We start from the raw sequence: 116,258 nt of genomic DNA on the forward strand, positions 1-116,258 counted from the left end.
AAATGTATCTATCATCTATTTACTTATAAATTGACATTTTACATGTTATAACGGTCGTTTTCAATAGGGCTAAAAGATTAGCTATAATTTTAATAGCGCCTGTACTTATTTCACCGCAATTATATAAATATGTATCTTGGTTAAAAAGTAATGAGGTGCGGATGAAATTTCAAAATAGCTGTGTTGTGAATTAAAACCACTAATTTGATTCTAATGGATTTGATTTACTTTACTGCTACTATTTAATTGCGGTAATATTTTAAGAACAATAATCGGAGTTGTGAGATGAGATAAAATTGAGATGAGAAAACATACCAAAAGAGTTGGTATGAAATGAATGGAAATTAAATTGTGTTTGGTATATCTATATTTATGTAAGCATACAACACAAGTCACACAAATGTATTATACTTTGTACATTTTGACATTTTTACAAGCTTTTATTTAACTTTGACGCAACCCCATCGAGCTTGGGTTGGTTTGATTTGTTTTGACAAGGACTCTGGTTCTAGATGATATCCAGAGTCTAATGCGGGTGTTGGTGACCGAACATAAGTAAAATATTTCTTATAACAAACTTCACATATAGATTACACTTTACGAGTGCGTTAGTAGATTCTAGGTATACTAAAATAATTATATTCTATCACATACAGCATCAGCAACCAATTTCAACGACAGAAATTTCCACCCAGAACTGTATATCTACCTACTATAAGTTTGAATAAGAATTATAAGAAATATTGAGCAGCGAAAGTGTAGGAGCAAGCCACGACACGCGATCAAAGAAAGCAAGCTCAAATCTCCGTTTAATTGGTTTAATCCATGCCGTTTGAGTCGACGGTTATTATGTCAAGACGTTGCAATACTCGTGATTATCTATCTACGTTTCTTTAAGATCAACTTTTATATGAATTATGTAAATATTATGTTTTTAAAGGCAGCGAAAAATTTACTGAGTAATTACGATTAAGCATTCCACTAGAGGACTATGGCGGTTCTTAGGTTCCTTACTGTAATGTTTATGAAAATTAAGGGTAAGATAGACGTTGCTTGTTATAATCCAGTGGAATGTTGTACGCACTTTGTAGTATTGTAAGTAGTTTAAAGCTATATTCTATGGAACCCTTCTTTGTTCGAGTACATAGGCATTATTCACACACCTGTGTTTTGGAATACCTAAGTGCAGTATCGAATACTATGTTCTTTGTGTTTTGGTTTAAAAAGGATGGTAAGAGATATTTGCGATGTATTTTAAGGGTAGAGTTTTGGCACGGAGCGAAAGTTTGGGAGACTAGAGGTAGTCTAGCTTTTGTAGGCTTTAGGATAGGTCAATCAGTAATTTAGGGTAGCAACGCATCTGTAACAAACCACAAAAATAACATTTAAAATCTATTCGGGTTGTTATAGATGACTATAATTGCTAAATACCTACAAAGTTTTTTGTGAATACTACATTTGTACTTTCTTATGTTCACTTTGTACGATTTTAATTACATTATCAAGATGTATCTTAAACATTAATTGAACACGAGCCACGAATCAATTATACAAATTGTCATTTCAAACAAACGTTTTTGATATGGTCTCGTACAATTTCCATTAAAATTTGTGCATATCTTTTGATTTTAGGTTTTTTGCAAAAATACCAGTCGCTTATTTCCTCTCTTATATTCATATTAGGTTTCCCTATGGTTGAAATGGACACATGAACACCTAGAACAGATATCTAAAAATATTGTTTCATGTCTGTACTTTCTCAAGATCAAAAATAAGCATAAGAAAGCTATGGAGGGGCATAAAAGGAAACATGTGATGAATTTCTAGTTATTTCATCTTTCAGCGAATGTTCTCTACAAATCGGCTAAGTCGTTTATAAGATTAGTGTAACATCTCCAAACGGACCGTTATCAATAAATTGAAATACTTTTCTTATTAGATACAAAATCGTTATATCAAAACCATTACAGACAGACACTCAATTTCTTTAGATAGATATCGTATCGATCTGCGTCGTCCTTCAAAATATCTGTCGCTACAAACATGTGTCAATAGATACCGACAATCGATGGGCCGGAAGAGATGGCTGGATGGACCCCAATCACCTGTCAAAGTCGCAAGTCTTGTAATCGCAGCATCTGCAGACTGTCTTCGGTGTTCGCCGTGACCGCTATCGGACGATTTCGACCGTTTCGGCACTGCGAGTTTTGGCACGGAGCGAAAGTTTGGGAGACGAGAGGTAGTCTAGCTTTTGTAGGCTTTAGGTCAATTAGTAATTAACGATGCTGTTTACCCGTCTGCCAGCGAAGGGTTATTACAGAAGTTGAGTAATAATGTACATGTTGTCAAATAAGGTGATTTTTTTACTTATTTTTGGAAAATTGTACTAAGCATAAATAAGTAAGGAAAACGTTGTAAAAGGTCACCTTAAGCCGATTTTCAGACGAACTCTAGTACACTGAGTGATCTATAATAGTTTGTTCATTGATTTTGAGCAATTTATTTTTTCATGTTGCAAAATTTCTTTCATTTTAAAGTGAAAGTTGGCAATGTAGACCATTGGCTATGTATAAATGAATAAGAAAGTTTTTTAAAATAGTCTTTAATATTTTCATCAAAACAAAATTAAATTCAAATGTCAATTAAAACTTCCTGTTAAAGGATCTTCATTGGGATGTAAATGGTTATTTATTAGTTATTTATTAAAATAATTTGGAGTGTTATAGAAATGTATATCCGGTGGTTCTGTGTTGTGAGTAGAAACGAATAAAATTAACTATTACTTATCAAGGTTCAATATTTATCTTATATATAAAATTCTCGTGTCACAATGTTAGTTACCGTACTCCTCCGAAACGGCTTTACCGATTTTCACCAAACTTTATATGCATATTCAGTAGGTCTGAGAATCGGCTACTATCTATTTTTCATACCCCTAAGTGGTAAAGGTTGTTCACCCTTAACATTTTTTTATTTATATGGCAACAACGTTTGCCGGGTCAGCTAGTAGGGTTATAAATGAAAGATCGGCGTTATATCGTAGATATTATATTCATTTAATTTTCGTTTATATAATTGAATGGAATAAACATTTAGCCAATAATGTTCATTACCTAAGCAGTAAATGCTTAATTGTTCATGTGAGCCTAGTGACGTAGATTGGAATAAAAACCTTAGTTAACATTAATAAAATATTTACATTATTTGGATTTTTCATCACAGCTTCACAAAACAAGCATAACATTTCTAAATCAAAGGTATTATATATGTCTAGATATATCGAAAAAGCGTCAAAATTTTATAAGTTTTTCCATTTTTTATAGAATTAAGATAGTAAACGAACATGTAGTTAACAATGTTAACTGATGGTAAGTGGTCAACTCAGATGACTTTTTATTCTTGAAGACAAATGTAGTACTCTCCTATGTAAGCCATCCGAGAACCACACTTCCACCGGAAACACAAAACGCCAGTTTCATGTTAGAGATAGACGTAACGGTAGTACCTCCGTAGTAAGCCGTTTGATGTATAGTCCGCGCGAAACAGCTGGTCCGCTCTCAAGTTGTTGCGAACAGGTGTAGTCAATTAGTCATACAATTTGCTATGACAATTCGTTTCTATATTCAGAGCGGACTAGCAGTTTTACGCGGACTGTACCTTTCAAAACAGTACGTAAACACATTCTGTTATGTCGTGTGTGCGACAGATTTTTATGGAATATAGGAAAAATGTCGACTAGTTTTAGTCCGATTTTTTCATTTTTTCCGGATCTTTTATCTAGACATAAACAATATCTTTGTCATTAACAAAACAATTTGTTTGGATTACCGCTAAGTATTGTTTCTAAAACTATAAAACAATAGACGAGAAATATTGTGATAACAGCCTCAATGGAATAAATGCGTAAATACTGTAACTGCGTACCTACATATGTACATTATAATGTATAGATAATTCATTAAACGATACTAACCATTTTATTCAAAAAACATCTTATTTACAAACCTGTGGCCATATTGATTTGCTTTAAGTGTTTAAATAGTAATAATATTTTAACAAAAAATAATAAAATACAAAAAAACGTCGTGAACCAAGTTTCATTTTAACTTTTAGTTATTATAGGTACAGATTAAAATAAAAATTTATTTTTTCCGCGATATAAATATTATGAATGGCTAGAAGTCAACATAAGTAATATTACCAACCACATTTTATTTTTGGTTTTTATTTATCTTGTTTGATTGTCACGGTAGTCCTAATTACTTACATCAAACCTATTTCTGTATGCATATCATATAAGAAAAACAAACATTTATATATTTGCTTAGTACCGTTCAACGAATATCTAATCAACAATCTGAGCACTTGAGTTGCTTATTATTCTATAACACTAACCAATCTTTGGATTGATGAAGTATTATCAACTATAACAAAAGTGTGAGGAGGAATGTGCGTCATCTAATCAGCCTCGCTTATTACGAGGATTACTAAAATTCCATGAAATCTATACATACATATAGTCATACTTTATGTTCTACGTATGTGCATATAACTTCCAATCTATGCCTAAATGACTTCATTAATTACTTTAATTTACATATTACCATTAGATTAACATTGATATCGACCTAAACTTGATCTTATCTTAATAAGATCTTTATTATAATTTATATGGACCTCATTCATGAGACATCCATTTATTGCGAGTGCTAAATTTTAATATAAATTTTATTAACTATCGTATTATTTAATAAATAAAACTTACGTTTAAGCCATTTATATACAAAAACAGAGTACTACACAGTACAAGAGATTCATACAAATGTATTGTGACACGCCTATTCAATGATTAGATATGTATTTTAAACAATACGACAAAATCTGATTCATATAAGGTATATTAATATGCAGTATGCTTATGAAATAGTCTTACAGTATGCTGCTTGAAAATAATATCTATCGAAGCAAACTATTTCTATTGACTACTCGGGTATAATTAATGCTGTAGACCTCTCAATAATACGAATTGTTGCAAATGGAACTGACGCCGTTTATCTATTACCGTCATTGTAATACTAACATGGCACTGTACACCATTAATGATTCTTTTTCAGTCTTTCATAATAACATTGTCGACTACACGGGAAGTCTAACTGTAGATCACTCTAACCTCGAACCTGTTAGGTCTTTTCGTCTTCGTATCGCTCACACCATTTTCCTTTCCGATATGGCATGCGGATGTCCAGGGTGGGAGTAGTGTCCTGGTGACGTCGGCTCGTACAGAGACATCTTCAGTCTCTTGCACTTCGCTCGCCGGTTCTTGAACCAAAATTGCACGTTCTTCGACTCGAGCCGGGGAAACTTCTGTCTGTATGGCATCCTATTCAACTCCTCCGTGTACTTTAGGATAAGATTGTGGGAAGGGTGGGTGTTCATAGAAAACCATTGCTCCAACACCGGGACCTCGGAAACGGGATCGATGAATGTGCGGTTGCGTTTGCGGCGCTCATCCGATGCTCCAGCAAGAGCAAGATTCAAGCCACTCGCTCCTTCACCCGGCACTGCTCCGACGCCTGGAAATCCAGTCATGTACTGGCTCATATACATAATCCCGTGGCCAAACATAGGATGGTTAGGCACCATGGGGAATGGTAAACGGTCAAGGTGGGGAGAAGATGGCCGGTAGTGTCGTTCTTGAACAACCTCATCATCTGAAGCGATATCTTGCTCGTCGGCTACGCCGTTTTCTTCCTCAGTGTTGTTATTATTGTTGTTATGGGAACTGTCGCTGTTCTTGGCTGGAGACCGCTGTGGTGAATGTCCTTGGTCAGATTTGCTCAGATCCCTTGGCTCTTGCTTGATATCATGTACCTGTGACAAATGAAAAATGTTGGTATTAAGTTTTTTGTAGCAAATAAGAATAATTAAAACAACTTAATGTTAACCTTTCGTTTGTCAATAAGTAGGTAATGAATGTAATCAAAAATCAATTCTATTGATAAATCTTTTTCTAAAATGTATTACCTTTATTATATCGGGTGGTTTTGGTGATTCTTTGGGTCGTTCTTCTCTATCATCGTTATGATTCTTCTTGGTTGTAATTAGGGATAGGGGTGCGTCTGGGCTCTCAGGCCTATCATCTGGATTTATATCAACACCATCATCATCCAAGTCTGAGCCAGCATTTGATAGATTGTCCTCGGACATCACAGACATAGGATATCTGCCCGGGCTTCCTGACAGTTGCATAGGACTTTTTAAGGAATTATGATCTTGAGAAGCATAACTGTCGTTCCCAGCCATTAACGATCCGTTAGTTGGGCTATGACTTCTACTGTTAAAGCCATTAACTCCAAGATGACAGCTTAATCCTCCTATGTTACGTAGTTCAGCACGCTTCTGCGCTGCTCTTGCATTTTTAAACCAATAAACAACGTTATTAACATCAAGGGGCTTTCGGCCGCGCCGAGATTCTAGATTGTTCAGCTCTCTCACATATTGTTGTATTTGTTGCCTGCTTGGATGTTGATTCTCAGAAAACCAGCGCTGCAGTTTTGGTAACTCAAGTTCTGGATCAAAGCTGGTTCGCATTCGGGTTTTCTGTGTCGGATATTGACTTTGAACGGTTTGAAGTGCGGGATGCAGGTGATCAGGAATGGTATTTAATGTGGGAGAATTTTTGGGGCCAGGCGATGGGTAGCGTCGAGGACTGAATGGTGGTGGCCGGGGCGAAACTTGTGCACTCCACCAAGATTCAAACTTCCTTCGCATTTCTTCTGTTGGTTCGTGGAAATTCGGAGGACCCGGTGTTCTATCCTGTCCGCGACATATTTGGGCGAGTGTCACCTGCAATAGAAAAAAAACATTCAAAACTCAAGTTAAGTACTCTCAAACCGAATAGTCAATATAAAAACCCGGTATCGCAAACAATTTTAGAAGGTTTTAAAGAGGTCAGTCTAACCAGCAACAGATACAGAGATAACTGTTTGAGTAAACACGGAGCATTGTTTCACAGAACATCGCCATTAGATTATGAAAATATTAGGCCGGCCGTTAATGTATGTGTCATGCCCGGGCCGAAGGTTCTGACGCGAGGAGGTGTTTATTCGGTGGTTAGTGCGCATCACTCCTTCGCCGCCGCCGAAACTTCAATCATGGGTTGCTCTAAAACAATGAGCGGGAAGGGCGTCTTTGCAATTAGCATCTACCCACTACGCCTTTGCCAAAGTACCGGCGTGCTCTACGAGCTAAGTGGTTGTTCTAAAAAGTAACTGCGGTAACTCGATCAGAAAACATTCCAACTTGTTACCGCACCGTAAGGCAAATAGTGTTTTGAACGGAGTTCTGTTTCAATGCGGTGTTTGAGTTTCACAACTATTTATTCAGAACGATATCATAATGTGCATATTTGGAGTGGTATTAATCGCGCAGCAAGTAGTCAATCATAAAATCACCTGTCAGATTATACCTGCGTCGCTCCGTTTGCTTAGCCTCACAGTTATGCAAGTGAGATCTGCTCGTATCACTAGATTACATACTACAATGCCAGTGATTACGTCGTCAAGCGAGCTGTCAGCCCGCGCGTTTGCTTTGCATGTTGCCAAATCAAATGCAAGTAAAACTAAGGTGTTACACGACCAGATTGTGCCTAAAATCATGTCACCTCCGAGGCATTAGCGCCTGGCTCGAGTGATACGTTAATCCGGTTCTTTGTTTTGTGTTTTTAAATAGTGCGGTCATATTTGCTTTCAGATATTGTCAGATACATGGAAGATTTACAAGAGCTGGCGCCTACGTGCGATAACTCTGTCACGTGTAATCTGCCTCTACGTAATTCGGTATACGATTGTAACGTTTCTAGATATAAGTACGTGTTGTTGAAAAGGACAACTTACGATACAATAGGCTTAGTGTTATCTTGCATTAATTTAATTAGTACCCGCTAGTACAGTTTTATTCACCTAATTCTCCAACGGTTATTATGTAGGTTGTTTCATGTTCTACTTGTATTGCGGCTGTTATTCGCATTGTGTAAAATAAATTTATTGCATCACATTGATCCCCACTTGCCCTAGCTCTTTAAACCCTCTCTAAAGTGAGTATTCCCGGCTCTATAAAAGTTTGTTCCAAGTTGAAATCGAAGTGGCACAAATTGGCGTGCGATAAATTACCATAATATCGTAGCACCGTTCATCTGGCGTTTAAGCTAACTTTGGCATTCGAAAGTGTTTGATTATCTTGCCCGGTGGAGTTCTTTGGCTCATTTGTTCAACTCCGCGAAAGTTTTAACACAATTTGTACGATTCAAACTTCATCTTCATTCGTTAAACGTCAGATAGTTGGTTTCTTAAGCGGAAAGCGTCAAATATTAACAGTTGGACCACTTGACTGACGATGAGAGCTAAATTGAAATCACGAAAATCCTTAGCCGAGAAGGGTGCGCAATTGCGCATGGAGCGCTAACCTCGCGTTTAATAAGATTATAAAGCATTATTTTATGGTATTAATAAGATCAAAAGCGTTCGTACATCTAAAACTCCTTTTAACCCTCTTTCGCTTGCTCAAGTTAGTAAGACGAGGGCAACCCCCCGCAAGAAACCCCCTCTAACCCGTTCGCAACAAGGATATTCGGAAAATATAATAAGGCTCGTAGGCGCGGATGAGTCTGAGATTCAATTAAATTTATTATGTATGGAGATCCTGTGTATGAGGCAGGTGTGTTTCGCGTCGACAAATTGCTGTATCTATCGCATGAGGTCTACACTCAATCTTATTTATACGCATAAGCCTACGTTTAAGAAAATTATCGTTATTTATTGCTGAATGCGAAATTACGTTCATTTATCGAATTATAGAACGAATGTATAATGAACATGTAACAAGTATGAACAAGTATGTACTTAGTTTTGGTAATTAAATATAAGCTTATACATATGTTTTATAAAAGTTTTATTAAAGTCATGTTTGTAAAAAATAATTATTGAAATCGGTCCACTAACGGCGGAGTAATTGATAACCACCTCCTTTTTGAAGTCGGTTAAAAAGGTTTATTTCAGAGGGAAAATAAAACCCTAAATATTTTGGAAATCTACTTCTGAGGACTTCTACTTCTGAGGACTAAGTTAGCAATTGACATCTAACGTACTTGAGGTATGGTCTATCATCATGCTATTTGTGGTACAAACACAAAAAAAGACAAAAAGGATTGTTCCAACAATAAATATTTTAACCTGATTCTAATTAATAACATGTAACTTTCTACACTTAGTTAACTCTACAAATCTCGAATCTTAATCTCGGCTTGTTTACGAAGAAAACCCTCATTAAAATCCGTTACAACTGAATTGTTGTTACAACGTCTCAAGTCATTCAGATTACGCTTGTGTTGATATGAAAATTGCGTATAAACCTCTCTTTGTAGAGCCCGTGAACATCAAAACAAATGCTATAATTCTTCCCGAGTGATGATCCTTATTAGCAGGGACTTAGACGTAACCTCGCAAATTATAACGACCTCCGAAATTGTGCCGCCAAAATGAGGCTTTGATAATCTGTCTCCGTCGCCTTCTTTAAAACCGACTTGTGAAATTCGTCTCGTTAATATGACATCGGTGGTAAGCCGGTTGAACGTGAAACTCAACTTTGTATTAGTAGTGTTAAGAAGTTCTATAAGACTTGTAGATACTAGACTTTATTACAACAGATACGTCCTACGGTTAATTTTCGCTTTATAAATGTTACTGTACCAATTAATAAATACATATACTTTATTTTTTTCTGCGAGAACTTCGATATGTTTAAAAAAGTGTTTTATTTTGTTTATACGTCATTTTACTATTGCTATTCTAAGATCACCGTTCCTAGTCCAACTCTGAGAGCAATTCTTACATTTTTATTAATGGCAGAGTCAAGCACTACTTCTTTGCGATTAAACGGACAGAGGCAATAAAAGAAAGACATTTACTGGGACCCTGAAACTTATTTTTCACTGTAACAGCCGTATGCTGACCTAAAGCATGCCTTCAGTCCTACTTAAGGTCATACATAAGTGCATATGCCATTACTACTTCCATTTAATAAAAAAACACAAACTCTAACAACCAAAAAAAAAGAATTTCGCAAAACCACACTTTAAATTCATATTCGATTTCCAACATTGGTAACTATTAAAACAAAATATTTTCAATTGGTAGCATGCGGGAACAGCGCTCGAATATGAAACAATGGCTCTAAAATAAGGGGGTGAAGGTTTAGTGCAGGGGTGGCATTGTACCGCGGTCCGGGGTTCAACAATCAGGTATTAAAGAACGTTGTGTTATTGTAGCCAGCGTAGCGGACTCCCTTTGTCACTCAGATGAATCTGGATGATTTTAATACCATAATTTGATGTAATACGCTCTGACAGGTGTTTGGGTGTACTGTCGGGAGCATACAATGGGATTCTATTTGAATAGTACAACTCTACTGAATACGTTTGATATTTAGGCATTAATATGATATGATACACGAATGTTAGATTAAATGCTTTAATTAGTAGAATATAAATTCATATTTTGGGTTAGTACTAATTAAGAGTATATTATTATTTCCTGTAGGTATATCATTTCTTTTGAATGTAGTTGTCAACCTAAATAGATATTATTAGGATGGAAAATTAAAAACAATCATGAATCAAGAAATTCGGAAAAGATCAAGAAAATTTTTACATCATTAAGCATCTTAAGGCAAATATAAGACGGCACTAAGAGACATATTTTTATTTTTAAATTTTAAAGTTAGGTAAAATGAAAAGGAAAAGTCACTTACTTCATCCAAAGGGCATCCAGTAGACATCAGCAAGGGCCGACTTTGCACGAGCAGCAACCTGAGCAGCTTGTCCTTGATATCCTGGAGCGGGGTGAGCCTGGGTCGGAGCAGCTGGATCCTGAGGGTAGCCACCGTAGTCAGCTCACCCAGCACCTCACCAACCGTGGCCAGTGGACCGTCGGAGATACGCTCGAAAGGCAGCGGCTTCCAGTTGTTGATTACCACCGAGCCTGGTGACAATATCAAAATTGAAAATGAAAATAGAAATTGAAAATTATTTAAAGATTTTCCACTTTGTTTTTTTTTTTACAATATCAAGACTATAGAAAATCGTGTGAATATTTCGTCGTCAGCTAAAGGACTACAAAGTACGTTTGGTGTTAAATTTAATATTTATTGGAACTTTGGAGACTCCGATGGAAAGTAATTAAACTTAATCAAACATTCACTACAAATATAAACGTTGGAGTACATAAACAACTCACACAAAAGCGACACGATATGACAGAAGACATTCTGGTTTTATGGGGATGGTAAAGCATATAAATGTAAACGTCTTTACAATTACGTGGCCTTTCTAACTAAGCCCTCATAACCTCACATTAACTTTTTTTATAATAGCAGACGAGCAACCCCCCTCATGGTAAGTGGCTACTGCCGCCCGTGGACATCTATAATCAACCCCATATAGGAGGTCGGCCAAAGATGCGCCGCTACGTCTGAGGACTAAGCTGGAACGCCCCGGAAAAATTATGTCTCGCTTACCACGTCATTCAAACCAGAACACTGCGGCGCTTAACACTGTTGTTGTAAGGCAGAAAGAGGTGTGGCGGTGGTGCCGCCAGAGTCGAACCAAAAAGGGTTCTATCACTGAGGCTGACCTCCTATATTATTTCCAGTTTACAGGTGTTCAAATGCAGCAATGACCGTAAACCATTAGGCGGACATACTCGACAGCTACATCAAATCCATTCATACCTTTAGCGGATGCAGCCAATTCATGCGGATACCCCAACCTCATCATTGCTGCGGGAACGAGTTCGTGGAAGGCGGTCGCGGCGGGGATGATGACGTAGCTATCCGTCTCCACGATGGCCCGCCGTCTCCATGCGCCTTCTTCCAGCGACGACACAGCTTCCACCACGCAATGGACTGGCAGGGTCTTACCTGTAACAATGGATAAAAATATCTTCATATTTTTGTCATATTTATATGACATAAAAATATTAATTTAAAATAATTATGATTTTAGATAGCCTAGTGGTTAAGAAACTCGGCCTCTCGATCGAGGGGTCCGAGGTTCAAAATCTCAGGTATGCAACTCTGATTTTTCAAAGTTATATGCGTATTAGAATTTAACTAATTATCATTTGCTTAAAACGGTAAAGGAAAGCATCGTGAGGAAACCTGCATACCTCAGAGATTTAAAAATCTGAAAGGTAAATGAAGTATACCATTACGAACTTGGCCAGCGCGGTGGACTATGCCTTATCCTTCTCATTCTGAGAGGAGACGCGTGCCCGGCAGTGGTAAAATAATGGATTGTTGATGATGATGATGATGATGATTATTTTTAGATATTTTGTATCAGTTCTCAGAGGTCTCGTCAACAATCCTGGCAATTATTATTACATAGTTATACATCATCCTCAAAAGAGATAAACATATAGGTACATTACAACAGAATCTACTAATGTACTTAGTAATATCGCGTGACGACACGGTTTTAATCGTACAAATCCGTACATGTTGTACGGTTAGCAAAATACTTGAACATACTTTATATATTATGTACAGTAATTATAATGTTCGGCTTTATTTACTTATACAAATAACCAACAACAATAAAAATAGTATCGTATTTTTTTTTAAACTATGAGCTTTCAGTTCACCTGATGGTCAGTGGTTATTGCCGCCTATGGACATCTTTGACTAATTGCACATAAAATGAAAAAAGGTTTTCCGTTTTCGTAGTAAAAATTATCTACCCCATATGAAGCGGAAGAAAGTTTTTCGTTTAATATGGAGTTGGTAAATTTTCCCAGAAGCTGATCGTAGATGTGGTGACAATCATTAAGACTGAAGTTTTCTATGTAAGTCAGCCAGCTTGTATTAGCAGCAGCAGAATGTAATTAAACATTCAAGATGCCCCGTGATAAAACTACGAGATGACAAAAACAGTACTTGCATCATTTTTAGATTTTAACCAGTAGAACAGTAGATGGCGCTACAAAGTACCCACAATGGCGCCTGTTCGGTTCACACGGTATTCCGGGTACTCCTGACTGGAATAACTCGATAGATTAGTTATGCGTGCGCGTACGCTACGCAGGCCAGTGTGTCGCACCGGCCAACTGTAACTTTGCATACGTTAGCCATGCAGGCATTGGCCATGCATGCTATGTCGTCATTGACGTCGGGACTAGAGATGAGCCTTGATTTGTGACGAAATTAAAACAAGCACGGAGTTCTGACAACTGTTTGTTTAGTGTAGTAGTTAAACATGAATACATTGTTGCTATTCCATTGTGGGACACGGGCCTCTTAGAGTGAGGTGGATTTAGACCATACCCCGCCACGTGGTACCATTGGTAGCCTTCAGACATCTTTATGAAGAACTCTCAGATTCGTTGGTTTCATAATAATAATTTATTTTACCGATACAATAAGTAATAATTAATTTTTCATACATATATATTATTGAAAAAACAGAGGTGCCTGGGACTCAAAATCCAGACCACTGATTGAAAGGCCAAGCTTTTACCACTAAGCTATCACTGCATTATAATAAATTTTACCATCACCATTTCAAAAAACAGTTGAACATATTTTTCCGAAAATATTTATATTCCCATACGAATTAAGGATTAACGTAATCCTAAGCCAGAGGAAGAAAAAGAGCAGTTTCTTTCCTCAGTACACTAAAAAATCGGCAGATTCAAATATGGCCGTTAAAACGCTGTCGTTAAAAACGCCTTAATTATTTAGCAACTTTTCAAGCGAAAGCTATGCTTTTGACTTGTTCGCGAGCGCAAAAAACCGAGTGAAATGTTAAAATAATAATTAATCCTTGTTTCCGTGGTGTTCCCAATTCCTGGGTAGAAAATTTCAGGATCTTGTGTTAAATACAGGATAAAATAGTGTCATTTCATGAACGTTTTAGTGTTAAACTATAATTTGATGTATTATAAATTATATACCCGGTCAGGCAGATATTGTGCATATTTGAGTGTGTGTCCATAACTATTTAGGAAATGTTAGTGGGGAAATGTTCAAATATAGAAAGTTATTCTGAGTAAATAAAACTAACGTAAACTCAGTCAAACGTAAAGTAAACGGAGGCATAAGCATACACGCTAACCCTTTAGGCGTAGCAACGCATAGGACAAACTTCGGGCAGGATACCGGTCTATAAGAATTGTGGCAGTCATCTTCAGATATCGTATGAACAATCAAGTTCGTTTTCTGCTTCGTATACGTAAAAGTCGTATCTAATCTGAATGTCAGCACGTCCGACACAATTTCATGAAACAAAGCAACGAACATGAGACTCTTTTGGCAGGAGTTCTGTTCTTCAGAAATATAGCAGTGACCATCAAACATCACATAGCCAGGAAGTCTATTCACTACTTCGTCTACATAAAACTGGTATCTAATCTAAGTCGGGACGTCCGACGGGAAAATAAAGAATCATGTATCTCGTAGCACTGCGTAGCGCTTCTTTGTAACGACCACGCTTTTACCGTCCGTCTTTGAAGCCTTTAGCGCGATATTAAATAGTTTTTGCATCGTTGCACTTTTTTGCTTAACGTCAAAGTGCTTCTGATACTCCAATAATGTTAAAAGTTGCTTTATATTTTCATTAACTTCTTTGTGCATAAGGAAGATTTTAAGAGTATCGTAGCAAGAAGTGATAGACACTGAAATATAAACCTATTGTTGAAAATTATGTGATAGAACTTTTTAATAATTACTTCAAAGTACCTTTTATTTACGAGTATATCTTATGTACGATGTTGTAATGTATACTTACCTTACAGTATTCGTAAACGACACAATTTATAGCGGTATAGAATTTACATAATACAATCCAGAAACCGGGTTCAGCAAAATACATTAAGATAGAGAAACATTATGAATACACAATCTCTATAATACCGTAGGGCGAAGTTGGCTAACCTTTAAAATAGCTAAAATTTCACGCTCTCATAATCTCGTAAGTAACTTTCAATAGTTTTCGTTGGGAAGTTGTTCGGGGGATTTGGGGGTAGTTTCAGGTTAGCACCTATGCGCCAATACGGCTTGGATTAAGGGTTTAGTGGACCGACCTGGACCGACCGTCCTCCCAATTAAATCCTACGGCTCTGTACCAACTTTATTAATTTTAGATTTTCGGTGATAAATAATGTTGGACAATGGAAGCGTAGGAGAATTTTGCTGTACCTAAATTGGTTTATTGAATACAATAACGTTTGGTTCGTATGTTTGAATCATATTAAGTTTATTTTTGTAACTAAGTTTATATGTATTGCTACATTGATTCAAGAAATCCATTTTCATGTAAAAAAGAAAACATAACAATAATAAAATATCATATTAAATAAATACTTCAATAAGGAATATCAATGTATACTAAGAATTTTTGTTGTTTTGACATATGATATACTTTATCTAATGATATAAAAGTTAGCTTACGAATTAACCTACTTACTCTCTTTTTATGAAATTTGCTGGAATATCAAAATATTTATTTCCACTTAACTATGGATATCTGTTAGTTCTACTATAACTTGCTCACATATTCCAGCCAAACTCTACAACAAAGCAACTAACACTTACTCTAGCAAACATCTCAATTGTTACCACCAGAATACGATCGCTAATCTTCGAACAGCGAGCGAGCTCTGTAAATTGCAACTAAGCTCTACATTGTTCATTAGCGCATAACATAAAATAGCAATTAGGTAGAGACGCATGGTAGAGACGCAAGGGAGGCTTAGCCGATCTAAGCGCTCTCGAAAAGATTTCAGTCTTTAACAAAGGGTGCTCGATGTCAAGGAGCTCTACGTATAAGTAGTAAGAATTAAAACTTTAGACTAACAGGACTAACTCCAAACTCTACCGTTCGGAGTAGAGTTTGTGTTGTTTTAACAAAATCGAAGTGACTAGGACAAGGTAACGTACCTACATATTCGCTCTTATTGTAATTCTTCGTATTGTGTTTTCGATCTCTACATAACATAGGAGTTCATTATATCTGCCTCCTCGAGAAAGAAACAGGGGTTTTTAATGACTTCTTGATCATAAGGTTTACATCTAGTAAGTATGAGTAATCATAGTAGAATAAATTCGCAGAAAAACACTGCTGCCCTTTTATAGGGATTATTTCCTTAGTCGCCTACGATATACCGGAAAAAAGGAATGGTGCTGTTCGAGATTATTGATATTCACTCAAAGGCCTACACCAAAAGCAATCTTAGTGTAGGTGCGTTACAATAAAAGTAGTTAATACAAAATAACAACTATTCTCGGTATTTTTAAATGTATGGTACCTGTACTCTTACCATGAGTTTTTACGTTTTGACAAATATGTTTGTCATATTTGTCAAAACGTAAAAACTCCTGGTAAGGGTACTGTACAGCATAAATCAATCAATGCAATAATGTATCAAATGATATAGATTAAAGACATAAGTTATCCAATATTATGTTATTGACTGCGTTATACATGAAAATGAGAATATGCCCATTGAATTAACGAAAGCTTTTTTGTGTGAAAAATATTATAAACAATCCCACAAATAAACAAAACCCACAATTACTCGCAAACAAAGGTAAATAATACAATTAATTTAACTAAGTCTGCACTAAAAACGTCGTGTGCCTTTTAAAGCTAAATATGAAGACTAAAGTCCACTCAGGCGGTATTACTTGGCCGAACTTAATGTCTCGTGTCGGTCTGGATGTCCCGGGGACGGATGTGACGTACTCGATGCTTAGTCTGCTTTAAGCATGTCATAAATAGTGGAGACTATGGAAGATGTTCGGTTTTAGGGATTGTGTAATAGAAACTTTATTGAGTTTACGGCATGTATCAGTTCGGTTTTTCTACGTTTAAAAGATTGTGATCGTGTAACAGGAACTTTAATATTGGGCTTATGGCACGGATCAGTTCGGTTTTTCTACCCTTAAAATATTGTGCCTTTAAATCGTGATGGGTTGCCATTTTAAAATAACATGTCTTGTTATAGCAAATATTGAATGCAGAAAAAAAACAAAGACAAAAGAAATACATACTACCTATATAGATATATTTGGGAATATTTATAAGAAATTTATGATTTTAGTATTATATTAATACTATTTTTAGTTACTATTGGGTATCCTAACTGGTTTTGGTATAACATGTATCTACACTTAAACTTTCAGTGTACCTACTGACTAGTTATAATTACCCTAGTCGGTCATAATAACTTGTGCGTTATTTATATTACCTACATATTTCATGTAACACAGATTATAAAATGAAAATAAATTGATAATCATAAAATCTCTGAACATTTCCTTCTAAAACAATAAATGTAGAGAGACGCGTACTTAAGTCGGAGTTAGCACGTAATTCGCTAAGTCTCATCCGGACTTATTCAAAATACTCCTTACTTAATTGGCTTGTTATTAAGCTAAGCCTACGAAAGATGTGTAGAATGTAGCAAATACATTATTTTCATAGATAATAATAATCTAATATTTTATAAACTTTATTTTCGGTGAAAATGCACCATATGTATTAGCATTGATTATATTATTTATCTTAATTTCAATATTATTACACTTTTTTGTATCTAGACCGGAAATATATGACGAAGATATACCTAATATCGAGCGTGTGAAAACATTGATCTACTGACACAAATGATTAAAAAGAAATTCTTAATTAATGAACTAAAAAGAGAAATATAATGAAATTAAATCAATTAAAACACATAATATTAAATATCATAAAGTACATAATGCACGCGGTAACAAACGTGTTTTTCGACATCGTTTATTTACTATTATTATTGTGTAAATATATAGTCCGCGCCAAACTGCTAGTCCGCTCTGAAGTTGTTGCGAGCAGGTGTAGCCATACAATTTACTACGGCGGCGCGATTCATTTCTATATTCGGAGCGGACTAGCAGTTTTCCGCAGACTATACTTGCGTACATTCATTTTAGAAATCACATATTCACAATATTTGCAGCCAACGCTCGTTTAAATTATCTAATTAAATTACTAATCGCACCGATAGATGCCAGTCCATTACAGGAATAGGATTTGCGTGTAGAGGGACATTCGTGAGCGATGATCTACTTAGATCCATGCCGTGACGGATGCTGAAACCTCGCAAATACTGTGTCATGCCGCTAATCGTTACAATCCTGTATTGTAACTACATATTGGAACCACGCGATATGTGTACACTGTTGTACTTATTGTAATGCTCATTATTATTGACGGCGCATTAAGTATGTTATAACGTTTTTATAACGAAAAAAAGATGTATAAAAATCATAAATATAACGTTGACTAATATATTAATCATTGTTATATGTGTGTAGCTAATTGGTTGATCGTTAAGTAATTTTAATTCCATAATCATAAATATAATTATCATTTGAAAGAGCTTTTATTGTTTTAAATGATAAATTAATAAATAAATAAACATAGAACATTTTAAAAAATTAAGGTCAATTATTTTTTTATATACGCTATTCTATATTTAAAATAAAATAATAATTATAACGAGAAAAAGATATTTATATGATTAACTAGTGGTGCCCGCGGCTTCGCCCGCATTTTAAAGATATAATATAACATACATAAAACAGAAAATTCGTACTTTCATTGGAATGACGGTGCCATCTGTCGAAAATTGGTCTTACCAACTCCCAAACTTCGTGGGCTCTTGGACAACAACTTTGCAAAAGATCATCACTTGATCAAATGCATAGTTTCCGATTCTTTAAAATGTATATAGACAATATACATTTTATAGAATCATATAAATAGATAGATGATCGATTAACATGGATAAGTAAAGTAACTGTAGGTAAATTATAAAATCGAATTTCGATCTTCTGGGTTGAAAGATCGATTCACTTAATCGATCCGTTACTGGAGATCGATTAAAATAATCGACTTTTTGGTCCAAAAGATCGATTCTCCGATTAATCGATCTTAGATCGCCATCCCTAGTTCCCATGGGATTTCCGGGATAAAAACTATCCTATGTCCGTTCTCGGGTCTCAGGCTATCTTTGTTCAAAATTTCATTAAAATCGGTTCAGTGGTTTAGGCGTGAAGAAAAGACAACCAGACAGACTGACAGACAGAGAGACAGAGTTACTTTCGGATTTATAATATTAGTAAGGTTATAGAACTCAACAAAACGTGGGTACATTATGTTTTTGCATTCTATATTAGAAGACTAGCAACAAAATATAAGTTTATAATAATTATATATCAATGTAACTTGAACGACACATGCTTTACAAGTTATTTATATTACGAAACCTCAAATAATACATCCATTATGTTTTGGATAATAATAGTATAGGCTTTAACCCGTATATTTTCGTGTAATACAAAACCTTTCTAGCAATCGAGCATTACCTTTCGGGATTTCAAGGTATACACAAGGAAAGTATATAAGTCTGATTTATCACAGATAACAGGCTCTTAAGGCATAATAACCGAATAATGAATGATAAGTAGCTTCATTAATGCCATATTAAGGTGTGCTCATGAATACTTTGAGAGTGGATTTAAGATCAAAACGAAGTATTACCAAACGGAGGGAACGCTTTAAATCTTAGAAAATGAATGCAAATATTTCCGTGTAGCGTACACGGCATCATAATCCCTCGGGTACGATATAGAAATATAATCAATAAAACGAAACAAACGTTACGTTATTTTCGATAAGCTTCGTTTATTGTTATATAATAAATACCATTTTTTATAAAATCGCTTTGTGTGTTTTTGTGTACTCATACCATTGTTTAATTTATATTTTTTTACACTTAGTGTTGTGATTAATTTCGCGAAGTAAATGATCTGAGTATCTATCTATCATTTATCTATTTTATAGCAAAGTTTTCTTTCTATACAACGCCATGTCCGTGTTCCGTGTCAGGTTCCATGTCGTGGATATCTTGGACTTACATAATAACGAACATACACCCAGCACCCAGAGCCAGATACCCTAAATGAAACGTTTAGATATCTGTCTGACCTGGGATCGAACACTGAACTCATTGCGTAACTAACCCACTAGTTAGCACTTCGCCATGTGGATCAAAGGAATAGAATCCTTAACTTCTGCTCATAGTATACATAGGAATTGGACATTCAGTACCTTAAACATTTGCATTGTTTAGAAGCATTAGTGCTAGCGAGGTGAAAGTTTGAGGTCCGGTAAAGGGGATTACCGGACAGGCTTAGCGTTAGCCGTATGGACCCTAACTTACCTAACTTGATTTAATTCCGGAATTAGAACTTACCGTGAAAACGAGTTGGGTACACTGTAAGTAACAAGTAATATGTTTTATTGTATGCTTGGTTATATAAGAAAGGTTTATGTTGATAATAATATAATAATCAACATTATATGGTTCGATTTGTTCCATACAAATTAAAAATATAAACCGATATAGAAACGTTGTTCATGCCTATAATTGGCACTCATACGAGTCTTATTATTATTAATACTTCTAAGTACTATATACTGTATTGTGTGTGTTGCTGTTGGCATGTAAATAAATAAATAAATAAATACTAGTTTTAATGGAAAACAATTAGAGATAATATGCCTACAAGTTTGAGTTTTCCTTATAACATAATAATCAAAAATGTAAATAAAATACCAGGGGTATAAAGCATATTAGTCGAGATTAGTCATTAGTCACTTCAAATTAGTCGTGATATATCAGAAATTCTTCTGTGATTGACTTCAGGTCAATTTACTCTCCTATTTTATTATGGTTCTTCTTTTATCTATGGTATAATATTAATAACTCATTTGCGACGGTGACCGTTTAACATTAGGCAAACTGCAAAGTCTCTAGTTATTTCTACATAAAAAGTATAAGGCAATCTGTCATACAGGTTATCCTAGTAAGGACTCTATACTCTTACAAAACATTACTCAAACTTATCCTGTCGTAAGACTGCTTTGGGATTAGGAAAATAAAAAAAATAAACAAAAAAACATTATTCAACTGACAACCAAGATTGTGTTTATTTCGATGGTACACAGTACACTACTGTTAAACCACTGAACCGCAATGTTTCTATCCCAAGCTAAGAATCAATAAACTTTAAATCAAATTAAGTTGGGTGTGTGGGGTCCTGCGAAGGGCTAGCACTAAGCGCATCCAGTAATCTCCTACATCGAACCCTAAACTCTCACCTCTCAGACGAACTAATGCATATAAATAATGCAAATGTATGAATGGAGTAGATGAACTCTATGTAGTCGTCTAAAAGTTTTGTCTTCAACGGTTCTGTTGCTTAGTAGCCTTACATAAAATGACTAATAATGAGGATAGGTCATAGACTTAAAATATTTTTTCGCTAATAGTGGAGTTTATATATTGTTGATCAATAATTAATTAATTGGAAGTTTGTTATAGACTCAGTTTTGTGAAGGTTGGTCAGGGGAGGTACCACGGCCACACCTATTTGTGTTGTGAAGCAGTTTTTTCGTTACAAGAAGGGTACAAATACCAGGTGACCTATATATGAGGCGTCCTACTTAGACCTCAGGAGTGGCACTGAACCCCTGAAGGGCTTTAGATAAAACTATTTCATGGGTGGCAATCACCACTTACCATTAAGTAGACAGCATGCTCGTTTGCAACTTCAATTTTATTAAAGAAGACAACCTTTTTTATAGCCCACAGCTGGGCACGTGTCACCCAGTAATCGATGGCACGGAACTAACACCACCACGTTGTTCAATCACCGATTAGTAATAGTTCTGAATTTTATAAATTATTTAATTTATATCACGTTTTCCTTTCCAAATATATCACTGCTAAAAATATAAAACCCGATTTAAGTAGATTTGCTCGGTCCAAAACAAGATAATTAATTGGATCAATCATTCAAAATTTATGCAAAAACTTCGGATGGCATTTGATTATTTCGAAATTAGCACGCTCTAAACCTGCCCATACGATTCATTAGTATTCATCCTAATTTTATAACGCGTGTATGCGAGAATTTTATAAAACACCAATTTATAGGCGACAAAGTTTTCTCTGCGTGTAGCAGGGGCGCCACTGGCCATCATAATGTTGCTAGGTTGTCGAATTTACCTAAGAAGTGGAAAAATTTAAAGAATGTTTTCATTAATTTTAATATATTATTGCGAATCTCTGATAGTTATGTACATTATTGGTCAAGTGCAAGTCGAACTCGCAAATGGACGGTTCCGTATCATCAACATTTTAATTTAATTTTTGTAGTATTTGTTATTATAGGAGTCATTCAAGTACATGCATTGTGAAAATTTGATCTAGCTATTAGCTTCAGGACATAACGCCCTGCGAGAGACGGACAGACAGCGGAGGCTTAGTAATAGGGTTGCGTTTTTAACCTTTTGGTACGGAACCGTATAAATCATTCATATTATTGATAAACGACATAGTTAAGTTATCAAGATCGTAATTTTATTCAATTAACTTAAAACTGAAAAACTTTTTTTGAGAAATTTGAAAAATATCTCACGAAGTTGACAAGTGACTGTTTCTGAAAACCTCCACACACACACACAAGTTTGTCGGACTATAACGTGACTGATACGTTATCGTTTTAATTATAACAAAAAAAAACTTATTTACGATATCGTTATCCATAAGCCGTAAAATTAACTGGTGATTAACAGACGAATCTCGTCTCCGTGACCTTTGCCATTGAGCATGATGTAGGAAAACATAATATATACATATATTCTTAAAATAGTATCTATACATTGTTATTTCTTCCTTAATATTCCTTGATTAGATTTAGTAAAATATCTGCATAAATAATCATTCGAATTTAATATTAAGTCAAAGATAAGTATAGATATCTCACCGCATTGTAATTGAAGGAAACCATTAAATGGCTTACACGGCTGACAGTTCTGTCAGCCGTTTAATGGCTGACATGGTGTTATTTATGCGGAACAATGCCGACATGAGCAATTAAAACACGAAATCGAAGAAAAAGTGCGGAGAAATATCGTTTCATTCGTAAATGATCTAAAAACTACATTTTTTTAATATTTTTTAAACACGAAAATAGATCACAGTGACAATTTCGCCACGCTGGCCAAATACATATTGGAAGAAGTCTAATTTTTTAATTTTTAGGCGCGTACGTTTTCTTGCGATGTGTATCACTGTGAAAGCAAGTGACTATAAATTTTTAATAGATACAGAACTTTTAATAATCATAGGTGTCTGGGATTTGAACTTTGAACCGCCCAAATTAAGAGACTGATTCTAACACTAGGCACTTACACATAAATATTATTACATATAAATTTAAGTAACACGTAAAATAAATATTAAATACATATTAAAACATAATACACGTTAAATACATATTAAACACGTATTACATATAAATTTAAGTAATTTAAGTGTTACTTAAATTATATGTATTTTTATTATTTTAAGAATAATATTTTAATATTTTATTAGTTTAGGGTATTTTTAACTAAAACCTGGGATCTAAATTATCAGAAACATGACTCAGGTGATACAGAAAACATGAAAATAAAAAAATAATTAGTAAATAAAATAATATATATTAAATTAAACTTTAACACTTATACGAATATTCAGTCACGTAATATATTGTCTTTTGTAACGTAGAGAAGCGTAAAAGTAAAGCTGTAATTAGCACTAAGTTTCAATAATAACGAATTTTAATTATTATTAATTAATTATAATAGAAAACAGAGACAAGAAGTTTTACACAAAAGTCTAGATACGAGTTCACGTCTCATTCTTATTGAAAGTTTAAACTAGGACATACCTTTAGTAATTCGTTATTAGAACTTGTATTTCTGACAGAATTTAACAACACATGTATGTAGGTATACATTTTAACTGTAATGTATAATAGGATACAAATTTTATGGTAAAGTTTCTACTTATTCAAGTAATTTTCATCATATATAAGTTATATCAATATACACGTTTTTTTGTTAAATTACTTTGACCCCTTTGTGCTACGACACTGGAGGCACCACCTTCACACTTATCAGCAACCCATTACTGTTCCACTGCTGGGCACGGGTCTCCTCTCAGAATGAGAAGGATTAGGCCATAGTCCACCGCGCTGGCCAAGTGCGTATTGGTAGACTTCACATACTTTTTGAGATTTTTTTTTATAAATCTCTCAGGTATGCAGGTTTCCTCACGATGTTTTCCTTCACCGTTTAGCAAGTGATAATTAATTTCTAACACGCACATAACTTTGAAAATTTAGAGGTGCGTGTCTGGGATTTGAACCTCGGACCCCTTGATCGAGAGGCCGAGTTTCTTAACCACTAGGCTATCACTGCTATTACTGACTAATAATAGCAGTGTGTAATGCTGCTGTGTTCCGCTTTGAAGGTTGTGGTAAGTGGAAACATACTTATCCGCTTTTTTATCAAGACTAGGAACAAATCTTTGACCGACCTCGGGTAGGAGTCTAATCTTATCTCGGGTTAATTACAGGCCTCTTACCATCAGGTGGACTGCATAATTGCGACTTCTATCATACTAATAAACTCCAGTTCTCTACCAGCCGTGTAACACATCCCATCATGTGAGTTATAATCATAGAAGAGAACAGCAAGGTATAATAAGGATTACAACAGGCATCTACCATTCTAATAGATGAAAACCCATCAAGATAACCGTAACAATAATTGTGAAGGCGTTACAGTTGTCAAAGGGCGTGTTGGAGGTTTTAATTAACAGTTCATCCCCTCACTGACCCAGTTGTTCCGACATTATCTCGTCACGTCACCCTCGTTAACATGATATTCTTAAGTGTAACATATTGTTTACAGAAGTTACAAGTGTACAAGTGTTGAGATAAATACATTGAAATATGAAATGAAATTAATGAATTATTGAATATGATTTATTATTGATTTATATAATTAATGAATTGAGATATATACGAGTACATGGAATAGATAGAAGGTGGTAGAACACTTTGTTATTCGACTCCGGCGGCACCATCGCCACACCTATTTCTGCCTCATAACAGCAGTGTTAAACGCTACTGTTTTATGGCTTGAAGGATGTGGCATAGCAAAGCTTAATAGATTTTTTAATGACATGAATTCAAATAACTGCAAAATTTTATAAGTCTACCTTTTTTTAGATTGTGACAAATTTAGACAATATTCGCAAAAAAATATAAGCTATCAAAAAACTAGATTTAGCAAATATCAATAGCGGGAAGTAATATATTATGGCATGTTATCTTAGACATTTCCGTCAAATAACCATATAATTAATATATATTATACGTATAGCTATTGCCTACACAGAACATTATACTGTTATATAAAAATACAAAGTATATTATAAAGTTATAATTATCGATATAACCGTAATAACGCTGGCAAACTGGATATTATTGGTACATCGATATCCTAGGCCTTCGATATATGCATAGATAGGTATCTTATATCGATAATTTCACCAACACGCACCCTTAATCTGAACGATGTGAACGATACAAAATTAATACACTCAACAGAAATATAGTGCTCATTTCGAAAAGGCCATACCATTTAATACGACGGCCTCGCGTTTCGTAGGCAATTAATTCGCCCGCCGTACCAATGCAGGGGGATGTTTAAAGGAAATGTCATAATTATCTTAGCTACTGTTGCGGTAACTTGAATACGCTTCGCTCACGGCTTTGTCCCGTCCCTGTATCGACAACACATTTACCCACTTACGACTCGGCGAAAACTCGCAAAACGAACCATTGTCACATCCGCGAACAACAATACCACCGTCGTACGCTTATCAAGACGCGTCAAAGAAGTTCAAAAGCTCGGTTTAGACGTTCGCTATCTTGCGTCGTTTGTCAGTTTGCGCCCCCGGCGATGATTGTCTCCGCTATTACAAATGGCCTTTTTGAAGATACCCCGTTTGTCTCTATTTTAATTGACGAAAGTAAACCGTACGTCGAAAACGGCGCCACAACGGGAGACGTTCGCAACAAATACATTCGACTTTGATTCGTCCTTATTTATACAAGCGATACATATATTTATAGGCTCGCTCACGTAACGGAGTTTGTGTGTTCGAGTATTAATCTCATTTGTGTAATAAAATCTGCGCCTTAGCCGCGATGGCAAGGAGTGATCCGGCCCTGAAATGCTTGCCTCCGCACGATAATCCTGTTAGGTTAAGAAGGTTTCTACATATTACGTGCTTTGCTACGCCTTAAGGATTAAAACGACACGTATGTATAACACGATACGTAGCGAAGGGCTGCGTGCCTGCTGATTATAAATATTGATTTTCTAAAGTTCACATCCGTGTAAAAGTGCGTTGACATTATATCTCTTGGGCAGGGATATATAGTTCATTATTCGGCGGGTAGAAGCCGGTCTTAAGCGATTACGTACGCAAAGATGCAACGGAGGTTTAGAAGCTTGGCATGACAAGGTGGTCATCGCAATCCTGAGATTTGCGGACAACGAAGACAAAGGACGCTTAAATTATTCAGTCAAAGGAAAGCCGACTTTAATATGTTTCACGGAGACTCTATTTGTAAATATTTTAGCGTGGCCGCCAATTTTGCGTTAAGACGAGTAGTTTGCATGAGAGAGGAATCGGAGAACGTCTGGGAGCTAAATCTACCCTGTGGGCAGTGGGGGCCGTCCATAAATAATTAATCTGCAGCGCCGGGCGGTTAAGTAAATCCTGTGGTGGCTAGGGATACCTTAAGGACGGGCACCATTGTTTTGGGAACGTCTATCATATTTCGATCAATAGATGGGAAAAGATAGGCTATGTTACGGTTTAGATAATATCTACTTTAAAAGTAGTATACCTTTCAAGATTCAGTTGTTGCATTTTTATTATAGAAGCAGAAGAGCTGTACGTTATTACTGTTATGTTCTGATTTGATATGATATGAGTAAGATACTTTTAGGTGAAGCATCCTAACTTAATAGCAACGGTGAAAATGTACCCGAAATTTGGGTAGATTTCCTTTTTGATATAATATTCGTAAGGCATGTAATAATGTTTATTGACTACAGACTATTTATTTCACATCAGATAAACTGTATACATTTCTGTTGTTTTACCACATATGAAACATATAATGATTATTACAACACATTATTTCACAAGCTTTTTTATAGATTTACTTTTTATCACCTAAATTTAATGATGCTTTGGTTAATAGGTAGATCCTTATAAATTATGTATGACTTAATTGTGAAGACGTGAATACTTTTCATATTTTCTTAACACTTTTCTATACAATCGATAAGTCAAAGTGGTATTTTCTCTTTGACTAGCCACATTTGTGGCATTACCACCCACGCTGAAACCTAACATCACAAATCTGTTTCAATTATATCTTTTAGCGAAGTTTTATTTCTAGTTGAGAAAGTAAAAATCTACCTACATCATAATCCATTGTTAATAAGACTACTAACTAAATAAAACTGTAATAGCACCTGTACCTTTTCAAAGTAACTGTAATTTTCTAAGCATATCCACTTTACGCACAACATTGAATTAAACATTATTTTTTCAAAATCCTCTGTTGCAAGATCATCTATAACCGCAAAATCATTAAGTGACAATTAATGCTGAAAACTGTTGGACCGATAATGATGATATTTTTGCGGAAAAATTAGTAAATGAACGGTAGTACTTCCGATGTAATTATAGTGATACTAGCTGACCCGGCAAACGCTGTGTTGCCATATAAATAAAAAAATGTTAAGGGTGAACAACCCTTACCACTTAGGGGAATGAAAAATAGATAGCAGCCGATTCTCAAAATGAATATAAAATTTGGTGAAAATCGGTAAAGCCGTTTCGGAGGAGTACGGTAACTAACATTGTGACACGAGAATTTTATATATAAGATTTAGATTTACCGATATTTCGCTTATGTACAATATTTTCAAACGGGATGAGAGTCCTCTCTAAGGATACGTTATTACTCTTGAGAAAGCTGTTGAAAGATATTCACTATTCAGTCAAAGTATTACTAATATTATAATCTGTAGATGACCCTAACTTTCAAAACCATCAAAAGGTAATTATATTATAATAAAATCGTGATTTATTGTATGTATAAGTGAGAATGCATAGTTTGGAGCGCGAAGCCCCACAGTGAGCAACAAGCGACGTCTTGCGGCTCTGCGGCCCGGGGCGAGGATTAGGCCGGCTTTACCCGCAAGACACCAGATAATATAGCTAGCAACTGTATACACCTACGAGGTAAACTGAATTACTGCTAGTTAGAAAATCTTTTAACAAAACCGGTATTTATTAAGATTTTCTAAGTAACACCGTTTAATTCGAACAGCTTTAGAATTAAATGGTGAGTACTCTAATGTGTATAGCGCTATCTATTACCACATAAGAGCATTTAAAGTAGGTTCAAAATAAATTCGTTTTTCTATAACAAATAAATTTGTCTAGTACAAATTTGTTGTTATAGAACACACACACAAAAAACAAAAACGAAAGATTTCTCGAATGGAAACCGAGCTTACAATAAGGCCAAAGTCCATATCACTGTGCTATCACATTTGTGTGTGTACAATGGTATAAAAGGTTTAGGTGTAGCTACGGACTAAACTTAGATTAAAAAATCGGAAGTTAAAACATTGATGTGTCAAATTACTGATTTGCCACTAACGAATTACTAGCAAACAAATAATTTTAAATAAATCAGCGGCATAACGCACACAAACGCACGCTAATTAGGATTAGCGTTATTACTCCTAACATAAAATAATTAAGCGGATAAAACTATACGCATTAACACATCGGAGCGCTAATGCCGTACAATTCTCAATCAGCGGCGGAAATTCGACCAAATAATCGGTATGCACTTAATGAACGCATTTGAAAAGTTAAAAGCCCGTTCAGGCCGCGCGCACGCCGCCGACTAATTACCATCGGAATAATGCCCGTGTGTGTGCGGACTTAGCGGCATTATCGCCGAAATGTCCTAATGTTTAGTTGTGGGTGTAGGCGGTCATTAGTGATTTAGAACACAAATTTGAATGTTGCCCCTGATCACCGATAAGTACCTGGACAACGATAGCAGTTTTATGCGAATTTGCCAATTAGTGTGCGCTTGAATGGAATTTCACAAAGCAGGATCCTAGTATATTAACTATTTCGGATAAGTTACTTCAGTTCTTTCATTTTATTGGTTATCTGTGAAAGAAATTATCTAAGACAGTCTACTATACTATACTATAAACTTCTTGGTTCTGAAGTTGCCTTTGCAAAAATATTCAGTTTAATAATAATATACAAATAATACTTGACAATTAAACTACTTCATCTATTTGCACGCATTATTTCGTAAAAAACATTTATTGCTGTTAATGTTTGAACATTATTGTTAATAAGGTAAGTAAAGACATAATATAAGCTGTCAAAACAATATTGGCTCTCACCACAATATGGTTTTATGAACTTAATATTTTCAAATATTTTCATTTTCATTTTTCATTTTCATTTACTATTCCAATCAAACAAAGAATAACTACTTATTACAAAAATGATTATGCTTCTAATTATAACTTGTTAAACATAAATAAAACAGTTAAAACACAGGGGATTACCGAAAATCTAAATTGTGTGCAAATGTGAATAGGCTTTGAAACGCATCGTTCAGACGCAGAGAGCCCGATTTGGTAATTAATTTTACCGCGCGAAGTGCTCTAAATGCACTAGAAACCTATATAATCCTCATTAAAATGGGAATAGGCGACTATTCACTTTGCCATCAAATATAATTTTGGCTTCTAAACGCGGAATATTATTACGTATTTCGCCGGATCTGATGCGCGGGGCCCTGTAAACATATTATGAATGTACGTTCCTATTCATACGTACCACAACCACCACGTAGTCCGCTACTGCTAATTCGCTCTGAATATGGAAATGAATCGCGTCGCCATAGCAAATTGTATGAACTGCTTGCAACAACTTCAGAGCGGACTAGCAGTTTGGTGCGGACTATACCACGCTACACACTACGGTAGCGACAAAATGTCGGCAAGAAGTTTAACGCGTAAGTAGTACAACGAAAATGAAGTATGATAGAGGGAAAATCCGCTGAATCGTTTTGTGTAGGACCTATACACATTCCGAACATCCTTGGAATTGTGTGCATTCCTGGAATTTGGTGGACGCACACCCGTACGTCTAGATCGCTGCAGCTTCAATTTACTTTTTTATATATATATAAATTATTATTTAAGTAGAATAATATAAGTAGAATAATATAAGCGTGCAGCCCACCTGATGATGAGTGGTTACTGGCACCCATGGACATCTGACATCAAGTCCAAATAAGTTCTACCTGAGGTTGGAAAACCTGGAATTAGTACGCCTAGGGAGGCAAGGGTAAAAGGGTATTCAAACCTTTCAAAACAGAACAACAGCGCTAAAAACTACTGTTATCATTAAGAAAAAGGTGTAGCGATGTTGCCACTGGACTCGAACTATAAATGATTCTACCACCTTCAAAACGATTAAGTGGTCAGCCTCACGTGCGCAATGTCGCTTACTTGTGTTTGCGATGTGGTCAATATCGTCTATGCTATTGATTTCGACTTCTAAATGATGACTGTGTGAACAAAACTGAACAATTTCATACAAATTCGCATCCACCCAACCAGTTGTCGCTGTAGTACGTACGTGTGAATAGACACTTGTGTCTTTCAAAGGGTTCCATCATATTGCTTTATACAAAACCTGTGTAGCAGTCTAATTTGTTTTACCGCGAACATTATTAATCTCTTCATTAACATTCCGTTTTGTGCATTCATTTCAATAACCGAATATGTTTTGGAATCTAATAGCGTCTCATAAAGCGGACATTATACATTTCGTCACCAAAATTCGTTTTTGTCCATTTTAATTAACTTCACTTTTCGCATTAAGTACACAACGAAAAGCTACGTAAAAGACATTTCATCAAAATAAAATAATACGATGCTATCATTTTCATTTGTTCCCGGCCGCCCAATTTTTCGCATAACGCACCACCCAATGAAAACACAAATTAATCTGCTCATTTTTTGCATACAATTTCATATCATTGGGCTCAAATATCCGAAAGCGATGCATTTCGCGACGAGTAATCCTGTGTCACAATGATTACGGATTACGTTTGTCGAGATTGAATTAATTCATCATAAAAATGTATTATTTTATGACGGTATGAATGAGAATCCATGAAAAGATCCGTCGCTTTGTTTGCATGCAGAGTTGAATGAAGATGGGGTAGAAAATCTGGAATCAATATAGACACGTAGTGTGGAGAGCGCCTGTGTCGACGCGATATCCGACACGGGTTCGGATTAAGTGACGTCAAATCCGGGATTAAGAGGGCTGGGATAAAGCGGCCGGGATCGGGTGGAGTCCGGGTCAGCGGGATTTTGCCGGGGCAATAAAAGTGTCTGCAGCCGATTTAGGCTGAGCCCGCCGGCAATTCGGCTCGGATACCAATTGCTAGGTAATTTCGACGTGCGAGCGCGATCTGTCCGCACAAAGCCGTTCTAATGCCTGCCAATGGGATTAGCCTAGTGTCGTCCGGCCCTCACAATTTATTGGACGGAATCAAATGTCCGAATTAAGATTAAACGAACTGATTGTTGCTTACCTGCAACGGTGGAATTGGATTTTGAAATGGAAGGAAATCTGTGTTAAGGTTTTGCTATAGCTTTAACAATTATTTTCAACTTTTTATTCGTTATTACTATTTTGATTGTTATTAATATAGGTAAGTAATTACTAAATAACTTTTGTTCATGAACATTGGTGACAACAAATTAATTAAACCGAAACTTATCATAAAGGATTTCATTAAACATATTAAAAAGCTGATCAAAAGCTAATCAATACATCTTTTATAAAGACCCTGTCACAAAAACGTTATTGACATCGATATCCTTCAAACGGTCAAAGCGACGTTTCGTCCCCAACACAACGCAGCTGAATTAAAACATTCGACGTGCGTTGGAATAATTGAAGTTTTCCTAAACTAGACCCCCGCTACGGAACCCTACGTAATCCGGATTGGAGATTCATTAGGGCGAGATTATACGCTATTGAAATCTGGCTTAGCGGCCGGGATTGATCGGAGTGGAGCACACCACTATCAATGTGTAGTGCGTTTTGTGCAATTTCAAGTACGCTTATTTGTACCTTGCATATTGTAAGTACTCGTAATTACTTCACATTTGAATATAACATTGATTAGGGGTAGGTACTCCACTTTCGAAATTCTCTTCATCTGTACGTATTTTACTGTCAAGTAGTAGTCAATGTAATGTACCCATCGATATTTGTTATATTGGGAATTCGAATTAGAAAAACTATATTGTCCAGCTTGTATGATAGTCACCTTCGGTGTTAGAAAAAATAGTTAATAACATTTGTTTATTTAGTCACAACGATTCAATTGGAGTAAAAGCTTTGCACGAAGCACGAAATGCTTTTCATTCGAAGCTTTTGGTATTTTGCTCTGCATTCTCAGATGTTGTTTAGGTTAGGAAGACAAAGGAAGACTGATTTGGTACATTTCAGATGTATTTAAGTCCGTAAAATTGAAGTCGACACTTTCGTCGAATGTTACGTTTTGATGTTACGTCATGACGAAATAGCAGAGAACTGTCGGGCTCATCCGAAACTTGATAACTCACGCAAAGAGTGTACCTTTAGAACATAGTACCAATTACGATAAGAAGTCATCAATTTAACAGTTCAGTTACAAAACCATTGCTCGTTCGTCATTACCACTAAATATAACCCTCATAACACACGAGCAATGGTTCAAAAAAATAAAATCAATATGATAACCAGACAAATATTTATTTATTTTGCACGGCGACCCCTACGTCCATATTCGCATAAGTACGTAATCAATGGGCGCATTAACCTTATTGGATAAATCAAGTGGGGTACATCAAACGATGGTGTGTAAACAAAAGCGGATGGATGAAAAGGTTCACGTAATTACTGTAATGCACTGTCGTTTATAAGCTCTGGAACAAACAAAATATTAAGTTATGAATACCTATATTATGTTACCTACACACAGAGTTAAGAAATAAGTAGACTCCTGTAGAAATTAATTACATTTATCACCGCCGAGGACTGGGGTTCCTATCGCCGTGAATTCGATAAGGCAGATTTTATTTGTAATTGTGTTAATTTAAAATCAAATATAATATGTTTTGGTAAAGGAAAATATTACAAGTTAAGTTACTTGAAAGTTTTACAAATTATCTAAGAGGTTTGAGACCTCTACACCTACAGTCTCAGATAAGACAAATCAATGCTAATTTAGTTATAACAGTAACTAATTTGAAACCAAACATGTTTGCATTTTCTATTTAGGGTATCTTCTTTTTCACAACCCCTTAGTTAACCCTTATATATATACGTGTTGTATAAAGAACTCTTGCGCAATTTTTTTCTAGATTCACTAATTTAAACAATATATTCTCACATAGTGCCTGACATTTATTAAGTTTATATGGCTCCAAATATAAATTGACATGATTATTCAAAACACACTATAATAATCATTTCATTTTAAATACTAGCACGAGTTCAGACCGCTTCAAATTATAATTTTAAAGCAAACTAGAAGACCGGGGAACCTGAATTTTGTATAATTGCTAAAAATTAATCCCCACTTTTTAAAATAAACGTGATTCGTGACGTCAATAGATATTAGACATCTGTCGAATGAGGACGACTTTTTTATCTACTTTTTGATGTTTACGTTAATTGGACACTTTTTATGTTATAAAATTATTAATGTATACCTTGCAATTTAAATAGATGGAAATGTTCAACGAAATTTTCTAGTCCAATAGGTATTGTTAAAACTATTAATATGTTATTTTTTAACTGTAACAGAAAGACCAATAAAATAATCAATTTATACCAGGTAATCTATTTTTATGGTCCTAATTTATGTCTTTATAAATAAAGGCTAAAGATAGAAAATGTACCTAAAATATATAGAAAAGGTGAGCTGAACAAAGTGAACTGGAAGTTAATTAACTTTAAACAATTGATACAATTAAAGTACTTTATATTATTTCGAAACACATTTGTTACATTTTATTACCTTTCAAAATCACATTCACTTATCGCTCACCAATCGCCTAATTTAAACTTGTAATTAATAATCCACGTATGGAATTAAGCGCAATAGAAACAATTCCAAAGTCATTTATAGGTAGGTACCAAAATTCATTAATTAATGTTTTATTCAGAAAGTATTTTCCTTTCAGTGATAATTATTCTATAACACGCACATAACTTTGAAAAATCAGAGGTGCAAGCCGGGAATTCAAATCTCTGACTCGATTGAGAGGCTGAGCTCAATCACTAGGCACTGCTATACAACATATATAGCACAACACAACATATAGCAGATACCTATTATTTGTATTCCGCTACCCGTGTGTGACACGAACGTCTGTAAATATAAATGCACCCATACATAGATATATCATTTTTAATTTGTTCAGAATCCGCTTTTTAATACAAATTGTACAGCTTACCGGATTGGGAGATTAGTATAATCGTTGCGGTGTGCCGTGCGCCGGCACACCCACATTCATGCTAATTGAGATAATCCTATCGAGTTTTTGGAGATACGTTCGGAAATGCTTTGTGTGGTCGAAACTACATAAAGCCCGCGACTCCACTTGTGATATTTTGAGAATAAAGAAAAACAAGAATTGAAAAATGTAGAGTGAGCTTATAGACTGAGCTTTTTATTGACCATATAATACCTATTTTTTATGATTAAGGGATATTAAAATGGATAAGTTAGTTTACTTAAGGGAGAAACAATATTAATCTACTGCGTGTACGTACAATTCAAACATAATTAATATTTTGATATATATTATCGAAAACTATAATAATGTTATGAGCTATTTACGTTATCCAATTAGTATTAATTTGCTATATCTACTAGATAGATTTGATTTATAACTAACATTTAAAAAAATACTTAACAGTTACACTACTTAGTCCGAATAAACTAGGTCTGTACACACACCGAAAATGTGGACAGAATCCGCATTTCAATATAGAGAATATCGAATTACGTAAAAGATTAGTGTGAGTAGCGTGCGTGAGTTCATTCGGGACGCACACATGCATGCTAATTGCGATAATCCGATTGAGTTTTTTGGCAATCCATTTTATCATCGCATAGATTTTAATATTTAACGTATACTAATGAAAGGTATAAATTATCTAAGATTAATCGAGCGTCAGTTGTGAGACTAATATAGTAGGTATGTGACCACCTTTGACTCGATGACATATTTTTAATCGTAACTACGAGTTTGAGATAACTGTTAATTTTTTGTAGTTGAACGAGTGTTTTCTAAGCAAATTTGCGTAAAATTAACTAATCTTCAATTATTCAAGAATGGTGGATTACACCATAAACTTTTAAACATCTTAGGAGAAGACACGTGCCTAGTAATGGATTAGGGTCAAGTTCTTTCTTTATAGTCCTATACTATTTTTACTACACACAAAAATGTGTACATCCAGATACAGAATAATACAAAAAAGCGTAAAATACTACAATCAAGTATATCCAAATTCAACATTTAAATCTACTTGACCAGGAATAGAACCCGGTACTCTTTTCGTATCATTTACATGAATAATGATAATATTCTACAATCAAGAATAACTTAATCCAACATATTTACGAAACTGCTTGATCGGTGATCGAACCTGGACTCGCGTATCATCAACATTTAAAATACTCCACCACGCCAAAAACAACCACAAAATGAATCGTTTTTCTAACGCAACGCTCGGAACCCTACCGTAGGTCGCGGTTCCCTTTCGTTCATTGACTGTCACGTAACCCTTAGGGTAAAAGGAAATAGAACTTATCCTGCAGCCCTAACACACCTTTTGCAACGCCAAGTCACTTTCTACTGCGAAGTAGAGATAAGCTAGTGGATTAGTTCGACGGTACGGAAAAGGATAAAGAATAAACTTAGCCCTGATTGAGCTTCATACGTAGGGTACGGTAACCCTACTTAATGTTTATTATTCTTATTTTTTGGATTAGTTGTAGTTGCGAACAAAGAAATGAACACGTGTGGAATGAAAACCTCTGTGACCTTAGTTCAATTAAATAGAAGATTCGATTGAAATATAATCAAATATTTCTATCGAAATCTACTACGAGTAATAAATGATACGTTTAATTTTAATTATGATACATTATGATTTATTATGTATGTATTTTATAAATATATTCTTTAATGGTTTTTAAAATATTGCATAAATAATAAAATTACGAGGGCTGTATACATGTATCGGGCTTTTATAGACAAAAAATGTAAATAGCTTATAAGGTATGTCTAAAAATTTATGATATATTAACATAATTATGAACCAATTTACCAAACTAAGAAATTTGAAATCATTACCGCAAAAATCACGTGGTACCGTGGTACCGATACTATAATTACCAATATCAAAAACATATTATATATTTATGTTTTATATACTTATATCATTGCAGTTCATGATCGATATATATTTTTTTTTATTTTTTTAATGATTTTTAATGATATGATTAAATCAAGGCACGATTTCGTCACAAAAACGATTAAAATATTATTTACCTAAAATATAACATATGAAGCCACGGTACAAAGGTAAAGAGATACTTTGTTTATAAATACCCTACAAATACGTTGTATGCGGCCACTTGGCGTCCGTGTGCAGATAATCCCGTATGCTATCCCGCTCGCACTCACGGCGGCTGTACGCAAATCCTCGTGCCGTCTCTCTCTAATCCCTTATTTGAATCTTATCAGATCTCAGGAGATACGCCGGTAGCCGGTCCGATGTGTGCATGTTAGCTGCGGGTTTAGGCGGTAGGGTTGGCGGCCAATTTAAATTCAATATTTTAAATATTTTTTTCTTAAACTATAATTCTTAATAAGTAAATGATTAATTTGTCCATAAGTTAAATTAATACCTACTATGGTTCCGACATATCAAAAATGTATATTGCCGGTTTAATAATAACGAAAAGGAACAGAATACAAAACTCACAACATCAAGAAAACAAGACACAAAAACGTAATTGCTACTAATCAATTATATGAGCAAATCAATGATGGTTCCTGATTACTTCTTTTTTTAATTAACCTAACGACTAGGCAAACGGGCTACCTGGTGGAAAGTAGTCACCGTCGCCTATGGACTTTTGCAACACCAGAGGAGTCGCCAATGCATCGCCGGCTGTGAACAAGACCTCTTTTTACACCCCTCTTAAAGAGTTCCATGTCGTAGTCCTGAGGGAATACCTAAGGAGGAAGTTCTTTCCAAATTTTGCACGTGCTTGTTTGTATTTTAAACATCTATCGACTAGATCACTAATTGTAAATCATTTTGAATACTTAAATAACATTTCTAGTTACATAAAATCACTTAGAACAAAATACATTTTCAAATCAATAACATAAAAAGGCAACACCACATCCCTACAGGCGACTCGTACATTAAAGGTGCGTCCACACTGATCCGCGATTAATGGGCTTTGAGCGATTGGAGCTAAATTTATGTTTCTGCACGCCACAGATTATAGTGACGGAGGACAGCAGCTGCTCTGATCTCGGCGATCAGTCGCTACTCAAGTCCAAATACCCTTCGTAAATGTCTTCAAAGGATATTGGTCTTCTCTGTACGTTTGAATGTGTCAAAGATTTGAGATTTGTTAAGTAATTAGTAAGGTTTGCTTTCCTTAGTGTGTGGTTGGTTAGTGTTTGTGTCGCCTTTGTGTGTTCGTGACACGATTTTGGGAATCCTTAAGTGGGTCTATGTGTATATATAGGTAGCACAATACAAATCTTATCATTTGCATTACTGTAGTTGTCACCCAGGCTTTTTTAACACTCTACATTTGAAGGCGTGGAGGACAAAGTGACGAAATTATTGAATAAAAATATTCGAAGGAAAGACGTATAGGGAAACTTTAGCACCATTAATCCTTTACTGGCCTCCGATCTTTTCGCAGAATAAATTTATAGTAATAGTAGCCGGTTAAGTAGAAACGGATAGACTTAATGCAGCATTGTGAAGTCTATAGGGAAATCTTAAGGGCATACAGAGTTACCTACGATTACTAATTCGAACTTTAGACCTCTTTATAAAACGCCAAAATTCATACCTAGCTACCGCTGTTTATACCGGAATTTAGTAATAACGAACTTTTGCCCGCGGCTTCGCTCGCGTTACAAAGTAATATTATTAACTAAGAAAATTTATACAAACTTTCATCCCCTATTTTATCCCCTTGGGGGTACAATCGATCAAGATCCTTTCTTAGCGGATGCCTACGTCATAACATCTACCTGCCCTACCAGCCCGATCCGTCCAGTGGTTTGGGCTGTGCGTTGATAGATCACTATGTCAGTCAGTCACCTTTGAGTTATATATTAATATATATATATTTAGATAAAGTTGCAAAGAGCATTCGATCATGCCCTACCATTAATCAGATATTGCTTAGGGTTCCGTGTTGCGGATTAGCCTCAATCTGACAGCAATATTTTATGAAGGAGACAGTGCGAATTAAAGGTTTATTTCTTGCGAGTATAATAAGATAATATTCGTAACCCTTTGTGGGGATTAAGATTTTGTTAAGGGCGCGGACCCCAGCCAGACGGGTCGCCCCAAGGGTAGCTCGGGCGCTCACTTCTATGGTTTTTACGATGGTAAAACAATTAATCGTTTCCCGTTTTATCTGTATAGTAACAATAATACAATTTAAATGATTTACTGTCATTAATATAATTGTAGTTTTTTTTGAATGGTTTTACAATCCATAATAAGCCTTAGGATTAAAGTCTTATCGAAGGTTAGCCATGCTTTTATATACAACGCCTTATAAACTAAAATTTAAAGTAATACTGTGTCTGTACATATTTTTTCGGCGTACCGAGCGTTTATTCACGGATCCAATTCATACGCACGTATCCTAGCAAGGTACTTTAATAGTGATGAGCGAACAATCTGAAAACTCCGTATGTTTATCTGGGGGCAAGGTAGCGCCCCCGCAAGTCTAGCCTTTTTTCTATTACTGACCCATTGCTGAACACGGATCTACCAGAGTGAGAGGGGTGAAAATCGTAGTCCAACATGTTGGCTAAGTGCGAAGAGGTTGACCACAACTTTAAGAACTTTTTAAAGGTGAATAAATATCCTCTTGATGATTTCCGTCAATTATCAGTCACTAAAGAAAGTCATAACTAAGTTTTAATAGGTAAGTACCATTTATTAACGAACCTGATTTAAGTACCTAATCACTATCCTACCCATACTAACATCGACAAGCGAACACAAACTGAATCCGTATCTCCATCTAGCCGCACGAGCCGCCACTCACTCGCACACATTGTACGTAAATGTTTAGACAAGTGCCTCCAATCGTTACGATTGATCAAACCAACTTTCCACTTGACCGATTCCCTGGAGCACCAACGATCTGCGCTCTCGTAAGCATGATCTTGACAAATGGTCGGGATCATCCGTCGAGTACCGGTCACGGTTATTTGTCCATATGACTCGCCCGCCTCGATTTTTTATCGATTGATCAGCGGCTCAGCTGATTGCCTCTCTGTTGTTGCCGACGGATTACTCGCGCACCGCTACGGATGTAAGACTGTATGTACGAGTACATGGTAGTGATACATGCTAGTGTTTAGTTACGAGCGAAAAGCGCTAGCGAGTTTGAATTTATTGCACCAGTAATTCGCCCAAAAATGAGTCGAATTCGCATATGGAGGGTTCTCTCTCTACATTGAGCTATAAATGAGTATGCATTACAATAGACAAACCAAATAACGTCGAAAAATACTGGTATCGTGTATAGGGCTCTTCATTATTTTTTTTTATCTTAGTATTAGATTTTATATAAAAAAGTGACAGACGGGGGCTTAGTAATACGGTCCCGTTTACAACACTAGATTTCATCGCTACCCCTAAGACTAACTTTAATCATCTTTGCAAAATTAGTATTTTTAGACTCCATGTTTTAACACTTTAGATATGAACTTATGAGATGTCGCTGTATTCGTTTAAATTGTGGGGATGGCATGTGCTATGTTTGCATCAACTAGGTCTTTTATAGCCATTACTAGTTGTATTTATTTTCGCGATAATACTCGTAACAGTTCGCACGTAAGCAGTGAGACATACAAATAACACGCACAAATACCTGACTGTAGTACGGCGAAATTAAAGTGAGTCACAAAAGAATAATCTTCAGGATTTGCATTATGATCGCACACAATCGTAATGCGATGCGTGTGTGACGTAATCGAGAGTTGTATTGTTCGGTCAAGTCAGACAACTTGTGACTTTACGAGCGGTGTTATGTTGGCTTCCCACGGTCCGTGGTTTTGCTGACAGGTACGGACGGACGCTCAAATCAACGCTCCGTGGAAAGAGTAACGAGAGGATGAGTCCGTGCGACGTGTCAGAATTCTTTGACTTCGCATTTTGGTAAGTCAAGTAAAAGTAAGTTGAGTAAGTTTCGACTATCAAGATCGATAGAGTGACGTGGACTATTAAATGACATTTGATTCAGTCCGTGGCTTTCCGTGGTGGTCCGTCGTCCGCGTATCCGCAGAATCACGGATCGTGGGAAGCCACTATACAGTGTCAGTGTGTGCGTTAAGCCGAATGCACGCCACAAATTGGGCTGAAGTGCAGGAGATAATCTCTCAATGATTGATGAAGGAGCCACCCTCCGCCGTAGCTATGTTTTGTCTTTATTTTACAAGATTTATAAGGACATACTATTTGATATTTTGATCATGTTTCTTTTGTTCTAGTATTGCCAATTAATTTCATATTCTGTTACCCGAAGAAAAAGTTGTGAAAACGTTTTCAATGTTAGATTAAATATAGAGTTACACGCAATTGGCCATTTGTATATATTTTTAACAACCCAATAGGAATGAATCCCATTCGTTCCTATTGGGCCAGTTTTTGAGTAATTTTTATACCTCGTAAATTTTATGTACTTAAAATGCGTATTAATTTTAAAGAATTTAGATACAGATATTAGGTCATACAATATAGTTCTTGTATGCATCAGTGATTGACTTGAAATAAAATTTCCGTGTTGACCAAACACCAACAGAGCTGCAAGCGTGTAGTTACAAAACAACAATACAAAGGATATTCTAAGATATATATAGATATTTCCACACCCATTTCTACCTAATAACAGCAGTGTTAGATGCTGCTGTGTTCCGGTTTGAAGGGTGTGGGTAAGGGAAACAGACTTTTCCAAGGCGTTCCAGCTTAGTCCTCAGGGGTAGCGGCGCATCTGTGGCCGACCTCAGGTAGGAATATCTAATCCTATCTGGGGTTGATTACAGATGTCCATGAGCGGCAGCAGCCACTTACCATCAGGTGGACTGTATGCTCGTCTGCTACTCCTATATTATAAAAAAGGTATATTTTGATAGTGGATGTGGTTTTATCTAGTCATACACATTCAATACGTTTTGGGAATTTCGGACGGTAAGCCTACTTATTCCGCAGGCATTACCGGCGGGTTGAACCTCACGGATTATCCTATGGATTTCGATTACGCATGTATATTGGGTACATCCTACGGATTTTTATCTTTTCATTCTAAACTAGAGATTTTGTATAAAAACAAAACTAAAACAATCGCTTAAAATTGTAGCGTATGTCACTACTACAATTATATCCAAGGACACCTCATATGTTAAAATCTGTCAAGCCATTTTGGCTTTAAGGTATGCTAAATAAGATATACATAGATACACACATACATAGACATACACACATATAAACATACGCTCGGAAAACATTATTGCTTAAAGGTTAACCTTTAAAGTCGACTGTGACACCACCTTACACCTATTTTTATCTCATAACAGTAATAATCTACAAATGATAGGATATAGTTTTTTTTTTTACTTTTGAGACGATCATAAAATTAATTTCGTGGTATATCAAAAGTGTCGAACCCTAGACTCTGCACATTACATGGTTTATAACAGTATTTTCCCACATCGGACAATGACATCTATCCTCATAGCGTCACACTAAATAGAACTTGTGAATGATCTAATACATGCCTTATTAGGAAATTCAATTATCGCTTAATGTGGACAATCTCAGTCAAAGAGAGGACAGTTAACTAGTAAATTAAATATTTTTTTTGTTTTCAGAAAAAAATAGAAGATCGTGATGGTGACCCGTGAGGAAAGAAGTTATGTGAAGGAAATTACCAGCAGTTACACAATTTAATACTAGTATCAAAATTTGTAGACATTTAAAGAATTTTATGTAGAATTTTCAGTTATGTAGGTTTCTTACACAGACCTATATCTTAATAGATCCCGCATGTGTACGTATTAGCGTGGCCAAAACTCGAGTTAAAGGAAGTGGATTCAGCTCCCTTCGATGAAATGTCATTTAGTCCGAAAGTAACATTTGTTGTCATCGGATGTCAATTGACAGCAATAAACATGCCGAATTGCGCTATAATAAATTGTGTAAATTCTACAAGTAAAAGTAGCCGCGATAAAGAAAATATTTCCTTTCATACGTAAGTACCGTTTTTCTTAAAATATGTATTATTTATTTTATAATTAATTATTTAAAATTTGTTGTGGTTTCACAATGACAATTAGTTACTGAGTGTGTTTTATCAAATTTTTAATCCATTGCAAATTTTTGGTTACAAAGTTGTAAAGCTTCTGTATTAAAACACGCAATGAAAAGTAAAACGATCGATATTTCATCTTGTTGCTTAAAGATGATTGTCATTGGTTATTTCAAAATGAGTACCTGGGGTTGTACATGCCAGTTTCTTGCTCTCGATTATTTAATCGATTTTCGAAATGGATGAATAATAATGTTGTCTTAATAAATATTTTGTAACATGTTAATGTTTTTTGTTCTTTTTTTAATATTTACCATTCAATTTACAGGTTTCCATTGCGATTGCGAGTGCGCCTACGCACCATCGCCATAATCAAATAACGATATGTTTACAACTTTCTATGAGAACTATGTATATAAAACAGTGTAAGCTACCTTAATGTAGCAAGTGTTTTTATTTATCATTTTATGTATTTGTTCTTATGTTAAAAAATTAAGCAATATAAGTTTTTCTAGGTCTATTATCCATTTATAATACGGCATATACATGGGGTCTACTGAAGTCGAAGGACTTCAGTTGGTCCCATGCTGAGACTATTTTAACACCAGAATTTAATAAATGTTTAAGCAATATTTATTTTGTATTAAATCTTTTTTCCGTAGACATCTTGTTTTATTTTGTTGACTAAATTTATGGAGACACGGTAGATTTTGATAATGATGATTCGGCGACTTTTTTACCAAAACATTCGCAGAGCACTAGTAAAATAAATCTTGACGATCGATTTCTCGAAAATCTATCTTCGATTTTTCGATTTCAAAATCGATTTTTATAGCAAAACCGAATCGACTTTTGAAACGATTTTCTCTCTGACGGAGAATTAACGATGCACATCTCTAAATCTTTCTTGACAAGTGTCAGTCGATCGGATAAAAGTGGCACGCTTGGTTTTCATACAAATGAAGGTACATGTGTCATCTATTTAGATATAGGTCTGTGGTTTCTTATGAATGTTTTCCTTCTCTGTTTAAATTTGTTTGAATTAAATATACCTTAAAATTAGACTGGAATACCAGGTCCTTAATGAGAAAAGTCGAAATTCTTTAGCTATAAAAAATATTATTTTAATAACAATTCAAATAAAATTATTCTAATTAGAGTCCTCAAACATCTATTACAATATTCTTTTCCAATTAGATTTTATAAGAAAATATTCTTACATTACTTCCTCTAGTCTTAAAATAGCACAATTTAGTTAGAAGTACTCCATGAATTCCGTATAACAAGGAACGGAGCTCACACGTAGCGCTGAGTATAGAGCATACAGCTCAGCTCAGATTAGGCGGCTGCCCACCGGCCGCATCTCCCGAGGGATTACGGGAATCCGGATTTAGCTCAGCTCGCTACGAATTTGTATTCTGGATATAGGATTCCCAGCATATAAGATGTGTAAGGTATAATGTATAAATGTACTACAATAGGAAAGTTCATATGTTTTACTGATACTTTGAAATTAAATAATTGATACTACTGATACTTTTAAATTTAACTATAGAATCCAAGTTATAATAAGAGTTCATAAGTAGCGTAAAATCAAAATTTGACTATTTCTAGTAGGCACAAATTGGTTGATCTTTGGTAAGAAAATCATTGATTTGATTTGAAAAAAAAAAGTTTTGAAACATGCAGCAACTTAGACTCTGTGAACACAGAGACACCTTATTTTTGTATATATATACTTAAGGCCCTTTCATAAAACAAAGGAATATGTTGTGAAAGCACATACGGCTCCGACGAGATTAGGCTGCCCACCGACCGCAGCTAGGGATTACGGAAATCCGGATTTAGATATAATACTCCTACGAATGTATAACTTATACTTTCCTAAAATTATTTTTTATACACTTATACATTTAAGTACTATGTATAATGTTCTTTTTTTGCATATAAATTATCGTTTTATATATTTTAGTTATATGCATTATCACAAATATCGGTTAAATATTTGTGACAATTAAATATACAAACAATGTAACGTGAAATACATAAAATATATTTATAAAAGTAAGCTTTAAGTCTCTTATATAATAGGTACTTAAGTAACTTTTAACTTAACAGATAAATTATTTCATATGTGCTAAGCACAAATCATAGGCAGCTCAGCACTCGACCGGGGCGGCCCGGATAAGCAAAGTTTAGGCGGAGACCGATGCCCTGTATTTTCTTCCAATGGATTACTGCAAGCCGGATTTGCTTCACGTATAACAAAGACCGGAGTATTTGACATGTACTTTGAGTACATATACTTTCTACTGTCCCTGTATCTAACATTTATAGCTCGACTTCAATTTAGCGGAAAATAGGCGACAACTTACGCGTTATTTTTAAATGCTGATCGTAGTAATAATATTTTCTGGCACTACATCAAAATATACATTCGTATTTAACCGTAAAAATATGAGAATACACACGAATTCATTTATACTCGTAGATGTAGTGCTGAGAACAAATCACGGAGCTCAGCGCTCTCGGCCCGGATAAGCGAAGTTTAGGAGACCGCTGCCCGGTATTTTCTTCCAAAGGATTACTGCGAGCCGGATTTACTTCAACTCTAACAAAGACCGGAACATCTCACATGTACATAGCTTAGTTCTCAGACCGGATAACCGGGTACGAACCGACAAACGTGGCGCTGTGCTGACGATTGTGTAATATGACGAATTAATTCAATTGAATGTACTACATACAAATTGTTGTTATAGTTCCATAAACTTAATAAATATCAATTTAAAATTCAAGTGAGATAGATTATATTATATTTTATAATATCTAACTTACACACAGTTTAGTTTCCACACCGGATAATTGGATAGTATAAGGTTATCCGGTTGCTCCTGACGATTGAGTAATATCACGAATTAATTAAATTGTCGTAATCGCTTCATACTTTTAATATCCAAATTTGAATTCCAAATTGATGTAATTTGGAATTCGATTTATAATATAGATTATATTATAATATGCTCATCTCAAAAATACAAAGTTAAGTTCTCGGAATGAATAGTATCCGGTTATCCGGTTGTCCTTGACGATTACGAGTTAATTGAATTCACTCCAAATTGTCGTTATTACTTCATACGTTTAATAAATATCAAAATGAATTTCGAATCAGATAGATTATAATATATGCTCGTAGAAACTCATATGTAGCGCTGAGCTTTTTGGTTCAAGAGCTTTGAGCGATGTAGGCTTATCCGGATAAGCAAAGATTAGGCGGCCGCTGCCCACGGCCCGGGATAACTGGGATCCGGGATCTGGATTTAGTTACGTTACGGATTAATATGGTAATATGATAATATTTTTTTATGTTTGATAACTTGATAGATCTTTAATATTGATATAAAAGAGCGGCTTACTAGTACAATTTGAAAGCTTCTATAGAGGAGATGAGACGTATCCTCATCATAATTGATTGAGGTCTCATTGAGGTACTTTTTCAAATCTCAACGTATGATTTTTAACTACTTTATTACTAAGTTATTTGTCTATCCGGTGATTTTCTATCAATATCGAAATCGAAATTTAACAATTTCTGCCTGCTACAAACGTATGGAGTACCATTTTATTTTTGTCATAGTATCATACTAGTAAGTTTGATGGGGAAGTTGCAATCAGAATGGGTAAATTTTCAGAAATTTCACTACAGAACCAAAAATTTTAAAGTCATAAAAGAGATACACAAAAAATGTTATAACACACATTAATATATGAAAACAGTACCTAGAATACCATCACCAAGTAGAACAGTAATTTCGTTGTCAACGCCGGCAGGTCACAAAGATTCGTACACACACACACTGTATACGGATCAGTCCTAAGCCAGATTACGCGACCGACGGATGTAGATTGTATCCGAACACGAGAGCACTGTGGATTTTCGCTGGAAAATCCTTAAGATTGAATTACTAAATATTTTACTACTATGTAACTACGCCATTACATATTTAAAGGTAGAATCTTTTATGGTGCCACCACCGCCGTATAGATCAATGCCTCATAAGCAGTGGTAAGCGCTGCTGTTTTATTTTGAAAGGTGTGCCATGGGAGACGTTTTTACTGGTGGCGTTCCAACTTAGTACTCCTCCTTGTGCCAATCGATGTGTAAGGTACATCAGAAGATCACCAGCTGAACGGCCCTTGCGAAAACCATATTGGTGGTCGCTGATCAGCCGGTGGTCTTCGGGGTACATAAGGAGCTAATTCACCGGTATAATTAGCCGGGTCACTGCGGTCACCCTTTTTGGGAATCGGGTGAACAAGGGCTACCTTCCACGAAGACGGTACTTGTCCGATGGCGTACAAAAGCAAGAATAGGCGCGTTAAGATGGGAGTCAACTGGGGAGCACACGTCCTCAACACCACCACGGGGATTTCCTCTGGCCCACTCGACTCCTTTACATCAAGGGATAATAGAGCTCGCCTGACAGCTTTCTGCGTAAAGCGTATATTAGACATAGAGCTCTCACAAAGCAGGATCGTAGGCGGTGTGGCCCCTCTGTCGTCAAGAGTCGAGTTTGAGGCAAAGAGGGTACCCAGAAGATCTACTTTACCCTTTGCCGTGCAGGCCAGAAAATTGTCTGGTTTTCGCAGGGGTGGTAATGAGAAACGACAGAAGTTCCCTTCGACAGCTTTGGCTTGCGACCAGAAAGCTCGACTCCCGGAGGGGTAACCACGATGTCGTTCGCAAATTCTGACGATGTACCTAGACATCGCCTACTTCAATGTTATTAAAAAAATATAATACACTAGCTGACCCGGCAGACGTTGTGTTGCCATATAAATAAAACAATGTTAAGGGTGAACAACCCTTATCACTTAGGCGTATGAAAAATAGATAGTAGCCGATTCTCATACCTACAGAATATGCATATAAAATTTGGTGAAAATCGGTAAAGCCGTTTCGGAGGAGTACGGTAACTAACATTGTGACACGAGAATTGTATATATAATATTTAACGACCTGAGTGGCGGAGTGGTCGCGACAAGAGTCTGTCGCCGGCTAGACAGATCTAAATTATAAAACTAGATCTCCGTTCTGGGTCTCGGTCTGGGTCTTTGTGTATGTCTATGGCGCCAACGATCCAAGAAACATCATTGATGTTATTGTTAAACAAGATATTCAAAATTAAAAAGATACACTCTAAACACAAAATGTATTCTTAAGTGGGAGCAAAAAATGAATTGATATGAACGTATACCGTACTATATAAAATATACCCTCACGTACACTTAGCTCGAATCTCCCTAAGCCGGATTACGCGACCGGCGGATCTAGATTATATCCGAGCAAAGGAATATTATGGATTTTCGACGATATATCGGATTATTTAATTAATGTATGAAATTCGAGCGATATCTTTTATACTGTAATATCTATTTGAAAATGTGGAAATGCTTGATGATTTTAATGACAGCTTCCTTGTACGTTTTTACGCGGGATTTCCAAAATATTTGTAGACTAAAACGTCCTTAAAACGTAAGGGTCAAATCTTTACGTCAAAGTGTCGTCTAAAGACGCTTATATAAAGACACATATATTGAGATATGAAACTAGCACTTATTTGACGCTTACAAATTATTCAGATCTAAAAGCATGAAGTATACTTTCCCTTGACTTTTTTTTTATTTTTTTATTTTATTCAGGTTTATCTACAGTTGTACATTAATAACATCTTCCTTACAAACTATACATCTAAAGTTATAAAGTCTAAAATGTACAGCTACTTACAGATAAACTCATCATGCAGAAACGGAAAGACGTACCAATTTAATCGTACACTGCAACTCTAAACAATTTGACAACGTAATAATAACGATTTTGATTACTTTAATTCTACTTAATTACGAAACTTTGTCAATGAATCTTGATTAATATCTAATTCGCTAAGGCTGTTAAGTAGTTTAAACATTTTAACGAATGGAGAGTTAGTACCTAATTTAGTTCTTCTGATTGGTATTACGAGAGGGTCTATTTGCTTACGAGGGTATCGAATCGGAACTCTAAAAGTAAACTCTGACAATAATTAATTTAAACATATTAACCAATGAAATACTGTAAGCTTTAAGGCAATACTAAATTACTCCAGAATATTATAGCTAACAAACGCCCGGCAGTTCTCAAACACATACATCTTACCTTCTACATTCTACCTACGGATCAAGACTAAGCCGGATTACTCGACCGCCGGATCTAGAATATACATATCTCCACGTGTACCTGCATATACCGGATTTAGAACGAAATGTTTTAAGACTGTTCCTAAAATAAATTTGGTCTATATTACTACAAATATAGTGAGCTAAAGTTACGGAATTTGTCAAAAATAAACTGATGGATGAACAAATGTTTTCGTGATTAAGATATGGGCATCACCTTCACTGCAATTTGTCGCATATGCTACATATCCATCTATATCTTAAAGGTTTGAGAATACATACTTTAATGAAGCTTTTCTATGTAGTTTATAAGACATTGTTTAAAACTTTATACACACAAATATCTATATATAATATAACGACCGGTGCCTCACGTTTTCAACCCGTTTAAAGGTGTAAATTCTGGAGAGATTTCCTGAGTTTTTTTTGCGCAGAACCCTAATTATTTTTCTACAATAGAAGAACTAAATTACTTTTTATAACATCAGTTGAATGCCAGAAAATCCCGTCAAAATCTTGCCGTTTCAGAAATTACCAGACAGACAGTCAGACAGACAACCAAAAAATATATATTTCACTATAAGTATAAAAAACTGTTATTTTGACATATACAAACAGACATTTCAATTGTATTTAGTTACTAGCTGACCCGGCAAACGTTGTGCTGCCATATAATTAAAAAAATGTTACGGGTGAACAACCCTTATCATTTGGGGTATGAAAAATAGCTAGTAGCCGATTCTCAGACCTACTGATAATGCATATAAAATCTGGTGAAAATCGGTAAAGCCGTTTCAGAGGAGTACGGTAACTAACATTGTGACACGAGAATTATATATATAGGAATTCTATTTAAATTTTCTCGGATCCACGTGCTGTAGCGGCATCTTAACACAAAACAAATCGGACGCTAAGTTCAACGGGATTAGAGTAGTCGACCTTGTCGAATATCACTGAGCCGTAATCTGATGAATAACGTGAATCCGTTTTGGATTAACCCGCCGATAAATTTTAAACTGTTACGTGTATAGCTACTTTTTGTATAATAAATCTCAGCTTAGCGAAATATAAGATTATTATTGGTTGACGGATTAATATTCTTATTATAAAAAGTTTGGCTCTCTAAAATTTAATGCTTAATTGCATTTTAGTGTAAGCAAATTTTTTATATAACTATGTATATATTATTAACTATGTTTATATTAATGTATATATATTTACATAACTATGTAAAGATTTTTATATTTATGACCTTTCCATTTGCATGTTGTTTAATACCAACCAAAACCAAACTTTATAGAGTTTTTAATTAACGCGATTCCCAAACTTTTTCAAAGTCGTTAATAAAAATTATAGGTAGCAGACGAATCCAAAATGTAACGAATTCAATTAACAGTAAACAGAGTGTTTTGAGTTTTAATTTAATGCCTACCGTGAAAATAAGCATAAGCTATTAGCTAGAAAATTTTAGAAACAGACACATTTAATTTCTTTTTTATTTAATTTTTTACTTATTAACATCTATGAATATAAATACGCCGAAATAATTTTAATGAATTTCATCAGAACTGATAATTTTGATCTCGTATCTTTAAACTGGTTTTATAACATACATTGATAATACAGCACGTGCGGTATAAAAAATGGCGAATTTTAAATGTTTGTCGTGTTCGCCGCTGAATATTTATTACAAGCTTCTCGACCACTGTATGTGTATCAACTTTTATGTTAAACTGATAATATTTATGAAGCAAAAAGTAGTTCTTACTACTATGGTTCTCAATCGCGAGAAAGTTCTTTCAAAATCGTTTAGTTGTTTTTGATAAGTTCGTTTTGAAAATTGATTAGATTTTTTTTAACCTTTTTGGGGCGTTGAGAACAATGGGAATATTTAAAAAAACAACACCATATGTGTAGTTGGCTAGTAGATATTGCAAGTTTTGAAACAAAAATCTTTTTAAGATGTACTGATAGGCATATGTTGAAATTACATATCGCTTCAATTTTATATATTTGTATAGAGGGAGATCAAATGTCCAATGAATATGCCATCTACTCAGTATTAAGTGGACTCTGACGTCCATAGCTAATAATAGAGTATATAAAATTTCTTCCCAAGGTCTGGCATTGATTACTTAATACACTTAATGGACACATGTTTTTTATTTCTCTTATATTATCACTAGGTGCATATACTATAGAAAGTCAACGAGCATACAGCCCAACTGATGGTTAGGCCATTTCCGCCCATGTACATATGTAAACAACCCCAGAAGGTGGTAGAACGCTTTGTGGTTCGACTCCGGCGGCACCACCACCACACCTATTTCTACCTAATAACAGCAGTGTTAGGCGCTGCTGTGTTCCGGTTTGAAAGGTGTGGTAAGGGAGAGAGACTTTTCCGAGGCGTTCTAGCTTAGTCTTCAGGGGTAGCGGCGCATCTGTGGCCGACCTCAGGTAGGAATATCTAATCCTATCTGGGGTTGATTAAAGATGTCCATGGGTGGCAGTAGCCAGTTACCATCAGGTGGACTGCATGCTCCCATATTATAATAAAAGATAAGATAAGAGTTCTATCTGAAGTCGATCACAGGTGCTACCTCTGAAAACTAACTTCAAACGCCTGGGATTAGTATCTCAAATCAAAAAACAGCAGTACTAAACTGCTCTTATATACAGAAATAAAAACTTACTATTCCGTTTATTTTTTTTACACTTAACCATTACCACGTGGCTCATTGCACGTTTTTCTATAAGTAGGTATTACAAGTAACTTAGAAAAAAATCACAATAGTGCGTTTGCAATCATAACTTCGCACGCGCGAAAGTTGAGCAACAATCGCGAAACGTGATCCCAGCTCTATTTGATCTAGGTTCAGGTATTTGCGGAGCTATTGTACGACTGGGTCTAGGCAAAAACCGTCGAAACGTCTTCGGTTGTAAGTGCCAAATAAAATTGTTTTGAAGTGACCGTTAACTTAGTCCAGAGGGCCTACCACCATCTTTTAAAAATTATCATAGTTCAGAAAAGTTTTATTTCAATATTGCATCAACATCATTTTGTTTCATATGTTAGTTTTGTTTTATTCCTGCGGAGTGATCTAAAAAATGAGTAATTTGTCTATTCCTTATCCAAGAGGAAACGAGACATCGAATCTTCTTACGGTTTTTATTGTGTTCTGTCATACGTAGGTGAACAAAACTTAAACCCTTTTTCATTTTTTGCTTATCCATTGTAAAAAACCAACCGTAGTTGCCATATTTTGCTTAAAAAGTTAAAAATTTCCTGGAAAAAAGAATGAATAATTTCGACCGACATAATACAAGACTGCTTATTGTAATATTATAAAAACAAACTTAATTTAACGTGTACCGTGGCCGTAGTACGAAATTTCAATGTATGATTAAAATAATATTGTTTTAAAATATGGTAGTAACCCCCCAAGTGCGGTTGAATAAACGCCGATGTTAACCAATTTATCATTAGCAGAATAATAAATTAATGTGCTTCTGGTTTACTTTTTAAAAAGCATTTTTGAATCTGTTTTTCGAATTCGCAAAACTCAACATACATTATGTATAAAAATTGATTTATACATAATGTATCTATATTGATATATAGCTACCAACTTAATAGCTATTTAAAAAGCATTTGCAATGTGCTCCTATTGGAAAATTTTAATATTCATACATACCCATTAACATCTACTACCTATAATATGTCGGAAAAAACATAATAATTAACGGTCTTATTCATAAAAAGTTATAGCACACTTATAACGTTGCTATAGTACGATTGTCAAAAAGTGTTATTCATAAACGCATTTTAGGCACTAAACCGTTCTATAAACCTTCTATAACTTATAGAGGCCAGAACCCTACTATAACAGTGCTATAAGGCAAAGATGGCCAACTCTCAACAGCTGATTCGTGATTACTAACCTAATTTGACAATACGTTTTTAATAAATTATGTCAATGTCCATTTTGTATACAAACTTGAAATAATTTATTTTAATATCCGATAAATAACATTATTATATCACTATTTTAAATTACAATGCAAATTTTACAAAGCTTACATTATTAAAAATCTAGAAAACCGTCCACTTCGAAGAACATTGCACCAAAGGGTGATCTGTTTTCATTAGACAACAGAGGAACAGAGGAAGCGTTATCGCTTTAATAAATCGACAGTAAATTTTATAATTGATCTCGTACGTAATGATCGTAAATTAGATTGCAGAGGTCCTGGTACACCTTCTGAAATACAGGGTTTACTGCCATAAGATATTGCGAATGTTTACAAAACGAAAATTAATTGAATTTAACTTTATATAATTATATCAATATTACATAAAACATTAATATCCAACCAATTTTCACTCCTTTATCTTTTAACAACTTTTGCTTCACATCCCATTTTAACAAATAAAATATTTTTAAATTCGCGGTATTTACAAATACAATGACACTGACATGTGATTTGGTTTTATCGACAACCCATTGACAAGAATGTCAAAACAGAATATTTTTTAGTACGAAATAATGTCATTTAATGATGTTTATCTATGGATATTCGTCAATTTGTTCGCCGAACTTCACTATGATGGCAACATTTTCATTTATAGTTGACTTTAGCGACACATTAGTTATAGAAGGTTTATGGAACGTTTATGAATAAGCAATTTTATAGAACGTTTTATAAGCTTATTGAACACTTTAACTAATGAGTGCTTAAAACCTTCTATAAGCATTTTTTATGAATAAGACCGTAAGTATTTAAACATTCTGTCACTTACCTATATTTTAGTGTTTGTGCTTTGCTTAAATTATAACCACTTAATTATACAACTAACGCCTGTAATAAAAAAATCAATGAACCAAATATTTTGTCTACTAAAGATACCAATATTTAAGAAACATTTCATGCGTTACTAATTAAATAAATTTATTAAATGCTTTTTTAATCAAAAACGACTTTAGAGATTTTTTTAAATACTACAAATTGTAAAATTTCAATATTTGGTAGACAAATATTGAATAAACTGAATATTAATAACGGACATGGTCAAATTTAAATTTTGGTTGGTAGAAATTGGAGTGATTTAATTATAACACTAAATTATACAAGTAAGACTATATATTAATTATAAACCGTATACGTGTGTGGACGGGCTCGCGCTTATCCGGATCATCTGACGGATCAGCCCCCTGTAGCGCTCAGATAAAGCGAACTATACTTGAGTGTGACACCCCTGTTCACGTATATTTGTACAGTACTGTGCTGTGGTGTATAAAATATTAACACGTTTGTATATAACTAAGTTATAAGAGTATATCCCGCATTACCCACATCAGTGTAATGATCAGTCCCCTGTATCACCAAGAGTCAAAATCATAGACGTAGTGATTTTTCTTAACCTACTGTAAAACCTTGCTTGTGCTTTATTCGAATTAACTATATTACATTATAAAATTTTGTTAAGTATATGACAATTAAATAGGCATACGAATCGACATATGTCCTATATAGATATACCTATCTGTTACATACTCGTCCTTACTACACCAGTATACACCAGTTGTAGTGTTTAAGTAGTAGAGAATAAAAGCAGTAATATCTGATGTAACCTTAGAAAAATATTAAATAAATGAGTTGCTTGCGTATTACCAAAGTCGGACTTTATCATATGAATATAGATAAAAAAGGGAGGCCACCCTCTCAACTTATAGACGGCAACATAAACACACTCCTGCGATATAACAGAAGTAGTAGGTGAAAGTGCTATTTCCATAATGTATATTCTCATAGGTATATAGAGTGTACACTGTACATGTATGACAGAGGTCTACGTGTATCCGGATCGCGTTATCCGGATTATCCAGCGGATCAGGCCCCTGCAGTACCGAGATAAAACGAATTACCTTTCAGTGTAACACCCTGTTCCCTACATATCCTTTTAAAATACTACTTTAAAACAGAAATAATAGGTGAAAGTACTATTTCCATAATGTGTAAATTCATACATATATGACAGAGGTCTACGTGTACGGGCGGGTCGCGTTATCCGGATTATCCAGCGGATCAGGCCCCTGCAGTACCGAGATAAAGCGAATTACCTTTTCGTGTAACACTTCTGTTCAGTACATAATATATTTTAACACATTTTTAAGTATACATCTATAAGATTTATACGCAAATAATGTATAAAGATTCGCCCGCCCACGCGTCTATTGTTATTGAAATAAGTTATAAATATGAATAACGAACATGTAGCCTATCTGATGTCAGTAATTACTCTTATGTAAATCTGTAACCAAACGCATCTATGACATGAGTCTATATATAGTAAAACACATAAGTAGAATATCTAAAGGACTTCGGAACGTTTTATTGTGGTATCTCCACATTTACACCCTCTTGACCTGAACACTTAACATTAACACTGTTAGAAGGTAGAAACTGATGGAGGGGTGGTGTACCATAGCAAAATCACGAAGTAATTGACCAGATATAAACATATTAGGTACATGTGAAATGACTATTTCAGTAGATTAAGACCTTCTATTGCTAAAATAAGCTTCGAAAACACATACAAACGCACTTAATATATGATAATGACCTTAAAATATCACAGACGAAGTCCAAAACTCAAATCAATACACACACACATACACCGTACCCACACACGGACGGGACGCGCGATTATCCGGATGATCCGGCGATCACCCCCGTGTCGCGAGCAGATAAAACCCGCTACCCTCGATCCCGACACCCCTATACATACAAGAATAGCTACATTCCAAATGTCTGCTTAAAAGCTCTTTATGAAAACAGTACTAAATAATAATTGACCAAGTACGAGTCGAACAAAGTACATAAATGGTTCTATGCAAGCATTTTTTAGCATTTTTTTTATAATATAGGAGTAGCAGACGAGCATGCAGTCCACCTGATGGCAAGTGGCTACTGCCGCCATGGACATCTGTAATTAACCCCACATAGGATTAGATATTCCTACCTGAAGTCGGCCACAGATACGCCGCTACCCCTGAGGACTAAGCTAGAACGCCTCGGAAAAGTATGTCTCCCTTACCACACCCTTCAAAACGGAACACAGCAGCGCCTAACACTGCTGTTATAAGGGAGAAATAGGTGTGGCAGTGGAGCCGCCGGAGTCGAACCACAAAGGGTTCTACCACCTTCAAAATCATTCGTTTGTTATCATAGCAGCCATATAAATAAATGTATTGTGAAAATTTAAACTATCTATTAGGGTTCAAGTGATAAGCCCGCTCCTCATTCTCGCGAGATTCTCGCTATAGAGCCCTGTGACAGACAGACAGCGAAAGCTAATTATTACGGTTCCGTTTTTTAAAGATAAATGAAAACCATTGCGCACAATCCCACAGAGACACATGCACACACCTTGCGTAAACGACATGGTCATGTTATGTACTAATTGTACTTCCTAAAATTGCCGTGTATAGTTTATTACAATGATTAAGCCCTAGTCATGAGCGGGGCACGAAGTTACCCCGTATTACTTATCAACGCAATAAAAGTCTGCCCACGAGGCGCCAATATATTTTTTAAACTATCATCAATATCCTCGACATCAATAACACTCAAATTTTAAATGTTAATAGATATTTTATCCGCGCCAAACATTTACCTACAAAAATTTAAATTAAGATTTGGAAATATTCAATACGTTTAAAACATACGGTTTGGCAATAAAAACGTGTATGTATGATTTAAAAAAAATAAAATAAAGCCGTACTATAAAATGTATAAATCGGCTTATCTATATAAAACCGGCTTAATCATACGGCGGGTAGCGTCAACATATGCAATACATATAAATTTAAAGAATATTAATTTGAAAATTTTGTAAAAGCAATTAATTATTTAAATTTACGAATATAATTATGATAAAGATGTCGATTAGAAAATAACAAATAGATAAGTAAGAATATATAAAGTAAGAATATTTTCATCTGAATGCGTTATATTTTATTGCTTAAATTTTATAAAAAAATGGCATTGATAAAGGTTAAATAATTCGTTATTATTCGTTCAAATTTTATGTAAATCGTAGATGTAAAGTGCTCTACTTTTCAACACCTGCTTGCTATATTTTATAGAAAAAAATACCACACACATTTTGTTTAAGAACCATGCATAATGATCTGACGACTAACCCCACGAAAATATAATTTAAGAAAGACGTAGACTTTACTTAGTGTGACCCACTTAAAACGCAAGCGAAGCCGAGGGTGACAAAGTAGTACGATATAAATCTTGTTTCTAAACGTAGAAATCTAATCTTTGGTTTGCACCATAGCGATAATAATTCATATGGCTTAGACGCCTTCTGAATAAAATTAATATTAACAACTGATACTGACTTATCCGTGGTTGCGTTCTCAATATAATATTAGGTATAACTATAGTTTGGAAAAATAATAATTAATGTGGTGTTGCACTATTAAACCATAATTCATTAAAATAAAATAAAAATTGACAGTTAACATTGACATTTAAACATTTTTTTTTTCACGTTTATTTCTTTTTTCGGCCAAGGCCCGTAAAACGCTGTAAATAATTATTTATTTTTAAAATTACTTCAATATTCTCAATAGACATTAAAAAGTTTTTTCTGCTACTAAAATTGATGTTGTAAACATTCTGACGCTACCCAGGTACGAACTGACAAAAAGACCGGGCATTGTGCAATCGCTAATCGCGGATCGACGTTCGCTCCGTAATAATGATTTATAACGCGCGATTAGACGCGTTAAGAATTAACCGGCTACTAAGTCTTTGGCGGCTCACATAACATCCTATGAGATTTATAAGAAAGTACTCGTAAATATGTATTAGAAAGATTAAGATTTTGTTTGCGCATAATGCGTTTGCTGTTTGAAGAATGTTCCTGACAGCTGCGCGAAAGAATAGATTATGTCTTTTAGACCCATCAGTCAATTTATATCCTTGAATCTCCATCGATACATTATACATATTTTCTATATAATATTTGTTTTTGGAACCGAATTTTAACTAAGTTCTTTAACATTCATTTATTGACAGTTTTGTAACATTTATTAATTGACGTACTTACGTTAAGTCAGTCGAAATAAGTTTTACCGACAACCAAAATTATTTAAAGTTAAATTACCTTGAAATTAACATAATTTCTACCGTTTTAAGTCCATGAAAGGAGATGTTTCATTTTCGGCCATCTCATGTACACTATATCTAAAAACACGAATAATTTGTATAATTGAAGAAAAATACACATATATTTTGATAACCTAAAGTATTCCTGTTTAAAAATATTTAAAATAAGCATTCCTCATTGAAATATTAAATATGGCGGAATACTGTCAATGTCAAGTTTTCAAAACTGTCGATGTCGGTCAGGGAACCTATGTGTACCCCACACATAGGTTACTATACTCTTTGGATGTCGGTAATTCTGTATTTCGTTGTTTTTGTCGTAAAGTTATTGTTACCTTAGTACTTTACAACCTGGCTTTTGTTTTGGGTATCCCGTCATTATTTCTGAATTTAATTAATTATTTATAATAATTATAACAAAACCTCCTTTTAAATAGTATCTGGTTTTATAGATGTAAGTGACATGTCAAATTAAAAAAGAAGAAGTTGTCAATTTGATATGTGTAAAAGTGGATATATATGTACATATTATAACCAATCCAGAAGTGGAATCCAATGTAAACGTTGAATAAATATGTACTGATGAGAAGATTCCATTTCAATCCTGAATATGTTTCTGCTCTGTGCTGCTTACGATTTTGGACTGATTCTACCTTACTTGTTTACCCAGCTTATTTTTTATGGACTCTTGTGATTTTCGTGCGATCGCTGTGAATTGTGTTGACAAGGATTCAATATCATCAGGTAAAATATACATCAGTTAGTTGTATTAATCGTGAAATAATCGTTAATTATTTTAAACTAGAGAAGCTAATCTTTTTACATTTCTCTTTTTTTAGATAATTACAATAGCAAAACAAGGACATTCTTGGGATGACAAATAATCAGTTATTATTGCAACTGCATCGCTGGGCAACGAACCGTACTCGTAGGTAGCTGCGCTCACATTATGACCATTGTTTGATGTTTGGGCTGAGCTCGTCACAGGATATTACAGAACCTGCTACATGATTGGATGAAAATATTGATAAGATATTGAAAACGAATAAATAACGTAACAAAGTGAAGAATAAATGAAATATTATCTAGATGTGTACATACTGAAAGTTGTTTTATTTACACACTTAAATGTTTTAACTAAAATAAATTGTTATTGAAGTACATATTTTGGTATGTTTGTTTTAAGTAATGTTTATCAAATATAGGTATTGTTTCTCAATACATACAATACAATATTTATAGATCTACGCCCATTCGCGTAAAAATATATTAAAAAGTATATAATGTATATAGGAAGTTAAAATAGAATGACAGATGACATTATTACGGTAATCACTACCGCCATGATGTTTTTCCACTGTTGTGTTGCAAGGTTAAGTGTAAATTATTGTTTTTAAACAATAAAACGAACATGATTTAAAGAAAATGAACGCCTACGAATTGTTCTTTGCATGTGTTCTTAGTTTTTAGTATAGTGTACAAAAGGTGGCCGGGAGCCCATACATTTTGAAACATCTCCTTTAAGTAGATTTAATACATATGATATGAAGTAAATCTTTACTATTGTACAATCTCATAAGTATATTGTTGTAAGAACCCTAACCCTAGGTAATATTATAACCTTGTATGAGTGTGTGCGTAGCGTGTGTACGCCGGCTTATGCTTTGAGCGCGACTTATGGGCAGACGACGGGATGTCCCGGATTAGATTTAAGGGGTAAAAGAACTAGACAAGGACGGATATAAAAATTTGCACCGCGTCAAACAAGGACACGAAACGTACAGAGATTTAGAGATTATGATTCATAAGAGAGGAGAATGAATGGAAAATTATTACGCAGGGAATAAACGGTAGGGAATTAGAGGCCTGCGCTATGGGAGCTGATAGATTCATGTCGTTTTGGATTTCACGGGCAATGCGACGCAAACTGATCGTGAAATTAGGTGCTCGGATTATAGGTAGCCCCTACTCGGTCGTTCATTAGACTCGTAAAGCTACGGGGATGTTATTTGTTCTTCCTGTGTTTACTATGTTTGTGTTATTATCCTCGTGTTATAAGCAATTATCTACATTACCATTCCTGAGCTCAATGTTCGCTTTTTAATCAAATATACAACGTATCTGAAAACAATATCAATTTGCAATCATACTACGTATTTGCAAGGTAACTGTCCTTAACAAAATTGAACTGTGTTTATAGACATATTCAAAATAAATTTGTGGATAAACTCCACATGACACACATGGCAATAATTACTTGAAAGTAATCCATAAGTTTTGATAAGATATGTACGGATATTTATATGTAAAAAAAATAAAAATAAGTGAGACACTTAACCATTAAAAATAACGAGATAATTACAAATCTTTCAAAGTCAAACCTCAAAACAACAATAACTTACGCATATTTTTCACTTGACGCACATAACCCAAATAACTATAGTTATTTCAAATATAACTATAGTTATTTCGAATATAACTAAAACAAAATCGGTCTCAAATGAAATTGAAGTCCGAGGAGCGTTTATCAATCGCAGAACGGCTGACAGTGTGAAAGATATCTGTGAATCAATTACGGCGTCAGATTAACGGGGAGATGAGCTCGGACGCTCGGATGCTGCGGCACGCGTGACTGCGAATAATGCGAATACTATTCAATTGATAAGCTTTGAAGCTTTTATTCGAGTGTTGATGTTGCTTTTTTATTTATTTAATTTATGTATTTGTTACATTAATTAGGAAGGTTCTATTCGGTTCTACAAACTAATGTGTGTTTGAATTTATTCAGAAAATAACAGTAGTGTTTTGTAGTACAAATGTATTATAGGTGAGAGCCTAAAATTTATGCTCCAGACACCGCAGTCGAGAGCCAAAATTCAAAACCACTTGGTTTAAACAGCATGGATAAAATGAAGATGCAGTTCTCACACGTACCTACTCATCATATTCAATGTGATAATTCCAGGGGCTACAATTTTTTATTCAGAGCGAAAGATACCTATATATTTTTTATACTGCAATCAAAATTGCACCGAATCGCAGGATTCTCAAGGATGGATTCTCAAACTATAAAGACATTGTTGGTTACATTTACCTGAAAATCTTAAAGTTCTTCACACAACCACGTGACATCAACAAATTGTTATAGTACCTACGTAATGTATTAGTAGCTATGACTTACCAGAAATCCCCTTATTCAATAGATTGTTGAAGGCCTCCTTCTTGGGCGAGAGGTGTGGCGTGTGTGGCGTATGGGGGGTGTGGGGTGCGCGGTCGTGGTGTACCGGGGCGGATGGTGGTCGCGGCACCGCACGCTCTTCTGGTGAGCGCCGCGGCGGCGTCTTGCTACGACGGTGTTCCGATGACAGGTTCTGTGGCCAAAAACAAAAGGTATAAGTACATAATATATAGAAAATCACATATGTAGGTAACTAATTGTATTCTTTAATTTTGTATATCATCATATTCCAAATTTTATATATCATTTAAAAAATACGGCCGTTTGTAAATTGAAAACATATATTGCAAATTACGTGTTTAAAACACACCGAGACACATTTCAAACTGAATTAGAATTTTTTGTTTTTGTTTGTAAGAATTTTTGTTTAACGATGTCAGATGAATTGTATCTGTCAGTTAGCATAAGGTTATAAAATATTAACGATATCAATATATTAACGATAAAACGGCAACCATAAAGAGTACAGAGTTTGAGGATAGGAGGTAACAGCTAGAGAGAGGACACAAAACCGATATAACTAGAGATGGCAGCTAAAGAAGACCAAATAAGCAAAGCTTTTAAAAGCCGACAGAAGGAATAACAAAAAAGCAAATAAAAACATAATGTTAAAAATCTATTCCGAGTAATAGCATCGAAGACAAGATGCTTATTAATTCTAATCTAAGAAAAGTCGAACCACTTAAGGCGATCGCGTTTCAAATTGGACACTTGTTGGTTGCGTCAGTCGCACTGAACGATCACGACCGCACTGATTATGTTTATTGGATGTGGTGAGGCTAGTGACCACTTGACCACCGTGGCGAATTTCTGATTGAAACGCAATATATATTTTTCTATAATATAATAGTGGCAGACGATCATGCAAACCATCTGAGGGCAGGCTACTGCCGCCTATGAACATCTGAAATCATCCTAGATAGGATTAGATTCCTACCTGAGGTTGTCCATGAATGCGCCGCTACGCCTGAGGACTAAGCTGTAATGCCTGGGATAAGTATGTCTCCTTTCTATCAAATCTATTGTGCAGTTATAATCATAGAAAGCATTGATGGTAGTGGCATTAAATTAAGTTTTAAAAGTTCAGTAACACTCGCTTTACGACATGACTCTATGAAAATGTTTGTCCTTACAGATGTTGGATCTTAACAATATGTTTCAGGAACAGACCCTTGCAATATTGCTATTAATGAGAACCTTCGGTTTGTAGAGACTACTTAAGATAAATATTCAAATATTTGGCAAAACGATGCTTCTAAGCTGATGCTTCGAACTATTTGAAATTTAAAGTCAATATCCAATAATAAATAAAAATGACTAGACAAGGATTATCTCCATGCCCGATTGACTAATGTGGCGAGAAACGGAGAAGTGTTAGCAAAGTTTAGAGAAAACAAGTTTATATAATTTAAAAAAACCGATGCAGATTTAACGCTAAACCAAGTGTTTTCTTATTATTTATCTTGGCTTTAAAACGGGTTAAAAGCTTGTCAATTTATGCACCGTATTAGGAATCCCACTGCGCATAAATCGATTTCATCATAATTCATAATAGATAATATGGATACATTGTGCCGGATTTCTATCATAACTAATATTTTATATTATATCAAATAATAATTTGGCAGATGCCAAACTTGCTCCAAGTGTGGAATCCGTGATCAGCGCTGACGTATGACAGTGATGGCAGTTAGCTAGGCGATAGGCGAATAAAAGTAAGCTTAAATACGAGCGACAGTTTATTTGGTTGACTGCTGCCATTTGTTGTTGATCATCGCCGCCTTTCATCAGCGGACAAACGGAATATCGTGAAGAAACCTGCACACCTTAGAGTTTAAGGGTGTGTGAAGTCTACCAATCCGCACTTGACCAGCGCGGTAGACTTCGACCTAAACCTCTTTCATTCTGAGACCTATTCAGTAGTGGGACAGACATGTGTTGATGACATCATGAAGCTTAATGTTACCCAAAACCTATGACATCACGACGAACACACCCCCAACAAATTGTGTCAACAAGGAAGCTCAACTGCGCATAGACCGTTGATTCGCGCCACAGATACGTCTAATATCGTATTGGAATTTGTGATGTCGTTTGACCCCTGTTAACCCAGATTACGCTTCTCGGCGCCTGATTCGTCCTCGCCGAGCCTGATTGTGTTGTGACACAAACTGTAATGTATTATGTGTTAACTCTTGCTGCAATCACGGCTAGTACCACAATTACAATGGATATGTTCGCCGAACTTACAATTTATTCGTAACGATTTGTGCCCCGTTCGTTAGTTCGCACGACGTGCTTTATTGGTGCCGTTTTGGGTGTTAACACGTGTTTCAATTGTTTTATGGCGTTTTGTCATGTTCGCCTGTAAAGCATTATTTCAAAGAAGCATACACACCGCATAACGATATCAACCCCAGATAAGATTGAACACAATTAGATCAAGAACATAGAAGCGCTTAACTCTTTTGCTAGAAGAAATACATAGAGCAGAATACACCGAAGACGAACCAAGAAGGATTCTAATATCTTTACAATATTGAAATGCGTTCATTCAATTTATTTGCCTACGGATATGTTGTAAACGAAGAGAAGTTACAGATAGCTCTCAAAATATGCAAGCTAAACTGACGCAATCTGGACTGGGTAAAACGACAGCCCATAGGTACTCCACCTATGGGCTGTCGTTTCCATCAGATTAAGTTGCGACCTGAGGAAGACAGCTACTGCAATCTTCCACGGGCTGATGGATTATTGTACTTATCCGTATACGGATTAAAAGCACACTGGTGACTCTCTTTCACAGATTTTTATTTTAAATAGATCCATATCCGTAATTCCGCTTAAAGATAGTAGTTTCCGTGGTACGCCCTCTCACTTTTTATCATGTTGTATGACGCACTAATATCAGTCCTGCATCATTTTGGTTAAACTCCCAACGGAACCACTGTTGACCATATCCGGTCACCTAAATTCGAGCGTATGTTTTTTGGAAGAACCGTTTAACGTTATTTGTAATATTGTTTGCTTGATAAAAAGCTATAGAGCTTAGTGGCTATAAAATTAGGCTCTTAATTGGATGTCCGAGGTTCGGATCAAGGTACGCACCATGGATTTTTCAAAATTATGTACATATTAGAAAATAATTAACACTTGCTTAAACGGAGAAAGAAAACGGCACGAGGCGAAGAGTACGTCACGTCACGAGCTGCACGACTAAGTGTTCCAAGAAAAAAATTAAAAGTGTGTGAAGTCTACCAATCTGCATTTTGCCAGCGTGGTAGGCTATGGTCGGGTTGACAACAACTGCTTGCGTCACAGTACTATGTGCTATCTATACCACCTACACCTAGTAGGCATAGACTAGGTTCCTTAAACGACCTTTACGAATCAAGGAAATCAACGCGGCACGTGTTGACAATTGATACTGTGCACATAAACTGAGATTGACAGATTAATGAGAGCTCCCGGGATTCAATACTTCATAGAAACAGTGATGAAGACGTGCGTATGAATTTAAATTTTAAAAATAAAAAGCTTTTCAAAAATTATAGCCCTCGTTATCATTTAAGCTCGGCCTCTCGATCGAATGTTCCGATCTTCGAATCCCAGGTACTCACCACTTATTTTTCCAAGCTATGTACATATTATAACAATTAAATTATAATTATTAACATAACAAATTATTAAATTTAAATTTTTAACATAATAATTATTTACATAAAAAAAATTAACATAACAAATTAATTATCACCTAATTTAATGAAGGAAAACATCGTGAGGAAGCCTGCTTATCGGAGAGATCTTAAAAAAAGTTTTCAAAAGTATGTGAAGTCTACGCACTTGGCTAGCGCACTAGACAATGGGCTAATCATTTTCATCGTGATAAGATCATGTGCCCTACAATGGGACAGTAATATGCTTAAGACATCACAACGTACGAATTTAATATACAATTTTATATACATAACTGTTAAAAATACAACGATTATTAATTAATTTGTGCTGCTTCCGAATAGTCTTGCTTAATAATTATATGCTTTGATTTTAAATTTATATTTTTAAGTATCGATTCTGAATTTGCATAGCAGTTAAAACAATTTAATAGATAAAGGAAACGATCATTTAATGAACTTAGTCCAACTTTTTTGAGAAAAGAAAGTATTAAATTTATTGTCGTCCAACAATTAATTGATGAGCGTGTGACAATAATTTAGGTGTTTAAAACAAACAACCTATTTCCGATATTAGAGAAATTAGAATCAGTTGACTGGAAATTAATAATCGACCACTGATTGCCATAGAAAGTTCCAAAAGAGGTTTCTTTTAACGGGGGACTTTTCTATTTTTGCAAGTTTCACTTTTTGCAACTGTGCAAATAATTTCGTTGATTATTTATGATTAGAATTTATGATATCTTCTGTTTTCGCCAAGAAACAAAATTTTGATTACTTTTCGATTCTCCTAATATATGTCAACGACTTATCAGTAACTTCGTTTTACCAAACAGCGGCTACCTTATCACTAAATTAGTTATATAAAAAAGATAACTAGGTACAAACTAAATTTTGTATTTATGAATACTTAAATCTGAAATCGTATTTTTTCATACAAATATTTTACACTATTATTTTCGATAACATTGTCGTAATCAAAATCAGGGCCAATTCATTAAACGCACCAATTAACTATAACCCTTACTATCACACCTACATAATTGTTTGTTGATAGATAATATTACCGGAAGCAAATAATCAATATGAAATATGTAACGTGGGAGTATTTATTCCGTACCTAGGAAATATAATTTAACTTCGAGATAAGATAGAACTACTTGAAAGATATTTCCATACTTTGCAATAAATTTCCTATCAAATCTATAATAATACAAAGTTGTAACTCTGTTTAATAGGCATATTAGCTCAGGAATAACAAACGATAAATAAATTTCAGATGTTTCTAAATATAAGATTTGTGGAAAATTATACTTTTGGAAACTACGTAGATATTAAGATATATTTTATTATGTAACGGGTACTTACGATATGCGATTTTTATCGCCGATATTTCGATCCGTTACATAATAAAATGTCTCAATTCCGCGATAATTTTAGTCTAAAATCATATATGTAGATATAGTAGTATATCTACTATACATTTTGAAAACTTTTCCAAAAGATATTAAATGTGTCGTCATCGTCCTCGTTAAATTTGAAACTTGATCCAAATGTATTAAATTTGACATCAACCCACTGTCTCACTGCTGGGCACAGGCTTCTTCTAATAGTGGAAGGGGTATTATATAGGGGTCGTGAGTTTCGACCAGTAGACTATCTCTGCTTGAAACCACATCATGACGTCATGTCATGATGACTAATATCCCACAGTTGGACAGAGTAATCTCTAAATTAGACCTTAGTCCACCACCTCTCACAATGTGCTAGTAAAGGTATATAAGGGACACTGGAAGTTCATGTATTAAAATTGTCTTGCCACGTCAGGCAGATTTAATTTAAATTAGAATTAAAACTACTTCGCAACAACCCAACCAATAAAAAGATAATTAAATTAATAGACCTATAAATTAATTAGAATATATTAATTGAATTGAATAAATCTACTATAAAAACATGTTAACATTACCATTTCTCTTGTAACATAATGTAATTCTTTGTTATGAAAACTCGTAGCACTAGTAACACAGTGTTCCACGAGATGGCGTTAGTTAAGTTAGAAATAAGTTTATATTTAACTATCTGTATGAAAAATATTCAAGAAAGCAATGTGTGCCCTGGGATTCGAACCCTGAACCCTCCGATTAAGAGACCAAGTTTCAAGCACAGCCTTGCTGACGAAATGTACCTAATCGAAATCATTATTAGAGTGGTTTTAGAAAAAAATCAATTACATAATTTGTCTATGCATCTTATGTGTTAACTACCTATTCTATTAAGTACATATAAGATGATGTTTTAGAAAACAATAATATGCGCACTATTACATAACGACTTGAAAGGTTTATAAAATTAGATATAAGCATGATATAGGAGTACAAATAGAGCTTAGTCCTGTCAGTCAGTTACGCGGATGTTACGCAGATCGGAATAATACGTATTTACATATCTTGATACGAATTTATTTAGACACAAATATTGTAACTATCTGGTCTTGTCAGAAGCATTAACTAGATAATAATATTATATCGGGGTAAATAAATCTTAGTGATATAGGCAAAATGTCGCCCCACTTTGTGTTTTTACAATTATGTATGAAGAACCTATTAAGCCTGTAGAATTTTATTAATTCAATTAATTTAATTATTTTGGTTTGCTCGGTTAACAGTCACTATATTAGTTTGCAGACGATTCCGGGTTCATTTAGGCAAAACAAAGTTTGACCACTTTTTTTGCAATATAGAAGTGGTAAGGGAAAATGCAGGCCACTTGACCTGACCACCGAGTAGGTTAGTGGCTACTGCCTCCCATAGACATCTATAATCAACCCTAGATAAGTTTAAAACCCTGGTACTAACGGGTTCGAACATTTCGCAAGATTTCCTTTCTTGCGACTTACACGGATATACCCATAGACTTTGAACGACACCTAAATTTGATTTGCACTTAGCCAGAAATCGAACTGAAGTCCCAACTACCAGTGTTACCCTGACACCAACCAAATTTAATAACGATTAAAACAAAAATCATTTAACGTGCCTTATCTGATGAAGATGGATACATCTTAACTGTGACAAACAAACAAAACCAAAACTACGATAGTAACATTTACTATGGCATTACGTATTTTGTCTATCGCAGTAAGTCCCGATTAATTTATGCTCTTATTTGTACGAGATAGCGTTTAGGTACATCTTGTACTATTTGTATATCACGGAGGCTTATCTTTTAATTCTCGAGCTGTCAACGCGTTTGATACCTACAACACAGTTTTTCCACGGATTGTGAAGATATTTTTGAGGTTTCTGAAATCTATGGTGGTTATATTGTGCTACATTATTTGTAGCGGTTAGTGGTCTGTTCTGTTCTGCTGTCGTTTTGTATGTTGAGCTGCTTGGGGCATTCTAAGTTAGTTTTTAACAAACAAATCTGTGACCACCATAAAATAGAAGTCCTATTTCATTTGGCCTTGATAGGTATCAAGGCCAAATGTAAATATATGTATAAATTGTAGGTACAATTTATACATATATCTGTAAAATGAGCCACACGATATTAAGTGACAAGCTTAATATCGTGTGGCTCATTTTCTGTTTCAAATGCATTAAAATATACACATCTATAGCTGACTTCAGGTAAGACTCATATCACATCTGTGGTTCATATATCCGTATTATCCGTGGGTGATAGTAGATACCAGTATGTGAAGTTTATGCCCGTTTCGTACTTTTATTATAAAAAATATATATTAGCTGTGTTAGGTAATTTAAAAGTATACCCACTAAATATCGAATAACATTCAGTACCAACAAATCCAAAATTGATCGTAAAAACTTAATCCAACTAGTAAGCGGTAAATCTTCTTAAAACGATATGTTATCTTAGATGGAAGATATACGATATAAGTATGTTAATGTATTTTCTAACTCGGTTTCATATTACATATTTGCATAAGCCGCCTTTTAAGTATTATTTTAGTAATTTATTTATTTTCCTGCCACTAAAATACTTACCATATTGCTAATGTGTTTTAGTGCAAGAAGTTTACTTTTATGTAATCAAAGTGCACAGAATGATTATATAAAAAGGCTAAGACAAAAGAATTTGCAACATTTCCTCTTTATTTATTTATTTAATTTTCTTGTAACACCTTAAAGTAGTGTAACAAGGGGTAAACTTAATGCCTAATGACATTCTCTGCCAGTCAACCCTGAGCGATGGCGATAACATGTGGTAGGATTCTGAACCAAAACAATAAACTGCTTACAATAAAAATGACATAATATACTAAATACAAAAAATAAATGTATATATATATATATATATATATATATATGTATATATATAATACAACTATGTATATATATATATATGTATATATACACAAATATATATATATAAATAATGTGGACTATGAAAAATTTATAGACTCATCTGTCAAATGACTGTCGTAAATAATGCTCCCGTATCAGTCTCTTAAAGGTGGTTTTAGAAGATGATTTCCTGATGTTTTCGGGCAGGGCGTTCCAGAGTAGAATTGCCTGTACTGTGAAGGAATACTGGAAAAATCCACTTTTATGTGGTAGAATATTGACTTTTAAAATTCTTGAAGAGCGTAGCCCACTGGCGCGATCCGTACAGTGGAACTGAAATTTTTCCTTTAGATACGGAGGAGAAGTTGGATCATGTAAAATGGAATACAGAACCAAGAGAATCCTAGAGTTACGCCTTTGACGAATAGTTAGCCATTTAAGCTGACGTCTATAATTGGAGATATGGTCATATTTGTGTAAGTTGAAAATAAATCTGATACAATTATTAAGAAGGCGCTCTAGCTTATCAAGAAGTTCCTCCTTTCCTTTTAAACAGAGAGAGAATTCCTCTTTCGTTTTAAAGAGAGTTTCTTTTTCTGTTTAGCTATAGCTATTGCGAAATTTATATTATACTAGCTGGCCCGGCGAACGTTGTGTTACCATATAAATAAAAAAATGATAAGGGTGAACAACCCTTATCACTGAGGGGTATGAAAAATAGATAGTAGCCGATTCTCAGACCTACTGAATATGCGTATAAAATTTGGTGAAAATCGGTAAAACCGTTTCGGAGGAGTACGGTAACTAAAATTGTGACAGGAGATTTTTATATGTAAGATAATTTTAGTTGCACATTATTGGGTTATGACAGATTAATGTTATTTACGGCTTTCTGCTTCTTTATCGGTGATCCTAGTTGGCATGCCTGACACACATCAATTTAATTATTATTTGCTTTAACGGCAACGAAAAACCTGTGTGAAAAACATATAATTTTCTAAATGTATACCTAATTTACTCACTAATGCTTGCTAACTATGGACTTAAAATACCTATTTTTATGAGATTGGAGTAAACGAATTGTCAGTCCACCTGATGGTAAGTGGTCACTACCGTCAAGGTCATAACTAACTATATATAGAGCAGGTTCTACATAAATCACAAAGGTTTTTCCTGAAGACAAAGATGGTTTGTTCATAAATCAGTTGCACAGAAATATTATACGTAACTACATAGATAAGTGTAGATATCTCACCGCCTTGTAATTGAAGGAAGCCGTTAAATGGTTTAAATGGCTGACAGTTCTGTCAGCCATTTGATGGCTGTCTTGGTGTAATTTAGGTGGAACAATGCCGACATGCGCCGTTAAGTGGTGCAAAAACTTCGTGTTTTTGCACCACTTAACTGCGAAGAAAAAATACGGAGTAATATCGATTCATTCGTAAATAATCTAAAAACTACATTTTTTAAAATATTTTTAATAGATGACTGACAATTTCAATTGTCAAAACTGGTTACATTTTCGTGTTAGGAGTGAGTAATCTTTACTAATCTATGCGTAACTACTATATATAGGCTATTATACGTAACTTATAACCACAATTTTATACGTTTTATATGAGTTTTTATGTCACCGTCGTTTCCATATCCAAAACGTTTAAAGCACTTTTATGGTCAATAAAATGTAGGTGTGAACTATTGACCTTCATTGTTAGTACATTAACTGCCTTTTTAATTCATAGTTTACTTAAATCACTACTATTTTCGAAATAAGGGGTTATTTATCGTATAGCTTTATTAATATTTAATTAATTTTATGTTACATTGTGGAGTGAAAATAAAATGTTAACCTGTTCACCTCTACTCGTAGAATCATAAATCTATACTTTTTAGTAGTGTTCTGATATACCATGGCAATTAAAAACGGTTTTCAATCATATCATATCGATACGCTAGATATAGTCAACCATTATATCAAAACCCATGAATCTACAATTATATACAAAAAGATAAAAAAACTGTTCTCAATGTTACCTATATTCGCTATTATAATTAATGATATCTTTATTCAAATTTTAACATAATTAAAATAACATAATTTTAAAATTAAATGGATGTGTAGATCACTCGCAACGCGACGAATAACAAGTTACGTTTCCGATATCGTTAAGAACCATTTTCAATATCGGTATCAAAACTATATAGGGTGTACGCAACCGTTTGTAACCAAAAACGATCTGTTTTTTACACGCTTTATATTAGCTTCACTTGTATGTTTGACAGTGAGTAACACGGTTTTTCAGTAGAAAGAGATCAACATACATCCTTAAATTACCCTGCATGTATGAAAGAATGAAATAGAATACCGAAAGCTTTTAGTTTTTATCAGAAAAGCGTGTTTTTTAGTTTTTTGAACTATATTTACTAGAATACGAGGCGCGGTGTAGCGTTGCTTCAGTGCCCTTACCATGAGTTTTTACGTTTTGACAAATATGACTGTTTTGCTATTTGTTTACGTATTTGCCCATACAATTTCCAATCAGCGCCCCTAGCGGATTGTGTCAGAACTTGGAAATTGTATGGGCCAATACGTAATCAAATACCAAAACAGTCATATTGTCAAAACCTAAAAACTCATGGTAAGGGTACAGGGCTGTTTACACTGGCTCCCGCGGTAGCCAGGTTTAAACAACCTTAATCCATGCGAAGGCGGAACGCGCTCTTATCCGAGGTTTGTTTAGGGGTGTCGATTTAAGGATTTGTCGGAATTCCTGGTTTCTTGTTTACGTAGAACGACTTATGACCTATTTTTATGAAATGAAAGTTAACGGATGTTAAGTCTATTTTATGTCCAGGTCAGTGCGTATGTTTATGCTTTTATAAACTATTTTAAATAAGCGTAGACATAATAAAAGAAAGAGTTAATAAGGGAGGTGCTTAAGAGTTCTTTAAAAGAAGTTCTAAGGTGTAAAATGTCTACAAATTCGCACTTGGCTGGCGTGGTGGAACTAACCTTAGGCCTTTACACTCAAAGGAGGCCCGTACTTACTCAGTAATCGGACAGTAATGGGTTTACAACAAGTGAAGTCTTGTTCATGGTAAAAAATAAAATAGTAAAATATTTTTATACGCAACTTAACCTTATTATTTTAATCCGTTATATTCTCATGTTATATAACATATCCCATTGAATTATAATTTTCCTAATGTAGAGCAAAATTTTATCAGATTCAAGTAAATGAATACAAAGCCATAAATAAAGAGGTTCACATAGACATACTCTAAAAATAAACTTAGAATAACAGTATGTGGTGTACACAAGCACTGAATGGCAATGAAGGAAAGCGCCTAGAACAATAGAAGGAGAAGTTAAGATGCCGCAATAGATGTAAGATAATAGATAGCCGTTTGATATGCAAGCCGACATTTGCAAGTACTCAGCCATTGAAAAAACGAGAAACGTAACTCTAGTGTTACGCTAGTAGGACAGTAGATATGCTGATGGGTATATAGTGGTTTTAAGGTCATAAGAAATTATTTTAAATCGGACTGCTCTTGTTTCAAATGGGTTAAACTTGTTTCAAATTAAACGCTTGTTTTTACAGAGTGTTTTACAATGATTAAATAAAAAAGTTATAAATAAAGGAGGGTTTACACCCCCGGGGATACCGATTTTTTGGCGTATTTCACTTTATATATTGAATCGTAATATGTAGACACTTTAAACGTTAACAATGTCTTTACTACGTTAACTGATTTGACAGAAATGATTAAAAAGTTTTCGACTTGCACTTGGCCAATTAATTAGCAACTTTATTGGATCATGCTGCTGGTTTGGTCTAAACTTAATTACTGCTTTAAGATATCTTTTTTCCTTTCCAAAACTCCATTGGCTGCAGTACCACTTAACATTCGCTAAAAAATCGAAGAAAATCACCAAAAAAACCTCAAACCTTTATCACAATCGAAAGTAAAACGTATTCTAAAATTCTATTCCTAACCAATATTTACTTATTTAAGATATATATCTTTAAATCACTTATTTAAGATATATCTCTAATAACTCTGATTTGAACCGATAGCATACGACATACCAAATGTCCGGATGTGTACTTCGCATAAACAATAATTATCTACCGCACTACAATTACTCGATAAGTCTATCAACTTATTTATAACAATAGGCATAATTCCATAATATATTCAATATCAATTCCTCAGTGATTCCCACATTCCAAATGTGAGAATTAAATTAAATATTTACTGCGGAAGTGGTCGGTATCGTGGTTGGTATTATTTGTGTTATATTTAAATAGTAATATATTCGGTTCCAGTTGTTTCATCCCAAGCGGTTTACGATAAGTGTTTTTTTTCCATTAACCCATTACTCTTCCAGTGTTAGTACTTAAATGTCTTGTCAGAATGAAAAGGGTTAAGAATATAATCCACCAAGATTGCCGAGTACAGATTCAATTTCAAAAACTTTGACCTCTTTCTAAAGAACACTTGCACTCGCAGCATGTATATTTTTTCAGGTCATCATCTTTCATCGTTTAATTTATTATATGTATAGTTATAATTATTTTGGTATATTACTTACAAAAATAAAAAAATGTATTAACGTATAATTGACCTCCATCTAAAGAACACTTGCACTTGCAGCATGTGTATTTATTGAAGTCATTTTCTTTTTTCGTTAAAGTTAGCGATAATTAATTTCTAATAATATTATTTTGGAATATTAAAAGTAGAATCAGTAATTAACTCCATATCGAACAAGGATTCTACTTATAAAGGTGATCAGATACATTGCCATTCTTGAGAACTTGGTGATATGTCAGTATCTTACTGCGCCTAGCTGAAAGTGAGACAAGTCATTAAATACATATTGGCCGCCATTATGTTATCTAAATCCCTCGTAATCGAATATGATGTTAGGATTAGGTACAGTATTAGTTGTATTATCGATATTATTCGTATATTTACCTTGCGGTTCTTGGAACTACTTGTAGGCTGATATTGCACGAAGTTAGATGCAATTTTGATAGGAGATTTTTGAATGAGTAAATTAAATTAGACCTGAATCTATGCTTTAAAGTAACGACTGAAGTCAAAGGTCTTTCAATAATAGCAAAACATGAAAAATCTAAAAAGCTGTTGCCCAGATTTTATTGATATACAAGATAACTGAAATGTTGAATTTTATTACACACTAAAAATAAGCATTTATGTATATACGTACTGAAATGTCAATATATATATATATATAGTAAGATTTGTGATAATTCAATAGTAACGTAGATAGAACTCGCGATCGGTAGAAATATAAACCTGTAGGTATTGTAACAGGATGTGGTAAGTATAGAAGAAAAATCGACCCAATGACTCTTACATAAAATTGCATCACACTAAGCTCAAACAAAACAGTTCTATTATCGGAGTGTTTCAAGTCACGATGACGTACAGAAGATCCGATATTCGGTTTAGAACAACGGTATGAGCAATCTATTAACACGGGCCCGCTACAACGGCGTAATTAGTGTCATTTGCACTATTTTTGGACGGGATAAACACAGGAGGGCATATTGAGGAACGGCCCGCCAAATTGGAAGCAAATGGTTGAGGGCCTGAAGTGCTAACTCAATTTGTTCGGCTTTCGCTAACGTGCGAGCAATAAACGGAATATCGTACGGCGTGTTGCTTCATCGGCTTGCTTTACTGTTACTGTTAACAATTTTGAGTTGGAATTTTTAGAGTGACGTAGTTTTTTTTGACGTGAGTTTTTTTTTATATAGAGCATGCAGTCAAACTGATGTAATAGCTACTGCTAATAATCTACCCCCAGAGAGGATTAGAGTCCTTGAAGTGATGTGCTTCCCTTAAGGACTAAGTTGGAACGTCTCAAATAAGCGTTTATCCTTTAACACCTATAAATTCAGTACATAGCAGCTAACATAAATTAACATTCCAAGGTATAATAAAATTGTCGTGGTCCTACCTGACAAGTAAAATAATAACTACAACTAATTTAAAAGCAAATATAATAATGAGTTTTATGTAGAAAAATGTTGAATAAGGTCGTTTCCTTTTTAATTATTCTAACATAGACAATATTTTTAATCTACCATGAGAGTTAGTGCAAGTATAAAAATTACGCAAAAATTATCTATTAAATAGAGAAAATATATTACGCATTATTACGAAAAATATTACATAAAAATAGCACTAGCAATCAGCTGCCACAACGTTCTACGTGACAAACTGATGCGTAATTTATCAAAACAGCGCTTAAAATAACACCAGTATCGTTATAAAATCGGTTTAAAATACGCAATCTGAAAAGAAAAATCAGAACAATGCATTCCGAGCTATGATAAGCCGATAAACAATAAATCTGTGCGGCAATCGGCGTAATCCGCGGCTGAGCCGATAACGCGCTAATTAAGACATTATCGCACTAACGCGACCGTATCGCTGCGCCCGGATAATCTGAGCGTGCCTTATCGCTCACCGTGCGTTTCACATGCCCAGTGTTTTTACATTCGTTTCAATTTTAATCGAGCTATTTTTAACATTTCATTTAAATACGAAAGGCTAAGAGTATATAAAATATAACTAAATACAATGGGATGTTATTCTATCACCTAACTGATAGTAAATAACCACATCTGCGTCAAAACATGGCATGTTATATTCTCATCCTATTTATCGGATAGTGTCGTCTTGTTACATTAAATAGTTGTAACGTAAAAACAGTGAATTTATCCAAAATTGCAAAACCTATAACTGAACCTAACTCACTTATGATGGCATTATCACACTCAAGTGTCCGTATCGCTACACCCGGATAATCTGAGCGTGTCATATCGCTCACCGTGTAAATATTGCACATACCCGGGAACATTAATTTTAATTTAATTCAAAATATTTTCAATATGAAATTTGGTATCAGTAGTAAGTTTAAAAGTTGTAAGGATGTAAGTGTGGCCCACTAAAATTTAATCAATGAGCTGCCATTAAAAATTCATACGGACCATTTCAAAGATAATATCCTTATTATTGTAACAAGAGCGATACATTTCATTATGTTGGGGCAATTGGATTTTTACCCGACTGGCAAGGAAGTATAAGTACTTTGTAACACTAAATAGTGAATCTATATAGAAGCCAGTGTTAAACAGAACCATAATGCACTTATGATAAATATCGTGGTTATGCTACCATATCGCTACGCCCGGATAATCTGAGCGAGCCTTATCGTCGCACCCATACAAGTGTGTCACGTGTGTACTTGTACATTCATAAAAAATCTATTTCATCATATAACGAAATAGATAAATAGATATTAGGATTATGAACATGATAATTTAGGTCATATTAGCAAAATTACATTAATAATCTATAAACGCCCTAATTTTAAAATGACGAAGTTAATAGACACGGAAAGGGAAATAAAAGACCTAAGAGAGTTTAATGTCGCCTCGGATGCAACACAGCATCCACATGTTTTCTCGAAAACGCAAGAATTACTTTAGGCTAGAAATAGGTTTGGCGACGGTATCTCTCCAGTGGAACCACAATCATCTGGTAGACCTAAAAATCTTTAAAAGTTATATAAGTTGTTACACCTTTTTTTTTTGATTACGAGGGGGAAACCTTCAAAAGGTACCCAGTGTCGTAGGAGCGACACGGGGTTATGTGGGATTCTTACCGCACTAAAACCCCCCCGGTGGCCGTCCTCAGCGTTGCCAAGAGGACTCCGGGATCTCCTACGGAACGCAACCGGAGTCCTCTGAACGCGTTGCCCCTTCGGGCTCCTCCTAGGTGAGCTTCAAGGACTCACCACACCGTCTGGTGTTTACGACGGTATGCGACCACACATGCCGCCGTCCTTCCCGGAGTTGCTTGCTGGACGGCTCGACCTCCCAATCTTGCCGCCCGCAACCCCGGAAGCCCCCTTTTAGTCGCCTCTTACGACAGGCAGGGGATACCGTAGCCCTATTCTAGTCCCGAGACTACAGGGACAAAGTTGTTACACCTAGTAACTGAGCTGGAATATTTCAAGATTTATGTCCATTTTACATTTTCGGAACTGAAATTCTGAAGAACTGAAGATATTAGGTATGACTTGAATTATATCGGATATACATAATTACGTTATAAATCATAGCTGTTTTCCTGAATGTAATAGTAAAAACATACTACGTGACATTCAATAATATTTATTAAATATTTTAGTAACCTAGATACCTGGTTATAAAGACAAACAATGTACAACACTCACGGTAACTCGTTATATCTACTTTAAATGATAATTTCGCACAGATAAAATCAATTCACGGATTTGATAGATATTTTCCATATCTTGATAAACACTCAAGGTATTTCCACTTAAGGCGTAAACTGTCACCGATCAGCAGATTATATTATTCGCTATGATGATTATCTCTAATTAATACTCAAGTAGCTCCGATTAACTGAAATAACCCAGTTACACCACTTGCCGTATTATACAGATATCATTGACTATCGATGCGCTTGAATAATCAAATCGATTGTCTTCGTCGATACCTACATCGTGACATGTGTCATAAATTATGCAATATTGCAATAATTTATAAGGAGCGTCTACCGCCCCGAGGAGGAACTTTTGAACGCTGAGAACAAAAAAGCTATCAATGGGGCCGCGGGCGGAGCGCAGAGCACATTAGATATTGTTGACAAAACTTCCTCCTCTATTAATATGCATCGACAGGTAATGTCGCGTACGTGCGCCTGCGCCGCTGCGCCGCCGCGCACCCGCAGACTACATTTTCGCATGCGCGACACATCCATGCAAAATTTTAGGCGGGATGCGTTTGCTGATGTAAGAAGCGTGCAGTAAAAGTAGTCATACTTTCCATCAGCGCTTCTTTGTCTTCGCGGCCCGCTGTCTGCGAGTTAGACAGGGAAGGCGACGTTAGCGCTGCCTTTGGACAATGCACTACGCATTCGGTAAAAGCGGGTTTTGACGACCGCCGGCGCGCATTCCCATGCAAGGTATGCCCGCGGGAGCTATGTCGGCAATTTAAATATTACGGCTACTCAAAAACGTGAGATGTAGGTAGCAAGAAAACCCGTGTGGGCTCCCGGCTCGCCGAAATTCGGATACACTGAATCCGAAAGAAAAAATATACATAATAAGGAGCGACATTTTTTCGTAATTAAATTGTACCTTTTTGCGATGTCCTCGTGAAATAAATGTAATTAATAATTTCGAAGCAGTACAACACAATTTAATATGGAAGTTAAATGCCGATAAAAAGCTGCAGGTCGTCTCATATCGCGTCTCGATGCGGAGATTACACGCTATAAAAATTCTCAGGGTCTCGTAGCGTCATTCTCGTGCGCACGCATGCGTGGGTATCGCGGCTTCTGTGTGTCGCGGTGTGGCAGACACCCAGGTCGGGCAGCACGGTAACCATTCCCATGTCGGCACCGAAAAATAATATTCAAATGGATTCACGCGCGCGCGCCTCCGTCCGAATTTTGCAAGCTCTTTTGATGCGCCCGCGCCGATTCCGGCAAATCCGTCGCGTCGGAAGTGCGTGGCGCGCGCCGCCCCGCCGCCTGTCGATGTGTCGATATGCCCACATGGAGTCGTTGACCTCGATCACAACCCGATAATAGGTATCACACGCTGTTATTGGTAAGATTAAGGAGCCGCGCGAGATGTACAATTCCATCCGCCGTGAACTAGGTGACCACGCACGCAGTATCTACATAACAACACACACAAAACAAAGGGATACGTTATTCATTGATAACGACTATTTACTACTTATTTATTGAATCATAAAATGAGCGTCTGCCGTGCTGTCCGAAATAATAATATAAATGTAAATGTGGACCGTTACCGTCTGGTCTGTCTAAATATTGTCGATGTAAAAGCAATAATTGTGCAAATTATCGACATTAGGTATTCCTCTCACTAATCCGCGTGATACGTATACGGTCACACAATGCACTTATTATTCGACAGTTCAGTTTCTAAGTAAAGTGCATACGGATTGAATACGACGTTGAAATGACGTGTGTGTCTGCCCTTCGAATGACTGAATATCAGTTACAATGAAACGTGTTTTGGCTTAGTGCATGAAACTATTTTAATTATCAGGATTACTATTTGATATGATAATTTGTTTTCTATTAAGGCGAGGCGAAATGGATACGTAATAATTTATTCGTCGTGCCCGTATTAAGAGTCTGCTTATATTCTAAGCCCATGTGTGTATTTGTATGGTATTGAAAACTTTAAAATATACGTATCTTGGAATGTATGTTACCTTACCTAACAGATTTTTTTTAGAAAATGACATAGATAAGGAACTTTTCCCTTCGAATTTGTCAACCACGGTTCACAAGTTTGTAAAAGTGCAGGTAATACCGCACGTGGAAATTGGTATTATATAATTCGGAATTACTTACGAACAAAAAATGAGCTCTGCGCAGTATATCAACGGATACTCATAATTCTGAGGACTGACAATAATTGTCGGAAAACAATTCGAGATATCTGGTTTTAAGATGGAAAGCTCACAGCCACGGTTTTTGTGTCATACTTCAAACGTGTCGGGAACTCAAAACAGAGGGATTCTGTTAAAGCAATTAGGGTGAATCTTTCTGGTAAGTGAGGTAGCGATTACCTGTGTTTTATGACTTTAGCAATGAATAAGAAATCCGAATCGGGTCGCCATTGTTCGCCCCATTACGTCAGTTTAGACGTAGTAAACGTAAATAGCAAAAGGATCATCGCCTTAACGGTATCAACCCATGTTGAATAGAATCTACCTGATTTTTAATTTATGACGTTTAACACAACACGGCTTAGGATAGGGATATAAAGGTTTTATAACGCTTTAGAAATTTTGTTAGTCGCAGTTTTCGTTAACAGATTTAAGTTAAGTGACGGATTTGTAAAATATTTCGACTTGATATTTTAATTTTCGAGTACTTAAGGAATCTCGTAAACGAGTCAAGACAACAACAGGTTTAAGGTAGCTATTTTCGTTGTAGAACATGTAATCCTATACAAGGATAATATATAAAAACCTAATTTAATTTCAATATGTTGTGCCATGAATTTCAATTAACAATGTATCGAATGCATTGTTGCATATGTATTTATTATCGAGAAATGACGATTCTTTTATATAAAATACATATGAAAAATTTCACCTAATTATTACGGGACTTTAAGTTGATATTAGCGTTGCTATCCGTGAAAAGTAAGTTGGAACGCCTCACAACTAGAATCAGTACCCTTACCAGGAGGTTATTACGTTTCGACAAATATGACTGTTTTGGTATTTGTTTACGTATTGGCCCATATGATTTCCTAGTTCTGACATGATCCGCTAGGGGCGCTGATTGGAATTTGTATGGGCAAGTACGTAAACAAATACCAAAACAGCCATATTTATCGAAACTTAAAAACTCGTGGTAAGGGTACAGAACACAGCTGCGCTATTAACACTTCCGGCTATATACACACATGTTTAGTTTCAATGTAAAACGGTAGGTAGGAACCGGAAAATAAATTAAAAAGAAATATTTATTAACAAAATATTTTTTAAATGCTAGTAAATGCATCCGAAATCTTCATATTAGTGATAACCTAAACTAATAGAAATTAGAAATTAATTATCACTTGCTTAAACGGTGAAGGAAAACATCGTGAGGAAACCTGCATACCTGTGAGATTTATATAAAAAAAAAAAAACTTAAAGGTATGTGAAGTCTACCAATACGCACTTGGCCAGCGCGGTGGACTATGGCCTAATCCTTCTCGTTCTGAGAGGAGACCCGTGCCCAGCAGTGGGACAGTAATGGGTTGATGATGATGATGAAACTAATAGACCATCTATATGTCAACTTTATCTGCAACAAATTACATACCGATCTCTTTAAACCGCGGAATTGTAATTCAAATTCATAATAAATATCATAATTCATGTCATAAAGTTTCAAATAACATTTTTTTTCTAACCATAGCATATCGTTGTTTTTTTCTCCACATAGCTATTAAATCTGGCAGAGAGATGGATTGCAAATATCCATCTCTTTAAACCGCGGAATTGCATTTCATAATAAAAAAATAAAATAAACATATTTTATTGATCTTAACACAGTCACATTTACAAGTCGCAAGCGCCCTGTACTTGGTTCTAGACCTGTGTTACAGGTACCCCGCTCATCCACTGGAACTTCATATACATAGTGTGTTATTCAACAAACATGACATTAGATTTTGTTAAAAAAATTACAAATGTCAAGCCTTAACTAAATATGAGGGAATGAGTCATAACATAAAGTTTCAAATAACTTTCCTAAACATAGTATGTCATTGTTCTTTCTCCATAGCTATAGTATTTGTCAACTGGAAACGTTTTACGAGCTCTATCTGTGCGTAGCGCATCTCTCCGGCTCTGCCGCCAGAACACAGATTAGAGTTCGTTCACACAGGATTTTATTCCTCTGCATCGTATCGATGCACGCATATCGGAGTATATACACGCATATGCACAGTTCTTACTCATTTGTTGTTATAATTGTAAAAGGGATGGCGGATGAGATAAGTAGGTCGATGACATTTGGCTCCGGCCGATTACTACGATTATGCACTTTGAGCGTTGAACTTTACTACGAGCTTTGATATGCCAGCTTCGATATCGATGCATTTCTAATTGTTGAACATCAGTCATCGTGTCGGGTTATTTAATATTCGGATACGGGAGTAATATAACTACAGCGTACTACATTAGTTTAGGGTTCTGTAACCAAATGGTAACCAAACGGAACCCTAATTTTGTCTTGTCTCTCTTTCACTAAATAGATAAAATTAGTTGATAGGTGCATCCGTCCGAAAGTAGTTTGCTATTTAACAGTCACGTATTTGACGTTACGAATCAATGAAATAACTGTGATCACCAAAAATCGAAAATTGACAATTCCTACCCTCAAGAAAAATTCCAAAATCCGATCTTTCGTGGTCAAAAATTGGATAGATCGAGTATTAATAAGGTCTTCGGTCTATGCCTTACATTAGGGCGAGTGTACCTATAATGTATACAATAGTAACACTTATTTGAATACTTAAAACTAAATAAGCAACCTTTGACAGCTATTTTCCAACTGATTGGTTAATAAATTACTTCATAGAAATAAGTCGTAAATATCATAAAATATATTGTAAATGATTTACGAATAAATTGTAGGCACATTTCACAAACAAAGTATGTTTCGCTTATGACTAATGCTTGATAACAAATCGGAATGCATCCGATTTTAAATACGCATTCATATTACAACATTATCCAACCTATCATAGCTTTTCAAATGTTGTTTTTTTATAATATAGGAGTAGCAGACGAGCATGCTGTCCACCTGATGGGAAGTGGCTACTGCCGCCCATGGACATCTGTAATCAACCCCAGGTTAGATATTCTTTCCTGAGGTTGGCCACAGGTGCGCCGCTGCCCCTGAGGACTAAGCTGGAACGCCTCGGATAAGTATGTCTTCCTTACCACATCCTTCACGCCAGTACACAGCGCTTAACACTGCTGTTATGAAGTAGAAATAGGTAGTTGTTGTTATCGCAGAAACGCAATTTTAATTTAAGGAAGTGGTAAGGCAATAAAAATGATACGTTCATATTTAGTCCTGAGTGGTAGCGGATATTGGCTTTAACTAGCCTTTAAATGTCTACTACTGATGATGACATCACTTTTACCATGCTTACCTATGCCATATTTATTTCTTATAGCCATGGAGGTACGGAGCCGACTAACACAGACATTATATTAACTAGGAGTCTCCAAAGTCTTTATTACATGCGTGCGTACAACAACAAAATAGTGTTTTTTTTTCTTTTCTTTTACACCAGATCTTTGACTTATTCCAGAAGAAACAACACGATGTGTATTTGCGCGTTGACACAAATTCGTCTGTGAATGGGGATAATAACATGGCACGATTAGGATTTCTGTCCACGTGCCGCGTAGACACCTCACGAGTCGAGAGACCAGACAACCGTAATGATCCTACAATGTAGCATGCATGGGTAACTGGAATGCAAGTTAGCATGCACGGTTACTGGAAACGCTATTCGCGTTGTGAACGGGATTTGAATGGTCTAGGGTTCGATTTCAAATTTAGAATAAAATAAAATATTTTTTGTATTTTTTGACGAATGTTATGTGTAACTGTGTAACCAGTAGACACCTGGATCGTTTGGAAATGTACTCACAATTCGAACTCTTGTAGTCCACCTAATACTTGCTTCATTATCATTTACACCAAAACAGGAAAATCACAACAGGAAAGTCACGAAAGATTGACGTCTATAAAATGCTACTTAAGGATTAAATCTGTCAAATATCATAACATATAGTTTCAAATAACTATTTCTTCCTAAACATAGTATGTCATTGTTCTTTCCCCATATTAATGATAGCAATAATTATATAGTCCTATTTATGTAAAATTTTAGTTGAACATTTCAATACTGCCCAAAACACCTTTGAAATCTTACAATGCAGTTCAGTATGCGTATCTCAATCAACAAGTCCGTCGCATTCATTTGCCCTAAACCCTCGTTCAATGTCGCACGCCGTAAACCTTATGCGGTTTCAATACATATAAATTCCCATGTGCAGCGATAACAGTCCGAATCTATCGCAGCGATACAACCGCTGTCGCCGCTATCGTTTCCGCCGACGATACGATTGTCGACGGTAATCTATTGTTCTAAACCGAAAATACAATTGTAATAGACACGTTTACAGTTGTCATCTTTATTTGAAATATATCGATTAAAATCTCACACATCACTTGACTAAATGTATTTTATTTGGTAGTATACGAGTAAGTAATGATCTAGTATTTGTGTGTATTATTTCTATTATTTTTACGCTGATAAGTATTTGAATAGCAAAATATTAAAGTTTGTTTGGAAGCAGTACGACGGAACATATTTAATTTTTATTGTAGAGACTAGTTATTAAAAAAAAAACGAATATATTTTGCTCTTCTAAATATATTCGTTTCTTTTGCGAAAAGACAAAGGTATATACAAGGTGTAAAAATATGTAAGTCATTATACCTTGACCATCAAAATACACAGGATTTCTGCATAAAGATTGAAAAGTCCTACATCTGATTGTGCGCGCAAAGACGCGCGGGCAAGTTAGTCTTTCATAAGAAAATAATACTATACAAACACACATAAGGTTTTATTTGACTGTTCTCAATCAATCTGTTCAACGAAGTATAAATATAATACGCAATAAATCATAAATATTCCCATATATCTTTCAATTTATATCTTTCTTTTGTTATCATTAGATTTAACTAAATCATATTAAAAAGTATGCATTACAATCTCCTTCCCTATGAATACCTATATAAGGCGTTTTGAATAATTTACAAGACACAATTAATAATTAAATATTTATAAAGTGCAGCAATAATATTATAGTCAACGTAAGCCGCATAAGGCAGGATATTAAAAATACTGATAGAAAGTATCTGTGTACTATTACTTACTAATTAATGATAAGTAATCTTATTAATATTTATTTATTAACTAACTTAATCATAGCAATAATAATCACGTTTGGTAGAGCTTGTAACAGTTTTTTTTAAATGTTTATAGAACTGTGATTTATTATATAGTATTTAAATAAAAAATAATCCAATATCAAATATTTATATATTTAAGTAATTTATATGCTACAAAGTAAGAGCTATTTTTTATATTTATTAAGCGTTATACAGCAAGATGTGACTTATATGTAACTTAACGAATTAATACTTGGATTTTATGATTAATTTACTGACAGATATAATGTATATTTAAAAATGAGGAGTAAGTTCTGAGTTTTGTGTATAAATTTCGAGTTAATAAATCAAGACGCACGAAATGCATTACCAAATTTCCGGAATGCACGCAGCACTACACGAAAGGTTTCAGCGTGTGTTTCGCCTATCAATATAATTATAAAGAATATATATTATAAAATAAATCTTTATATATATATATTTCTTATGTGCGTGTGTATGTCACTGAACTCCTCCTTAACGACTGGACTGATTTTGATGAAATTTGTTGTGTGTGTTCAAGGGGACTTGAGAATGGTTTAGATTCACAATTTAGTCAGTGGGAAAAGGTTTTTTTAATTAATTTTTAATTCGTAAGTAGTTGTTGATTTTGGAATGTTTCACATTGGATTCGACAGACTTCGCTACCATCGCAGTTTTATAGAATCGTAAACTATGCATTTGATCAAGTGACGATCTTTAGCAAAATTTTGTCCAAGAACCTACGAAGGTTTGGGAGTTGGTAAGACAAATTTTCGACAGATGACACCACTGGCAATCTAATGCAGGTACAAATTTTCCGTGTTATGTATGTCATATTATTTCTTTAAAATGTGGGCGAAGGCGCGGGCACCACTATTAAATTATAAATTATAATGTTTTCTACACTACACCATCGACTTATACATTTCAATATCAACCACACATTGACCCTCGCCCACTCAAATCTAAAACCACTAAAACCAACCAAAAAATCGAATGACGTATCACGAATGCTCTATTTACGCATCAGTTTAAATAGCATCAATCAGTTCTAACACCAATCTTGGCTGACTGATGGAAGATAGTGTCGGGGTTACGGTGTCAATTACTCGCGAGTCGCTAAGCCATAGCCGACATTCGCTTAGCGTTCATTAAAGCCAGATTCTAAATATAGGCTCTTATGCTATCGGGAATCCTTGGGGCTGATGTCAGCCACATGGTAATAGCTGGGTACTAAAGATTTTCTAGTAAATGACACGGGTGTATACTGTTATTACTATGTAAAAGTTTGAGCTAACTAAACACTATAGATATTTTTTTTTATAATATAGGTAGCAGAGAGCATGCAGTCCATCTGATGGCAAGTGGCTACTGCCACCCATGGACATCTGTAATCAACCCCAGATAGGATTAAAAATATTCCTACCTGAGGTCGGCCACAGATGGGCCGCTGCCCGCTACCCCTGAGAACTAAGCTGACACGCCTCGGAAAAGTATGTCTCCCTTACCACACTTTTTAAAACAGAACACAGTAGCGCTTGACACTGCTGTTAAGAGGCAGAAATAGGTGTGGCGGTGGTGCCGCCGGAGTCGAACCACATAGGGTTCTACTACCTTTGAGCTGCTCTATAGTCCTTTTAATAAAAGTATAAAACTCTTAGTAGTTTAACAGCAGCGACAGCATCGTCACATACATTTCTAACATAACAGCTGTATCAAGAGTCATTTCAACTTAGTCCAATTTAGTCCTCAGGAGTGTGTTCGGTTTTAAGTAGAAATTCAATTCTTTGGAGTATCGAACGTCCTTAAGCGGCAGTGATCACATACTATGAATTGGATATGGTATATTGCTACATAATATATAATAATACAATCAATAATAGTAAGAAAATGCACAAGAAACGCCATATTACTCGTATATCGATGATACATCCATTATAAGCTATAAGTGTCGACCTTTTCAACTGTTGGAATGTTCATAAGAGTATACAAATAATTGAGAACCTTATTTAGTTATGTAATTATAACTTTTTTTCTTCTCCATCATATCTATACCCTCGCTTCAATACTTATCATGTCACGCATGTTACGCTTATCAGTGGAAACTTTATTGAATTAATTTGTTATAACAAAATCAAATGTATTGTTCCCGAATTATAATTTAATAAGAGTAGATAGTGTTCATTCAAATCTCATCAAACAAAATTAGTTGATTTAGAAGTAACTTTATTTACAAAAATGTTATAGAACAAAGTAATATCGTATATACGAAAAAAAATACTGGATAAAAAACATAGAATATTAAATATTTTTTTGAAAAAACTAAAAATACACGGTTTGCGGTATATCTTAATTAATAACAATTTTATTAATTCTTAACAAGAGTAAATATCTAAACCGAAAAATCTGTAACTTTTCTTTATATAATATTTTAGAGGTAGAGCCAAGGTAGAGTTGTAGAGGTCGCTCCAATGCGTGTCGGTTAATAAACGCACTTATTAAGTACTAATTACTGGCGAAACGTGTACAGAAAATGCAGCAATAATGTCATTACTGTACAGGTGTAATTATTTTGATGTATTAAGGATCATTAAAGTTATAGAATAGTTTTTATTCATTACATTTTTAAAATGGATTATGTATAGGTTTATAATAAAAGTTGGCAAAGCCAGGTATGGTTCAACCAGAGAACTCCCGCATACCTATTTCTAGTGAGTAGAACATAATATTTTAAATTTTCTAAATACCCTTAAAGTTTCATTGCGCTGTTACCACCATCCTTATTTTTGCTCTTAACACCTTTCACACTACTGTCTTCTAGTTTCAACGATGCGGTAAGACCAATACATGATGCGTTCCAAGTGCCGAGTTACTTTTAAAAATAGCAAGGTAAATAATAACATGACTTTGTTGTACAAAGGACTTCTCTACGAAATAGGTTGAATTACTAATATTTTTTGGTAATCGATGACCTAAATCCATTTGCCAGTGGACCGGCCTGGACGATACCATTTACGTCCAGCAGTAGACTTCCAGTCTAGTGGATGAATAGGCTAAAAATAGACTAAAAATGGTCAGTTGAACTGCACGTCCGTTTTCTATATTACATAATACAACAAAAATGTAATAACATAACAATACTAGCTGACCCGGCAAACGTTGTGTTGCCATATAATTAAAAAAATGTTAAGGGTGAACAACCCTTATCACTTAGGGATATGAAAAATAGATAGTAGCCGATTCTCAGACCTACTGAATATGCATATAAAATTTGGTGAAAATCGGTAAAGCCGTTTCGGAGGACGGTAACTAACATTGTGACACGAGAATTTTATATATAAGACAAACGTATTCCTAAGACCTAACGTTTGACATAAAAGTTTAATAAAACACAACTTACATAACATATTAAATAGCAGCGCACGGGTTTATAAATAAAAAAAAAACTTTTACATTACACTAAGCAATTTACATTAACGCAATACATTACTTACATTAAATATTTCCACGTAATAGACGGATATGTCAACAACATTGCAACTATTGCGAACAAATTCGATTACATGCAATAAAGAAATAATACTTGTCAGAAAAAAATAAAGGCCTATTCGTGACGATCTCGATAGTAACGAGCGATAATAATTTTACGTAAGTGAAAATTAAATGTAATTATAGCAATACAGGGTTACGATATCATGGTTATGAACACCTTGTATAACGAGGGTTGCCAGGTGTCCAGCTATGCGGGTATTTGCGGGTAGGTACGGAAGCCGGTCACTTGTATGGGAAAAGTTGTAGAAGGGTTAAGTTTTTATAGAGACTTAAGGTGAGTTACAATAGGAAGGTTAAGTTCAAAATTGTGAATAGTCTCGTAAATTGGATACGATAGGCGGTCGTTCATAGATAAACTTGCAGTGTTGCCAAAAATCGGACCCTTTAAAAATAACAGAAATTTAATAATATGGTAAATAAAAAACGAAAACACATTGTTAAAGTACACAAAATAAATTAAAAAATATAAATGTATTTTTTTATATCCGTTTTCTATCTCTCCAATCGGCCTTTGTGAAAGACAGATACGTAATTAGTTACATTATCGAGTACAAAAAGATAGCTCGCTATTCTTAAATAAAAAGTAACATAAATGTTGCACATTCTTATTCGCATGACATTAAATTTAAAATTAAAATCGTTTAGTTTTAAATAAACATAACTAAAATATTGTTGTGACAACCCTAACAACGATGCGTTGAAGATAATTGCCGCAAGTGTGGACGCGGCATTAAAACGTGAATTATTCAACAGGACACTTGCACTACTTATTAGTGAAACACAATAATAAAATGTACTAAAAGGATTATCTAGTAATTTTGTACTTTAATGAAACAGCGTATATATACGCATAACGAAAGACATCGGAGGGTGGGTGGGACTGAGTTCTTGTTTCCTTCTATGTTCAAAAATTGCAGTAGAATCCTCCACGATAAACATAGGGACTCAAATTTAGTTAGTATTTAGCAGGCATTGTCCACGTGTGTACCGGCGTGTGTCGCCGGTACGCGGAGACAGGGCGGAATTTGTGACGCAATAAAATTAAATTCTGCTTTTACTCTACAATCTATATTTTTTGCAAAATTAAAAAAATAAAGATGATTTTCATGCCTATCGAAGAATTATTATGAGTTAGACTTTATATAACTATTGCATTTTAGTTTGAAAGCTTTGGTGAAAGTATAAACGAAGGTGTGACTTGGTATTTAGGGGACTAACGTTTCAGTTACAGGCCTTAAGTAGGATTAATATTACCATTTATCATTAGGTGGACTGCATATAAGTTTGCAACTTCAATTTACATAAAAATAAACATAATAAAAGATCTAAACTAAGTCTATGCTCTACAAACAGTTGAAGCATAAAAATACTATTTTGCTGTAAATGCACGTGTTATTTAAGTAATTAAGATAATTTTGCACTATACAATTTACTTTCCATTAGTAAATCTTTACACTACAAAATGTTACGTAACATCATTCTAGAGAAAAAAAAAGGTCTAATATTAAATCAATAATGATTTGGCTACCATAGTTAATGTATTAATTAGCTTTACTATTGCACAAATCAAGGAATACTTTAAACTTAATCTTTGGACATAATAAACTGGAATAAAATCATTATATTTATTGATTACTTTTTCTTTATTAATCGAGCAATCTCTTATTACGAGTATGTGGTAGAAGGTAGAAGGTAGAAGAACTTAGAAAATTTCAATTGCATTAAAATACAGGGAGGCACTTAAGCTTATTCATTATTAGAATTTAGACAATAATGATGTGTCTTTTCTTCGAGATTCGTATTTTCTTCGAGAAAAGTTTTAAATAGATTTTTAGATGTTAATGAGCCTTAGAACCAATGAACTTTATATCGATATTTTTTAAACATTCATGAAAATATATATGCTTATGACAATAAAATATTATATTTAAAATTATCTTGAATGGTAAAGGCCAGGTAACTATTTGCATTGCGTTTAATTACTCAAACTATTACACGAAAGAGACACTTAACGTAACATGTATTTGATTACGAACGCAGCCTGATAAACAATTAACTGAGTCATCCCGATACAGCCAACAATAGCAAGATGGATCATCACAATGCATCTTTTTATTTCTAATTTTATTCACTTTTTACAACATTCCTTTGTGAAGCGCATACACAGTTTTTTAAGTAATCTTCAATATTATTCTCAGTCAGGTCATAACAAAAAGTGTATCAAAAAACGGAAATTTGATAGTGTCGTAAATGGATAAAACCCGCTTGAAAAACGAAATATTTGAGATTGTCGCGAATTCCGTTTTCAACAACGAAGACCGTCTGATGGAAGTACGTGAGGCATGACGTTCGGAAACAATAATAAAAAGGTAGCCTAATCCGTCCCCTACGCGTACAAGGACAATTTTGCGTAAACAAAGAATTCGCTTGTGTGGGGGTGCGTGAGTTGGAATCAGGGCTACCAACCGTACTATAATATGCCTACTACTACTACATTCCATCATCATATACGTTGAAGCGCGAATTTAGGCAAATAAGATTATTTAAATGGTAGAACCTTTTTTGGTTCAGCCCCTGAGCCACATCTATATCTTCCTAATAGATAATAGTAATTAGCAGTATGAAGCTTTTATTCTGATTTGACTGATAATAGGGGAAAGTACGTAGGTTTCCTTCACAATATAAATTTAGCAGATGACAATGTATTCCATCTGAAAGTAAGTAGCCACCGACTCTCACAGACATCGTGTCATTTACTCAAGATGTTATTGCACAAATAAAGTTAGCCACAGGAACGTTGCTAAAATGCAACGCCGTAAGGAATGTACTTATACCAAAACCTACAAAGCAGAACACAACTACCCCAATTTCTCTGGTCACAAGACAGAAATAGGTATAACAATACTGCGTCCAAAGTCAAACCACAGAGTTACCTACAAGACGTTTCAACTTAGTCCTTAAAGCTCAAACAGGCGACAACCCTACACAGAACGCACCTCGCACATGTGGGTAGGTTAATGATAGTGGGTTTCCGCCGCGTCACACCTGAGAGCGCGTAACCGCCATCGGGTTATAGATACTCGTAACCCGGCCACCCCTCACCCCTTAATTCAGTACTCGGAACGCACTTCGGGGTATCTATATAGAGCTGATACAACGACGGCTTCAACAACTTTTGTGCGAAAAATTGCAATTGCCTTTTTTAATTTTGTATACTTAAAGTAGTCATTAAGCTATTATTGGATAATGCAGAAAAGTGTAAATAGGAAAATAGTTTTGTTTTTTAATAAGCGTACTTAAAGTCGTCATAGAATTACTAAATGATCTACGTAATCTAATAAAATAAAAAATACTGTACGTATCGTAGATAGGTACGTACAAGTACATAGTGCATGTATTAGTTATTAAATAATCATCTGTACAAACAACAAATAACAGAACCAGATTAAAAAAGTAATATGTAATAATTATCAATAATTATGAACGTCGGATATGGAACTGTTATGATAAAGTGCACTACTTAGACCGATATCAAGTGCCTGCAAACGACAATAAATCTTAGTTTATCCATGAAGGTACTTGTTACTGTTAAACCAGTAGTAAATGCGCGCTAATGTCGAATGCAAACAAATATAATCACGTAGGTTTATAATTCTGAAAGCAGATATGATATATGAGTTACTGTATAATGCTGATATCGGGACTATGCAACTACTGTATTCTATTAATATATTTGTTGTTGTTGTATTTAGGTTTTGCTAAACGGTGCAATGGTAATGATATTTCAAACTGTATCTAATAATAACGGCTTACTTTTGAAATCAATAATTATGTAACATTTATTTGACACCGTTTTTCTCTCTATTTCTGCAACGGATGGTTATGATTTTCATGCGTATGTATCTCTCCGTTTTTGATATGGCCTACAACCCTGGTATCGTTGCATTTGTCTAAATTGTAGAAGTGACACAGGCTACATTGCTTCCCCCTTTCAATTCAATATTCTATGCAGTCGAATATCTTATTTTAATAATATTTAATAAGTAGTTCTATAAAATGGGTCTGTTATGAAGTTGGTTATAGCCGCTCTATATAGTTCCCGCAGTGACATGTTGGACGAATTACGCATGAGCATAAAGGCTCTCAGAATTAAAAGGAAAGAGTTCAATTAATCCTAATTTGCTCGCTAAGATTAAACTCACGATAACAGCCATTCTATAAGAACCCTTTACTTCCAGACCCCGCTATTCTCTTTTAAGCCGCTTTAAAAGAACTTCGACAAACAAGGGACTTATAAAGCGTAACCCAATGAGAATTTACTCTATGGAGCATTGGAAATTAAAGGAAATGTTCAGATTAACGACAGATGATAAGGTATATTTAGATTGATTTTTTAGAGATATAGATATTTCACGTGATAGCGAAAAGTATATTTTTCGTGCGTATGTACGTATGTCTCTTACTTTGAAGCGCCTTACAGTCCAAACGACATGATGGATTTTAACATATAAGTTGTCGTTGGGTTAGTCTAAATTGTGGGGGTATCATAGGCTACATTACTTGCTATTTGTTGTTATTTCTAAGGAGGCAGGTTTCTCTTTTTATAATTTACTACTAGGATACGTAATATACATTTTATATTAGTCTCTTTCATATACCTATGGATTTAAATGAATAAATGAGCGAAGCTATTAACATTTGCTGAAAATATCTCCAATATCGATAAATATCGAGTCCATAGTCCACTACTTGTATGGATTCACTAATACAATGTCATAAACTTAATAATGATAGCTATCATTTCGAGTAATATTTTGAATTTTTGGTAATAATGATTTAACCATTTTCATTGTAATTTTAGACGTATATCATCATAAAGTAATCGCAATAGAAAATTGTTTTCTAGAACAACTTACTTGTGTAAGCTCTATAATAGATCGAATAGATATAGTAATGTGAATTTGCGACATATATATAAAAAGGTACAATAAATAAAAAAAACATTTATTGTATCATCATTCTACGAATATTAAATACGTTTAATTTTTTGCCGAAGCTTTAACAGCTTTCCCAAACTTCCTAATTACCGTTTATGTATCAACAATGCATGACATTAGTTAACTGAACTGATTGATATAAGTGAAAGTGTGAACTTTCTATGGATAGAAAAACCGTTCTCAACTATTGATAGACCAGTGTTTCTCAAAGTGTGTGTCGTGAACCCCTAAAAATAAATTTTAATGTTGTAAAGAGTTGATATTGTAACACAATAAAATAGAAAATAGGCAAAACCCGCACAACGTAGGGGGTCACAAAGTAATATCACATACTAAGGGCAGTCGTGTCAAGTTTCAGTAAAGTTTGAAAAATACTGATAGATCGTAAGTAAACGTATATATTACGTACGCCAATGACTATGAACCGAGTCCCCGTCGCATAGTTTTCTCTGCGATTCTACAACATGCAAACCACACTGAAAATTATTTCCTTCTTAATTAGTACGGACATACGAATAACAAAATAACTGCTCATATTGTAGGGGGTCGCAAAATAATTGTACCTACTATTCGACCCCCTTGAAATGCCTCGAAAAAGTTTGAAAAACACTGCCTTAGATCATAAGTAAGCGGGCATATTACGTACGCCAGTGACAATGAACTGAGTCCCCATCGCATAGTTTTTTCCACGACACCACAACATGCAAATACATTGAAAATTATTTCCTTCTTAATTAGTACAGACATTTGCATAAACAAGCTCGCATCCCATACTAGGACGATCATTATTATAATTGTGCTTTTTACGCGAAAAACTTATGCTGTGTAACGGTTAGGCAGGATAGCAATCGCCTCCGATAAATCGATAAACGTTGTGCGTTTCGACTATCTATCCGTGTTTTCTTGTATTTTTATGCGCACATTTTTTTCTTTTCCCGTTTTCTACTACCATTAAAATATTCAGTGTTCTGGTACTTAATACTTGGTTTTTAACATTCTTATTTTTTATGGTGAATTCTTTTGATTTACTACTATGATCCTTAGTGCTTCTCTACCATATTGCGAGGACTACGCATTTTTCCGTCTTGAATACGGCTCTTGCGTTCTATATACTATACTTTTAGTGGCGGTAATTTATGGCTTGGTGATTGAAGTACCTACATCAAGTTTTAGTGATTAGGTGGAATTGGTCGCGGTATCAAAAACGCGACATTTCTGCGACATTTTTGCGACTAACTGCATTCGATCGCCGGAAGAGTGATAGCGTTAAGAATGCTGATCGCTGCGACTGGCGTTTTTATTGTGGTGAGGTATGATCGCTGCATTTAGCTGAACAGCAAGCTAAATCGTCAATCGCGATGCTAAAAGTAGCTACTTTGTTGAAGCCCTTATGAATAAAAAACGACCGGGCACTGTTTACACAGTAGCTAACGGAGCTTTGATTGTTACGCAGTCGATGAGAGCTAGATCGTCGGTCGATATGTTCGGGGCGGGCTAATTACTTAATTCCGATGCGTGCGTAAACGTTCGCGATTTCCAACGCAATACCGCAATTACGCATTTTTTAACGCACTAGATAATATTTTTTGAAAGCTTATCGCTGTCTGTGTTCACGTATCGTGACGCTGTTTACGCGTTGCTCGAAAAAACATTAGCGAGCGGCATGTCGTATCGGACTATCGCATCGAAACGATTTCGTTTTCACTAAATTTCGTACATCGCCTAATTATCTGTAATGACGGCAGAAGTAAACCGTGAATTAAGTAAATTCCTCGTGCGTGCGTCGAAGGAGTTTTAAATTTCGTATCCGCAACTCCCTGCGATTATTTAATGTTTGAAAGTAATATAATTGTGGTCGATGGCTGCGTGACATGTGTGCAGAAGTTAGGCGATTTTTTTAGTACGCACGTAGTAGTCACTTTCGTAAGATTTTATCGGGAGCGCAAAATAAATTCATTATTCGTAGGTAGCATTACCCAATACTTGGAAGCGGCAATCAACGGGCCTGCATTGGAGTGTTTCCTTGCAAGCGCAGTAAAAAGTTGTTGAAGCGGTTGCACACGTTCCTTAACGTGGTATAAATATTTATTTGCATAGACATGTGTTTAACAATGGATTACTAATCTACTCCATATTAACATGGGGGCTGACGGTCGTTGGTGCGTGCATGTGTGTGATGGCTGTGCAGGTGTGTGTTTTCGTCACTTCCCTGCGCAGGAGTCGTCGATCGCAATGATTGCTCACGCGTTTCGCATCACTCACCCTTACCCTCGGGATAACTCGTTCACAAACAATTTACATAGACTTACTATGCACTGGGCATTTTTTACGACATTCAAACGATAATCTAGCATTGCTACCGGCGGTCATAAAATTAGGTATGCATAAATGTGCTTCGACGTTTTTATAAACAATACTTTGTAATGCACAAATAAATTTATAACGTAACGGAAACTATTGACTGCGATAAATATTCTTATGTGTCTTCTTTGTTTGTAGTAAAATGATTAAATGACAAATGCAGGTTATTTTATGGCATCCCTATTCAGTCATTAGTTTTCAATAAATATGTCATTGTATTATTCTAATGCAAAGAAGTAGCCGTTAGACAGGGGTGAATCGTACGACTATAGCTTAAAAGTGCAAAACCTGTTAATTTTGCTGTCCAATCATACCTATATTACCACATTGTCGTTAGAATATCCTTCATATTTTATACCTCCCGTTTGTACCCTTCCATTTTATTTCTCTCTTCAAAAGAATGTTTAAATCTAATTATTTTTGTAAGAATAATAGCACGTATTGCTCTCAATAAAATCCTTTATCGTTTCTTCTGAATGTTTTACAAAAGTAGGTACAGCTATAACCTATACGGAAAAATAGATTTAGTTGTACAATTCATTTAAATTTTATTCGTTTTTGAAAATTCATATTCAGTAACTTTCGCATTCTCCAACGATATACTATAAAACATATTAAAACGGAGAGAAAGCGTTTCTCTCCGTTTTAACTGGTAGTAAAATTTCCGCGATATTCCACATAATAAAAGCGTATTAATTCTTTTAATCGTAGTATAAAACAATTTACGAACTCAACAAGTACACATGGGCAGGGCGTGTCGCCGCGCACCACTGCACCCTCCCCATTGTTTATCCCACGATTAAAACCAATTCAAATACTAACTCGCACTCGAAAATTAAGCTCGAGTGGTGTAGAGGACCCTTTGTTTTAAGCACAATGCACACTTGGTCGGAAACTGCGTAAGTAATAATAATGGACGGTTCTTGTTGTAACCGCGACGTGTGTGACGTGTGAGCGTGTTTTGGTGTGTCTATACCCTTAGAACCCATGGTAACCTTAAAGGTAGCTAAAGGCCCTTCGTGGTTTGACGCTGATCGCACCACCACCGGAACTATTTCTACCTTAAAATCTATGTTAAGCGCTACTATGTTCTGGTTTTAAAGTTTGGTAAGGGAGAGACACCTATACGATGGGTACTTAGTCTTCAGTAGTAAAACATCAATACTACCTTTCCTATAATTTCCCTATTTATCCTCAAGTTAAGTTACTGACTTTGTCAGCAAGCAAATGACTTCCCTTGTTACTTATCTATTTTAAGAATATCAGTCTACTTCAGTAATTTATAATAATTTTTTTTATTATTATATTAAAGTGGCGTAATATTACAAGTATATTAACTATTTCATAAGTGATATGACTCTATGCTCTACACCAAACAATTTTTGAAGCAAATCCTACAATTTCACTTCATAATCTGTTAATTATTGTGAATGACGCACACTATTAAAATACAATAAGTAATGGATGATAAAGATTCTTTAATACAGGATTTATAACTAACAACCAACTAATTATATCCGTAATAGTCTACTAGCTTACGCAACGCTTACAATAATTAGCTTAACAATGTCATTATATCAGTCCAAACTTTCTTTTTAAGTCAACTGTGCAATAGAAATAAATTGAAGTGTACGACTGTACGTCTGTGATTTGCAATAATCGCCTTATTGTAATCGTACATGATATATTTAAACGACTTCCTAACAGAATGTTAATGAAGCGTTTTTTTTTAATGTCAAAAAAATCCATCATAATATTTGTCCACCTATCCTTTTGCCAGTCTATCAATTTTTGCCTACCAATTTTTGCCTACAAAAGATCGTAGTTTGACACTTTCTAAGATGCAATTGTTAATTTTAAAACATTAGCAAAACAAACTATAATTACGGGCGTTAATCTTGAAAAGTATATAATCTTTATACAACAACTAGCTGACCCGGCAAACGCTATGTTGCCATATAAATAAAGAAATGTTAAGGGTGAACAACCTTTATTACTTAGGGGTATGAAAAATGTATAGTAGCCGATTCTCAGACCTACTAAATTTGCATATAAAATTTGGTAATAATAGGTTAAGCCGCTTCGGAAGAGTACGGTTACTAACATTGTGACACGAGAATTTTATATATAAGATTAATATATCATACATTATAATCGTTAAACTTCGACACCGTTTGAGCGATCCCCATCAATTATTGGAATATCTAAGTGCTTTTCCTGGATAAGGTTTTTATGTGATCTATTTTCTTTAACAGACCGTATACACTCGCATAACTTATATTCGCGGGTGGGAAGTCACGGGAAGCTAATTTATAATAAAAGTAAATAATCTAATAATATGTCTACCGATTGAACTTGCTGGGTAGGAACAAAGTTAGTGATAGTAACTGAACAAGATCCAGTCGAACTCGCACACGGAGGGTTCCGTACCATTTTCTATTTATTTCATATCATAACAGCACTAAAAATAAATGAATTATGAAATTTTTAACTGTCTACCTATTACGGTTCAAAAAAAGAAGCGAAATACGCCGAACGGTTCCTAGTACAACCTCCCATTTATTTTCAACCTTTTTTATTTTTAATATTTGTTGTAATAACTTAATATTCTGTAAAAGTTTTAAGTATCTATCTATTACAGTTCAAAAGATAGAGTCCTTTGATAGACGGACAGAAGGCAGACAGTGGAAGCGGATAGACAGATAGCGGACCGCTAGTAATAGGATTCCGTTTTTACCCATTTGATGCGGAACCCTAACAAAAACTGAATATCATCGATACATTTAGTTAATTCAACTCACGTATGTTCCGCCTTATCAATCTGCAATATGGATGGCTCGTAGTAAAAAACTGGCGTTTCTAACTCCACGACAGGACACCCTAAGCCACCACGCTCCACTGAACGAGGGATCCGATTAGATTTACAATGCCAATAACAAGGGTCTAAAGTTAGGGTTTTTATCGACATGCCGAAGCTTTTTGCGTAGGTTCTTCTTTGTGACCAGGTCATATAACTCTTAGTATGATACAGTTGGATGGATTGAAGTAATTTAGATCATATCTATCTTGATCCATTACTATCCCACGGCTGGGCACAGATCTCCTCTTAGATAGAGAAGGATTGGGCCGTCCCAGTCCGCTGTCCACTGCGCTGGTCAGTGTGTATTGTTAGACTTCATATACCTTTAAAACTTTTTTCAGGCAATCACGTAACCACGTATCCTTATTGCTCTTTATATTTTACACACACAAACAAACACACAGCTCCTGAGGTACCTCGAGGATCACCAGCTGATCAGCGATCATCAATATGGTTTTCGCAAGGGCCGTTCAGCTGGTGACCTTCTAGTCTATCTCACACACCGATGGGCGCAAGCCATTGAGAGCAATGGTGAGGCATTGGCGGTTAGCCTGGATATCGCGAAGGCCTTTGACCGGGTCTGGCATAGAGCCCTTCTCGCGAAGCTTCCATCTTACGGTCTTCCTGAGAGGTTATGCGCATGGGTAACCAGCTTTCTGTCGGAGCGGCACATCAAAGTCGTCGTCGACGGATGCTGCTCTGATACGAAACCTGTAAACGCTGGCGTGCCCCAGGGCTCAGTCCTATCTCCCACACTATTCATTCTGCATATCAATGATATGTTGCAACAAGTAGGTAACATACATTGCTATGCGGATGATAGTACGGGAGACGCTACGTATACAGGCCGCGCAAATACCTCTCGGACTCTCGTGGAAGAAAGCAGAATCCGACTTGTGTCTGAAATCGAGGACTCTCTGGAGCAGGTCTCGACATGGGGTCGACTTAACCTTGTTGAGTTTAACCCCACGAAGACACAAGTCTGCGCGTTTACCGCTAAAAAAACCCCATTCGTCATAGCGCCACGGTTCCAAGGTATCCCGCTCACCATTGGTAAAAGTGTGGGGATCCTGGGAGTTGACATATCGTGTGACGTGCAGTACCGGGGTCATTTGGATGTTAAGGCGAAGTTGGCATCAAGAAAACTGGGCGTCTTGAACAGAGCGAAGCGGTACTTCAGCGCGGGGCAACTCCTTCTGCTTTACAAGGCGCAAGTGAGACCCCACATGGAGTACTGCTCACATCTCTGGGCAGGGGCGCCCCAATACCAACTTAACCCACTTGACTCCGTGCAGAAACGCGCGGTCCGAATCGTCAACGACCCGGTGATCTCCGATCGGTTAGAACCTTTGAGTTTGCGGAGGGACATAGGTTCCCTCTGTGTGTTCTACCGGCTTTACAATGGTGGGTGTTCCGAGGAACTATTTGACCTGGTGCCTACGTCACCATTCCTCCATCGCACCACTCGCCGAAGGATAAAGTTCCATCCACACCAACTGGACTCGTGGCGGTCCTCCACGGTTCGGTTTCCACGGACGTTCTTGCCGCGGACGTGTAAGATGTGGAATGAACTTCCTCCTGAGGTATTCCCGGAGCGCTATGACATGGGGCTCTTCAAAAAAGGTGCAAAAAGAGCTCTCATACAAAGCCGGCGATGCATTGGCGACTCCGCTGGTGTTGCAAATGTCCATAGGCGGCGTTGACTACTTTCCATCAGGTAGCACGTCTGCCTAATCGTTAGGTTATAGGATAAAAAAAAAAAAAAAAAAAAACACATAGACTTAGAGTTTTTTCGCTACACTATTCTATATCTTTGAGTTACACGTCACATCATATGTATAGATTCTAAACGATCTTTCGTACTTTACTTTAGGGGATGAATAAAAAATTCGTTACTAAGTGCTACTTCATACGTATAAGGAATTACTAAATTCCATATTCCTAAGCCCATCAAGTCTAAGCTGTGCGTTATCTGTCAGTCGATTAGCATTAAACGCTTAGTAAATAGATATTTAGATGTAGGTAGCTACGTGTACGTATAGAGTATAGTTTGAGACTGTAGTACTCGTACTGGTACAATTTTGAGACAATTCTATACAAGGCTCACATAATAAAACTTAGCAACAAATGTGCTGGGAATATGCAGTACTTATGCCCGGTACGCTAAGCGTAGATTATAATGGGGTGGTTATGCCTGCGCAGACGCAGACGACAGCTGACGTGCCGCCAATTAACAACCCCATTGTGTTTTATGCTTAATTATTGATAGCGTTTTTCTTATTTCGCGGGGTTTTTGCTTTTGTATACTAAGTTTGTCGTGTTGACAGCCTAGAATTGTAAGTTGTCACATGACGAATACTACTTCTGTTTTTACCACGCTTTTATAAGCTTGACCTGTATGTATATAACATGTATGTATGTATAATGGCAGTGATAGCCTAGTGGTTAAGAAACTCGGACTTTCGATTGAGGGGTCCGAGGTTCAAATCCCAGGCACCTCTGATTTTTCAAAGTTATGTGCGTATTAGAAATTAACTATCACTTGTTAAACGGTGAATGAAAACATCGTGAGGAAACCTGCATACCTCAGAGATTTATAAAAAAAAATCTCAAAGGTACCTATGTGAAGTCTACCAATAGGCACTTGGCCAGCGCGGTGGACTATGGCCTAATCCTTCTCATTATGAGAGGAGACCCGTGCCTAGCAGTGGGACATTAATGGGTTGATGATGATGATGTTTATAACAGAATCTTTGAACTCGATGTTTACCCCCTTTGAACGGTCCGATTAATTTAAAATTTTGAACAATTATCAAGAGCCGATGACAATACACGATTGTAATAAATTTATCCCACTTTCCTCATCAGGATTAAAGATATTCCTTATGCTTATGATTTTAGCGTGGCTTTGAGTTTTTAAACTATACCTAATTATTTAACGTGAATATCGTAGAAAGTGATTAAAGATCTAATGGCAAGAAAGAAAAAATGGGTAGCATCTTCTTGCGAAATTATTCACATAATGCGGTTATATTAGTAAAGTATAGTCAAGCAAGAGAATTATTATACAAAACCGCTTCCTAAATAATGCCTTTCTCAAGCACTAAATTTGATTAAGACTAATGGAGGTCGTGGAAAATAGATAAATATGCCAATAAAAAGTTTAAGTTAATAGCAATTAAAACGATAAAAAGTCTAATTTACAAATATATTTCCGACTTAATGTGATACATAAATATTTTTATCTACATTTTTTTTATAAATTAAAAACAAATTAGACAAACACTAAAATTAAAATAAAGCCAAAGTTCAAATCATTCACTATTTTAAAGAACATACAAATTAGAATAAGTACGTCATTTATTATCAATACATTTAAAATACATGCTCTTTTTATATACAAGACGTATCAACACAATGCCTACGTAATTAATAAAGAAAACGTTATAAGTTATAATAATACGTAATCAACAGAGTTAACAAAATAAAACTTTTGTTATGTTTAACTAAGTACATTGATTACATATAGACAGGCAGGTTATAATCAGTTTAGTTTAAAGGTTTATAATCATTGGCGACCATACAATATTTACGCATACTTTATCGTCAATCACATAAAACGTATTAATACTCGTACAATGTCTTCGTAATCAATTTAGTTAAACATAACAATCGCAAACACTTTCTATGTAAAATTACATCGATTACTTATCGACGTAACGTATCGACGTAAACTCATCGAAATCCGCGGAAACTGATACTTAATTCGCAAATGATATCCCTCACAAATTGCGGAGTTCCAAGCCCGAAATCGTGTTACGACATAATGGAAAAGGCAGTTTATAATCATTGGCGGCCATACAATATTTACGCATACTTTATCGTCAATCAATAATTAATATCTGGAGGCTGGACGGGTAGACGCTCCCGAATTTCGCTGGGAATGATGGTGAGATCGCGTTCGAGTAATCGAACCGGCAAAAAATAAAAAATGAAACAAATACGAAATACTCCATTACTGGCGCTCGGGAAACTGTGGAGACGGGTTTGAGGTTTTCAAATTCGTGATTGAGGTTTTCATATTGTCGTAGACATAGTAGAAACGATTTTTAAGATCGACATTGTTCTTTAAAAATGATATTAAAAAAATACCGAAACAGTTTTGGCAAATTATGTGTATCTTTTTCATTGAGAATAGACCAATGTCTAATAATGAGATAATTTAGTCGGGCTTATTATTGAGACACATTTGAAACGTGTAACTGAAATCTTCATCCAAATTTTTTTTTCTTAAATTAGTAATAAGATTTCCCGAAATACAACATTCTGTGAATAGAACCTTCAGTACGAGTACATTCAAAACGAGACACTCTCTATCTTTTATTCTTCTTCAGGCATTAAAGAGACTAACCCATTGAGAGGTATACTATCTCCATAGCTTCCCTGTTCCCTTACCGACATTACGTATGCAGGGCGCGGCTACGTCAGCTATTCGCTTCTGGCCGAGGGCTAAGCCATTCAAGGCTAAAACTCGGGGCCAGTTTTTGGCGACCTGATCCACAGCGCCCGCACCCACAGCATTCCGTCTTCAGGATTTGCCCTGCTGGCATCCTGTTTGTTTGACACGAAATGCCTGTTTTTACAGGATTTAGGAGAAAGGGTTCTTTGTCACTAACAGCTGTTGTCTGTCCATTCAAATAAAATAAATATATTTAATCGTAATAGGTATCTACTGATGTAAATATTCGCTTGACGCAGCGGTCGCCGTATCGGTGTGTAACGCAGAGTTCTGGGTTCAATCCTCGGTCAGGCAATATTTATCTGATGAATTTAGATTTTCCTAAGTTTACGTGTTTATGCATGTGTCTTCAATGTACCTACTATTTTCTGACTAAAACAGCTCGTAATTTAATAAATATTTTTTTTACTTTAAGAAACACAGGATTCCATGCTCATCGTCGTTTCGTAGCCATCTCTTGTCGTAGCCCTAATTTTAATAATTGTACCTTCAATAATCAAACAAACGTCATAAAAGCGATTTAATTTCTCATGTTGTCCTCACGACACCTTTTGGTGTCGTCTCGAGTAGGAGTTGTTAAATAATATTTTTCTTAATTTCCATGTGTTTCCATTAGGTGCATTATGAAATAAGCATACATGTCAGTTTGTATAAAGTATTAATATAAAATTTTATGTAAATCCATCACAATTTGTCATTGAAAATAAAGCGATTTAAACATAAGACGTCATCATTTTGAGTGGTTAATTTAAATACAATATAGTTTCTGGTAGTGAGCATCTGTTCTTCCAAATGTTAACATTCCCTACGTAAACCTCAGCTAATGCCATCAATTCCTCACCCCTATCGTAATCTTAGCAGTATTTGCACAATCTCGAGTACCTACTAAGCTCTGCCCGTCCATTATTAATTGCACTTCTCAGGTGCGAAGATTATCCTTATTAGGGTACCGCAAAGCTGGAAACGTGCATTTCCACACGGCTCCAACGTCTTAATATCCAAGGGTTATGTACACCAAACAGATTACTATTACATATCTACGACGTACATAAACTGTAAACGGAGACTATTAAACTTTATCTCAATGAAAAAACTGATTTATTTGCGTTTCGTTACATAAAGGTCATGCTATAGACCGATGTAGAGCGTGACATTGTTGTTTAGAACCGATAAACAGTCTTCCAGATACTACGATTGTCACCGTTCAAAGTTGAGCAACGCCATATTTGCTTAGCTCACAGAAATGTGGGTAGTTTCAATTAGCTTGTCAATTTGAATAGAGGTCCGCGAATAGTTTTATTATTACAACAAACTAATAGAATTGGTTTCGAACGGATTAAGTAATAGGTTTTAAGTGGGTTCTGATTTCAAAACGGCTAGGAATTGCGAGAGTCAAATTAAAAATCGAATTGGGTTTTGGAACGGCGTGCGGCGGTCTGCGGCCGCTAGTGATGTAGGTAATGACCCGTGAATGCAGATCTTGTTGGTACATGCACTCGTAAATTAATTTTGACGAAAGGTTCAACCTTAGATTCTAATGTAATTGTTGTAAATGTTGAGCCCACCTACTTTGCTACTTTGCACCACTACCCGGCAAACTTTGTACCGCCTCAAAATCTATTTATCAAATATATTTCATATAAAATATAGCCTATGTTACTCGTGGATAATGTAGCTTTCGAATGGTAAAAGAATTTTTTAAATCGGTACAGTAGTTTTTGAGCCTATTCATTACAATCAAACAAACAAACAAAGTTTTCCTCTTTATAATATTAGTATAGATAAGAAAAATATACGTGTTTCTTATATGTTACTTATGTAATGTACCAAGCGTTGGTAGTTTAATTAAATAATTAAGTTGATTATTTTACTACTAGTTTTCCTTTCAATGTCAATAGTAGAGAATATAAGAGCAAGAAAACTAAATAATAAACACTTATATCGGTAGATCATCCCCATTTTCTATTACTCAACTTCAATACAAGTCCGGCGTTTAAATGCCCTTAACTCAGACACGTACAACTTAAGTTAAAGTACCTAATTCAATTAAAGTTAACCAATTTAGTACAGCTAACAAAAAGCTAAAGAAAAACCAGCGAAAGTACACAAAGTGAAGAACGGTCCCATCACTACGCACAATAATTGCGGGCGGCGCGCGAGCAGATTATCAGAAGCAAGTGCGTTCGATAACGCATGCGCACGAACGCGTGTTATTAAATTTATTCCTTTTTCGCCAGAATCTGCATAATGAGGGGGGCAAAAAAGGCAGGTAATCGCTAGATTGCGCGTCGCCTTCCCTTGGAGAAAGCCAGTCTTTGTCTGCTACACATACGCATGCAATTTCGATGAATATTTAAGCAGTCCTTCACATTTTATTTTTTTGAAATATTATGGGAACACCGGACGATTACGTGCGATTATTTCTTGTCAAAGCGAGCAATCGTACCAAAACGTTCCCGCGGTGATGCTACTTGAGGGCTATTAACAAATTAATAAAATAAGCAGATATCACGATAGCCCCGGGGAACGTGTATCCTCTACGTCTACACGCAAATGAAAGAATGGATTTTGTTTACGTGCATTTAAATGTATGCGTTGCCGTTTTTCTGCAGGTGGCCATCTAGTTAATATTTTACACAAGTCATTTAGTACATACTGTATAATAGGCGTTCATATGTGTTCTTTTATGATACTGTAGCCTTCATTCAATATTATTGGTTTACTGCTCAAGTCACAAACGATTCAAAGCCGATGTATATGTATGAAAATTACCCATACTTAGCAGTTTATTTCAGCTAAGTACAGCCCTTCCCCGCCGTGGGCTACCGAAATTCCTCATCCGAGCACGCTCAGGGTCTTTATTCTTATCTCCCGTCATTACACAAAAAACGCGGCTCGTAAAACCGCAATATCAGCCATAATCTTCAGAGTTCAAGTCCGAAACGAAACAATCGTGCTATCGCTAATTCGAACGAAATTATATCGGAAGTGTATCGTACTCGCTCTCAATTTTCGGACCTCATTACTTCGCAATTTCTCAAAGATGTGCCTCTGATGTTCGTGAGAAATTTATTTTGTAACAGGATCAGGGGTACGGTAAAAAAGTACCGCGCGTGTCGACGGCAGCCGTCGAGCAAGTAGTCCGTAAATTATGGTTAGTTTTTGGGTGCGCCCGCGCAATGCTGCCTCGCATCTTTTCGCCGCACCCTCTCCGCACCCCGCGCCGCCCGGTCACAGACCTCTGCCTTTCCGTCAATCTCGACTACTTATCCGTCCGCACCGATCCCATATATTAATCATTTTTCCGAAAAAACCGCGCAATAAAGATCCTATCTGGCCGAGAACATGCCCCGAACGCTTTCGAAACTTTAGAATTGACAAATCGATATCGCAAGAGATATTTATTGAAGCATGTATTATTGACTATGGCCGGCTCATTGTGCCGCCAAAATTAATCTCGGGGGTTTAGCTGCGTCACAAAGGCGGCGTGCCGGCGCGTACGGTGGCTATTACGGCCACCACTTTATAATTACCTTTTTAAATAGTTTTTTCAGTCGGAGTCCATATTAAAACGTCAATGTAAATAACTTGTTAGCCGCAATCTCATTTCTGGGCGATTGGATATTACAATAGTGTACGTGATTTGAGAAAGGTAACGGTGTCCCCGCTTTATCCGCGAGAGCCCATTACGGGTGCCGATGCGAGCGGCGCGCGCGACGCGTGCCCACAACCGATCCCGGCTCGGATCAACTTGTTAATCGAAAACAAAATCATAATACAACCGACAACTAGTCCTCCTTAATACATTAAATCAACGCTCTAGCCTTAAAATTCGAAGCTACGACTTCGCACGAAATCAAAGTCCAATCTGGTGCTTTTTAAGTAAAATTTAAAACCGCAACCGAAAGTGTTAGCGTAAAGAACTCATCAGTCCAACTCGATTGGATAAGCAAAAAACATGACACTTCACTCTTGTGCCGCGGAAAAAATGATCCGCGTCAGTTATAGTTCGATTATAACATCACAAAGAAAACGGTCGCGAGTTGAGAATAATTAGATCCGAATCCAAGCATTGTGTCCAATCCAACGCAAATTGAACCACGGAGTATTTCACCTGACAAGGCCGTACGTGTGTAATTGCACGGATTTATCCATAATAATGTTATAGCTGTGATAGTCAGAGTGTCTGTTTGTTACGCTCACGCCGATAACACTGAACGATTTTCGTAAAATGTGGTTTGGATATAAAGTCCTGTAAAAGAACATGGATACTTTTTAAAAATTAATTGGAAGGATGAAAATTTTGGTTTTGAAGCTATAGATAAGAAAAAAATATAGACCCTTATCAATATTACAAATGCAAAATTAAGTAAGTGATGAAATTTTACATAAAAATGTAGAAGCCCTGAGGAAGGGCATAAAGTATGTAGGTACTTTTAAAAAATATCTTGGGAATTGAAACTGAAATTAGGATTCAAATATTTGTATCAAAGTTCTCCTTTTTTAAGTCACAAATAAGAAAAATTGGTATTTGAAAATTGAAATTAAAAATTTGGAAAAAAATGATTACTTGTTGGTAAGTAACAAAAAATAAGTAGACTAAAAAGTATGAAATTACGAATATAGAACATGTTCCGTATACGAAGGGACAATATAAGACAGTCCTGCCTCTTAAAATCCACGGAAGCAAAGCCGCGGTTACAACTAGTTTTCTATAAACTGTCAATAGTTTTTGTGGCGGTAGCTCGGCACGCGCCTACTTTCTATGTACCCATCTGGAGATGTAATTTGTCTACTATTTTTTATTTGGCTCCCGAAATACAGGCTATGTCATCGCTCTGAAGGCTGGTAACGGTCACTGGCTAGGTTTTGTTCAGCTTAAAAGTTAAGTGGATAGTTAGTAGTAGCTTGAATAGGATCCTTAGTGGTTGATAATGGAGGTACAACCGCCACTATGCCTTATACCTAAGAAATCAACTGTCTTTATTGTCATACGCATGTGTTTTGCCTTGTAGGTAGTGTGTATTAATCGAGAGTAGTCCTCAGTTATAAGGTCGATATCAAGTAGAACTCCAATCATATTTACAATTGATAATAGATATTTTAAAACGCCGTAATAGCCTAGTCGTTAGAAAGACGGCCTCGGGAGGTCCGAGGTTCAAATCTAAGATTCAATATTGAGATTTCAAAATTACGTGCATATTAAAAATTGATCATCACTTGCTCCACTGGTAAAGAATAATTGTGAGAAAAATGTTAAGACTACCAATACGCACTTAACCAGCGCGGTGGCCTTTGGCCTAAACCCCTCTAAATTTTGAAGGTGGTAGAACCCTTTGTGCCACACCTATTTCTGCCTCATAACAGCAGTGTTAAGCGCTGCTGTGTTCCGTTTTGAAGGGTGTGGTAAGGGAGACATACTTTTCCGAGGCGTTGCAGCTTAGTCCTCAGGGGTAGCGGCGCATCTGTGGCCGACGTTAGGTAGGAATATCTAATTCTATCTGGGGTTGATTACAGATGTACCTATACATGGGCGGCAGTAGCCACTTACCATCAGGTGAAATGCATGCTCGTCTGATACTCCTATATTATAAAAAAAACGTTGTGAGCTGACGCTGGCCCTGTCATGGAACAGTAATGGGATTACGATAGATTAGGACTCTGATTATTTTTAGACTTAATTATAGATTCTATAGGCTCCAATGACTAATGCTAACAGGTGGACTACGTGCTTAAGTCTACCTCATTTTTATTCTATCAGATTTGATTTGATTACCTACCTAGGAATGACCTTTTAAACATGTTTAATTATCCATATGAAAAATAGGAAATTCCCGTATACTGAGCCTAAAATTGAGATAAAAACGTGAATTGTTACTTCCTAAATAGGCAAAAACAAAGGTCACGTCGTAAAATTAGAAAATATAATCGGCACATTACAATATTAATTAGAAAATGAATTTCAAAGCTTATTAAGCTATTTAAAAAAACTATTTAAATTTTTACAAAATGTAGATTCTTTTAAATGTTTTTTTATGTTATTTATCTGATAAGAAACGAATTAATATACGATTATTTGTATATGCGTTAATGACAATTAATGCTATTACATTAATTATTTATTTATTTCGATTTATTATTTATTTCAAACACAGATATTTTTTGTATTATATCGGTAAATAAGACTTACAAAAGTAGCCAAGCAATTATAGCCCAGTGGTTGAATCTAAGCATCTCAATCGGTCCGGAGTTCAATCCCCGGACGTATCTCTGATTTTTCTAAGTTATGTGCGCGGTAGAAATGAATTATCTCTTGCATTAACGGTGAAGGAAAGGCTCGGGAGGAAATCACCTGTGAGTTCTTTAAAAAGCCAGATAAAAACATAGCTTGCAGTCCATCTGATTTAAAGCTGTCACTGTCGTCTGACGTTGATCTAAATTTGGAAATAACCAGGAGTCCTTCTTAAGATTGATCATAGATGTGTTGCTGCTCTTAAAATGTAAGTTGGAAAACCTTTTCACAATGCATGTAGTCTACATATTACACTTTAATAAATACGGTTTATTTATGTCGTTGTGCTTGTATGGGGGTCGCTTTTTATTTTTTTATTTTTAGTATTTGCCATTATACTAACTGTACCTATCTATAATAATACATACTCTGTAAAAAATAATCGTCTATTAAAATTCAAGAGATAGAGCCCTGTGACAAACGGACACACATCGGAGGCTTAGATAAGGGTCCCGTTTTTACTATTTGGGTGTGGAACCCTAAAAAAACCAACAGTAGGATAGTACATTAGTAATAAAGTACCTAAACAGTAGTTAAATCACACGGCAATCAACAAAAACATTAAAAAACGATTGTGAAAGCTTACTACAGCGTAATCAGTAATAGGTAATAAGAGTTATCGCTCCAAACAATAATCCCCGATAATGGATTAGCGTCGACGAATATTTATAAACACCGCTATCGATTAATCGATAAACTCAATCGAATAGCGCGGATCGATTATTGTTTTCGTCACAAGCACTAGTTGTGTGCCTGATAAGGATTGTCACATCTGCGGATTGAAGTAGAATAAGACGTTGAAGTTGAAACATGGGATTAGCAGTTTTGTGTTTTCCAATTTGTTTAAAACTTGCCTTTTTTACACGCTTTATATTAGCTTCACTTGTATGTGAGTAACTCCGTTTTTCAGTAGAAAGAGATCAACATACATCTTTATAATTATGACGCTTTGTGGATTCTTAATGTGACCAGCAGTATAAATAAAACAATAAATAATAATTAAAGAAACTAAAGAACTCGCTTTTATAAGAAATTTAACTAAAAAATAAATATAGTTTAAAAAAACTAAAGTACACGCTTTTATTGAAATCAAACTAAAAATATAAAATAAACTTAGAAAAAATTTAATGAAAAATTTTTCATTAAAATTGCTTGAAGTCTACATAATATTTATATATATAATTTATAATATGAAATGATAACCTCATTTTAAAGTCTGCAAAAACAAACCTGAGAATATCATAATACACAAACACAAAAATCTCCGTTTCTCAATAATTTTCGCAATACCACGACAAAACCTGTCCAAACAGAAGATTAAAAACCGATTACCAAATAATCTTAATTACGTTAATGACTCATTAAATTGACAAACTGATTATTAGAATCGCACAGAATGACTCTTTATATCATTAGATCCATAAGCATTTAACGTTCATAAATAGCTATTTATAAAACACTGGTATTTTTGTAACAGATTAGGCATTACGTCGCTTATATATCGTGACACATGCAAAACAACTGCAAGTTTTGACTATCTAGAGATTCTTTTAATTTTTTTATAATATACCAGTAGCAGACGAATATGCAATCCCCCTGGTGGTAAAGGATACTACCGCACATGGAGCTCTGTAATAAACCCCAGATATGATTAGATTCTTACTAGAGGTCGGTCACTGATGCACCGCTAACCCTGAGGACTAAGCTGGAAAGTATGCCTCCTTTACCAAATCCTGCTATCAATACAGCAACAATCATTAGATGAAGATGATGAACACTACTTGTATCAAACACAAGTAGTGTTCATCATCTTCATCTAATTAGTAATCATAACTTACTTAAACGGATCCGAATTAATGAATAAATTTAAAAGAAAAAATAAAACTGACTATTTTTTGTTCACAATGATGCCTTCAAAATCGGCTTATGGTAAATAAATTTTATTATTGAAGAATTTTTTGTATCACTACCTTATCAATAATAATGACGTATTAAATAATCTTGAGACTGCAAAATTCTTTGAAACATGTATATTTATTCAAAATCCTAACAGACAAAAAACTTTATTTCTTAATTACGATAGATAAGAAATGTTTTATTAACTTAAATTTTATTTTTAAACGCACTAAATAAACGCAAAAGATACATCAACAGCGAACAGTGCCACTATTTACAGCAATTGCCTATAAATTATTATTTCTATGAATCCATTATGTTTATGTAGGTACAGATTAGTCAACTTATTATATTATAGTTTGGAAATTTTCGGACATAGTATTTATTTACATAAGCGATAATCTTAACCGTATTTGAACTTTGAATCAGATATTTTATCTTATCCTGCGTTGCGCGAGCCGCTTTTAACCAATTTGGCTTCTAGAAAAAATTGAGGAAGGCAATTAAAATATTTCAGTGATACATCATGACGGTCTATATTTCATATTTTTGGTCATGATTGTATTTTGTATTTGTTATTTTAGACAACGCGTATTTTTGTTATTTGTCGTTTATTACTCGTAAGATACACGAGAAATTAAATGTAATATTTTATTTAAAGTGGATATTTCGCGTATAAATTACATACGAAATAACCAAGAAATCGTTTTATCTGTTATACGTTTATTAGAATTTTACATAAATATTTACAAGAATGTTACAAATAATTAAATTAATCTCTATTTTTATGACATTAATTATTTATACTAAGCATTTTATTTGCGTGTAAATATTAATTGTAATCGAGTGAATTGTAATGTAAAAGATTAGAAATAAAACATTTGCGATTTGTAAACTGTAATATAATGAATATTACAGTTTACAAATCGCAATTAATTGCTTGTCGTCGATCAAGCGCGTTAATTGGAGCCAGTGGATGTGTTCCAATGCGTGTAAGCTACACGACTTGATGCAATTAAACAAAGCATATTAGCCACTTACTAATCAGATGAGATGACTGTCATGGGTTTTTTTTCCGATGTTTATTTGTTATGTCTTTATTTACACGTACCTTAAATAGTTTTACAGGAAATGGTGCAGGATTTTTACAAATGAAACAGTGTAAGTAAATTTGCATACATTTGTTTTAACAAAAGCATTAAATGCAATTGCACTCGTCATTTCTTTATAACCGTTGTGCATGTTTAACATAAATAAATTATTGTTTTCAAGTTACTTTTGCATTTTTTTCAATTAATTACCCGATGAATTAAAACTTACAACAAAATAAAAGCACTTATGGACAGGACTGTCAAAGCATGTCAACAGGATCCGTTAGAAGGGGACAGATATATTATCTGTATAGGAGTGAGTGAGACATTCAACAACACCCGTATTCACTGGGGTTGAACGATGGATGTCAATTTTGAATGCTAAGCCGTGTAGTGAACCGACGTTTTAATAAAAAAGAAAAAGTTGGTCATTACCAATTAATGACATAATTACGCGTTTTTTCTTTGTTTGTAAATGTTTCTTGCATTGTTTTAATTGTAGTTGATAATATAAATGTTTATTAACTAAATAGGGCACTATAATAATTAAGCACTCAATTTCTATTTTACTGTCAATTTTGATACATTGGACCAATATGGAATCATAGATAAGTATAGATATCTCACCGCCTTGTAATTGAAGGAAGCCATTAAATGGCTTAAACGGCTGACAATAATGTCAGCCATTTAATAGCTGTCATGGTGTAATTTACGCGGAACAATGCCGACATGCGCAGTTAAGTGTTGCAAAAACACGAACGCGAAGAAAAAGTGCGGAGAACTATCGTTTCATTCGTAAATTATCCAAAAAATATATTTTTTAATATTTTTCAAACACGAAAATAGACGACAGTGACAATTTCAATTGTCAAAACTGGTTACATTTTCTTGTTAGGAGTGAGTAATCTTTACTAATGTATGTAAGGAAATAAACTTTTACACTACAATTTGTAGTAAGTACTATGTACAGCAGTTCAATGTTCTTAAGCGGAATTTTCCTCAAAAACGGCAATGCACCACAAAAAGTTTTACGTTATGTGAACAACTTTCATTTCGCCCAAAAAACTTGCTACACATCTTAGTTAACTTATAACTGGTACCTTAACCGAATTTAAGAAAACCGTAATTTTATGGTATCAAAATTATAGTATCATATCTGAACATACAACTATATGTGGTAAGTACCACATAATTATATGGAGTTCTTGTATTCCACTCTTTTAATATTTAAAACACACTATCAATATTTAAAAGTTAGTAATAAATAGGTACCATTCATATTATTCCACATCTCTATTAATCAAGAAAATATTATAGTTCATTATAACGTCCGGTAATAAGTTCAAATGTTTTAGTCACATCACTAAAAAAATTAAGTAATTAATTATTTATCTATCATAAGCCTTATTATAATAAATAAAAATAATCAAACCCAAAATAAAAGCTTTGAATATTACATTAAAATTATATTTTGTAAAAACAATGCTACATAAATGCAATAGAAAAAATATTGTATTTAATGTAACACATGTAATAGCGCCAATAAGAATATACTTTAAAATATATAATAACGGCAATATATAATCAAAAGTATTATATAACAAGGATAGTTAAATCTTGATAATCCCTTAAATTCGCAATCGTTTTGTTAAGACCTCTCTAAACTATACCCACGAAACTAAGAATATCCCCTAAATAAAACTAAACTAAACTAATAAAATCATCGTTACAATTCAATTTAAATACGGATTTTTACATTTAATAATTTATCAATTGTTTATCTAAGTATAACTAACTATGTGTTCGTATATTTTAATTAGGCAGGTATTAAAGTTTTATCTAATAAAAGGCTATATTTTAACCTAAGTTCCACGCTAATCTGCTAACAATACTGGGAGTGACATTTTGAATGGCCTTGTCGATACATCGATAACTATTGTTTTATTTAACTTATGTTTAAGTATGTAAGTGTCTCATTATATTTATGCAAATTAAACTTATCAAGATGAACTTGACTGTTATTGTCTGAGTGTATTAATTTGGCAAGCCTATGTCTTTCAAAATCGGTGATCTGTATTCGATATTGTTCTAATTCTTTTCAATTGTTTCGAGTTTCTTGAATGATAATATGTATATCACACTTGAAATAATTTTTCGGACAACTTTACATAACGTATCTAGGATGTTAACAGGTGATTTTACTGTTGTTTTAAGTAACAAAACCTTTAATAAGGGCTATTAGAAAAATAAAAAAAAAGTTAAACTGTAAAAAAACAAAACAAAAAAATCAAGATTCTAGTAAACGTAAAAAAAATGTCAAAATACCCACCTGTGAAAGATCGCTAGGAGCCTCCGACTTGACCGTGTTGGCCGCGGCCCAAGCTTCTGCAAACGTCTCCATCGCACTCTGGAAGTCCATTTTGTTACTCTTCACGACGACATCAACATACCGAAATTTCACAAAACATGTGCCCGGTGCGAAGACGAAAAACAAAAAGTCCACAACACGTCCGCTCGAGCCGGCCGGCGGCGCGCTACTGATGGCTTGCCCCGCCCAGCGAACCGCCCGCGTCGAGAAAAACCGATACCACCCGAGCCTTCCCGTTTCAGCGCTTTTCTTTTTTAAGCTGCTATTTTAACGAGTTTCTTTTTTTTTACTCAAAGCCCGGCCCACGGTGGTGGTTGGGCGGCCTTTGGATTATTTACACTTGTAATTCACAGATTGCTACACTGCGACGCTTAATTTGTTGTTCAGATGGAGGGTGTTAGGCGTTATCGCGGTCTTGATTCCGCGCCGTATTGAGCACTAGGTACTTTTACGTCATCTTAGTTTGTTTGCTCGCATCTGAACGATGAAACGGCTGAAACAATTTGTGTTACGCTGTGATTCGCCGGTCGTTTTATTGACGCATAAATATGATTTTTAATGCTCGTTTTCCAAACGATGAGACACTGAGGTTCTTAATTAGTGCGTCGATGTGGCGTTAGTAGTAATTGGTAATTAAAAATGTTATCAGAGCTAATTGCAATATCCTAGCAAATGGCTGCGGGCGAAGTTGCCGTAAGACGGCATTTTTATTCATTAAATAAATCACGCCGGCTTCCCGACTCTACAGGGATGTAGAAAAAATTGTCACGGCTTCCTATAATTTTGTACGTGGCCGTTTAAGCAATATTGCCTTCCGGGAGGACATTTTATCATAATTTCTGTACCTTATAACATGATAATACCTGGCTGTGACAAATTGTACGGCATAAATTAACAAATGTTGTTGGTAATTGTGCAGGCTAGTATCATAATTATGGTTGAATTATTTGTAAATTATTAATGTTTATGTGCACCAATCATTAATGAAGGATTAAACTTGATTAAATTGTAGATAACCGAGAGACTTAATTAAGGTAATAAAATAATTATTTTTTTTACATTTTATGTAGAGAAAAATAATAAGTGGGATAATTTAGACTAAAATCGAATTGTAAATGATGGATGATATATCATGATCATAAAAACACTTAAGTTACCTTGTTTACATCCGCCCTTAATACTCAAAACAAAACACTGCAGTAATCTCACAACAAACTCGTTTTACAATACCGCCATAATTTGTGAGGATTATCTTAGAATAATGGAAATA

The 116,258-nt window shown here is 35.1% G+C and overlaps 1 protein-coding gene and 1 long non-coding RNA gene across 2 annotated transcripts; one reads left to right on the forward strand and one right to left on the reverse strand.

Moving 5' to 3' along the window:
* Positions 1–3,032: 3,032 nt before the first annotated feature.
* dve (SATB1_N and homeodomain domain-containing protein dve) lies at positions 3,033–115,169 on the reverse strand. Its single transcript, XM_073089644.1, has 6 exons — positions 114,950–115,169; positions 61,388–61,577; positions 11,785–11,973; positions 10,807–11,036; positions 6,025–6,846; positions 3,033–5,871 (listed from the first exon to the last, which is right to left on the reverse strand). Exons 1-6 carry the CDS (start codon positions 115,037–115,039, stop codon positions 5,206–5,208), a joined length of 2,187 nt encoding a protein of 728 aa, XP_072945745.1. The 5' UTR covers positions 115,040–115,169; the 3' UTR covers positions 3,033–5,205.
* LOC140749131 (uncharacterized) lies at positions 42,604–43,465 on the forward strand. The gene is made up of 2 exons (XR_012103027.1): positions 42,604–42,747; positions 43,133–43,465. It is a non-coding gene; the product is annotated as an uncharacterized LOC140749131 (long non-coding RNA).
* Positions 115,170–116,258: the final 1,089 nt, after the last annotated feature.

Source organism: Epargyreus clarus, unplaced genomic scaffold (genome assembly GCF_041222505.1).
Source record: "Epargyreus clarus isolate Ecla_fem2 unplaced genomic scaffold, WU_Ecla_fem_2.2 ptg000003l, whole genome shotgun sequence".
In the NCBI taxonomy this organism is placed as follows: domain Eukaryota; kingdom Metazoa; phylum Arthropoda; class Insecta; order Lepidoptera; family Hesperiidae; genus Epargyreus; species Epargyreus clarus.

Excerpts from the sequence above, each read along its gene's own strand:
- dve (XM_073089644.1), bottom strand. The coding sequence starts at position 115,039 with ATGGACTTCCAGAGTGCGATGGAGACGTTTGCAGAAGCTTGGGCCGCG. Across the intron at positions 11,974-61,387 it reads ATTGAATAAGGGGATTTCTG|GTAAGACCCTGCCAGTCCAT; the intron begins GTAAGTCATAGC and ends CCATTGTTACAG. Across the intron at positions 6,847-10,806 it reads CTGGATGCCCTTTGGATGAA|GTGACACTCGCCCAAATATG; the intron begins GTAAGTGACTTT and ends TTTCTATTGCAG.